At 34.1% G+C, this 144179-nt stretch overlaps 4 protein-coding genes across 4 annotated transcripts; 3 read left to right on the forward strand and 1 right to left on the reverse strand.

Annotated features, from left to right (window-relative positions):
* Positions 1-26498: 26498 nt before the first annotated feature.
* LOC113496948 (sodium-coupled monocarboxylate transporter 2-like) lies at positions 26499-34761 on the forward strand. The gene is made up of 10 exons (XM_026876355.1): positions 26499-26873; positions 27399-27523; positions 27947-28099; positions 28820-29039; positions 30769-31039; positions 31389-31477; positions 31572-31680; positions 32198-32359; positions 32890-33071; positions 34445-34761. The coding sequence occupies exons 1-10, from the start codon at positions 26668-26670 to the stop codon at positions 34740-34742; spliced, it is 1815 nt and encodes a 604-aa protein (XP_026732156.1). The 5' UTR covers positions 26499-26667; the 3' UTR covers positions 34743-34761.
* Positions 34762-41963: 7202 nt separating this feature from the next.
* Positions 41964-62353, forward strand: LOC113498092. Its single transcript, XM_026878370.1, has 20 exons — positions 41964-42063; positions 42899-42951; positions 43454-43636; positions 44942-45072; positions 46923-47299; positions 49727-49779; positions 50261-50443; positions 50752-50882; positions 51131-51401; positions 52415-52496; positions 53201-53253; positions 53617-53799; positions 54056-54186; positions 56732-57112; positions 58346-58435; positions 58911-58942; positions 59545-59597; positions 60631-60813; positions 61073-61203; positions 61918-62353. Exons 1-20 carry the CDS (start codon positions 42039-42041, stop codon positions 62294-62296), a joined length of 3105 nt encoding a protein of 1034 aa, XP_026734171.1. The 5' UTR covers positions 41964-42038; the 3' UTR covers positions 62297-62353.
* Positions 48664-51568, forward strand: LOC113496960. The gene is made up of 5 exons (XM_026876366.1): positions 48664-48763; positions 49727-49779; positions 50261-50443; positions 50752-50882; positions 51131-51568. Exons 1-5 carry the CDS (start codon positions 48742-48744, stop codon positions 51507-51509), a joined length of 768 nt encoding a protein of 255 aa, XP_026732167.1. The 5' UTR covers positions 48664-48741; the 3' UTR covers positions 51510-51568.
* A 26617-nt stretch (positions 62354-88970) lies between the features above and the next one.
* LOC113496966 (methanethiol oxidase) lies at positions 88971-111807 on the reverse strand. The gene is made up of 11 exons (XM_026876379.1): positions 111704-111807; positions 105193-105347; positions 103984-104169; positions 93442-93601; positions 93227-93338; positions 92294-92491; positions 91891-91988; positions 91217-91404; positions 90691-90840; positions 89649-89767; positions 88971-89232 (listed from the first exon to the last, which is right to left on the reverse strand). Exons 1-11 carry the CDS (start codon positions 111711-111713, stop codon positions 89184-89186), a joined length of 1425 nt encoding a protein of 474 aa, XP_026732180.1. The 5' UTR covers positions 111714-111807; the 3' UTR covers positions 88971-89183.
* Between the last annotated feature and the right edge of the window lie 32372 nt (positions 111808-144179).

Here is a 144179-nt window from a genome sequence, read left to right on the forward strand (position 1 = left end):
AAATATCATCAAGTTTGGCTTAGTAGTTTCTATTTCGAAGGCAGTTCCATGTTTTTGTTATTTAAAATGTTACAAGTTTATGTAGACTCTACATTCGATAATGACTGAGATGTAGAATATCTTATATTTTTTACTACTTTTCAATATGAAATTGCTTTTCCGAGGCCTCTGATTGCAAAGCAATTTAGAAAATTTAATAGTTATAACCACGTTAAGTCAATCTTTTTCTGTACATATAATTGCATAGGTTATAATTTATTACAGTTTACAATTACTTAATTGACCTCACATCTCAATCCAACCCTAAAAAGTCCTCGGTCTCTCGGTCCAAACTGAAACTTATTATTCGAATTGCAAATTCTTTTCCTATATGATGTCGGGTGCGACTCGATAGCCGACGGGACCCGAATGTTTTTAAGAATATTGCAAATGTCTCGTGAACCGCTGACTGAGGACGATCGATGTTAAAGGATTGCCTACGCTTTTAGATCGTGATGGGCGTGGTGGATTCAATCTTCAATTTATTTGTTTTGGTATAATGTATTGGTAAAGGGCAAGTGTCAACTGATCGCCACGTGTAGGATCGGACATTATGGTGTGTTTACTAACATGTACTTACACCTGGATACCTGGAGTATATGTAGGGATATAGACTGCTTGAGATAATGACGTAGTCGTTGGTAAATGTATGTATGTAAGAACTACCAATAATAGGTATTAGAAGTTGTATGAAAAACTGATAAACGATGTTTTTCTCTTGAAAAGTGATCATTAGCAATTTTTTAATATTATGCCTAATTCGGTGACCATTGTCTCTCTTGTTGAAACTGGAAGAGAAAAACAGACTTCGTTCATCGGTTTGAACGTAAAACCCCAAATCAAATCAACAAATTCTTTAACACAATACAATCAACCCCATAACGAAGATCAAAGACAACAAAACTTCAGTAACAAAATGGCCGTCATTCGAAATTCTATAACAATCGCAATTAATACAGCTCTGTTGCCGGAAATATCTCTCCATTCTCCATCAAACTCCGTGGATTCACAAAGGCAATCAGAAAGTACAAAAGTACCGATGTACCGTACTGGAAATTAAACTGCGCAACTTCAACCCCACTCCTGCATACCGGGGATATTTGGTACAAGTGGCAAAATTACGCCCAACCCTTGCCTTTTAACCCTTCTTGTCATTTGCGAAGAACAAATTAATCATCATCATTTATATGCAGCACCAGTAGCCAGATTTGTTTCTCCGATTATGTCACCCTCGCTTGTTAGTATAGGGGCGGGCTACAACAGATTTCAGAGGACGTGTTTTAGTATTTTACGAGTCTTAATCATTGTTGGGTATTAAGTCCTTTAGTTAGGGTTGTGTGAATATTTCTATCTGATTTATGATTTACAGCTATTAAAATTTGAAGCTGAATGTTTTTGCGGAAATTAAAACTCTTTTTTTTAAACGTCTAATAATATCATTTTGTACGGCTGTAAAAAATACAATTATTTATTACGACATTTTAGAGCAGCATTTTTTTTATAAGCTAACCATTTCATTTGTCGTCGCTTAAATTCAATATAAATCAAACGAAAATAAACATCAACATTTAATCGTCATATCATGTCCATACGATAAGTTTAGACAAATCTCTATACCATTCTGTGATCCGAGTCACGCAATCCAAAGGTCCTCGTTGAGTGGGCATCGTCAATTATTACGTTCATTTGGATTTAGCACAGCGGGCATTTTGTACCCACGCCGGTTGCGAAGGGGTTAGGGAGCGTGACGAATGTCCATTTGCAAAACATTTGTTATTACTTTTAATGAATTTGTTTTATATGACAATGTAGTTATGGCTGTTAGATGTATGAATTTTATTTGTACAACGGTTATTGAGTAATTTCATTTTAATATTTGAAACTAGTAACTTGGTTTCGCATTATCCGTAGGTTTGGAATTAAACTTTGATAAAAAATAATGTGAACCGTAATAAACCTTGACGAATGCAGTTATGCATTTCCCTAAAGTTGTGTCAATAGTAGGTATGATAGAAATCTGATTCGATTCGGAATTCAGAAATCGAATAGGAACTAAGCTTGTCATATAGAAAAAAAACTGCAGAAATACAGCCAAATTAAAACGTAAATCCCTTCCGTAAACATTAAACTTAAAGTGTTATGAATTCTCGTCAATATTTTTGACAAACTTCCCCTCTAAATCTTAGCACAGATTCAAAGGTTTAAGTTTTAATTCACGAACGACTCAACTCGAAATGACGAAGTTTTCTTTATAAATAGCAAAAGTTTTCACCGGTTCATTAGTTTTTCCCCTCTTGCTTTAAGAGTCACTTGAAGATGTTTGCACTGTCCTAATATCGATGGATTAAAGACACCCTATAAAATTAAAGGTGAAATGAAAATGGCGGATAACTTAGATGAAAAAAAAAGTGTAAAATTATGAATGGTCCATCGCGTCTGTCAATTGAGGAACGGAATGAAAGGGTTAAGATGGAAAGCAAGGGATTAACGCAGAAGTGATGTTTTTTTTTTATTGAAGAGCGTTTTAGATTACTTGGTTTTTGGTTTGAACTCAAGTAGAAAGCTTTCGCTAAGAAGGTCCTTTTGATGATGAGGAATTTTGATTGAAAATAAATGAATCAAATTTATGTTTTTTTTTTTAATTTAAGAATAAGAAATGGAAGTCGGATAACTGTCGGAGTTTTTAAAACGATTTCGGATGTAACAGTGTTTGTTAATATCAAATTTATTGCCCAAAACAAAAATTATACGTTCCTATTGTTCCTCACTAAAGACATCTGACCCGAACAATACCTTCATAATTTACTTTTCGATGCATCCCTGTTCTATACGGCAGATAAAGTCGTGATAACAAATGGTAACTAAAATAATAAAATAAAGCCGCGGCTGTGTGCACCAAGCGACATATTTCATTAATAAAGCCAAAACAAATAACAAAACATCATACGGACTCACTTCGCAGTGTCCATACGTTACTGAGATAAAACAAAAGATTCGAGACCCGTTGAATTTATGCGTTATCGAACTCAGTTTGATGCCGGGGCCCAAACAATGGGCGATCGTGGCGCCCCATGCGGAGTGGGGTGGCACTACAGGACAGTGGCCGCGCCGCGCGCTGCCACCTAGCGGCATCTATTATTGAGTAGTGGAAACTACCGTCTATTGTCGCGAATGTAAGCGCGGGGTGAGAAAGGTTACGCGCAAATAAATGGAGGTATTTTATCGTTTTCTTAAGATGACATAAAGATTTAGACATATAAGCACAATAGCGTTCAAGCAAGGTAGATAATACGTTAAATTTATGTTCCTTTCATAGTAATTTTACACAAGTGTAGAGAATTCGACGATACGCAAAAGTTTAATTTAGAACAAAAAGTTAAACAAGGAAAATACATTGAATGGAAAAAGCAAAGTATTTTGCCAAAAATATTCATAAGCTGTCATCAGACGACTGGACCTTCGCCAGATGCGGCAAACCGACGACAAAATATTTCGCTGCAAAATACTTACTCAAGCAAATCACCCTCCGCTCTTTAAAATCACTCCGGAGAAATTGAGCGGCAATTTGTAAGAAGTTAATCTATGATATTCTTTGTAGCCAAGTCATCTGTTTTCATGTCTGTTGATGTTTAAGTATCTGTCTATCTGTCTATCGGAACTATTAAACTTCGTTCTTCGTATGAGAATGCTTATAGTCTAACTATGTCATTATCATATGAAAACTAACAAATAAGAACTCTCTCTGAATATACTTTGTTTGTTAACTAATGGAACGTCTACAAACATCTAAATTCCAATATTTAAATAATAAATTTGTTTTAATCTTAGTAACATCCAATTACAATAAAATGTGCATCAAATCTTCTTTATTGCTTTGTAAGAAATAGTGCGCACTTCCGCATATTTTCCTAAACGCGCCATTACTTTAAGTCACTGGCTGGTTGTGCGGTTATTTATGCCTCGCATTAAAAACAAAATGATATGCCTTCGCCGCTGAAAATCTAAAAAGAATAAGCAATAAAACGATAAAACCCAAATCTGATACATACTAGGGCCCAGTCTCCCGCAGGGCGAAAGAAAGAGACGGAATTATACATCGGCGAAATGAATTCGATGCTACTGTTTCATCTCTCACCTCTATCGGTTGGCGATCTCTGAACCGTCCTAACTCATGCGTACGCTAAGTACGACTTTCGACCATAATGCGAGGCTATAGAGCGCCACTATCGCATGCAGATTACAACAAATGGATTTGAGATTAATATAGTACGAGTGCCACCCCCGTCTCATACCACCCCATTCGGCGTTCAGCATTCAAATAGGAATCGAATGGATGACCAAAACATAATATCGTTGGAAGATTCAACCGCCATAAATCAAATGAGAAATAATCTGTTTCGGAACGAGATAGTCGCCGATGGCTTGCCACCATAAAAACGCAAAACGTTTTGTCTGATTGAAATCGTTACGGCGGCTTTTTTCGTGGTGCTATTTCCTTTTTATTTTCCTTGATGTATAATCAATGTGTTAACGGATGGCCGCCAACTGAGGGCTTCGAGAGTAGATTTGCTACACAAAAGATTCTGATATTGAGTTTGAAAGTAGTTTCTCTTTTCGTTCTTTTATGTTAATGGCACTTTCGGTGGCGCTCGGTAATGGTTTGTGCGAATAAATGTCGCACTTTAGCCCCGGACACATGGGACGCTTTACACATTTCCGTTGTTTATGACGCACGTGTGCGTTTTAATGTTTAATAATTTCATAAATAACGACGATTTTAGACTCTTTTGGTGTAAATGTAAAGTGTAGGGACCATCCGAAATACGGATGCGAAGTATTCATCGCATCTCTCTTTCTTATCTCGTAAAAATCTCGAAATTTTGAATGAACATTGTGGTTCTGAAATACAGTTACAAGTTCTTATAAGTTAAAAGTTAATAACCTCATTGTATTTGTTTCACTTCAAATACCAATAACAATCATAAAATTTAGAAGACTCCGATGTAAACGTAATTACAAAACACCTAAAAATTTAAGCAAAATATTACTGAACTGCACAAATGTAAGACCAGAAATTCATTCCATAAAAACTAATAACTTTAATATAACAGAACATATCAAATTTCATATTTTTAATACATGATACTAAGTTACGTTAGCAGTCTTACCAGTCCAGTAAAAAGTAAGGGCACAAACAAATTTCATTTAGTTAAACGACACCCGTCAAATTATAATCTAAAATGTACGATAAAATACTTAGCAGATTGCACCACATGTGGCCAACCTGTCTCATAACCACGGCACATGCCATGCTTACCTTCCACAATTATTACTGCGTAAACATAAAAAACACTTTAAAGAATATTAACAGTCGACAATCGAAAATCATTCTAAATTTTTGAGAGGCAGAGTTCAAAATCTATTGTGTTTCGTCAACCAGGTTCCGACCATCTGTTCCGGATGATAACTATCAAAAAATTAACAATTTGTTTAATGTAAATGAAGCGAGGTCAACTCGTCGATAAATTATTAGTACGCACACCGATTCCTTTGGACTTTTATGCTTACCGAATGTCACCTTTCCTGGGCACAGTATTTGCTTATCGCTACAATCGGGGAACGAACTTTAATACCTTTTTTATTTGTCATCACGGCCGACAGCTGCTGAATTGAGAGTAAAAGCTACGATAAATTAATATGAGTTACAGTAAATTATTTTTATAGTATAACAAGTGAAGAGTTGGCATGTCCTGTCAAATTCGGCAACATAGTTTAATTATTACATAAATTATTTGGTTGTCCATCATGATAACATTGGTAGAATAAGTCATTTGTCTTCCGGCACTTAACCTTTTTTCTACAGATCTCTATAATCAGTGTTAGAGCAGACTTAGACTCTTCATTGGGCTATATCAGGGCTCGTATGGAATAACACAACTAAAAGAAAATTAACACGTCATTAAGCTCCGAAACTCCAACACAAACTAACTGCTACTGTTGCTTAAAGTTAGAAAAAGCTGTAAAATAGTTAATTTCTAAATTTATTACATCAACTTTGTTAATATTTGTGGATAACGTTCGTGATCACTCTTCATTTAGGTGTCATTAACAAAATGATATATTACTGTAAATAATAAAAAAAAATCAAATTAACCAACATCGAGCTCCAAATAGACAATCGCATGTTGACAAGTAATTATCAAAACCGTTTTCTTCCAAACTTCTTTTTACAGTTTCGTGACTGCTTAAGTAATAAATCTTTGCCTAATGAGATATTTATGCGAGCCGAGTCTTCCTGTCAACTATTAATCCTTCGGTTGTAATAAAAAAAAGTGTGCAGTTTCAATAATATCGGGCCGGTTAGGCAATGCCGAGTAGATGACAAATCGTTTTAATAAAGTATCTGACTTTTATTTCTGCGACTAACAATAGGCCGCGACTGTACTTCGGCTGAATCATAATTTCGCTTCAGTGAATGAGATTTAAAAAGTTAATGTCATTTAATTTTGTTTTCATTTTTAAAAGTTTCAAATCTAACTGTTGTTAATTTTAAGTGCCGTTTTATGTAAACGAGTCGATGCAATAAATTTGAGAAAAAAAAACCATTTAAAATTCAAAAAGTGTAATAATTAACAAAGTAAAAATGTCACAGCTGACACGTTGTTTTTTATGTCACACCTAATCTTTAACCTTATTTTAATATAAACCATTAATTACAAATATTATTACACCGGAAACTTAATCCGATATTTTAGATGATAATTAATGCAGTAACCGTTACCATAACATCACAATATTTATCACTTAACACTTTTTTCAAATTCATATCATATTTAAAAAGATAAGATATTTTAATTCAGAATTTAAACGTGATAATTATTCATTGATTTAAATGATACTGATAGTAAACAAGAAGCTTTAAACGTTTCTGTGTAACTTAGGGTGCATTAATTAACTTAAACCTACTGAGTTAATTGGCGTGTAATTGGCTCTTAGTTGAAAATAACTTAGTTGATAAACATCGGAATAGATAAGTTACATCAATGTTAAAACAACATGATACATTTGCATCGGTTTTTAAATCGTATAATTAATTAATTGTACGTTATTTGGAGATAGTGAACGCTTAATTTGACGTTTTAAGGGTCTCGGTTGTAAAACTGGATTTTAAAAGCCCTATTATTTATAACTATGAGTTGTATATTTGTTTTAGGGACGTTTGTTTTGTCTATTGCCTGGCATTAATTAACTTAAGTAAATTATGATTGGATATTAAGTTAATAAGAGCTAGCAAGATATTTATTTAAATGTTTTTAATTTTCTTAATTTTGTGCTAAAGAACTTTAGTCCAATTCTCAGACAAAAAAGAACATTATTTTTTTCTCAATTTTAGAGAATATCTAATATTAATTAATATTTCGGTATCTAAAATCGCGTTTAACATTCTGCACGTACAGAATCATCGATAATTTTAGTAACCAATCACAAAACTTAATCATGATCAAGCTCCTAAATAAAATACATGAACAAACCTACCCTATAACTATAATAAACAATAGCAACACGAAAAAAGCTCCTATTTATTTCAATCCCACATCAAATATTGACTCCGAACAATCTATACGGCGGACGATAAAAGCCATCGAAATTCCGTACTCATTGGAGCAAACTTCCTCAAATTAACATAAGCGTTTAACATGAACAAATAGATGTAGCGATAAGCACGATAGTCACGTTATGTTAGCTATTCATTACTGCAATTAACACTTTGGACTATAAATTAAGAGTGCGGTGTTCCGTGACAGGCCCGCCTTGTACGATGTGCATTTTTATGTAATTGAGATGGATTTTTTAATGTGCGATTTTTTTTAAGATCACCTTTGGATAGTATTTTCTCTTACGTATAATATGCCTTGTGTAAGTACTTGGCTTGAAGGTAATTGGTACTGGAGGACCTTTCTGATTTCTGACAGTTATTTAAACAGTAATATTCTTGTGCTGTCCTACTCCTGGATAAAAGGTTCTCTCTTATGAAAAGCAAATATAATTCTCAATGTTAAAAACTAAATGGTGACTACAACGATTATTTATTTAACGGTCAAAAGTTTAATTTTATTCTAGACACATCCAAAGTTCTCGCTTACAGCTGACGCCTCAGTACTTACTTACAATATACAAAATAATAAGGAAAAAGGGTCATCAAGTCTTCCGTAACTTCATCAAAAATTCGGAACAAAAAAATAAATTTATTCGTCGTTGACAGGAAGCAATAAACAAGTCTCGTTCTGACCACATGGTCGAGGCAGACCACCTCTTAAAGAAGAAATTTAACTAATGTGAAAGAGGGATGGCGCTCTACAGTGTATATAGCGTAGTCTCTCTCTAGTATTGTCAGACCCCCCGATATTTATTCCCGTACCTATTTATCAGTCTAATTAATTAACATAGTAAATATTTTGTGTTTCAGATATCGATTCGGAAGGTAAATAAGGTATGCGTCGATGAACTGATAACGAAATTAGCTTCGAAAATGTTTTTGTGAATAATTTATGGTTGATTCGCTGTATAATTTGAATATTTTTACTGAATTGATGAGTTGTTTTTAGACCTTGAGTGGGAAGTGTGTCAAAAGTTTTTAAGTAACCCTTTCGAGAAGACTACATAAGTAATTCGTGAAGACTACGATTCAATTTTTTCTTCATCTTAATTTTAACTAGACTGATAGCCGAGTGATAGAGGAAAACACGATAAACCCACTGAGCCTAGGTTCGGTCCCTGGGTAGGACAAGCGTTTGTGATCCACGAATACTTTTTTAAAGTCTTTCCATGTTCCAGTAGATATCACAAGTATGATTTGATTTAAATTTGATTTCATATATTCATTCTATCTGTATCATGCCCCACAGGTGTATAATGTTGACCTATATTTAAGTAAAATCGAAATCTAAGTTAGATCTGAAGTAAAATAAACAAATGTTTTAGTATACGGGTAAACAGGGGAAAAAATCTGATTTACTCTTAACTTATTTAAATTAAGACTTGATTACCTACTTTTTAAGTCAAATTCCGAATTCCAAGAAATTCAAGCAACAGTCTCACTCAAAGCTTACATAATTTATATTTAATTAATATTACAGTAACCATCTGTACGAACCCTCATCAGGCTTTCGAATTACAAAAATGGCAGTTATAAATCCAAAAATAAAATCCTCTTTTGGTCCAAACTCAGGTAATTTATTGTGGTACTGCGAATAATCACGAAGGTGTCGTATAAATCGTGGTCCATTTGTAAAATAGGAATTACGATTCGCCATCCGAGCCATTGTCACCCCTCTCTACCCTGGATAGATAAGTACTTTAGTATATGTTACGGAAGCCCGATAGTTAGAAATGAATGTAGGGTGTATGGGTGTTTTTCACTTCATTTTCATGAAACAATTGCTCGTATGTTTGTTGTTTAGTAAGTAGAAACAATAATTAGTAATATGTCACAACTTTTTTACAGCGCCATCTAGTATCAAACTAAGTAAAGCTTCTATTATGAGTACTAGACAACAAACCGATAAATATAATTTCATTTTTCTAAATATGATTAATTAATTACACCGAGATACAGAAAAAAATAGTTTTATTGTAGTCATCATTATAATCCTTTGTCCTGAGTAAGAATCGAACCTAAGACCTCCGATATAGCAGTCAAGGCTACTAAACACGTAATGTTTTTTATATCAGAATCAAATGTGATTTCCTCCGTTGGTTGGTAAATTTTCTTAAGTTCGAAGACAAACGAGACAGAACAACCATACTAACTAATTCACTCACTGCCGACGCTCCTATTAACAATACCATTCAATTAAAATTCATAGTTATTAAACTACTTGAACAATCGTCTTACAATGTCTTCAAAACGACGGAATAAAGAAAATCTCTTTTTCACGAGCACTTAACCTTAAAATTCGAAGCCTACATCAGTATCGCTCAGTATTCCTAACTGGCGTATACTTTTATTTTTACTAACTCGCCACAGCTTTATGCTGATACCTGCTTACATAAAACCTTCGGAAAATCTTGTCAGGGGAGAGGAAAATTTCTAATAAACGTGTCATGCACTCGACTCACGATCTACGACCGAAAATACACCACGATACGTCGCTTCCAAGGAATTTTTAATAGTTTCACCCCTTCTTTAGGCGTCACCGCCTAATGTATTTGGAATCTGTCTCGAAGCTTTATCTATTGGAAATGGCTGTTTCGAACTACTGTTGGCCTTACGAACTACTTTTAACTACGAGTAATAAATCCAGTGTAAGGCCGGCTACCGTCTCTGCAACTCTGCATAGAGAGGAGAGCTGTGTCAAATACCTACTAAAGGAATTTTCTTATTCTCATTGTTGTTGTTTTTAGTTGATGACTCTTCATACAAGGTGAATTTTATTGATTCTAAATTGTGATAGTGACGAGTGTTTAGTAAGACGGCCATGTTTATAAATGAAATAGTCAGTTTTATAAGTGACACTGAGATATAAAGGAAATAAAAATCTTTGCATTTATTTTGTAGCAATTGAGTCTCTGCTATTAAAAAGCTTTAAGTTTTAAGGCTGTATTACGTAGTTTAAAATGTGAACGTCGTAATAAAGTGCACACTACCCACACTAAAAACATCGTAAACTTGCCGACTAATTCTTATTTCAGCCGTAACAGGAAAATTGTTTCTTCCAAGTGCTTGCATAATTAAAATTTAAACGTATTGTCCATTCTAGCCCGACTTCCTCGTAGTACTGTATTGCAGACTGGGGCTTTATACGAATCTCTCCTCTCCACGAAAATGCACATTAATATTAAATGGCTTGGAAATGCTGCGTCGTGGAGGCAAGGGGAGGCTGGGGTGAGGTGGCTGCAATAAAAAAGCAAACGGGCGTCGATGATACACCGAAGGTGGTTCGAGACTCACTTGTTTCTTATTGTTTTAACAATGATGCAGATTTTTAGTACCTACTCTCATATTAACGAACGGTACAAAGCAAAAGCGATACCTCATTAGCATTCATTGGAAACGAAATGATATGCACACATTTCATGCATATATTATGTGCAAAATAGTAGATAGAGCTACATGCACAGACAGATGTACATATTTTTTATATTGAAAAACACGATTGCTCTACACGTTCCGCATGCAACGGACTATAAATTATGTTCTTCTGATACCGGAAAAAACTGATATAGGCAACGATTTATCTTAGATCCCCGTGTTTATGCCGTTATTCTCATGTCACATACCAACAAACGATTTAACTCAGAACCGTGCAACTATCAACTCTGAAAATGTCAACCGAGCCATTTCCCTTACAAAGCTTGCCGTACGTGTTTTCCTTATATTAACTACGTAACACTATTCCCCCTTTCCCCCTACCCCCCCACTAGTTACAGCATCCAATAAGAGATGGCGCCCGAACAAAACTAGCGTCAGTGCTCTCTCTCGCGAGCAATTTACTCCTTACACTAATTAAAAGAGCGAGCGAGAGATGCCACGCCCACAACTGAGAACAAACAGAAGAGGGGATTGCACCCGCCAATGGGAAAGCTTGATTATTTGTAATTAGAACGACCCGCTCTTCCTTTTGCGAAGATGACCAATGGGATTTTGTATTAAGCGGCATTATTTTGTCGTCAAAGGAATGTCTCTTAGTAATTTAATTAAAATTTTCCACGATTGTGAAACGTTCTCATTTGCTGAGAGCAATCTGTGTTGCGAAATGGGCGTTATGTTTTTAGATTCGACCGAATTACTTTTTACGGTCCGTTTCTCCGGCGTTTTCTTTAATTGATGTCGGTACAGTCATTTACAACGGTAATTTAAAATTCTACTTTTACGATTTTTCCCCGAGATTACTTTTTTGTTTGCCTGTTAATGTAGATTGGTAGGAATGTTGTGTTTAATCTTAAAATTGTTACTTAACGTGTAGGTAGGTAAAAACTTAAATTAAAATCTAGTTGTTTGCACAAACAAAGCTTTGGAAAACGAGCTGCAATATTAAAGCTAGCAGACAATCAAAACCCAGAAGTTTCCAACAAACGTTCATAATGAAACAAGAAAATCAAACTTACAAAAGAAATCTAGAGCATTGTAAGTAGCTGAACAAAACTTTCTCATTCCGCAAACCATTGGAACAGCACAATCATTCAACTAGGAAGAATCAACCGGTCACAATGAACAGACCAACTTTTAGCTGCCAGTTTGCATATAGAGATAAAAGTGGGGAATATTAATGTGAATCGCCCGTCCCCCCCCCCTTCCCCCCTTTTCTGGGGGCGGTTAGGGATGAGAAGGGGGCACTTTCTTCCACGGAGGACCACGGGACAGTCGTGATTTTAATTATATTGCGACGTGAGACGGGAGTTATGGCTTCTGAGAAATTTACGAATTCTGATGTTATTTTTATACGACTGTGTTCAAACGCGTTTTGATTTGGTAATTAGCAGATTAAATGTTTATGAATAAGCAGAGAAGATATAATTTTCAAAAGGATGTACGTAAATTATTTTACCTTGAAATACGCAATAGATAGGCTCTTAAGTAAAAATAATATAATAATGAAGAACTTTGTTTCAATAGGTTCAATTTAAGGAACTCTAATTTCTTAGTTGAAAAATTCAAAACGCCATTATTATAAAAGGAAGAAAGTATGCTATTAATTCACCATTAAAACTTTATACTGTCTCGTACATTCATACACATACATATAATGTAATAGCAGAATTACATCAACTCAACCTTGGCATACGGAAAAACAAGTACAAAAGCAACACAAGTAGGTATATTTCATCGCCATTAAAGCATTTATGACAATGACTGTATTTGGAAAGCCATCAATCGTACACACTCAATACATCACGCGATTTATCTCATAAAATACGTAGATAAGCAACGAAAAAAAAAACTAGAAAAGTTACAACAATGGGGACCATAAACTTAACCCCTTATTCAACTAAACATTCAACTCACATAAATATCTTTCGACAAACTAATGTCAATGTAAGAACGCCATTACTTGAGTTAAACAAATTCCAAGATCTCACTGTGCATGTGTGCGAATGTGTAGTAACGTGTATGTGTGCCGTACGGTGCATATACGTCATAGTGTTGGACTTAGGGTTGACAGATACAAATAAATAAGGATTCTAGTCGGGAAAATTTAATTGTGTATCGATCCATTTAAAGGTTCATAAATAACTGTATAACTGAATAACTGTAATAATAATATGACTTTACTGTTGATTTTATTTCAAGTTGATACGCGATTACTGATTTAAGCAGCTTGGAGTATCTATAAGGAAAATGGCGGTGTTGATAGAGACTCTTAAGATTTCCTTTGCTTTTGTTTTTGTCGTTTATGTTATTACGTACTTGTTTTTCACGGTCAATGTTCAGTTTGTGATTCAATAGATACCGTTAAATGTTTTAGGGAAAAACTTTTTGATGGCAGATATCACTTAAAGTTGAGTTAAAAGAACTCATTAAAGACCTCATATCACATATGGTTTTAGATAATCGTATAAACAAACAAACCATGCAATAAGAACAATAGACAAAACATTTTTTCACAACATTTGTAGCTTGTGGCAACCCTAGTTATAGGGTGAATATGCATATGTGGGAGAGTATGTAAATACGTAAACGTTAAATTGTGAGGATGTGTGATGTTGAGGCTCCAGAGCGAGAGGTCTCCCTCATTATCGACCTCGGGTCACGGCGCATGCTCCAAGTTTAGTATCAACCCTGCTAACGAACGCCTTATTGCGACAGCGGTTCATCGGCGTAATTGAGTTACGACTTTTTACGTAGCAATTTCGTTTTTCTCTTAGAACCGGGTCGCACGCTAATTGGGGCGAATTTTTTTCTTGCTTTCTTCTTGAACAAATATTGGATTAGGCGCGTAATTCGCTTCAAATAGGTTAGGCTTTGAAGGTATTTCGGCGTAATGATGAAAGTTTTATTATACATTTATTTTGTAACTACATAAATTTATTATAATGTAATGAGTTGTTCTCTTTGAATTTTATGTTAATTTACCTTTTTGTTGTTTTTTTTTTAGTATACAAGATTGAATGGCTAATTATGTACCGGCAGTGGATGTCAGTATCAACGTTTGAAATTTTCAGTAGATTTCGTCTCCAGAGCCTTTTTCGTTTACAATCGCTTTTATAAGCTTCGAGTTTTCTTTGTTGTATCGTAAGAACTGGAGACGAATGTTGATCAATTTTTGTTTTGATTTGAGAAGTGTGATCGTGAAATACTTTTGTAATGGTAATTTATAATGTGTTTACGTTTTATTATAATTCGGATTATGATCTAAATTTTTTTTTGAAAATTTATGAATTAGATATGATGATAAATAAACACTATGTTACTTAGGCAAGGTTAACATTTTTTTGTGCAATTGTTTTTAACTTTTTAAGGTACGTGCTGTTACGCTGTCAAGCTGTAATGGTAAGTCCTATTTTGTTACGAGTTAATCGATCGAGGAAAAAGTATGATCGATTTTTATGCAATTGATATGTATAATGAGAAACATGCCTAAAGGCAATGGGTAGATTAGATTATATAATGTGAAAAATGATTACTGAATCGATAAAACATACTATTGTCATGTAATCCAGATGATATGATAGGTTTGGCGATTCTTTCCGGGAATTTTCCGAGACGTTGTGACGCTAGAAGGGATTAGGCTAAGGGTCTATACAGAGGGTTGACAATATCCAGTCTAGACAAAGGTAAATAAAACGTTAAGTTATAAAGTTGAGTATTTGATTTGTACTTACGGCATTATTATTATTCTTACCGAGGCCGCGAGTAGATCATGCAGATTCCGTAGGTTTTAACACATTGAATAACTTAATATTTTGGTATTAAAATAGTGTGATTTGCTAATAATGAACAAAAATAAAGACGATTCACTCTCAATTTGAGTACTAATACCCAAATTTAAAAAAAGAAAGTAAGCAAGCACGACTCTAAAACATTCCTTATTCAAAAAAAGAAAAAATAAACAATTGTAAGTTGACGCGTCGAATTCAAATTCGGAGCGGCCATCTTTATTATTCTGCACGTTTGTTGTGAACATTGTACAATTGATTCGAATGTGTCCGAAGGCATGCGACCAATGCAATGGGATCAAATATTCATTAAATGGCCTCTTGGCTGTGGCTCCGGCTTCATATTCAGCAGACGTAGTTGTTAATAGTTCGCCCGGCCTGCCTTATCTTCGACACTCAGACTGTAGTGCGACTGAGATTGTTTGATACTTTGTACAATAGGTACGCATTTATATACTTATGTACTCTATTCCTCCAAGTTAGGTACAAAATATAGTTAATAAATAATTACTTATATCTTAAAATACGAAGCATAAACTAAATACTAAGAAGTTGGTTAATCAAGATAAACCTAGCCTATACAACCGAAATGCCTAATATAGGTTATGTCCTTGACTAAGAATTACGCTTATACTTTTGACTACAACTAGATATATTTAGAAGAGACAATTTCAGGCGTCAGGTGGCTAGACGTCATCATATTTTTGTATTCAGTAATTCCTACAAAATAACAATCTTAATGTATAAAGTATCAAGATTGTTTGTCCGCGGTAAATTACTCCGTTCCTTACCTTATATACCTACCAAGACTGCTACAAGGGTAGCGAGGGATGGGGTTGTTCGTTTGTTAACCAACTACGTGGTCATAATGTGGACCTGACATTTTTATTTTAGTATTTTTCTTTGTCTACAACGAAGTAATTGAACACTTTCTTCTAGTGCCTACATACCTGAAGTTGAAAAGAACAGGTACTAAATAAGAATGTTTTGTTTTTCGACCTAGCATCATAAGCCATACCCACATTTACTCAAATAAAAATTAGAAACTAGGTACTAACGTTCTAAAATGCGCTTTCTTCAGGAAATAGCCTTAAAAGTACAATAACAGAAATATCTGAATGGCGAATTACAATTAGGAGAAATTTGAGACGTTACGAAACGTATTTTATTCTTAACTGTATATTTAAAAGAAATTTAAAGTTCAATCTATTGTATCACTTTTTTCAGTATGTCCATACTATGCTAGCTGTGTGGGAGGCTGAGCGCGGTCAGTGGGGGCGTCGAGCGCAAATTAATCTCCATACGTTGCGCCCGCGCCGCGCCCGACACTCCTTACTTCTGTATTATGTCTTATATTTCTATGATTTTATAATTATGTTGTAAAATAAATTTGTATTTTATTACTCTTTTATAAAATTTACTTCTTTGTGACTTTATGATATTGCGGTATAGGTATGGTTCAGAAATTTTCACCACCTGCATAAATACTGTTATTTCTGAATCAATTCCATCTGAAGGATGTCTGCAAAAGATCGTTCTTAGCAGTAAGAGTGCCCATCGCAGCATCCTTTAACTATATGTTAAACTCTGTACCTACTTATGTGGTGCACCAAAATAAATTTTCTATCTAGTAGCTTCTTTAACTTTATATCAAGAGTTTGGTTTTATAAAAACTTAAATTGTTTCACATTTCTACCTGGTTTTTGCGATATGAATGAAGAGATAGAAATGTTGTAGGGTTGAATAAAATATTGGCACTAGGCACTCTAATTTACGTCTTTTTCAACATGTAAAATCTAAGATACACTTTAGAATACATAAGAAGTAATGTATTTTTATATTACGCAAAAACCATTTGTTTCTATGCAGGGTAAAAACTGAACTGCTGAAAACTATGAATTTAGAAACAGTAAATTAATTTAATTAAGACGCAAAGTAACAAACGTTATGCAATATTTTGTCTATGAATAAAAAAACATATGAATATCTATCATTACTCATCCACATAAAACACCTACTTAATAATATCACAACACGAAAACATTAAAACACGTGTTTCTATAAAATACCGTCAACGCCCCATTAACTCTTTAAAAAATAACAAATTACTGACAGCCCTACAGCTACTGTCAAAACTTAAGTCTCAAGTACCATTTATTTGAACAGTCCACGGCAATAATGTATGGAGATTAGGCGGAGGACAGACGCGCTTGCCCGTCCGTTGATCCGACATGATACATCAACGTCGCGGTGGACAGTGGACACTCCCCCTAACGTTGGATGTTTAACATCCAATAGGATTATGTGGAGAAGGCAAATGAGCTTACTTTTATCTGCTTGTAAGGGTACGCGAAAGTGTTATTGATTTTTACCGTGAAGAAAATTCTTTTTTTAAGTTCGATAAGGTTCATCAAGTAGTTTTTTGAATACGAGGTCACTTTTCAGATTTCTGTTACTAAAGGATTTTTGAGCTTTAGTAAGAACCAGACAAATACATTTTTTTGGCACTGAATCAATTACTTTTTTAGATGGCAGCTACAGTCTACGACACAAGTCCGACTCACACTTTACCAGATTTTGTTTCACTTCCGCACGTTCAAAGACAATACATATAACATACTTCGATAGCGAAAGTGGGTTTTTTTGGTACTTAGCTATGCCAAGAATATATAGGATAATATAGGTAAAATATTAAAATCAGACATTTTTCTATTGACATTATTTTGTTTACTGATGCTAACCTCCAGAATCAACATCAATAACCAACAAATACCATAACAAAAAAGCAAATAATAAACAAGAAAAACATTTTCCACTTCCCTCTACGACGCATCTTAAAAATATACCACATCAAAATCTTCGTAATTCATGGTAAAAGACTAATAGCAAACTAGATGTTTGTGTGTCAGCTTTGCATACTGTCCGGCGCTTGTTAGCCGGGGAATTAGTTAGACCTGCACGATGATTAGTGGCTCTCCCACGAACCCCGTCATTTGCAAATCGCTGACGTGCTAAATATGACGAGACGTGTTAACACGATGCCCGGTTTCATATTTCTGCCATTTTGCTTTAAATATTCCATTACTGGCTTGTTGGGTAAATTTATTGGCTGTTTAAAAATGAGTTGATGAGTTTCAATTGCAGGTTTAATGTACTATTCGAGTCTTAATGACTATGTGGGCAGGTCTTAATGACTATGTACTAATCTCGTCAGGCAGGTATTTAATTTTAATCGGATTTTATACTGAAAATACCTATTTTTGTTTGCTGTTTGTTTATTGCCATAAAATGTTATATGTACTTAAATGTAATTTATTTGTACTTTAGACGACTGTTTTTATATTGGTTACTGTTCATCCTAAAACGAAAATATTTGAGGCTACGACTAATATAAACGTTGTTGAAATTTATAATTGTTTAAAAAAGTCACCGCAATCGTGCGACTACTTTCAGACACAAAAAGAGTCACGAGTGACAATTATCTTATAAAAAGACTTCTCCGCTTTTCTAGACTAAAAATCTACGAATACAAAGAAATTTATGCCAGATCTAGTTAAGATCCTGTATAAAAGTTACTTAATATCTTCCGTACAGGGCTAATGTAGCATATGTTTATCAATAATACGCTGAAAACGCTCGCTGAACGCAGAGGCGCTTAAAAGCTTTTGCTGAAGAGGCGTTCAGTATAAGCTCTTTATTAATAAAAATACACCTCCAGCCTGCATGTTAGAAAATCGCGTAGAACATGGATGAAGTCCTACTAGATGTGATTCGGAGTGCTGAAAAATAGAAGTCGTAACTTTCAATTTAATTTTCATCTTTAAATATTTTGTCATCTTAAATACCAGCAATTTTCTTTCGTCATATAATTTCTTGTTCCTTCATTAATTGTTGCTGTAGTATCAATTCTTGCGAAATCTTTGTCAAGCTTAAGTGTAAAGTTACCAACGCAACACATTCTGCTACAATACTAAAATTCTTAATATTCCGTCTAATTTTCCTTGACAAATATTAATCCACTAGGAGAAAAATCTACTGCTACGTTCTGATTTCTTCCTCAAAAAATATACCTCATTTACAAATAATTAAAAAAACAAAGAAATATATCATAAACTTCATAATTTCCATCACATCTACAGTCATTACAAAGACCAATAAAAATTACCGGTCGATTCCAGCGGAGCGGGTAACGATAAGGGCACACAACAATGTTTTCGTTCGATCAGAAGCTCGTGCCTCTGAAATGAAGTTGGGTATTAGGAACGCTGCTATCTCCCGGACTATTTCCAATTTGTTTGTTAACATTTCCCCCGGTAAGCATACTACAAGTTTTGTAGGATAGTTACAACTAGTTCGCTTGTTGTGTTGCTAGTTTGATTCGGATGCAGAATTATGAATGTGATGTCAATTTGTACGTGTCGTTAGATAAGGGTTGTTTGTTTGCAGAACTGTGTATCCTCAAAGCGAAGTGTACTGAAAACAACATGAAAATTATCGTTGAATTATGACGAGTGTTAGGTATTTGCTATGATGGCTGATAAAAGCTTAAGCCAGTATTACGTAAGTATTACGACAAAACTGTGTCGTACTACACGAAACGGTTCCTAAAATGTTTTTAGTTAACCTCTTCTTGTACATACCAAAAGCCAGCCTAAAAACTCAATTTTCATCACACAAAGTCATCAACACAAAGTGTCACAAATAATCGAAATTAGAATTTATTAGTGCTGCGTAGGGGTTCAATTTTGGTTCCGTGTGTAGCAATAATGCGTAAAAAACTCATCTCCGTCACCCCAGCCCCTCCCCTGCCACCCTTTACCCCCCCCCCGGGCCCGGTGAAATATGATGTTTTCCCGTCCCGTGTGGACACGATTAGAAAATTCGTCGCGATGCGCTGTAGGCACTCAACACTATGCTGATAGTTCTATACATAGGTATGTAGTGTTGTTTCATTTGAATATTACTTTCGTGTTGGTGTCTTCGGATTTTGTACCTGAAATACTGAAGTAGGTTAGGTGTTTTGTGCTTTCATGCATTTAAAATTGTACGAATAAAAGCTGCTAAATTGAGTAGTTCGAAACGATCTTGATTTTAATGAAAATGAAATAAGTTATCGACATGTAAGGTCAAATGGTAGAAATAGTAATTAAATGATTTATGTTACGAAAGCAAAAGTTCAGCTTAAAATATTTGAGACTCCTTTTAATATTCACGTATCCGAACAAAGATATCAATACAATATATCGTAGTAACACGACGTCACCTATTCCTTTGCATTCCACTAATGTAGGCATAAATCAGGGAGGGCAGCCCTGAGTCCAAGGAAGGATCAAAGCCTATATATCAAGCTAATGCTGATATGATATGTTAAATAAATATCGACGCCAGGATATTGGGTTAGGGTTCTAAATCGAAAATGAATGTGACATGTGTACAAAGTGAAATGCCTTTTTGAAATATTTATATTTGAGTTGAGACAATACAGCTTTTACTAGATGAAGAAAGTTTTGAGTTTTCCTTTTCATATACCAAATACCTATTAATATATCTCGTGGTTGTTTAGTTAGATTGCAACAGGCAACTTAAAGGAAAGATTTTAAGACAATAATGATAGAATTCTTCAAGATTAAAAACTGTTTCACGAATAAAATTGACTCAAATGTTAGCCAACCTAATTCACCCGTCAAAACTCTATTTTTGCACTAGTAGGATTCATTGCATTTAAAGTACTCAAGTTTTCTGAATAGAATACGTACCTAAATCTTCTATGAGCTAAGTTGCTTGTCACTCTTCAGCCTGTACCTACATCATCTACATACTCCGAGCGGTACACACTTTAATGGTATTATTGGAAAATTGGCTCCGCGTCCCTAGTGTTGACGAAATTTTGCTATCACCACACCGCATCACAGCCAATAGGGTGTGTCGGTTCACACTATCTACAAAAGAAATTACATGTTCCTCTCTATCAGGTGGGGGGTGGGTGTATGACGTCAGAACAGCGCCTCGAATAAATGTGATGGAAATTGGAGGATTTGTTTACCCATATTCTCACACTTTTGACACTAAAAGGTAGAGCGAGTGTATGCGTGTGTGTGTTTGTATTGTTTCAGTGTTGATGTGTGCGTGCGTGAATATTTCGGGTGAAGTGTGTTTGGGGACTTTTATGATGGTTAGTTAGTAAGGATGCTTAGGACTGATGCAGACGGTAGATTTTTCTTGAGGAATCGTTTTTTTTTTTCAAAATTTGTTTTGGGATACGATATACGATTTTCATTTACGTCCACTCCATTGATAATTTTCTTCATGTCAAAAAGCAGATGATCAAAAAATATACAACTATCCCACTTTTATTTAAGATGAGAATATTTTTATTGAAAAGAGAATTACTGAAGATAGAAGAGGGTATCATATTATAATTCTTAGGTATGTTTCAATTTAATATGTCTGTACTTATAATCGATTTTCAAAACGAATTTAATCACACATACACCAAACCATTATAAATAAATAAAACTTACAAATTCAAGTCATACGTAATAAGCCCACTGTAAGTTAACACCACGACACACGGCAACCGAAGTCGTGCCCAATTCAATTTATTTAGCGATTTTCAGAACAAAAATATTTGGGCGTGCTATTTATCAGAGTTTGGAGGCGTCGTATACCAACACATTTATCCGTTCACCTCACATACAAAACTAGAGTGCGATTACGTAATATATTCCGGTGTCGTGTGCCTCCAGCCATTTTTCTATTCGTTCCCGACTTTTGAAGGCGTGCGAGAGACGTGGTATTACGATGCCTAATTCAAAGGAAATGTGTGGAATGAAAATTGTTATGTGTAAGAAGTAATCGGAGTAGTTTTGTAGTGTTATGAAAATGTGGAGGAAAAACAAGGAACGTTTAGCAAGGCTCGTTTTACTGTGGGGAATGGGACTGATGTTGAGGAATACGTTCAGCCCATAATATTTTGATAATTTGAATTAATCATGAAGATATTTTCAGTCAAGATTTACTTTTGATAGTTTTGTTGTGTTTAAATTCCATGACATGTTGTTGGGTAGGTTGCATCATTGTTTTCAGATACTACCTAGACAGGTTTCTTCGGAGATTTTCGAGGTAGGTAAATGGAAAAATCTTTTGTAATAAAAAAAGTTTCGATAGTTTTAGAAACGCCTTAAAATAGTAATTCCAAAAGTGGCAAACCGTTATCATAAAAATGTATGTCACAAAAAAACCATTTGAACATTTTCCTTACACCCATGATATCCTTATATGTGACTATACTAACTTATGATAAGTAATAACGCCTAAAATACTGTAGTACTTCCTCATAACATACGTAATAATATCGCGTAAATTTAGTCGAAAGAAAGGACCTAATAGGAGGGCCGGGCAGCAGTCCAAGCTTATCTGGGAAAGCGTAAAATTTATGTTAATGACACCCCTCACGAGGGGAACTAACATAACGTTAAAGTAAAGGAGAAGAAAGCATATCCAGATAACGTGTCCTCGTTAAATGAACGAAAGGGGAGTATTGGTGAGCCGTTCGATTTGCATTCGGTTCATTATTGGGATTTGGGACTATTGTGTCGTCAAGGGAACGAGTTCGTTTGGCTCACTTATAGGTTATGGTGTATGCTGTTTTGTTCTTTAAGTGTAGGTGATTATGATGCTGATTAGCTCATAGCAGACACAAAATAGATAATTCATAATTCGTTTTATAATTTTGACGTGTTTGTATGCAGTATGTATAGGTTCACTTTTTTCAGAACGGTTTCCAATCCTTACCCATTTTTTCTTATCGATATATGCTAACGATAGCGTGTTCGTGATGAATTGCTTTCTAAATCAGTACCTACTTATCGGAGATCTCCCTTCAATGTTTCTTGTTAAGAATGCATAACAAATGTTGGCATGTTAATCTTCATTTCGAACACGATTCAAACATCATGTCGACTGCCACGAAGATGGAATCCTAAAAACTACAGAAACACGCAAAAAACGTAGCTGGAAGCGGGCAATTCATTCGTTCTTATATCCGGTTATCGCCAGTTTATCATACGCCCGGGGCCCAGTGTTACTCCTCCCGAGATTATTTTAAGCTTCAACCCTTAACGTTTGATTAAAGTACCATTCTTTGTTGGAACTGACCTTTTTCTGGACACTATGAAGGTTCCTGACAGAATTGTTATTGCTAATGTGTTTAACCAGTTCTTGGAGATAGCATTTTTATAATATTAGCGATAGAAGACATTTTTAAACTGATATAACAACCTAATTCTAAATTTGTAGTATAGGTTTAGCTCTAGGTTTTCCTAAAAATCAAATACTGACACAAATGCCAGTATGCCAGTATGTCAGTAGGGATACTTGTACCTTTGATAAAAACATAACGTATCAGAACATTATGGAATCTCGGATTGAAAATATTTCTACAGAAAAAATCACGATGACCCAGTAAAACCAAGAGAATTCAAAACAATTGCAATCAAACCGAATACGGAATGCGAATTGTTTTTATTTCTTTAGAATTTTATTCGGTCATACAGACAGGATAAAATTAATAGCACCTCCGTGTTTGCCCTTCAGAGAGTGCAATCACGCGGATAGAGGTTGCCTCTTTGTCCCCTTTTCCCCTTTTCTTTTATAATTTGTCGCCTCCGGCAGAGTCTCGGACCGCGAAAGAAATGCAAAGTCTTAAAAGGTTTTTTACTATGTTGCAATTTTGGGCGGCGGAAAATGTGTGCTTTCGTTGATATGTTGGTAGGTAAGTATCCCTCTAATATTGTCGGATTCTTATAAATAGGATTACTTGGAATATTTTTGAAATATTCTTTTATTCAGCTCTTGTAGGTTGTTAGTATTTTAATGTTAAATTATTTTTGTTGGAAATAGTAATATTGGGATGTAAAGTAGATCAGATCAGCTGTTTCGACTACCTACGTTATGTTGTGTCCCTTATTATTTTGATATGTTTCCATAACTTGTATAAGTAGGCGTTTTACAAATAATTCAAATTGATGATTCCAGGAATCAGGTACATGCTGTTGAAGCTATTCTAAATATTCAAAATTCTGGTTTCTAAAGTTTAATTCAATGAACCCTTTTAATTGAAGTAATACATATTCTACAGATACTGTTCCCTACAAAGTAACCCAACCAAGAAGATTTATTTATAAAACTAACCTTAGTTTATTAAGGTATAATGATCCCAAAAGTCCCATAAAATACAGCCATTGATTTACAGCGCCAACACATACAACTGAATCCATTTGCAATCCGCTCCCACAACTATTCCAAATAAAAGGAATTCCTCGTACAAAAGGGAAACCTGGGAAAAAGAAATAAAAAATATAATAATTCAAAATGGCGTCTGGCCACTTAATAACTGGCTGACACCATTGGGAAATATAATTTAATTTTTCTTTAGCGCCGTACTGTTCGTTCCTAATTCAAATTTGTATTTGTGTCCCTGTCTGGCATTTCCTCGGTAGCGTCCCCCTCGCGCCCGCCCCCTCAAACTTCCGTTTGTTCGGGCGCCCCGTGTCACCCAGTGTTCTGGACAAGAAATATTTGCGATATTGTGTATTAGATGATTTGTGTATTCGTATGTACGTGGTGGGAATTTATAGAACGTACAGTTGTGTAGAAATTGTTCGATGGTTACTCGATGTTAATAGGTACTCTCATCAAAAGTTTTAACAAGCTCCATGCCGGTGTTGTCTGTTTACTCTCCTGATGTATTCCCTATTATTATTATAAGTTTGTTTTACGAGGATAATTGAGTTCCTCTCGAGTCCGCGAATAGAAAAACAACTGACTGACTATATTTATAACTATTTATACCTGCCACTTTGTACTTTCTAGGTATTTAGAAAACTTTTTCAGATAATGATCAAATGTCTGTGTATATGAAGTCCCAGGTTCGATTTCACGATTAAGCGAACTAAAAATTGTTTACATGAAAATTTTATTGTTCATCAGGCACCAATAATTATTATGAGTACACATAACTTACAATTCGATCCAGATCTATTTTATGATAAAATCTCATAGCTATAGCTATCGCCTATCTATCATTATTAGACCTACATACTTTTTGCCATTACCATACATTACTTGTCCCAAATCAGCATGCAACGAAACCTCATGGTGGCTATAAAACTAGGCAAAAACTGTATTTACGGACTCACGGGGGGACAGGTGTGAGAGTAATATTCTAATGTTGGTAGGAGGGACCCGCCATCTATAATAATATAACCCTTCTTCCTACACATTGCTACTTTACCTTGATCAGTGGTTGCCAAAGTTTGGAAGAAGCCGTTTGATTTTTTGTTCGTATTAAACATTGTTTATAATTTATTTAGGTAACATGCAATGTGCTCAGCGTAACAGTTTGAAATAAATCCTGCAATAAGTAAGTAATGATCCTTAATATAGTTCCATAAAGTAATTAATTATGAAAAGAATATTATTTATAGAAATTTCAATGTCCCTTGGTAACTAATCTAACCAGACTAGTCTGGTAATCTTTTAAATATGTAGGAACACTAAACTAGTTTCGTAAAACTGTTTCAAGTTTATAGATTTCCAATGAGCATATATTTAGGTGACAGCATAATATATTTTTTAAGAAATAATAACACTATGTAGAAATGAAACCGTTTTTAGGAAATCCATTGTAAACGCCATCTAGTTGAACTTAGTAAAACTACGATGTAAGCCAACAGACGGTGATTCGACTTCAAGCATTGCCCGATAGAAGGTACATTTAATTTACCTTCAATTCAGAGATGGCGCTAGTATTGACCGTTATTAGATTCACATTACGTTTGCCAGTTTCTACAGTACATAAGCATGAATGTTACTTGTATTGCGCTAATTTCTTGAATGCTTTAATATTTTTTTGCTTCTCTCTTAGAAGTTCAAGCTATGCTCACTAGATGGCGCTTTTATAAGTATTCTACGGAATTCATTGAGCAATTTGAAAAATGTTCATCGTGCTGATTATCATTTGTTTAGAAACTGTTTCCGTGTAATTACAAAAGTTAAATTATGACCTGACGTAAGGATTTATCTTATAGACTCTAAATCACTATACAAATGAGTGTCACCTGCGAGTCATAAAAATACTCACGTTTATCAAGAGTTATTGAGTTACTGTTCATACATCTTAGACATTTTATTTGCTAAGGTTATTTACTATCAGATATTACGTCTGCAGGTAATTGAACGCATGACTGTGAACTAACATTGTGAGGTACTTAATCAATTAATAAACATAGTATTAGGTAGGCATAAATTATTTAGTAAGTTATTAGTAAGGGTTCCTGTAGAAATTTAGTCAAGGCGAACAGCAGATTTAGTAGTAAGGATTATAAGCGGTTTAAGTACCAATAACTTTTGATGCATTCTAGAATTTTTTGATCTTAATAAAGACTGCAATTTAAACGCTTCTTTCATCTCGGGCACTTCTCATACGCGCTGAACACGACAGAGTCGTGAAAAACACTATACACAAATCCATATCTACACTCGAAGCCAAATCAAATAACAATTAGAAAATAGACATTCACACAATTGGTACGCAAACAGAACAGACAGTACTGAACAATTCTCTCTCGTATTTACAAAAAGATTCAAGTCAAATCCGCTTTTATCGTATATCTTTTATTATTGTTAGAATACTCTGATAGTAACTTGTTATTTGCAAGACGTATCTAACACTTGAAAGACGTATACAAAATGCCGAAAGTGCGTCCAACGATTCCCGTTTCTCCCATATATTTCAACGTAGCTGAGTATTGCTTGTTCGGGATTATTTTAGGAGTGATTGTTGGAATAATTGTGTATTATAATGTGGTTAATAGGAAATATAATACGGTTTCCGGGTTTTTGTTTGGAGGGAAGCATATGTCGGTTATATCTATAACTTTGGCTCTCATCGCGAGGTAAGTGCACTCTTGTTTGTTTTGTTTCTGAGTCCTTGTTTAAATGAGGCAAGGAGTCATGCCAGTTGAGGTACAATGCGAGAATGTGCAAGATCAGAATCATATGTTATCGAGACCTAGGGAGAAAGAATTTTAACTTGCTCGATTTTTCAGTTTAAAATCATCCTTGTTTAGATATTTAAATACATTTTGTTGGTAGTAGTGTACTATATTTAATGTAAGTAGATGTACTTAAACTTATTCTGTAGTTAGTTCAAGCACATTTTGACTAGCTAAGTGTACAAGTGCACTTTCGAAACATGGCCAAAATGAGCAAAAAAAAGAAAGAAGAATTTTGTCCAGCCAACAGTATGTATCTATCTATCAGTAAGTATTTATTTGAGATCAAGATGCATTCCGTCTGAGTAAATATTAAAATATAAATTGTAAACAAAAAGGTCATAAGAACCTCAAAGTTAACTACACACAGCAAGTGTTGTATACTTGCTGTGTGTAAACCGTTTTAAAGGATACTCTTACTTCCAGCCACCTAACCAGCATCACGCTACTCGGAGTACCTGTGGAGATTTACCTCAGGGGTACTCAGTATTGGGCATCGGCACTCTCGCTTATCATCGTCACCTTCCTCACGGCAGTCATATATTTACCAGGTAAATACACATAGAGATTTGAAAGATTTTGTTGCATTAAATCATTGACATTGGATTTTGGCAAACTCGTAGACAATGCGGTACTAGGCCGGTTTATTACTCACCTTGAGATTTATTACAAAGAGTTTCTGATGTAGAGAAATTACAAATGTATGGATAACGAAGATAAACTTTATTTTACATTAATCTTAAAAAGGGATGGTTACAAGAACCAACAGAAAATGGAAAAAGGGAACTTCTAGGGCTAGGTCAGCAGTTAATGATTAAAATGGATGATCAGAAGGCTGTGTTAGCTCTTATTATAAGACGAAGAAGAAAGAGAATAGATGAACCTAATCTCAGCTTAAATGATTAGTTACAAAAAATAAAGCTCGTCTACACAATATTCTTTTTTTTTCAATAAGGTCATATTGTTTGTTTCAGTTTTCCACAAATTGCAACTGTCTTCGAGTTTCGAATATTTAGAAATAAGATTTTCAACGCATACGCGGACGATTGCTGCGGTGTTGTTTGTGGTCAGCAAACTTATGCTCTTGCCCATAGTGCCCTATGTGCCCCTTATGGCATTTAGACTGGGTAAATATACTGTACTTACTAACTTTATACTATGTTTTTTAAACACCTATCTTTTTAGGATTTCGTATCCAAAGAGTAAAACGGAAAACTTATTTTAAAGGCTCTGCTGTACCTCTATCTTTCCGGCACTATTTTGATCTAATAAACCGTGATACCTAAACTGTTGAAATTTTCAGAGATGATGTATTTCTGTTGCTGCCATAACAGGATATCATCACTAAATCAAAAATCGAGGTTCAGCGTATTACCATCATAAAAATGCTAGTAAATTTGAACGCAATTTGAAACCCTCAGTGTCTCTAGTCCGAATAGAAACTATTTAGTCAGCCCGTTTGTTGTTGATCATTGGTCTAACTCCTGAAAGTTAGGATGACGTATTCAATACCGAAAAGGGATTATAAAATGTATACTGATGATCTGACGGACAGTATTGAAAACCTTCACATAGTTTTTGTCTTTATAACATTGTTTATTAAAATACAAGAAATAATCTCATTTTATGTTTAACCTTCTTAATCATCACATAGTTTTTAAGTGTGTTTGAAGACTCGACTGTAATTGATTATATCAGTGATATTATAAACTTAAAACTTTGTTTGTGTGGATGAATTAGCCGATTAGACTGATTTTACGTTCCCGTGAGATAATTTTCGTTTTGTAGCCGGCGTAGCCTCGGCACCGCTAGTCAATAATAATTAAGCTTCATTTGTTGCTTTCCAGTAACAAATCCGCTGACGGCACGTATAACTGCAGTGCTATGCGTGACATGTGCAACACTAAGTGCGATTGGAGGATTACGAGCTATCGTCTCCATAGGAATAATGACAACTTTCTTAGCTCTGGCCGGTACTGCCTTGCCCAGTGGACTAGCGCTCCTGCCCATGGGATTCAAGAGAATGTGGGAAATTGCCAGTCATGGAGGAAGACTAGTTTTATATGAGTAAGTTCATTTTATTTTTACCAAGTGCCTATATTTTCTTGCTGTACTGCAAATACATGCCGTAACGATGCCTTCATACTGTCATTCGGTCTTTGTGAATACGTACAATAGCCGATTGGTTTGCTCAATATCAAGCTTAGAATTTATCTTCGAAAGATTATATAATACAAAGATAAACATCTTAAAACGAATACTATTAGATTCAGGAAGCCTTTTGTTTTAAAGATTTATGTCTCATTTGTCTGGACTACGATCGAAGCTGTACGTAGACGTTAATGTACAAAGCGTTATTGCAACTTTTTGGTTGACTTATTTTTTTTACTATTCGACGCGGATAAAAACATATTGTCCTCAATAGAGGCAGGGATGTATCACAAAACGCAGTTTTAGCTTTTTTGAATGTAAAAGCTAACTTAATATACAGGAAAAAAGGAATTAAAGTCTAATAGACGCCAAATTAATTAATTATCTATTTTAAATCTTGCAAACCCGGCTCCTGTATATACAGGGTGTCCCAAAACTCAGCGATAAGAGACATTTAAAAAGTTGAAATTCGACAACCCTCGTCGCATTTTTAAGTCCTGTGATCACCAATGTAACAATTTCGCTTTGATTTTCTTAATATCGGGATCTTCATTAACGATGCTATTACCCGCAACTATAAATTAATGCACTGAAAAAAAATCTATTATCGCTGAACGGAGTGATATGGTTTTTTTTATTTTTTTCCCTGATCTGTTATCACTTGGCCTTTCATCCGGTCTCAGATTATCGTTGAGTTTTGAGACACCCTGTTATCCATATACCGTATAAAGAGAAGGAAGACTTTTGACCTCTGCATTGAGACCCTTGTGGCAAGGAATAAATAAGAATAAAGCCAACTCATGCTTAGGTGTCATCCGATGCCAAGTGATAATTCCATCTTTCGAGAATTCAGGTGGTATCGGTCGATTAAACGTCGTGGTGGGCAGCAAATATATCGTCATAAATGATATCATCCTAAGTACTTATTGCATTCCTACTGCCATTACGCGGGTCACCGTTTTGATAAACCGATATTGTTAGGTAATTAGCAGAAAACACAAGTTAACTACCTATATCGGATGGTACAATACGTGCATTTTGGTAACTGCTAACGACTAATAACAAAGGCCGGAAAAATAAATTTATTTATGCTACCCTCAAATCAGAGAAACATAAAATGACTTACCGAATGATCGCGCTGATTTATTTACTAAACCACAATGACAATTAATTTAAAATATACTCAAAGAACACTATAAAATACAGCAATGAACAATTCACGAGTCGGGATTCAACCACAGAACACCAGAAATCTAATTAATCCGAGCAGCGAATTTGACCTCCACCGCACACTGCGAACGCGCAAAAGGAACTTAATTCCGTTTGTTTAATTTAGTAATAAAAATAAAGTTTTAAATCCGTAACCGACTATGTTAAAACAAGAATATAATTAAGATAGAATTCCAGTATCTACGCGTTCTGGCTTTTATATGAATTATTTTCATATTTTTACCCATTCTGTGAGCCCTTTTGGTTTAGACTTTAGAAGTCTGATTTGTTTGTACCTATGTTCCACCATAGTGCCTAAATTAATTATCCAAACCAAAAGCTATCGCTTTCCACTTCAACGTATACGAGAGAAAGGGCATGCCAATTCTTTTTAGTTTGAAGCACGACTAAATACTAAGAGAATTATAATTTGTAGCCCAGATCCAGAACTGGCCCACCACACGTCCTTCTTCGCAGTTACATTAGCTTTATCAACGAATTGGCTTTGGAAGATAGCCCTAAGTCAGTCAACACTACAGAAGCTGCTAGCAGTGCCCACAATAAGTCAAGCCAGGGTTTGTCTGTTAGTGTCATGTGTTGGAGTCATACTGATGAAGCTTTTGTCTTGCTTCCTCGGATTGGCGTTGTACGCGTGGTTCGCTGGTTGCGATCCTTTACTGACGGGACAGATTAAGAAACATGAACAGGTAATGTCCTTACGTTCTTGAGGAAGTCACAGCTTAATTACGACATGTGTTTCAATCGACTTAAAAAGAGGAGGTTTTCAATTCATCTGAATTTCGATTTTATTTTTATAGTTGTTACCTGATGACTTCGAACTGGGAGAACCAATTTGATTGATTCTTTTTTTCACTTAACGTGAAATAGCTGTTAATTAGTCTCATTTTCATTCAGAGTTAGTTTTATGTTTTTGTATTTTTGAATGTCGGTCAATCTGTACCTATTTATGTAGGGGAAACTAAAACGCAATAAATTTTGTTTTTCATTTCGCTGTATGGGTAAAACTTTCATTAAGCAATTTTTTTTCTCTTGCAGTTAGTTCCACATTTCTTAAACAATTTATCCATGATGTTTCCTGGAATATGTGGGATCTTCATAATATCCATATTCAGCGCGACAACCGGGTGAGATGAATATAAATATTAAATCTACTAAGAACGTGATGTAAGTCTACTTAAAACTTATTTAAATTTACCGTTTAGATGCGATTTGTTGCAGTTGTATAGCCTCATTGATTAACTCTATTGCTGGAGTACTCTTTGAAGAATTCATCAGACCATGGATGCCACAGAGTACCAATGAGTTGGCTTGCTGTAAGATTATGAAGGTAAGTCCTTGCCTTCAATCAACCAGCATCTGGGCCCGAATTCCGCTATTTACTTCCGATGCAATTTGGATTAAAATGACTCTATTCGTATCTTCTAAGCATTTTGCCAACGCAATAATTGGAAATTCAGTATAGGACAAAATGAATTTTCAATCATTGTGTTGGGACCCTGATATAGAGGCAAAAATAAATAACATGGTTCAGCTACATTAATCTTAACTGTGCCCCAAAATACCCACTTATCCACCATTCATTTTCAAGCCTTCCGAACCATTGTTTGCGGTGATAAATAGAAAAATATAAAGTTGTTAATCAAAGTTCAAATAGAGAATCGGACTATCATGTGCAGAGAATCTATATTTTTTACACGGTACCCTTATACGCAAGGAATCAGATCTAGAATCTTTTAATATATTTAACACTGTTAGAGAACTTTTTTTTCATAATAAGTGTCTAATCATCTTAAGCATTCAGGTGTTGTATTAATTTATTTGATATTTTTTTCTGTTTCATTTAGTGTCTCTGCGTCTTGGTCGGCCTTTACTGCGGTTCAGTCGTTTGGTTTGCCAAGGAACTGGATCGTCTACAGCATGTTGCGTCAGGAGTCACAGGAGTTACGGCTGGCACTCTACTGGGCTTGTTCACCCTTGGAATCGTCTTCTCAAGAGCCAATTGTTCCGTGGGTATTATTTATAAAACTTATAACAGCGACATCTGTTGTTTTTACGTTGAACGTTTTGGTACAGGTTTCACGATGCCCTCTTTTGTGATGGAGGTGGTAATGTGTTTGAACAGCGACTTGGTTATTTGGACAAAATTTCATAGATGGCGCAACTTCGTTTGCTGCGACCTAAGTGTCATTTCATTGAATTTGTCCCCTAAAGTATAGATGTCTCTCATAAGATCAAATAAATTACATACCAAACAAACTTTTATTTGCTGAGCAAGAAAATCTTATGAACGTACTTTTTTATTAAGGAGCGGCAAATAAAAATATGGAGTATTTAGATATTGTGACACATAAGTATAAAAATGCATAATTACATAATTAACATTAAATTAAAAATTCTGGCCACATGCATGTAGACAATTACAAGTAAACTGATAGTAAAGCAGAACGCCTACTTCATACTTACATGATAGACAAAATTTAAATAAAAGTAGGTTTTTTCTAAGCCCGTACCTAATTAACTATAATTTTAATTGCAGGGAGCTCTAAGTGGTTGTTTGTTGAGCCTAATTCTGTGTGGGTGGCTACTCATTGGCGCAGAAAATGCGCTGGCCACTGGAGCGTTGACCTTTCAGGGGAAACCACTGGCGACATCGGGGTGCGGGAAAGCTAATTTCACACATGTAGTGGTCAACTTGACCACAATGGTACCTAATGCTGCGTAAGTGTCTGTTTCATTAGCTGGTTCTTTATGACTAATTAATGTTATGTAGTTTATTAAGACAAGTTTATTTTGTGTATACAGAAATATTTAATGTATTTAAAAAAAGTTTTTTTTTTTATGTTTTGGCACATAAACTTATTCGTAAAATTCTCATGTATAAAAATGTAACTTATTTTAAAAGGCAACTTTTAAAATACTCTGGATTACCAACTGGAGCAACAATCCTTGTTTTGAGTTTAGAGAGACTCACATTTAAAGTAATATTAGTTTCCCTCCAAATTTTCACGAAAATTTTATATTTACATATTATATAAGAAATTGCTTAAAAATCAATTTTTAAACTTGCGTAGGATGTGATACATGACGCTCTCCGTGTCCCAAGCTACACATCTTAATCTGTAATCGAAAATATTTAACACACTGTACCCTATATAAAACCATAATTTTCTCTATGAACTCTGAACAAACTATGAGGTCAGCATACTTTATCCTCTCAAGGGAGTGCATCCATGAAAAATAAGAAAAGCAAATGTGTTCATCATAGCAGAACTTTTAGTCCCAAACTCAATTAGAGGATAAAATAAAAACCATATCATTCGCTTTATGACATAGGAACATTTTTATTACGCCCCCAATGAGTTCACACTCGGTTAGGGGTACAGTCGACCGCTTACCACAGCTAACACTTTGGTTCTAACATCACCTCTATTTTGGAGTTGGCAGGGTCCAAGTTTCTTAGTGGTTGTCCTCACTGACCCGTGGTAAACTGTACCGCAGAAGAAGTTTTAATCTTCCTTCGTAACTTCGGTGATATCGAGCCTGCCTCACTTTTATTCCCCCCCTTATTAAAACTTTACCCATATTACTATTACTCGATTCCCGCACTTTTATGACTTTTCTTCGTCGACTTTTTTTTTAATCGCGAGTGACTTAGATTACCTATACTATGAGCTGAAGTTCTGAAATAATAAATTACTATGCTAATAAGGTTTTTATGGCGGTGAACGTTCCATATTCATGCGATACGACGCAGATTTGTTGAAAATTGTAAATTTACCTTATTGCATAACGGAACCTTTGAAATTGGAGCGACTTTTTTTTGTATTTTTAAAGGTTAAGTTCCACCTTCCTACAATTAAAACGAAAAGATTTACCGTACCGTTGAGAAATTTTAGAAACATCTTTATTAGTTTAGGATTTAAGCATGTAGCATTACAAATGAATTCGTTTCCTTGAGACATAAAAAATATCCATGTCACTGAGATATCGACACACATATTGATACACTTGACTTATTTCCACCTATAACATACACAATTCCTCCCCATTGATTACTTTGCATCTTAATTATTGTCCTTTCTTCTTTGCAGGAATCAGATACCATCAAAACCTTTACAATCACTGTTCCGGATTTCCTTCACATACTGTCCATTCGCTGGAGCGGTATCAGTTCTACTGATTGGAGTCCTAATGAGCTACCTCACGGGAAAATCCAAGTCAGACTCCATGAATCCCGATGTTTTCTGTCCGTTAACCCAAAGTTTTCTTCACAAGTCCATGATTAGAAGTCCCACAGCATCGCTTGAACCGAGACCGCAAAATACACAGGAAGTCTACTTCGCTTTGGATGAGGCACTGAAACATTTGAAAGATGTTATTGATCGATAAATAAATGTGATAAAAGTCAGTTTTGTTTTATTTTTATTTTCGTTTTATATTGATGGTAACCAACTGTTAATCAACCTAAGGAATACAGCATACTTAAGAAATTTTCAAACGTGTGTTAATCACTTCATAATCCTGAAACTTTTACATCTGGTTCTACACCAACCAAAGCAAATGCAATACAATTCTAAAATAGTTCTAAAGTGCCTTCTGCGTTAAAATTTTGACGAACAACAATAAACCATTCCAATAAATGCCAAAAATTCAAGACAAGACATCGTGCAAAGGCTTAATGCTATAAATTGCTATAAAAATGTTGGATTTCGTCGAAACCTTTCGAAGGCACGTTCAATTAATGGTTGGAGTACGAATGCGATTTCACGTTTGACTGCTTCCGGCAAATTTTCGCCATCACCTTCCATTATTCACGAAGCTACGATGATATATGGAATGTCATTAAGTCAGTGCGAATTCGTCATAAATAATTCCCTCATTTTTTGGAGATTTAGGCTGTCGTAATATGGTGGTAAGGTCTATTGCGGTCGTAAGTTATGTCGGTCCATTTGTTATGCCATAAGACGGGGTAGAATTAGTGATAATACGTTTGCTTATTTAGTCATAGTAATCAAACTAGGTGGGAAATAAATTATGATAATTGAAAGGGACAATGCTTTAATGGTATCACATTTTTTTATGTGAAAACTAAAGACGAAGAAAGAATTATAACTACCCCATCTTGTTTTCCTGAAATAGAGTCATAAGCTATTTGGCGCGCCATCTACAAAGCAAGTCCCGTCTCTTCACAGCCACAGACATTGCTTTACGAGACAAAGGGAAAAACATGCATAGTAGAGGTGCGTGCTACGTTTTAGACTCGCCACATTAATTCCTAGACCGCAACTCAGACTGAGAGCCTACTGTCTCGAGTATCCACTCATTTACACAAGGTCTTAACTCACACCAAATTCGGAACCACCTTTCATCTTTAGGCCGTTTGAAACAAGGACTTGTATTGAATATCAAGATGGGACTTTATCAGTATCGTTTGTTGCTTTTTGAACTAGAAAATTGAGAGTGCCTTCGAGTGACTCCTAAAAGAAAACGTATGTAATGGTAATGAAGGACATTTTTTTATGTTCATCCCTCGTTTGCGATTTGTACTTACTTTTTTTGTTAATTAAGCGTTTTTGCCTCTTTCCATTATACTGGGGCTAAGAGTATCTTATTATAAGGTAGACAAAGTAAGTTCTTATTAGAATTCACGGTAATGGCTTCTCATTACATAGATACATATAGTCTTGAGTATTTTCCTGGAAGGTATTTTTAGTTGTATTTTTGAACAACTTACAAATGGAAGAATCGGTCACAAATAATTTGATTTGAATAAAATTCGAAACAAAATCCACAAAAAACCATCCTGATACTAAAACATCATCCAAATAACTCACTCGCGCAGGAAATCTGGGTACTTCAGACATTATTTGACCAAGGGAGACATGCTAAATGCATGGATAGTCTTTGCATAGCAACAAAAGCCTACGTGACAATCCCACACCGCAATGGTATTGCGTTACGCCATTGAAGGATCGAAGCGGCTAGACGCATACGTCACTACAGTGTACCCCGGAATTAATGTCCCGTGCCATTGCAGCCCCATAAAAGGCTTACCGCATCGCTAATCGTTTGACCATTATTATTTATGGAATATTACGAATGAACACTCCATTGCATCAGTGTGGCTCTGAAACGATAAGCTCGTGATGTGTGCTTTATGTTTTGTGTGTAAATCAATATGATATTGCTGACCGGGGTAAAATTATAATGGATACCATTCTCTACTTATATGGAGTTCATAGCTAGTAATCGTTAATACCCTTGTTGATTGTGATTGTGCTCTTTTTATTTCTAATTTAGGTTGATTTATGGTATTTTCAGGATCATAGATCAGATTGATGAATGGAATTGATCAGACGATCAGGCCCATGAATTTTGGTGTATACCAAAAAAGTAATTGCGACCCTGTGCAGCATGAAATAAAAACTTTTTTCATACCTCCAAAATTGCAAAAGGGAAGTTTAAACTCGACAAATGTAATAAGCAGCAATGCTCCCTAAACGAACAGTGTGAGGATACACGACGAAAATGGAAACAAAAAAGTCTACAAAATTAGACCCGAGTCGCATTGAAACAGGGAATTGTCACGTCTTCCTCTTACTTACTTATTTCGATGGACAAAGCCATTACAAAATAACCTTAAAAGCAACGATTCAAGTGCTTCTAAGCGCCTGAGAGAGTAATTGAGCATATCAACCGTATAAATTCCGCACAGTATTTGCATAAAATTTTACTGCGATGAAAGCTGTTTGGACTATTTCGTTTACTATAACATTAGCAGGGGAAATTGAGTCTTGATGTCCTGGTTTTATGTATAAAGCTTGCTTGAATTATTTTTTTTGTCGTTCTGTTTAAAATGTCTGAGTCGTGTGTGGTTTGTAAGTAGTCTTGTTAGGAATCAATTTAGTATCAGATAATTACTTAAATAAACATGAAAGGTATATTTTTACAAATGCAGTTTTGGACTGTTAATTAAACTGTTTTCTCTAGGTTAACAAACATTTCCTTGGTTGGGGCGGGGTCGTCTGCAACCATATTTCACTGCATAACTTAAAGTCTTGCACTAAACTTACATAAACATAATGCTAATCTTATTTGAGAAAGGAATACAACAAAGCATACAATTAAGTCAGACTTAACATAATAATATAAAGTTAAATTCGACGGAAAAGCTTCGCAATAAATAAATTTAGAAATCAATAATAATAGATTTCAATAAATTTAAATGTGTGACTCCTTTTAAATTGTCTCCTTTAAAGTTGGTACAGCTGTTTTTATAGTTAAATTGTTTCGCCATCGGGTTTGAAGTTACCCTGAAAATTTCAGCCTGCCAGCTTATCGAGAAGTGACTTAGGATTGAGTTACAAAAATCCAACCGGATCGCCAAACAAACATAGATACAAACAGGAAAGTGTATAAAAACGTGGGGAAATTACCTCCTTTTATTTCGAAATCTGATAAAAAAAAGTATTTTACACTAATTATGCAAAAAGGTTAATAAAAAAATCTAAATTCCAGCTTTAAAGTTCTTAAGTGTCTATAAAGCTAAATTGGATAATTCTTTGTCTAAAAGAAATTAGATTTCCAACGCAAACATATCGGACAGGAGCCGCTAAGATAGGAAAGCCAGAAGGACATAGCTAACTAAATCAATTACTAGAATCAATTCGATTCTTTCAGTCTCGCGAAACGAATTCCATCAGATTGGAAGCTTTTCAAGGAAAATCTTTTCTAAATGTACTTCTAGCTCTGTTTCTGTTTTGTTACTGTTATGTTATTTATGAATAAATTTATATTGACAACGTATTTTTGTGTGGACTACTATTATTAAGGTAATGTAACCAACGGGTTAAAAACAAAACGCTAATACTGAGACTGTCCCACAAATGTATTTTAAACTAGGCACGTCGAGGACGGATTCTAGTCTAACAGAGCTAAGGGGCGACTGCCTATCTGGATCTGGTCTAATCAACCCAGTTACCTGGGCAACAAAATACTCCTTAGTCAGACTGGTTGTCAGACTTTTTAGCTTCTTACTACCCATAATGACTGTCAAAAATGTATGTAACAGCCGGAAGCCACAATTTAACGTGCCTTCCGAAAAACTCGTTATGACAAAGATGGTCATCCATGTACGAACCGATCGCTTCAACAGTAGCTTATCTTAATTTATGTCAATGCCTGTCTGGGAAACGTCTTTATTATGTATCCAGAACCAATTTTAAGGCACCTCTTGAACAAGGTGCCTTAATTAAAGTAAGAGTTCGAGAAGAAATAAAAAAACAGGGACCTTAACAAATCCTAAGGAATAAAAAGTATTGTTCTACTTCTATTCGGGTGAAGTATAACCAATTTCATACAAATTATACTCATGAAACAAAACAAATTCTACCATTCGAGACACACCCCAAATATTCTAATGTCGTACAAATTGTTTCTCCTATCGTAAACGTACATTATCTAGGCAATTTTCTTCGGGAAATGAAGTAGGCTGACACTCGTATAGTTAACAAGGTTCCTTCGTGTTTAGAATTCATGATTCGTCCATCTTCGTACCTCTGATGTGTTTCATTAAGCCGGCTCGTGACAAGCAACACAACGATTTAAGACATTTTTATTCCTCTGAAGAATGTGAGAGTTTTTAACGACGCTATTTAATTAGGACAGTTAAGCTAATTCGTGATGTCTTGGAATGTTTGAGTATAAGCCTACGGAATTGTTAATTGTGGAAAATTAGGTAAAGGGAGAGAATAACACGTTCAATGTTCATTTCGAGTTTTTACAAGAGTATTTTCCGGAAAACTGGACATACGATTATGTCGTTGAAAATTTTAATTCCCTTATTTTAGTTGAGAATAGGTTTGATATTATTTTATGCCGTTTTATTTTGGCAATCAAAACTAATGTACGTTACTTTAACACAATGAGCTGATGACATAGCAATTTTTTTTACGTGTTTTATGTTTTACGACTCTGCTATCCATGCTGGCTGGAAGCCGACCCTAACACAGCTAACATACTTTACTGAGGCAACTCTATCAAAAGAAAATTATGTACATACATATATCTCAAATGACCATTATCTTTCCCATATCCGTTCGTCTTGTACTTCCCTATTTCTAGTCCATCCCGAATCCCACTTCAGTAAGATTTCCACCTTATCTGTTTGAATTAAGAACTTCCCAAAGTCCACTTTTTCCATTCCCAACACGTCCATTCTTTCAGATCAAGGAACTAGGAAGTTACTGAGAATAATGCTGGTTGTTGGTTACACAAGAACACTTAGAATCTATAACCCTCATTACGCCGTGCAAAATGTAAGTGGATCTGGGATCTTAAAACTAGTGTTAGATAACTAAAGAATTTCCCCAGTTAAAATGTGAGAACGCTTTATAGCCACGATAGCTGTTAGCACTTGAGAAATTGAATTTCGTTGGCGCGGCCCGCCTGCTGATTGCTTTGAACTGAATCAGCTATATTGCTAGAACCTGACTTGTCTTATCATTGAAACTGTTCCAGAGTTGGAACACTGGCTTTATTGGGATATAAATCATATTTTGCTGTTTGCTAGTTTCTGTTATGAGTCGAAACCTGTTTCAGTATTATTTTTTGCGACTTATGGACAAAAAGGTTTTCCAAAATTATCTCAATTTTAACAAAAGTATTTTTACCTACGTTGATATATCATATTTTCTGTGTGCCTCTGTAATTAATAGTTGCTTTTACGTTTCAGAAATCTCACAAAAATGTATTTTTTTATCAAAAAATCCCTACATTTTAATCAAAACCAGATTTCCTTTGTATTGTTACAATTCCATCCAACTACGATTCGTATAAAGAAATCTCTTTTCATATATCATAAAAATGAAAAATTTGGTCTCTCTACTTTAACTACAGAAATATTTCAGTTGGCTGAGAATATAATAAAGTGTAGTGGCTAGAGTTTACTACTTGATGTGTTTCTGAATATAAAATAAGAATAAATAGTACAGTTTTCTATTCCTCTAAAATCCCGGCTCTAAGAAAGGGTTGTTACATGTTTGATTGTTCATGAGGCACTTAAACGGGTAACCAGATTTGGATGCGTTTTTTTTAAATTTTAAAGTGAGTTTTCCTTGCGCAGTTCTATAGAAAATTGAGCCGTTAACAAGATATATGTAGGAGTTATGTTTTTATTTTATCTTTTGTTACTAAACAAACAACTTAGCTTAAAATCCGACATAAATAATTACTGATTGACAAATCAACGAACTTGGAAAACGAAAACAAAACAAAAACGCAATAAATGATAATAAAGTGAGCATTTAAAACCCAGTAACAAAAGATGTCAAATATAATCATAATAATAATCTGTTCAAATCTAATGAAATTCCTTAAAATAATAAATTCTTGAAAGCTGATTACATTTATAAAAGAGTCGCCCTCGTCGCGTCTTACGGTTGCCTTTTTCATAAAGATTTTTACTCCGATATCTTTATATTTGATATTTCATCTTGTTTTCTTTTGTATTTTATAAAATTAATCACCCGTATATTAAATAAGTTGTCAGAAACAAGGATTATGATTAAACGGGACAAAATTTAATTTATTTCAGCTCAAGATAAACCACCTAACATTGACGAAAGTTTGTTTTAAGATTTTCTCGTGTTTCTCTTAAATATTCAATCAATTTGGTACTTATGTTGCTAACTTAATTATGTCTTTATACAAAACTAGCTGTTGCCCGCGACTTCGTCCGCGTGGTTAGAGAAATAAGTTATGATTTATATCTGCCCTGTTTTTTTCCACATTTGCCATTGTATCTTCACTCCTATTAGTTGCAGCGTGATAGTTTATAGCCTCCTTGAATGGATGGTCCTCCTTTCCTCAATGAATGGTCTATTCAACACAAAAATAATTTTTCGATTTGGACCAGTAGTTCCTGAGATTAGCGCGTTCAAACAAACAAACAAACAAACTCTTCAGCTTTATATATTAGTATAGAAGTATAGATTTAATTTTGTGCCTTAAAGTGTATAATCTAAAACTATACTTAGTCTAAGGACTTCTAGCACGGATTGAAAATGAACAGGGGAGATGTATAATGATTAAAGACCTTTCAAATTTATTTTAGTGATTTTTCAGAGATTATACCTGGATAGAAATATGTATTATAAATATGAACCTATCAGCAATCAGTCTGATAGGTTATTCAGTAAGGAAAAATAAATGTTTGCCCTCAAAAAACAAGCTCATAATATATTTTTTTATAATAACTATCGTGAGACTGATTCATTATTAAATGATGTAACGGTTTACGCACGCGTATTTATCGGGGGTGCCCGACTAGTTTTAGACTTTAGACTCATATTTTCATTTCAATTTTTTTTGTAAATGAATACAAACCATTGAATAGTAAAAATGGTTTTGAGATTTAAGATTGCCCATACCTAAAATTATATTTATTTTAACCTAGCAACTGATTCATTCACGATAGGAACTTTAAGAACATAATCCCTTTATAATGCCTACTATCTACGTGTATATCATTCGAATTTAAATGTATGAGGTGAAGGTCACATAGATACAGGCAGCCATATTATCACGATGACAACATTCCTACACACAACACAAACTCAAACAAATTAGTTGATAGTTGAACATCGACGCGTGCGCACGTCTGATCTGTGACAGTAACGTTTGAAAATGGAAGTGTTCACAACCGAAGACGGTTAGTGCTTGATTAATGTTTATCAACTTTTTAATTTTTCCGTGGAATGTTGGTATTATAAGACAGTATCGTGTTGTTTTTGGATTGAATTCCATTTATGGAAGTGGCCTAACTATAAGTAACCTGGTTTTTATGTGTTATTGAATAAGGTTCACGACGTTAAAACATAAATTTGACTCAATTTTTCCGTGTTTTCGTTATTTCTTTGTGTCCCGTTCCAATTGTTTATCGGTCAGAGCAGTTTGTATTCTTTTTCTTATTGTGTGATAATGATCACTATTACGAATAATGTAGTTAGTAGCTGTTTTCTTGTCTGATTCAATTAATCAGTACATTGGTTTGTGAGAAATCGTATTTGATCAACTCTTGTTTCTGCGTCGGCTTCTTGACTAACCGGATGCAGTTAACAACGATTAACAGTGATTTACAAGGAGGTACTGCTTATCTAACCTGGTCAACTCAGTTAACTGGGCAATTGTCGATTGTCAGACTTCCTAGCTTCAGTCCACGCATACCGACTTTCAAAGGTGCATGAATAACAGCCGGAACCCACAATTTACGGTACCGACCTTGTCAAGTGTAGGTTCGTCTATGTTCAATCAAATTGTGCCGTTATAGCTTAGCTACGAGCTCTTTTATACATTGCTATTAAAAAACATACCATAAAAAAATAAAATATTTTTTATTTAAAATTGAACTAAAAACTCAACGTATCTTGATAGAATAACACTATAGTTTCGTATTTCGTTCGATAAAATCATCCGAACCGTTGAAACAGAAAAACGTTTCAAAAGTAAAACGGTACTATTTTTTAAAGTCTGCCTTTTCTTTTCAGGGAAATACAGAATAGAATCACTGTCAGCTGCTACTTTCCCCGGTGCATTAAGAGTAAGTAGGTACTCGCAGTAAACACAATAAGACTATTTAGTCTCATAGCAATGTCCCTTTTAATAGCATTGTTTCGAGTGATAGTGAAGCATTATTGCGTTGCTTTGTTAATTGTACGGTCTAAGGAGCAGAAGCAATTATTTTTTAATTGAAAAGACTACGTACTCGTGATTAGATACGGTAATGTCTCCAATAATGTCAAATTAAAAATAATCACTTTTACAATTTCGGAAGCCGCATATTACTTTAATCTTCATGCTGCTATTTTTTGACGTTATAATTCTATTAATATTGCAAATAAGATTTTTAAATAAAACAGTAGCTAATCTGAATATGATGGTACTCCCTGGCCTTCTTCTGGATTTTTTCCAGAGTTCAGTGACTTCGGCCTACCGGTTGGTCCAGAGTCACAGAATGGCATACACTGTGTCCTTGGCGTGGGTTATCATCTCGTAATAAGAAAGACATTAAAAATAAATAACAACTGTCTTTTATACTTCAGGTCATAAGGGAAGCATTCTGCCAAGATGAATCAGTGTGTATCGGTACTGAAGTGAACAAGAATCCGGTTGCTGCAGAAGAGCTGTTAGAGCTATGCGCAGACGCAGCCTTAGACGGTGTGTCTCTGGTCGCCGTCGCTATTGACAGTGGAGATGTCGTTGCTGCCTCTTTTAATAAATTGCAGGTTTGTTAAGCTTATGATTCTTCTAACATAACCAGCTTTTACATGCAAAGACAAAGACTTTGGCAAAGACTTATCAAATAGATAGTTTCGTCTGCTATGTCATTCCTCACTATTATATACAGCCAAAAATGTTAGAAAAATCTTCAACGACAACTAGTAATATTAAGCAGTAATAAGCAGTACGTATAGATCTAAACTCAAAAGTCGGGTTAGTACAAACTTTATATAGGTGTATTGTATATACTCATTTAGTTCTAATTAGACCCAAATGCATATTTTACAAAGTTACACATTGTCAATGGGCATTAACTTTGTAACTTTAATTAGTTTTCGTGAGTCACTTGAAGGTTTTTAACGAAATACTAATGGTTTCTCCTTTTAGTAATGGTAACATTGTGTTACATTATTTCTTTGATGAAAGAATAGATCAATATTGGATTTATAATAAGAATAATTAACCCGAAGACATGAAGTATAAAAGTTGACTCTATAAAAATATTCAGACTCTAAACAGTTGGATATCCATATTGTATCTTTAAAATTACGTCAATTTTATTATTTTAAAATCGGAATAAAACTTTTATCTTCGAAAAAACTATGGTTAAAACGAATACTGCGAATTTCTATTCAATTTTGAGTATTCTTTTTGGACTAGTCAGCGGAGAGCTGTCGAATAACAATACCAATACGTATCTAGTATATGTACTTTTCAATTTCGTATTTGTTACGATTGTTTTTCGTTTAACTAATAAAATAAAAATGAGGGTCCACAACCACGTTTAAAGTAATATTATAGAGTTGTGGAAGCGTGACAGCGTCTTTATCTCTCTTCTACACCCGCAATTATTTAACTTTAAGTTCTGTAGGCCAGTAGGCCTCCTGACGTATAGCCAACGTTGTTGAGCAACATCCGCCGAGGTTGTCATTGGTCTCTTGTACGCGGATGACGTGATATGGCGGTTCAGTTTAGTCGGTAAAAGTCTGATACTACCCCTTTCTTCCCCCGAGGGCGTGGGTGTCCATGAGGATTCCCCCGCCACACGAAAAAAGGCCTCCTGGCGTATGCACGTATTATGATATCGGCACCAGTACTTTAGGTAATACGTACTGCTTATGGTAATACTGTTGCCGTTGTTGAAACGTGGAGAATCGCTACATGGCATAGAGTGTTGTCTCGCTTCCACAATTTCCCCAGAAAACGAATGTAAAAGCAAAAAATAACGCCATAATAACTATTATAAGTGTGTTCCTAGTATTCCACGTTGCCTGCGTTCAGTTTGTCTCTACCTTTTCTACATATTTCAGGAAGCCACGTCAGATTCATCGGAGAAGCCATTTTTTGAAATATTTGCCGAAGAGCGCTGCACTCAATCATCATCACGAGCTCTAATTGAATGGATGGCTGAAGTTGACGGCAGATGCAATTTTTTTGAAAAGTTAGTATCTATGTGACGTATGGTAGCACCAGTGAAAATTTTCTAAAAAAGCTGAAAACTAAAAAAACTGATGACTGATTTTGAATTGGCATTGATAATTGTCACCCCTTTAAAGATATATTGGAGTTTCCGATTTGCAGCTAAGTACTAGTGTTTTACAACCGACCGACTCTTTCTCTTTTTCTCATTTCATCACCTCAACTCTGTCACCTTGGCAACATGATAGTCCTTAGTAAAACTGTTTTTTCTTACTGCCCATAAAATCTAGCAAAGATGTATATCTGCCTTCAGTAATTTAGACCAGCGTTTTATCTATAAACATACTACATATGTATAAGTATACTGGTACTTTATGATTAAATGTAGAGCTATAAAACACGTGCCACGCTAAATTCTTCCTCATTTTCTTCTCCGTAATGCACAAGTCTCATTAATTCGAGTAATCTCGTTTGACATAATGAAACAGGGAAGATAATACGTCTTATGCTTATGTGGTTTTACGTCCCAAGAACTGAAGCTTGGTTTATTATTCTAGTATGTTTTTAAACGCTACGGTACCAAGATTTCATTAAGCAGGGCTGCTGCCGTTGTAAAAGCGAGATGCCAGCACTCTTATTGTATTGCGTCCTCTCGCTTTAATTGCTGTAGCAGTTCTGCTATTATAGTTCATGGTAAGGGCAGTGTTTAGTTTTCGACATTATTCCTATAAATAACTTGACATTTTGGGGATTATTCTGTATTAGTGATTCGTTATATTTCCGAGAATCAAACAACAAAAATAAACCGATATTCTTGGTATTAGTTATTTTTAAAATCGTTTCTACAAAATACAATAATAGAAACAAAATAAGTGACCGTCTTTGTTTTCCACAAAGTTTTTTATAAAGAAACTGTCTTGAAATACTAATGTACAGCAATATACTCGTAGCTATACATATATTGTAGGTATAATATGGACATTGGGTATTCAAAGCTAAGATAATTACCCTAACATTAGCACGTCACGGTTGCCAGTCTTAGTCAATCCCCTTGACACAAGTATTACTTGCTTAACATCTACTCGACTGGACTGTTTGCTAACCATCGCGATGGACTAATAAAGTTAGGCACGCTTAGGTTACTTTAAAAGGTTTAGAATGTCAATACCGGCACAATAATTTGTTGTTCAAGTAGAATAAAATGAAAATAGAGGTTTTATGTTGCAGACCAATTAAATATGAAACCATTTTCTGAAACTTTTATTGATAGCAAAAGAATTAGTTTATCTAAACATACTTCTCTGATTCTAAAGTGCGTCGTGTATTCTAAAACTATAATCGATCGCAGGTTAAGCTACGCTTGATTCGGTCGGTCCCTGGATGGTGACGTCTACATATTGTATAATCTGACTGCCCAACGATTTGGTGTAAACTGTTATGTTGTGTATGTTATTTGATAAATAAATAAAAAATATGTCATAACGAGTTCCTTCGTATGTTAAATTGTAAGCCCCGATTGTTACTCGTACATATCCATCTTTGACAGTCGTTATGGGTAGACTAAAGCTACAAAGTCTGTCAATCAGTCTTAATAAGGGGTATAGTGTTGCCCAAGTAGCTGGGTTAGTCAGGGTTGATTAACACTGAAATAGGTAGTCGCTTAGCAAAACACTACTAATTGGAAAATGTTGGCGCTTAGCTGCAAGCCGACCCTAACATAGTTGGAAAAAGGCTAGGATGATGGTGATGACGCCCACGAAAATTTAAATTAGATTCATTTATAGGATACGCAAGATTATAGAATCAAATGCGGATTTGCATTATAAATTACGATTTGTGTTTTAAACAAAATTGTTTTTGTTGTCCTTTCAGATACAATGTTGACTGCAGTCTTGAAATAATGTTCCTGGCGACACTACGTCAGCACAGGCATAATAATCTTGGAAAGCTTTTATGCAGACAATCCATCGAATTAGCAAAGAAATTAAAAGATGGTCCCGTGGCACAGATGACAGTACAAGACTTGGGTCCAAATTATGCCAATATGACGGCAAGAAAGCCAGTTGCGAAAGTACCGAAGATCTGCCAAGCGCTGTGGACAGCAGAGCCTACACAGAAAATAGGGAAGGTGTTAAACTTCAATGTGGGTCTCCGTGTATCTTTTGCTGATTTCTTTTATGAAGGAAAATCTTACGCTGAAAGAATAGGAAGAGAAGTTTTCGCTGAAGCTGCGGCGATTAGTATTGTTTAAGCATTTCTCAAATAACTAATATATTACTGTTAGACACAAGTGTGGGTTTTATTTTTCCTTCGACCTTTATATCCCTTTCCTATTGATTATTTTCATTGACAACTTTAAACAGGAGGCATATCAGGATTCGGTTTAGTCAAATTATGATGATTAAAATAACCATAAAGAATATTGTCATCAGACAAAATGTCTGCCATCCCTGAACAGTTATTTAGCAATAACATTATAAGCCTTTATTATACAGGATATAGCTCTGAAGCATTTTATCGCAAATATGTCAAATACCTTATTCAAAGTCAGCTGAAGAGCAATTTTATGAAATACTTGCCTCGAAGCGATGCATAGAACCAACGCTCTAGTAAAATTCTTATTAGATTTAGGTCAAGAATTTATTTTCTGCAGTAAAAACATTATGCTATGAACTTTATTATAAACTAAAGAATAATGCTAAAACGTTAATTTAATATTCATTGAGAGAGTACGATTAGTAATTTTGTGACGTTATTTTCGCTAACTCAACTAGGTAAAATTTATGAATAAATAAAAACGTATCCAAATCGGTTCACACTTATTAAATGCTACGGTGCCATAGACAGACACTCATAGCTGGGAATTTTATAACACATATCTTGTGCCAGGTTTAAAATAAATAAATATATCAATGATAAAAGTAACCCGGACAAGAAGGGAAAATTAAAAAAAAAACATGTGTGTATTTAGAAATTTATAAGCATGTTTATCAGCTGTCTAGTACTCAAAATGCACACAAGCACACATACAAGCTTTGCTTAGTTTGAGACTAGATGGCGCTGTGTGAAAGTTGTGGAATATTAATGACTTTGACTTATCAATTCCGTATATTAGAACGTTTTTAGCGTTAGAGGATATAATACCAGAGTCATTAGAAATAAATCAACTGTTTAACTATCGCGGTTCCGGAGGTAAATCCTGGTAATGGACAGACAGCGGTGCCGTAGTAGAAAGTTTTCGTTTTAACTCCAAATGAATGGCAATGACATTGTTTTTCAACAACTAAAGTGACTTTAACTGGTCAGTTCATTAACATCTACGCTTTGAACGCATCATCAATTTTATCTTATTTGCAGTATGACAAGAGACATACGGTTATCATTAAAGTTTTTTTTCTCAGCAAACCAAACACTAACAAAAATACACTTTATTTACAGGGTATTACGGCCCAATTTAAATTAGCCACAGCATTTCGAATTTGAATCTGCCGCCAGTGGATGCAATTTTACATCGTTACGAGTTGTTAATGTGTGGTATGTATGTGTGTATCGCGTGCCCATGTGTGCGTGTGCTAAACAAGTTACTGTTGTCGTTTTTTTTTGTTTCTCGTCTCTTTCCTTTAGTTGGTCCAGTGGCTTTGATTAACACGAACGTTAGGAAAGTTAAAAAGATTTGATATAATTTGTAATAATGTGGCATACAACTCAAGATGGTAAGTGCATTTTAGTATTGCGGATGTTTTCTATTGTTATAAGTAGTTTTTTCATTTAGTTGACTCATTTTATAGCATTTGTTGAATATGTATGTGCTATTTTTATTTAATCTGTAGTTTCTTTTATCGGACTAAGTGAACAGTATAATAGTTTATGATCTTAATGACATGTTTGTTTGTTACAGGGAGTGATCATATTTGTGTATTGTATTTACATGTAGTGTATTGATAGTAATGACTAGATTTAAAAATATTTGCATAAATTATAATAACATTGTTTTTGGGAGTTTGTTTATTATGTATATAGCTTTTCGCATAGTATAGAGGAAAACGAAAGATTAAATTTACGAATATAAAATGGGTGTAAAACCGGTTTTCCGGATTTTATCTGTTTTTGTTAAGTTTACTTTTATTTCTTATTAAAAACACCCACATCAAACCCATTGTGCGCGTTGTGTCGCGGGTTCGATCCCCGACTACACTACTTTGACAAGCATTTATATGATCCATGAATGCTTGTTCGGAATTTGGGTGTTGTTGTGCACGTGATTTGTATGTTTGTGACAACCCCGCGACTCAAGGATTAAATTCCTTACTGCGGTAGCTGTTTTTTTTCAGTGTAAATAGACGTTTGCGCAAAACCACACTCTTCCAAAACTATTTTGTTTCAATTTTTTATTTTGATTTCACTAAACACAGGTCTACTCTCTATTGAAAAAAGAGACTCTATTGGTCCTATTAAATAGTACTATCGATCAAACCAAAATATAGTGTAGGGATTGAGTGTCATCGGTGTTTATAGTTCCCTGTCGACCATAGTTCTAATTCGTGCCACTACATGAATTAGCGCTAACGTCGGTTTAAAATAACTGATAAAGTTTGAAAGAGAGTATAGTAAAGTCTTTGCCTTGAATTATGATACGAAGGACTCTTTTATTTAAAGTTTTTTTTAAAATTTTACAGGTAAATACAGAGTTGAATCTCTGTCGGCGACCACCTTCCCTGGAGTGGAAAAGGTAAATGTACTTGTAATACGTATGAATTTATTCCATACTTATTTTATAAGTCCTCGTCGTTCACACTAAACTTACAGATAGCCGTCGCGATATAACCGATAACACATGATAGTATGAAATTACTATACGAAGTTTTAAATTTAGGGGGCTTACATAGAGGCATAGCTCTGCTAGGTTGATGGCGCAACCAGCCAGTAACTGACTACGCGTCAAAAGACATATTGAAGAAATTCAAGGACCCGGTGCATTAGACGCCCATGGATCGAGATCCGCATGCCAACATGAAATAAATGCCAATTAAAATCCATGATCGTAGTTCGCAATCCTTAGGCATACAAATGAGATAGCAAAGTTCAGTACAGTATTCTTAAGACTTAATTTGTTTTATCATAATGTTATAGTCATAGTGGCCGATCGAACTATTAAAAATATGATTAAAAAATATTTTCAGAAAAATCTTATAACATATTTGTTGTTTCAGTTATTAACAGACCATTTCTTTACCGATGAGAACGTATGTATTGGAACAGAAGTAGACAAAAATCCTTTAGCTGGGGAGGAGCAGTTAGAACTGATTGCAGACGCGGCATTAGACGGACTGTCATTGGTGGCTGTTGAAAATGAAACAGACGAAGTTGTTTCAGTATTAATCAATAAATTACAGGTAAGTTTCAACTGACCTCTAAAAGAACAAGGTTTATCTTTGTCTGTTTGTTTGTAACCTAAAAAATCTACATTTGTGTGAGACGATTTTGTTGCTCATAATTATTAATTTAAACGTCGGATACAATTTGTAATTATTGATCGTGGTTTTAGCAGACCTTCGCAATGAAAAAAATCATTTCTTTTATTCTACTAGGTAGCAACTGTAAACTGTTGTACATTAGATTATACTACTGTCATTCAAATTTAAAGAAAAAAGTAATAATCGTAACTACTTTTTGAGTTTATGAAATTTTTCATTGATTCCAGGTGGCTCCGACAAATTCTTCAGAAAAGAGCTTTTTTGAAGTATTTGCAGAAGAGCGTTGCAAGCAACCGGAATCGCGGGCCGTAGTGGACTTTATGATAGATCTTGATGCTAGGTGCAATTATTTCGAGAAGTAAGTAATGATTTAAATTTTAAGTCTTATTCTGAAATAATTAAAAATTGAAACTAGAATTAACAGAGATCAATAAGTTGGAGCTACTAGTTAATGTAAGAATATATTTATTTAAACTAAGGAAACTACTCCACCTACATATTTTCCGAGAGGAAAGTAATATAAATAGGAGATAAATCCCTTCTTAAATTAACACTTATGGTTACGACATTACTTACGACATAATTCAAAAATATTTTATTTTCTAGGTATGGTGTTGACTGCAGCATCGAGTTAATGTATATGGGAACCCATCGGGAACACAGACGCAAAGGACTAGCCAAATTGCTTGGTCAGACAACATTGGAACTGGCAAAAAAATACAGAGGAGGACCATATAAGAAAATGACTGTAGAAGACTTGGGTCCAAAATACGCTTTTATAGCACCAAGAACACCAACCAGAAAGGACCCAAAAATTTGCACAGGGTTGTGGTCAGCGCCCGGGTCTAAGAAAGTTGGTGAAGATTTAGGATTCGAAGTACTTCTTACGGTTTCTCTGAAGGATTTCGTTTTCAATGGTAAACCGTACACAGATAGGATTGGAGCTGAAGCTACTTGTGAAGGTGCTGCCAGAAGAATTGATTAAAATATTTTTGTATTATATCAGTTTAGTATTTTGTAATAAAATTGACTTTTTATGTGGGATATTACGTTTATTATTTTATTCAAAAATATAAAATAAAATTTGATTCTGACAGAATGTATATAAATATGAAGAAGAATGACCAATCCCACTGAAATATAAACCTGCCTTATGTATGTTATTGAGACCAAGATGAGAGTGTCACAATTCATTGAAATATCAGTTACATCACAAAGGGTAGTCTGTTTGTCTTTAATATCAGGCCCGTCTTGGTTCGGTCAGGTAGCTGCACATATTACATTATCCAACAAAGTGTAAATTGCTAATGGTTAATTGACCATTAGAAACTGGGTTCGTCGCGTTATAAGTAGTTAGCTCTTAGTCATAAGGGCTCTCAGGCCCTCTCAAAAGGTTGTTTGAAAATATATCAAAAACGTAAAATGAACTAATGTGAGATAAGTTTTTGGTTTATTGTCCTCCCTTCCGATATTCAATCCACCTTTAAACCTGTAAGTAGTACATATGATACACATCATAATAATATTTAGCTCATGTTTCATGATTTATAATTTTATCTACAAAAACAAAGTGTCCGTGTCACAAATTTTATTTAATAATAATTAATTATCAGCGATGAAACTGTAACTGCCAGACATTAAAAGAGATTAAAAATTGAAGTAGCTAAACCAATCCCTAGATTAAAAAAATGGAATAGGAAATCATTTTTCCACTACTTGACGTGACTGAATTTTTTTAACATGTTTCCAATTGAAACTGAAATTGAGTTTAATGTTTTAACCATTTTATCGTATTTAAAGTACCTGATACAAGATGCATAAATTATTGTTCCAGCTGTACAAGTTACTGTTAGCAATTATTTGTGTTATTTTTTCACCTTTTTAATTTAGTTGTTAGTTGTTCTAGCTTCGGTTAACGCGAACGAAAACTGGCATAACAAAAACGTTAAAATGTGGCATACGACTGAAGATGGTGAGTGAATTCAAATATTTATGTGTTTTATAAAACAAGTTGTATTCGTTTTTAAATAACGTTTTCTAAAGTTTTATAATTAGATTGATGTCATAAAAGAAAACAATATAAATTTGTATGGAAAGAATTTTTTTGGGTCTGTCCCAAAAAAAACTTAAACAAAATTCTGAAGAAGAGCCTGTTAAAATATATTTTTATACTATATTGATTCCATATCGTCACAGAAAAAACGGATTGACGCTAGTTTTCCTGTCCTAGCTCACGGGGGGTTTTTCCGACTAATTACTTTATTACATAACGTTAAGGAAGATGAATTGCAACAATCTTTTTCATTGACACTATGTACCAAAGGTTAAAATGAATATACATTAAAGTATGACATTAACTATAATGCAAATACTGATGACATCACTGTAAATTATAAGACAGTGGAAAAATTATTACTTAAATTGTGTTGTTCTACAGGTGTACGTATCAGTACTGTTAAATAAGTGACTATCAGAAAGTAATCGCTCATCGACAGAGATAACGAAAAAGAGGGCATTCAATATTATACCTTAGTGCACTTTTATTAAAACTCATGGGGAAATTAGGAAGTGGTAGTGGCTGCTGAGATCCTAAGTAATCAGAGACAGGTGGAAGAAGTGTAGGGAGGCCTTCGTCTTGAAGTGAGACCTTAGTAAAAACATGCATATACTTTTCAGGAAAATACAGAGTCGAATCACTTTCGGCTACTACTTTCCCTGGAGCTGAGAAAGTTAGTATTACAATTGAATACTTCACCTTACAACTGCATTAAAGGATTTAAAGGCTATGCAATGAGTTAGAACACCGGTATTCGAGTGTTGGATATATTAATTTCAAAACGTGATGTAAAGAAATTTCTTCGTAGTTTAAAATGAAATGATTTATTGAGCCATTTTCTCTTTCCATAACAGTATTTTAGCTCGATGGAGTCGACATTTCCTAACTTTGCACCCTGAAAATAATTAGATTAGAATATTCTTTATTGTACACCATGGAATTACAGCAGTGATTCTTAATACATACAATGTTAATTATTATCGAAATAAAAGCAAGCGTCTTTAATCTTTTTGTGACCAATGTTTTATTGTTTCAGTTATTAAAATACCACTTATTTCCCGATGAAAACGTGTGTATCAGTACAGGTGTAAACAAGAATCCTCTAGCTGTAGAAGAGTTGTTAGAACTAGCAGCAGAAGCGGCATTGGACGGATTATCATTGGTAGCTGTTGAAATTGATACTGACGACGTTGTTGCAGTATTAATCAATAAATTACAGGTATAATGGGAGATAGGCGTATTTAATTAAACAATTAATTTTAATGAGCTTCGACTAGCGTTGATATCAGTATTATTATATTAATTGGCCTTCTATTCCTAAACAAAGGGTCACAAAAGATCCCTAAGTTTGGTGTGCCTCTTGGCATAAGCCTCGTCTAATTCTTTCCAATGGTTCTATCCCTTACTATCAGATACGCCGATAGATAGACGCCTTAGTAAAAATAACATATATTATAAAAAGGTTTTTTTTTCAGGTGGTTACAATTGATACTTCAGAAAAGAGTTTCTTCAAAATATTTGCTGAACAGCGATGTAAACAACAGTCATCGCGAGCGCTAGTGCATTCAATGGTAGAGCTTAACACCAGGTGCAATTATTTTGAGAAGTAAGTAATCTTTTCTGATACTTGGAATGTGATCCATAAGTTACAATGTTAACTCTGCATGATCGCCAAAATAAAACAGCTCAGAATACATCATCCATTTTTTCATTCAGAACCTTGAAAAGGAAAGAGAAAGCTCCAGAGAGCCTCAGAATTTTCTGCAGATTGAACAATAAAAGAACAAGCTAATTGATTACCTTTACAAAGTATATTTTCTATCTCCTTTCTTCCTCGAACATTAATTTTACTTTGCTTCTAGAAACAATATAACTATTTGATTTGATATTTCATATTTTGTAGAAATGGCAGTATTTTACATAAATGTTTCATTTTATAGGTATGGCGTTGACTGCAGTATCGAGTTGATGTACTTAGGAACTCATCGGGAACACAGACGCAAAGGTTTGGCCAAATTGCTGGTCAAAACAACTTTGGACCTGGCTAACAAATACAGACGGGGTCCATATGGGAAAGTGACTGTTGAGGACTTGGGTCCTAAGTACGGTTTTTTAGCACCAAGAATACCGATTACGAAAGACCCCAAAATATGTACAGGATTGTGGTCAGCTATTGGATCCAAGAAAATTGGAAAAGCATTGGGCTTTGAAGTCCTTGTTACGGTTTCTCTAAAAGATTTACTTTTTAATGGTAAAAAGTACACAGATGAAATTGGAAATGATGTTTTTTGTGAAGGTGCTGCAAGAAGAATTGACTAAAGTTATTAACCGAATAATAATTATAAGAAATACATTATTTATTTAAAATGTGAAAAATCATAGAGAATATATGTCATTAATAATATTACTATTGCGGTTTTCATTAAGCAATCAATATGAAAGCCAAATTTCAAAGCTGTAGTCCATTCTAAAAGTCCGTACCAAATAATCTTTACAATCGGTACAGTAGTTTTAGCGTGAAAGCGAGATAGACAGACAGACGGAGATACTTTCACATTTATAATATCAGTATAGATGTAACACGAATTTGATTTATTAATACAAATAAATAATATAGATTACGCTTATCGGGTTTTATCGATTTTTATCATTTTTGAGTTTGCTTTGATGTTTTTTGAATGGTTAAGACAAACCAACAGTGCACTCTATGCTAAAGTGAATAAGGTCTATAGTAACATGTTACAAATATTTTGCGAATTTCGTGCCACAGGATCCATTTTTAAATAATGTGAGTAATTGTTGCTGAGCAGTCTTTGTTAAGTGTGTGTTAAAGCGCTAATTATAATCACCTATAACCAACTGTACCTGTAACCAGTAACTACGGTAAAAATTGAAAAAGATTAACCTAAACTAAAAGAAAATGTGGCATATTACTGAAGACGGTAAGTATATTACACATTATTGAAAGATATGATTTTTAACCTGTCGGGCAAAACAATATCTTAGGAGAGAGAAAGCAGTTATAGCCTTATTATTTAATAGTACAACATACTTATCTAAAATTTCATTTTTATCTTTCTATGTATTCAATAAATGCACATATTATTAATGCACTCTTTAAGAGGTGGAACTTCTGGTCACTAGCAATAGACTGAAACGGATGGAAGATTCCTTTACCGTAAAAAGACATACTCATATTACTCATGGCTCATGTTGAATATTTTACAGGCAAATACAGAGTAGAATCACTTTCGGCTGCTACTTTCCCTGGTGCTGAGAAAGTAAGTATTGCAGTCACAATATTCTTCATATGAGAGTATACGTGTAAACTACATGTAAACATAGTTTTTAATTGTTAGACACCCATTGCATAACACTTAATCAATTCACGTCGTTATGTAGTGTAGAGAATCTAGATCCATTTTGTCCAACATTTGTATTACTTTATATATCCGTTATTATCGTTTCAGATATTAATAGACCATTTCTTTCCCGATGAAAACGTGTGTATTGGTACAGAGGTTAACAAGAATGCATTAGCTGGAGAGGAGTTGTTAGAACTAGCAGCAGACGCGGCATTAGACGGAATATCATTGGTGGCTGTCGAAATTGATACTAATGAAGTTGCTGCTGTATTAATCAATAAAATACAGGTGCCGTTTATTTTAATATTAAATAATTACCTATTTATTTTCGTGTAGACTCAGACACAACTTTAGGAATATGTCCATTTCAGGTGGATCCCTCAGGTGCTTCAGAAAAGACCTTCTTCGAAGTATTTGTAGAACAGCGTTGCAAGCAACGGCAAACGCGGGCCGTGGTAAATTTTATGATCGATCTTGATGCGAAATGCAATTATTTTGAGAAGTAAGCTATGTTCATTATTCTAAGATTACTGTAGAAACTATTTGTGGTCTGTAAAAAATCTTCTCGTCCAAAGATGAGAAAAAAAAACAGTAATGATGCTTTCAATGATGATCAGTGCCTGTTTTTTTAGTGTCGCATAAGTATTTCGTGTTAAATGTGTGATGAAATCGTTACAGGTTATTGATTTTGATTGACAGGTTATTGATTGATTATTTTGATTGATTTTGCATCCCTCCTCTCTTCTCTTTTGATATTTGGAAGGAAATACAGCATTTTCTTTCAAGGTATGGAGTTGACTGCGGTATCGAGCTCATGTACTTGGGAACCCATAGTGCACACAGACGCAGAGGTCTAGGCAAATTGCTGGGTCGAATCACTTTAGATCTGGCTAAAAAATTAAGAGGGGGTCCATATGCAAAAATGGCTATTGAAGACTTAGGTCAAAAATTCGCGTTTATAGTACCAAGGCCACCAACCACAAAGGACCCCAAAATTTGCATGGCATTGTTGACAGCGACTGCAACCCAGAAAATTGGAAAAGATTTAGGCTTTGAAGTTCTTCTCAAGGTTTCTTTAAAGGACTTTGTGTACGATGGTAAACCGTACACTGATAGAATTGGAGCTGAAGTTTACTGTGAAGGAGCTGCAAGAAGAATTGACAAAATATGATTTAAGAAATAATCACTGTAAATTAGTGCATTCTAAACGGGGCAAGTGCAAGTAAGTAAGCCAAATCAACATTCAAAATATGTATTTTTATAAAAACATACCATTAAAACGTAAATATTTGACTTTATGTTTGCTCCTAAAAAGTAGTTTCCTTTTACTTAATAGGTGTAAAAATTCGAGAAAACATTCGACATGTTTATGTTTCAAATATATGACTGACTAGTCACTGTTTTAGTACCTACTTGTGAACATATTATATTATGTACTTAGTGTATCTTGTACATTTGTCAGATACAGATAATTGTCTTATAAACAAAATAAAGTAAAAATAAGAGTTTTTTTCGGAACATCCTAATATAAGGAAATGTTCAATCGATTTTATCATATTTCAAGTAAGCACAGTAATACTCGTATTTATAAATCAGTGTTATTACAAGATAAGATTGTCGTTTTTGATATTTGCCAAATTTATTTCATAAAATAAAAAATGCACTGTATGTCTATTCTAGTAAGGTCTACTATAAACTGTGTGAGCTACATCTTTTTTATCCTAATTTCTGTGGAGTTGTTGCAGTATTAATCAATAAATTATAGAAACGTAAAAATAAAGACGCCTGTCTCCCATAGACGGGTGCATTTAATTCAACAAGTAGTTTTTTATGTCTCTAGGCGAAACTAGCCGCCGTGGTCGTAATTGGGAAGACAGATGATAAATTGCGGTTTTTATCAATCGATCCAAACTCTCATATTCACAATCATCATCATTGGCCTAGCCTTTACTCAAATATGTTGGGATCAGCTAGCAGCAAGTACCAGTATTTTACAAGGAGCGACTGCCTATCTGACCTCCTCAACCCAGTTACCAGGACAACACGATACCCTTTGGTTAGACTGGTTGTCAGACTTTTCAAGCTTCTGACAATCTGTAACTACTGCCAAAGTTGTAGGAATAACAGCCGGGACCCACAATTTAACGTGCCTTCCGAAACACGGAGGAACTTATTATGACGAAAATGGTCACCCATCTACGGACCCACCGCGTCAAGCATAGCTTAACCTGTGATCGTTTCACTTATGCGGTTATAGCTAACTCACGAGCTCCTTATATTCACAATATTTGTTGGATTAAAATCGTATTATGGTTTATTCAATAAAGTCTAAATCTTCATTGCGGTCATTTATCATATTGCTGCGAACTTCAAGAAAAAAATACCTTTAAATTGTTCCAGCCGTGCTTGTATGTACAACTCCTGCCGGGGTAGCGGTATTGAAAGGGTTACCGTGGCCCCGGTATACGAAAGGCAAAGCAAAGAACATGGGTGGGTTTAAGTCAGTAGAAGTGAGACACTCCCGTCTGCACAACCGAATGTGGAAGGAGTCATTTGATGTTTTTCCCTTTTGGAAAACAAGTGTAGACCTGATGTCACAAATACGCTATTGTTTACCTAATATAGATAGTAAGGATTACAGTTATCGAGTGTTATCGTATTTGATGTCTAAATACACGATTAACATTTTTGAATTGTAATAACAATTCAAAATACACCTTACGGCTATACTAATAAGGTCTAATGCAACTCGTGACAAAAACATTTTTAAATTTGAACAGCTAGTGGATCAGTTTTCAAATAATATGAGTAATTGTTACTGAGTGGTCTTTAGTTAAGTGAGTGTTCATTCCAATGTTCGAATATTGTTTGTATTTAGTCGCAAGTTCTCGAAGTAATTTTTCGTATATTCCCGTTAGTTGTTCCAGTATTTAGGGTAAACGCGAACATTTGAGTAGATTTATTAAAAAAGAAAAATGTGGCACATTACTGAAGACGGTAAGTAGCTGCTATGTTTGAAACGTATGCACATTGTTAATTTTTTCAGTTTTAATATATTCGATTTTGTATTATTTTTTCTTATTAAAATTCACCTATTTAAAATATCATAAGTGAAAATTATAGATAATAGTTCAATAATTACTTGAAACTTTTTCAAGTGTTTAACAGATCGAAAATTGATTTCATGTTCAAAATGATTATTGTTTTAAAAAAAACTGATAAGAAATATATTTGATGTATTCATGCTGGTCAACGTATAGTGTGATGTAAACATTGAATATTTCATATCATACCTATCAATTGTTTTTTTTTATACTGATTGATAATAATAATCATATTGATTTCGGGTTGAAATCGATGTGTAGCAGAATTGAATCGATCAAAGTCCAGTCTTGGTGTAGTAGAAATGTGACAGCGCTCTACTAGGCTCAGAATGGCGTGTCCCTTGAACGAATGCAAAAATATTACTTTAAAAAGTGGTAGCTGATCCTTTGCCCCCAAATTACTTTAGACGGAGACAAGTAGATAGATGGAAATGATGCCTTTGCCGTGAAGTATGACACTATTGGTCTTATTAAAATTATTAACATATTTTTCAGGTAAATACAGAGTAGAGTCGATTTCGGCTACAACTTTTAATGGAGCTATGAACGTAAGTATTAAAATAATAATATTCCATGACTTTCCCATAGCGTCATCTAATTTCAGCTGATAAACTAATTAATATAGTTCTTAGTTCTAAATTCATGAATATACATGTTATAGATAAATTACAACCAGACACAGAAAAAAATATCTAGCTCATGACAAGAAAAGAAAATTACAAAAAAAGAATGCTATAGTGAGATGAGATAAAGTGAATAGATCGATTTTGAAAAATATTTCAACACTAGCTATTGCCCGCGACTTCGTCCGCGTGGTTAGAAGTTATGATTTATATCTGCCCCGTTCTTTCCACATATTCCATTGTATCTTCGCTCCTATTCGTCACAACGTGATGGTTTATAGCCTAAAACCTTCCTCGATGAATGGTCTATTCAAAACAAAAATAATTTTTCGATTTGAACCAGTAGTTCCTGAGATTAGCGCGTTCAAACAAACAAACAAACTCTTCAGCTTTATATATTAGTATAGATAATATACCTATAATATATTATATATATTATATTAGTATATATAGATTATTAGTCAGGGCCATAAGGTCTATACCAAAACCCACAATGAATAGTCTTGTTATAGCAATCGGACTTATAAAACAAGTCGGAGAAAAAAAAAGTGCCATCAAGGACAACTGGTGTCTGTTACATTTCAAAATAATTGAAGTCGACGGTGATGTTTATTCGTCTCGTTATTGTAAATTATGCATTCTTATCATAATTAGTCAATTTATCGTCTTAAGTAATTAAAACAAAACGTTTCCGTTTTAAGGTGTAATTTGTGTCTTGTATACACGATAATTATTAACGTGGAAGTTTGGGAGAATAATAATATGAATGTTTATTACTCTTGCTTGTCAAAACTAGTGAATGCATCTTGTCAAAATTTAGCACAAAAGCTAGATCTTTAGCCTTAGGTATCACATAGAGTACCTACTTTTTATTCGAATCATTAAATAAATCAAACACGATTGTAATTTGCAGCAAAAATCGACATTACACGTGAACTTATATTTTTTATTGTTACAGTTATTGAAAGATCATTTCATTCCGGATGAAAACGTGTGTATTGGTACAGGAATAAGCAAGAATCCGTTAGCTGGAGAGGATTTGTTAGAACTAGCAGCAGATGCGGTATTGAACGGAATATCATTGGTAGCTATCGATATTAAAACTGACGAAGTTGCTGCGGTATTAATAAATAAATTACAGGTATGAATTATGTTTATGACAAATTAAGCTTGAGATACAATCATATGGAACCTGTAGCCATCTCCATTTGTCTGTAATTACATCTCTTATTGTAACAAAAATACTAATTAGGCATAAAGGTACTTTTATTAAAATTTTGCCTCGTTAAGTTTATAGAAATAAGATAATTTTTGTCAACAGTATACCCCACAAACAACAGTGTACCCTATGATAACGGGGGAAATGTATAAAGGCATTTCAAGAAATATGTGCATTTCAGGTGGAGCCTTCAGATGCTTCAGAAAAGAGATTCTTTGAAGCATTTGTAAAAGAGCGTTGTAAACAACCGGAATCGCTTGCCGCAGTAGATTTTATGATAGATGTTGATTCTAAGTGTAATTATTTTGAGAAGTAAGTAATATTTTTCATATTGAAACTACAGTAGAAACTCAATACTATCTCCATAGTACAGGAGCTCAGTCAGTAGTCTCGCTAGAATGCAATATGGAATACATTGTGTCACTGGGCATCGGGAAAAGTAGAAGGGGGAAGAACGGGGAAGCACCCTGATGGGGCTCGGAAAGAAAGAAATCTTATTTTTTAACAACCAGACTTTTTATGGTTATATGGTTTTATCGGGTTAGGATATAAGGTACAATGCTGCAATGGCCCAAAAAATTGTCAAGGTGGTTCTGGGTGCGTCCAACAGGTTAACAAGTTGCTGACTACTGGCGAGGTTGTAAAATCTTCGTTTATTGTGCCTAACCAGAAGAGGCCTCAGGGAGTTTCCATGAAAAACAAATGCCAAACCAGTGCATTAAATCTGCAGCTCTAATAATTAAAATCGTCTATTAACTGTAACCGTAGCAGAAATTCGCGGAAATTCAGTATTTCTTATTTTAAGTTCAAATTAAGGCGAATTGGAGTAGTATGAAATAAAATTCCTTGACTAAAAATTAAAATTTGAGACCAGTGCCAGGTAGTCTTCAAGTTGTTGTATGTGATTTTCATGTAACATGTAAACTACTCTATTATTATCATTATTTTACCTTTCTGCCCCGAAGAAAAATTTGCTTACTTTCGTAAAATAAGACAGGCAGACTTATAAAATAAATTATTTTCAAGGTATGGTGTTGACTGCGGTATTGAACTAATGTTTATGGGAACTCACCGTCAACACAGACGTAAAGGACTAGCTAAATTACTGGGTCAAATAACTTCGGAACTGGCTAAAAAATATAGAGGAGGACCTTATGGAAGGATTACCGTTGAAGACCTTGGTCCTAAATACGCATTTTTAGTACCAGGTGCACCTAGTACCAAGGACCCTAAAATTTTCACGTCATTGTTGACAGCGACTGGAACCCAGAAAATTGGAAAAGATTTAGGCTTTGAAGTGATGTTTACGGTTTATCTGAAGGATTATATATTCGATGGCAAATCGTACACCGAAAGAATTGGATGTGACGCTTTTTGTGAAGGAGCTGCCAGAAGAATTGACTAAAAAGTATTGTATGGTAGCAATATTTATTAATTGAAATTAAAACATATTTTCTTTTAATGTAATGTTTTTTTTTTTCTGTGAACATACTATTTCATAATTAAAAATAAAAACATGTCAAATCGCATGCTTTATATTTGTACATATTGTACATACTTCAAGTTTGACTTTACTTCTCTTAAAAGCAAAATATTTTACTTTCTCATCATGATATTCTAATCCTATCCTAGGCTACTTAACCGAAAATTAGCCCACGCGTTATTCATTTAGATCCACACTGAAAAAACCAATAAGCAATCAGACTAAAGATCTATTTGAACTAGATCAAATGAAAATTTTTCGAAGATATTAATTTCATTGGAATACCAGGAATCCTTTGGGCTGTGAACAAATGAAAATCATTACGAATAGTCTGTATGTCGTTAACATCGGGCCGGTCTTGGCTCGGTCAGATAGCCCGACATCTCTAATTGCATCGTCCAACTTCGCCCAAATTGCTCCCGGTTAATTGATTTGGATTCGACATTGAATTCGTCGCTTCGTGTCGCGAAACGATTAATCTATTAGTGTACTATTGTAGTCAGGTCTTAGTCATTTGCATATTTAATAAAGTCGAATAGATTTTCAAGTACTAAATTAATGGAATTCTTGAGTTTTTGGTGATGCTAAAAGACGCTAATTGTTTTCGAAGATGTAGAGTCCGTTTCGAGTACTCAATAGAAAATCGTTTACTTTAAAGCGCTATTAATTATACTGTTATTGCCTGTAAAGCATGCCAATGCTGTGGAAAAACATATGAACGTATTTATAAAAAAAAAGTAAAATAAAACTATTAAAATAAAGCAAACACATTCGTCTATCTCGCAAGCAATCTTCTACTACTTACGAATGAAAGTAAACCGCATGGTCGGTTGAAGACACTCTTAATATTTAAACAGACGGCTTATTTTACACGTCAATGGTTCAGAAAATTAAGAAATAGAAGCATTCACTACTTTTACTGAACATTTGATAGAAGTTACTCAGTATAAGACTTTTTGTCGAGTCCTTTTAATGTTTAGTATATTTCGTGTGTACACGCTTGCTTACTTACATTTTGTTGTATTTGTTTAGGTCCCCCTCGTGTACATGTACTATTGTTTTTTGTATACCTACTGCTGTTGGTTTCTCTTTCATGAGCTTAAATTTTGTATTTTCGTTTTTTGAAATTCATGCCTTGATGTGTAGTAGAATTGAGTATGGAAATACAATGGACTTATTTGAAGAAAAATAGAATTAGCTTAAATATATTTTAGCTGAAGCATCAAAACTTTTACATATTATGAGATAGATAACGTTAACACCGTCGATAGAATATTAAAAGGGTGTTTGTTAACCATTAGGGGTATTGACCAGTACGAAAGTGCCTCGAGTTGACCCTATGCGTATAGAATTATTCTAAGCCACGACATTCGTAATTTTCCTTGACCGACAAAGGTCGTTCTTAATTACAAAAAGACAATAACAAGACAATATTTAAAATAATTAAAAATATGTAGTTCCGTTTGAACAAAACAAAAACGAATTCAAGATGTATTCTTTTGTTATTCGTACGGTCAGCAACAGAAATCGAACAATACAGTACATTTTATATAGAACCTTATTTTTAATAATAATAGGTGTTTAGGAGTTCGCGATCGATGCCTGATAAATTGCAATACATTAATGAGTACCGGCCAAACCCGGTAGACGGTTGCATATTGATTCAAGCTTAGTCAGTAGGAGTCTGACACTAACCACATACTACACCGTGGAGGCGGGTGACTATGAGGATGCCCCCGCCATAAAAAAAAAGATGTTTAAAGTATTTTGATTGTGTACAGTCGTTAAGGTGTTGGTCTAGTGATGGCAAAGACTGCTCTACCGGAGGTCGTCGGTTCTGCTTCAGCCAGGACTACTATCGCCTCTTGAAATTATGGAAAAGAGATGGAGCTTTACGCCATCTAGAGCGATGTCACGCTTCCTCAAGCACAATATTAAGAAGGGTACGTTCTTTCTTACTGACCGTACTGCCTGAAAAGGATCCTCTTTCAATTGTTTGCGAAGCATTCTGCGACGTAATGATCAATTACAGCGAGAATTTGCATTGTGGGTAGTTTTACTTTGTATTGTTTACAATTTAAATTATATAACTCGTAATTAGTTGTTTTAATTAACGTTCTTATTTCTTAGGTCGTTAAGGAGTAAGTGGGTACATTGTTGTTCTTGTGTATTGGGCTGTTTCAAAACTGCAAAATGGGAATTACTATAATTAGAGAGAGATGATATATTTTTATAGACAGACAGATAGACTGTCAGACAACAGTGTCTCAGTAATAGGGTTTCAATCATTCAAATGTAATTAATTTCATCGATGTCATTCTATGGTGTGCAAGACAGAATATTCGTTCCTATTCTAGTACATCCCTTATTGCACGCCTGGTTCCCAACACAACCCAAGCCAACCTTTTGTAATTGTAAATGCGGCAACTTAGCGAGATAAGACCGGTCCTAAGTCCGAACTACTTCAACGACAATTGTTATTCAAGTGAGACAATAATATCGGTGTTTACTAAAGCACATTAATGCGATCTCGACGGATCCTCAGATCGGATTCGCTTTGCATAGCACTTGAAATTCAAATGGTGCAGTTCATATTGAGCTTCCCCCTGTCTAAGTGCCTACTGTTGCTATGGCAACCGTGTCTGCAACGCCCTTTACTCATTCCAGATAGAGTTACAGTTGGAATTTTAACTGAATGGTGACTTTGAGCTTTGTGACGTCACACATGAAATACTAAATGAAACAGGTTGGGTTAGGTTAGGTCTGTAAATATTGTAGTACTTAAATTCATTATGATATGTTGCTAGAAAGTTAAAGTACAGTAAACAAATTAAATTGATAATAAAATAAAAATAAAAACGGCTATAGCACTAATGTATTTGATCCATGTATCGCAGAAGGTCCTTTAATAAGATTATCAAGACTCTTATTTTTTTATGAAGATTTCAAAAACGAGATGGAAATTAATTCGATGTTTTTTCATTTTAACCTACTTCCTGCAAAGAGCTGAAAAAACGTTACTGCCTGTAAGCAATTTAAGTCCCCTAAACTACTTCGAGTACTCCAAATTATCATCTCCGTTCTCAGTCCCTTTGAGTTAAACGTGAAATAAAAAATGTGAGCAGATGTGTGTTATAGACAAGCAATAATATTTCCCGTTTGCTATTATACGACGCTTTATGAATTTCATATTTCTTTTGTTTTTTTGGAAAGGAGTACCTATCTGGCTTGAGGTTTTTTTTTCGGAATTAGATATGGAAAAGAATCTGAATATTTAAACCATAATGACGTGAAAAACAACATATATCAAATATATGCCATCGAAATGAAGTCTACTAAAAAATGATTATTAAATATTATCTGTTATATGATTAATATTTTATTTCATTAAATAGGTGACATACAATTTGTTAAAGATTTTCTATGTAATAGTTTTGCTACAAAATAGAAGAATTGAAACAAACGAATAGAATTCAAACGAGAAAGTTTGATACAAAATAAATTGAATACCTTATAACAAGCGGTGCGTTTCTAAAAATATAGCCTTCAATCCTTCAATGTGGTGCAGGTAAGCCTGTAAATTGTGGTTTCAATTGTTTCGCCCCTTATCATTGCAAGACGGAGCATTTTTCGGAATCCCAAACCCCCCAATGTGTTGGAGGCCGTAATGTGCACTTTACAGTCGGATTAGGGTTACCTCTGACTATTTCACAAGACTTATAATAAATCAATATTTTACCCTACCTTCAGTTTTGATAATCGTTTTTATTTTTTGTGTGAAATGTGTCTGTATTGACAGCGTATGCATATGCATCTGTTGCGATCTCTTTACTAGAAACAAATGAATGGTTAATTGCGCAAAATAAGAATACGTAACTGTGGTTAAGATTGTGTTTAGAGGCAAAAGTTAAACGAAACTAGTTAAACGACGTTTTATCAAGAAAAATTCAAAGGAATAGGTTGTCGTCCTCGTTTTTCCCTTAAGTGAAACGATGTCAAAGGATGATTGTTTTGAGAAAAGCGTTTATAGTTTACAGCAACATTTGCAAACCTCTTTACTCGACCTTTTAAGTCGAAGAAGGGTTTCAAAGGCACACTTTTATGGATCCTAAAAAAACTTACCTTCAATAAAGTAAACTTTGTGAAGGAGGTTCCTATTTAGTGATTCTAAAGAATTGAGAAGGTTCCGTATGTTCGGTTTCTTACGTGACCTACTACCGCCATAAAACTCAGAGACACGGGGTCCAATGAAATTTGCCTTTTACGATCTCGTAAAGTAAATATCACTGATGTCGTCCAAAAAAATTTATCCACAGCGTAAATGCGTGCTTATTAAACCATTTTATTGGCTTACTTAGGTTTTACGTCTGAATTTATTTTGTGTATCTTTTTTATGGTATACACTTATGGCTACCAGTTTATGTAATGTGGTGACATGATGAAATGTAATACGACGCCATTTTAGAAATTTATAGACTGTTGGGATGGTTAAGCGGCGAAGTCTAAATTTAATGCGAGCTGAGCCCACTTTGGGTCTCGCTGTCTCTTCGGGATCTTTTAAGTTGTGACATAATTATATGAGAATACGCTGCATAGTCCAGCAATCTCGGATACTGGAGCGTTTATAAGGAAAAATATATTCTTAGAAATATGAAGTACGTAGTTAAATTAATTGAATTATTGCTGACCGATACTCAAACGCAGGATTTTTTTGTGTTATAAAAAGATAAATTTGATTTTCGCGTCAAAAACGTTCTAGCAATGAAACTTGACCTAAATTAATTCTTAGCCTACATCAAAAATCAAGGTTTTCTTTTTATCATTTTTTGAATCACATTAAGTCTAAACTTTACTCAAGAACTCAAGAACCTACTTACCATTTTACGTGTAGACTATGTAAATGTGTAACAAGAACAAACTATGTTAGATACCATCAGGCTCTCAACAAACGGTAACCACTTCCAATAAACCATCACGTTTTATTTTCCCTTAAAGGTTCTCTAAACATTTTTCCTAGATCGGCATAAATTTTCCTCCGTAAACAAAAACTAACGTTGTAGAAATAAATAAACATTTCTTCGTCGCGTCCCCGAGCTGGTGAAATAAAGGACGAAGTTTTTTTCCAATACGATGTAAATAACCATCCCATCTGACAACCTAAAGGGCTTGAAAGCAATCTAGGGGCCTACTATTTTTCTTTTGAAAGCTACACAAAGCAATTGTTGGCCGCTATTGCCATCAGCAAGAAATAGGTGTAGCTATTCGCTTGAATCGCATTTTTTTTTCTATTCATGCAAGATGATGGGGTAAAATGTTATGGATACGTGGATGACGCGCAGACGGTTTTTTGATAGGATAACATTGCCTTAAAAATTTGAAAGCAAAAAGTAGATATTGCTAACAAAAGGTCGATGGCTCTTTTTGCAAAATACCTAATTATAATGGGCACCTCTATAAACATACATTTGGAAAAAATAAAAGAAGGGTAAAAAAAAGCGAAATAAAAAGTTGTTTAGTTTGTTTATAATGATAAATATTGATAATGCGGTTGGTGCTATAATATATATATATATATATAATATATATAATATAATATATAATATATAATAATATATCCTGGGACAACTCACACACGGTTATCTGATCCCAAGCTAAGCAGAGCTTGTGTTATGGTAACCAGACAACTGATAAACTTACTTATATATTTCTAAATACATACATAATATAGATAAATTACACCCAGACACAGAACAAATGATCGTGCTCATCACACAAACATTTGTTCTGGGTGGGAATCGAACCCACGACCTCCGGTATAGCAGTCAGGGTCACTCACCACTAGACCAACAGGCCAGCCTTGCTATAAGTTTCTGAAATGGAAACGAAGTCTTTTGAAAACATTTAAAAAGAAAACTAAATCTGAGTCTGTATTATGCATTTATAGAGAAATATCCAGTTTCGTACCAAATTCAATTCCGAACGAAATGAAATATCCGTCTATATTTTTAAATAAACTCCTAAACCAGCACATTTTCAATTTATAGCTCCACTAAACCTGGGTTGGCACTACTTACCAATATACCTTCAAAATAAAATCACCCCGAGCCGATACGAGCAACTAAGCGCTTTAACCCCCCGCCCGCTAATGCATGGCCGTCCATTTTTCTAGACAGCCGGTCGATGTGGCCCAAACATCAGTAAATCGCTATAAAGTACCCCACGGGTAGTTTGGTGAATATAAAGTTGGCTATTCGGTGAAAACTGTTATTTATGAATGTGGGGTCAGAAGTCGGATTAGGAGATCAAGGTATGAAAATAAAAACGTGTTTATGTGGTTATTGGTTAGCACTTGGGATCTAAAGTGCCTGTGAGCAATTTATCAAAATTTATACGGTAATTCTGTACTATATATTGTTTGGTAAGTAACCTAAAAGCAGTGGTTTCGTTAACAATGCAAACCTTTCTAGTCATTCTTTGGCCATTTATCCAGCCTCCCCCAAAACCATAACGAACGCATGTTATAAAAAAAACTGTAAAAAGGTTTCAAGTACCTAATTTCCCACTTGGAACGAAAAATGCTTTAACAGCAGTAACACTAAAATATTTTTTATTAGATCACCTAATTCACGCCCTCGACTCAAAACCGCAAAATTTAACACAAATCAAGAAACAGAAAAACCCCTGCCAAGCGCACATTGCCTTACTTTATAGAATCTTCATTCAAACAAAACTCGGGAATCACGAAGAAATAATAATAAATATTATGAAAAGAGAAAGCGGCTTTAACACACCGTCTGTCTTATCTTGACGAGGGTAACTTATTTACATTGAAACGGAAAATTTTAGCTTTTTGCGGGTCAAAACCTTGGAAAAGCATATTGTGATACATTCACAAAAAGTTATACTGACTCGATTTCAATGTGATACGGTGATACAGGTCGGGTTTGTTGTAAAGTGACTTCATTTTAATGTGGGTGTAAAAGGAAAGTAAATAATCGCAATGAACAGGGTAACATCAAAGTAGGCAATTTGTAAAACAAATAGCAGTGACCCGCTTCAACTTCTTGGATGTCAGTTATCGCGGTCAAGCATAATCCTAATTTTGTTCTAAATAAGAGTAGATACCTTATTTCATTTTTATCAAAATCAATTCAGCAGTTTCTGAGTAAAAGAGTGTCAAACATCTATACGTCTTCACAAACTAAATCAGGATGAACACGCATAACAAATATTAAAGGATACAAATACAAGGTTTCATGAACTGGTTTAAAGCGGTTAGTCAAGCCTTGGTTCACCTGAAAACCAACAACTTTTCATTTCAGCGAGCCACCGCTAAATATACCGACTTGTATCTGTACCACAAACTCTTAAAGCATGTTTGTCGCCATTGAGGAAGCGAGACCGCTTGTTGTGCTGCCTCTAGCGTCATCTCGCTTCCACGATATCAACACACCAGTTTTAGACGTTTATAGTAAGTGTTAAAAATGCTTGCGCGAAATACTCGCACAAATAATTTGTCGCTAATGTCTCGCTTACAGTTCACATTAACGTTTTGAAGTAGATTACAGTTAACAAACTCTGACGCATAAATAAAAGTAAAAAGTCGTCTAAAGTACATTTCGAAGTTACTTTAACGCCTTGTTGAGTCGTATCATAATTCGCTTGAGGTGAGAACAAAAATTTTAAATTTTCTTTATTGTGTAATCGGCGTTGTACTATGTTAATTTTTTTTTTTATGTTGAACATGACTTACTATGGTTTTAGATAAAGACTGTGTGAAATCTATTGTAAGAATATCTTTTGAATTTGAATGAAACCTAAAGCTGTCATGTTTTGTGATGCGTAAGACACTGCAATAATTGAAAATCGCTACAGCATATAAATATTATAAATGTGTAAGTATGTGTGTTTATTTGTATGTATGGATATTTGTTAGCTCCTAGCGCTCATAAACCGATAGACCGATTTCGGTGATTTTTATATCGGTAGCTTACACTTTGGATTTACACATAGGCTTCTTTCATTTGACTTCGTTTAAAGCATATGATATTTTTGCAGCCATAGTAAATCTGAGCGGCAAGTAAAAGCTAGTTTTATATAAGTAACGTAAATAAACAAATTACTATTCAGATAACTCACTCAACTCTAACAGTTAATCACTGTCCATTTATATATGTCCCGATTTAACAGCAATAAAGGAAGTCCCCACGATTTCCCATACATTCAGGGCTCCCTCACGTATTTATCACATACAAATCAGCCATAAATCCCTTGAAATGAACAATAGTTCCAATCAAGATAGCTAGGTATTCAGATTGAAGTATCAACAAGCCGGCGATCATATCTCAGGTACCGTAATAGCAGCAATTTTCCCATTTCAATCAAATGCTACACTATCTCAGGAATCCTACTGATTTGATGTAGAACGTAGAACGTGAATTCTAAGGGATTACGATTAATGACTGAAGTTGTATGATGTACCGTTAATAAGATGATTGGTCTAATTAGGAACTTTGATAATAAGGTTTCTAAAGTTCCTGGCAGCCTATACAGGCTACTAATTAAGTTGCTTTTTATAGAGCATTAACTATTTGAAACCAAGAAATTTCTAGAATATTTTTCAAAGCTCTGATACTTTTGCGGTCTTGCTTACACGAAAAATGCATAGTGGTGAGACGTGTAGCTATGACGTGAAAGTCACGCATATACGTAGTTAAAGACCCCTTCCTCAATGAACATTGTCCGTTTATGCCAATTTGTATTGTAAATTTCCTATAGATATCCGTTTCAACTTAAAATCAAGATTTATAGATACACACCCAAATTAGGGTAAAATTTTCCCCCATAATTCAATCAATTCGTAATATTATTCATCTAACCACAGCGAAGGCGTACTGAATAAATTTAGTCTAACTCGTATAAAATTCTGCTCACATAATAATTTATGCGAAGTCACGCCACATGTCAGATACTTCTTTTTTCTTTTGCACAACCCTAAAGCTGGGTTTCACTTCCTGATCCAGTGCGTAGGGGATAATCAACCCCTTCGTCAGGGGTGTGCCGTGAATAATTCAAAATCCTATTTTAAATAGACAGTATCTGTTTGTGGATAGCCCTTTAGCGAGTTTGGATTTTGCTGAGCGTAATATTTTATTTAGGTGTTAAGGCGTTGACTTTGTTTGATGTCAATGTGTTTTGGTTGTATTTCGTGTCTGTTTATTCGTAACGATTGTGTATTAGATTACCCCGAAGTAGATCATTGTATACGTTTTGTATAGAATTAAATTATGTTTTGGCTTTAAAGATATGTAGTCAAAGGGTTGAAATATATATCCGTATACGTAGATTATATATTTCAACCTTTTATAAATAACACCCCCACGGTTATACGTTTAGTTACTTGATTTCTTATGCGATATTTTTTGTACTTTTAAATGGAAAACTATTCTCTAACGCTGTAGTACTTTCATTTTGCATTACAAAATATTGTAACTGAGTTTTGTTACATTGCAAAATATTTCAAACGTGTTCATATTAATAGTTTTCTTCTCTTAATACTGTTTTAAAAGTGTCGTTACAGCTGTCAACGTTGACACCTTTACTATTGATAAAACAAAAAAAAAACACAAATAAACTCCTTGTCTGTCTAAGTCATTAATCTCGTTCTTTAAATATAAATTTCCTGCGAATCTTTAACGAATTCTTGTATAAATAGCCGAGATCCTTTGATTTCTGGCTTTCATTTCAATCTATTGACTCCTCAAAATAAAGGGTGGAATTTTAATCTCAGATTCTTCGGGAATCTTTTGGTTTTATTATGAAGCCCCTTTATAGGATTTTTTAATACATTTCTACCATATGTTTCGGGTGAATTCGTGAATCGTAATTACATAGCTACATGTGATTGTATGTATGAATACAAAGGAATTTCCCTTCGTCTTTATGGTACCTGTTTTCAATTACAACTTATTTATGTCGGAATTCATGATTTTTTTTAATATTTTACTGGCTGAAATTTTACAGCAACATAATTTTAAAAACTAAAAAATAAAATGAAAGACTGTATTTTTCGTTGTTTTTTAAATTTGAAATAAGTTTCCAGCTTCTATCGGCCAGCTTTCTTTCATTTTATAATGTTATTTTCTTGAGTATTTGTACGCGAGTATCTCATACAGTATCAGTGATATGTAAGTACTTTCAGTTAAACGGGCTTAAGGAAACCCGACGCAGAAAGTGATAAAACTTCACGAATCTCTTGGAACAGTTCCAATATGTAAAAAATGTAACATCTGGCTGTAACGTCCACTTATATGCCACTGCCTTAGCCGCACTACTATGAGAATAAAATCACTGCTTGCAATCGAAATGTAGGCAAGCTACGGAGCAACGTTTCGCTAAATTACGTTTTGATTAAAGCTATCGATAGGCTATTTTAGCGCTTTCAGGTAATAGAGATCACATTTGCATACTCTGTGCTCTAGGTATTGAGTTTTGACGTGGCGAAACATATGTAATGTAAAATACAGGTGAAGCTAATAAAAATCGTGTAAAAAATGTCAAACAGAAAGTTCGGAACATTGCAAAAGCGAAAAAAGACTAATCTCCAAAAAAAAAATACTAAAATGAAAATAAACTTCAGCTTTTTTTATGCGATCAGAAATTATGTTAGATTGGTCGCTTATATAATATTTGACTTAATATTTGGGACATAAGTATAACTATGTATCCACTACTACTATCACAATAGAATTATGCTTTAGTGCGTGGTAACCAGCCAACAAAGTTAAAGTAAGCCAACGCAATTGAAGACTAGCTTAAACCAAATTTGTCATCTAGGCAACGTAGCGTAGTCTTAGTAGACCTATACAAGTACCATAATATCAACAAAACTAATTTGAGGCCCCGCCAAAAACTGTATTCTCAATTTAAACGAGTTGACTTCAAAAACCACATACATCTCGCATCACCACTGGATCTAACCTCATTACGCCTCCCTGTTTCGCGTCAATTTTCCTAAGAGTACCCCTGAGGGCTTCTGCTGTTGCCCTCTGCGGCAATAAGTATATATTTGCATTCAACTGTGGCATGTTAATCAAGGAAGTTGTATATATTTGAGTTTACTTCCACCCGTACAATGTAGGTCGAAAATTTGTAGCAATTTCTTAATTAGCGCTCGGCTCCCGTTTGTAAGTAATAAAGGTATTAACTTTGATATCCTTCTTGGGTTTGTTTTAATATTTTGTGGGGTAATTGACTTGATGTGTGTCGGTTTAATTTGCCAACATGAATTTTGTGCGTATTAAATGTTTTATGTGCTAGTGTTCATGAAAATGGATATAAAATCATTCAGGTTTTAATTGTTACAGCCACCAGTCTCTTGGTACCTAATTGTTGTAGCATTATGTGACGACATGGAAAAAATTAAAACCTAAGAAAATTGATTTTTGATTTTGAACACTGAAGAAAAAATATCTTGATGCATTGTGCATGACAAATAGTCGTAAAAAATATTATCCTATTCCTTATACCATCCAAGTCTATTAAACGAATTCAAAATATGCAAATTCGTAAGCAAACAAGGGGTCCACGAAGTTTTAACGTTGCTACCATGAAGGTTACTATGGCAAACACTATTTGCTTTATGGGATAACCATAAAGGACCGACAATGTTGGTTCACGCACCGTTTCACACGTCCCATACGTCACAGCTAACAACACCCTGTAAACAGCTTTATAGCCAAACAGTTAATGCTTAAATTAACTTTAGTTTCTGCTACCTGCTTTGTTGATTTGTGCTGAATAAATTAATGAATAATGAATCTTATTATATAATGTGTTTAGGGAATAAAATTAGTGGTGGGTGTTTGCACGGATTGATTACTATAAGGTTCATATTCTATTAGCGCCGATATTAATAATAATCGACAACAACAAAGCTTGGAGATCATAAAAAAAGAAAAATTCAAGCTAATAAAAATGAAAGTGAAAGTTAACTCATTGTCGGTTTCAAGAACTGACTTTTTCTGTACTAAAGTTAATGAAAGTACAAGAGTAGAATTGTTTTGTGTTACAAGTTTAAATCTGCCGTATAAAGAATAGTAAAATACTAACAATTCTAGATCATATGAATATTTTGTATCTTCTAGCACCTACATATTCTTTAGAATTTATTTATGTAGACTGAATCTACAAACACTTTACCTGAACCGCTGTGTTTTAGGGAGACTAACCCACAATTTATTGCCTAAGTGTAGATGTGAGAAGGGATAATCAGTATAAATAATCAAGATGTATTCAAGAAGATTCGTAGAGCCTTTGTTGTGGAGAAATTTATATTCTACTCTAATTTAAAAGCTGGGGTAGATAGGGAATCTTCCGAATAAAGGATTAAATTTTCAATTTATTCTGGTACCAAAAAGTATTTATATAAAAAAAAAACCATTTGTGGTAGTAGCACTATTTGCCAAATAAATTATCAAGTTTAAGGTGAGGATTTTTAAATAATACCTCTTTTGTAGGTGCCGATTCCACAAACAACCGGACTAAATAGAATCGGAATGAAGTCATTTCCTTTTCACTATTTCCGTTCCATTTTCAAGACGCTGTTTACTTCCTGTCTCACGTACCAACTTTGTCCTCGTCAAAAATTGTTTACAGGAGATATAGGAAACCTCTTTAAAATCAAATCCTTTTTAAACATTTCGTCCCCTGAATGTTCAACTACCCAGTTTAAGTATCTTCAGAGATAACTTTTGTTCCCTCCAGAGTTGGGATCAGATATGGGTGCCTATCAAATCATTGAACCCTCTCCATTATACATCACATCAGCTATTAATACTTAATAGGCACGTAATTGCGTTTCTCCTGGGTTTTCCGAAAAGGTTTCATCAGCTTTCATCTGTAGATTAAAAGGGGACAGTTAATCCTAGCTATAAACCCATCTAATTAAGATGAACGTAACTGTATATTCGAGGGGAATGCGGTGATCTCTGTAATGCAGGTGCATTAGTCACAAACAGAATACTTGAGAGCCTACATTTGCATTAAAGCTCTACTTTCGGCAGACTCAATTTCTTGGTTCGATTACAGCATAATAACGTCAAATTACTTCGCGACGAGTTTCGGAATTGCTACATTTCGATTCGAGATTGGTGGAAGTGGAAACTACTTAAGGCTGCGATCTCTGGCAAAGTGCAATCCCGTGTTGACAAATACCTAATAGTGAGAAGAGTTACGCATAATATAGAATCTTTAAGACTGGGGAGGCGTATAAGCTTAGAAACAGTTTGGTGCATATTTATTGATCGTGATATTCCACTCTGCCATGGTCACTCTTTTTGCTATGAAAAATACTATTTTTTTTCCTTGTACGAAAATAAAAACGAATATAGATTTCATTTCTAGTAAGAGTTTATATTTTGTTCTTTTGTGTTGGGTTACCTACCCTGAGAAATTTAAGTGTTTCACAAAATACCAAAATGGGCGCCCTGATACCGGTTCAACTTTTTGAAATACGAACAGAGTCGGAGCGAACGGCCACAACATCTGTTCGAAACAAAACTAAACGAAATCATTCCGCGTTTTTTCCTACAGTTATGTTGAAATCGTCGCCGTTTTTACGCCTCCAGGGGTTTTAATTAAAGTTGTCGGCGCGATACGGGCCCCGGGACCGTTTTAAAAATTCATTAAAATCCTTTACCGGAAAAATTTTGTACACAACTAATTTATTTTACGCTTTACACGTTACGCTTTACAGCGGAAAGAGAAACGATTTACGTGTTTGCGCGATGTGTTGTGAAGGCAAAGTTGGCCACGTTAATTAAGATGTGAACGAAAGGTGTTCGCTTGAAATCAATATTTTTATAAGAGCTAGTAGTTATTCGATTTTACATTTACATAATTCATACTGCTATGCTTTACATAGATATAAAAACGTAAGTTTTGAAGGAGTTTAAGAATAAACTTAATAAATCAGGTAGTGTAATCTGTCAAGAGCCATTATCTTAGTCTTGGCGACGTACAATATTTTCATGCAACGGTCAGTACAAAAAATCTTACGAGAACAAGCACCAACATGAGTTCTTAAGTTAATACTTTACCCCTCTAAGCCTCACAGAGTACCAAACAAACTCTAAAATACAACAATAACTCCTGTCTTGACGCGGTTTAATTTACCCGACACCCAAAAATCTATAGTCCTGTAAACGTCTGAGTACCAAACTAAATGCGTTCTCAATAGGCCAGTCGTTGGATTAACTGAGTTACTATCGTATAAACAGAATCTTCATTTAGCTAAAACTGGATAACTCATTACCATTTAGGCCTAAAACGGGTCGAATATTAAACAGGAGTGGGATTATAGTGAAACGGGTGAGAGGTGCAAATTGAATTAGAACTCCGAGCCTGTTTGTTAGAAGGACATGTACAATTCGTTTGTTTGTGTAGTCTCAGTAATAATATAATCGTTTGTTGCAATTGATTGTGATTGAGCGAAAGGTACTCAGTAGAAGAGTACATAGGTACCATAAAATTGCACAAAATATGCAGTTTTAATTAATCTCCTGGTTGTTTCCATTGTGAATATGACACATTACGCGCAGTGCTATTCTTTGCTCTCAAACAAGGAAAACAGTGTCGGTAAAGGTTATAGACTGAATTCAATAATCTTTTTTTAGATTTAGGACTAACATTCATTACCTCGAAATCTTTACTTTAAGAATTGCATTCACAGTTTAACTTTAACACTAATAGACTGGATTCGACAGTTAGGAGTTTAAATTACATGCACTGGACTGTAATTTTAGCTCTTTACGCAGCGATGAAGCGTCCTAATAGAAGGTTTTATTAGAGGGCAAGATAACGAGAACACTTATTCACAATTACTACTGAGGACAGTACCTTTACCATGACACCATATAAGACTGCTGAGCTAGAAGAGTGAGACGCTGCTGCGTCTAGTATAAAACTCCATCTCTCCTCTACAATGACATCAAACCTGGTTGAAACACTCATTGTACATTCAGAGCTCTCACGCACAGATTTTAATCCTCTCTATAATTTGGATCAGCTGAAATTGCCAGTCGTTTAATATGCAAAATCAACACAGCCTCTGTTCACACAATAGAAACCCTTTGTTACGTAATTTAACTTTGATTTGTAGAAATGTTAATTGTTAATTCAATTGAAGGTATGAGTAACCGTGGAGGGTACGCCGAGAATTATTTAAGTTTTACATTAGCTTGGGCTGAGGTATAATGGAATTATGACAAAGATTCTGCATATAGTGAATTTGGTTAAATTATTTAAGGATGATAATTCTTAGAGCGAGTGTAAATAGATTTGTAGAGTCCTATAAATAGTGAGCACCGTAGGTACAATAAAAAAAGAAAAAAAAATCATTTCAAATTAAGTGAGTATTGGCAGTTAAAGATTACAAAAAATTAAATTAGATAGGAAACTTAAAACTTTTTTTAGAATTACTATCTAGATTAAATGCTTTCGAGCAATTCGCGACAGGAGAACATAGAGATTAATGAAGTGCCTGAAAACAATATCGAAAACTTAATTAAACCTCCTTGCAATTAAGCAAAGCTGTTGATTGCCTTTCAAGGATTGCGTAAACTATTTACTGAAAAACATTGAATTCATTTAATGATTTGAAGGACTCATTTTCACTTGAAAATACAATAAAAATCTGTAAATTAGTTCGTATGTTTCCGTCTGTCTATCCTTCGGTCCATCACCAAATAGTATCTTGTAAACTATCAGAGCTAGACACTTGAAATGTTAACAAATTATGTATTTCTGTTGCAGAAAAGTTGTTACGGTCATGCATTTGTTCGTAAATCCGGTTTAGACTCAAAGTTACTTACAAACTAATTTGTCGACCAACCGATTAATGTACCTTTAGCCTATATATACGGAACCATAGACATCGCGAGCCCGACTGGCACCTGACCTGTTTATTCACAGAAAATTCCATAGCTTTTGTTACATTGTAACATCAAAACACCCTATTTCGTAGCAACGTATACAAAGTCGATCATTCCCTCAGAAAGGATGCAGCCTTATAACATAACAGCTTTCAGACATTCTTACAACTTGTGTCACCTATACAAAATGTGACATTCAATACACGCCTCTCTTATTGTTAAACGTACCCCCTTCGATACATAGATTCACAAAAGAAACAGCTTATATTAAAACATTGTCAAGCAATTTTAAACTTAAACTTACCAGCATAGAGTTTATATTATGCTAACGGTATAATGTATTTGCGGGACTAAAGAAAATGATTATCGATAACGTTGAAAAAATCGCCACGTGTGAAAATGCAAACAGTGTATTGGGAATAGTCCCGTTCTTAGCAAAGAAGGGTATTAGATGTTTTCAATCGATATTCGTTCTGATGAGAAAGCTTTGTAGATCCGATTTAATGTTTTGTGACTACACACGTATTCAACCTCAAATTGAAATTGTGTTTTATTGAGTATAAAACACAATTTCTGGAACTGGAACTGTGTACTCTTTTAACGTAGACTTATTTATTAATTATTGGAAAAATAAAACTTCCTCCCAAAGGAATTTCAAGTCACATGCACTAAGACACTCAGGAGGAGCTCGTGGCTAAGCTATAACCGCATAAGTGATTCAATCACAGGTTAAGCTATGCTTGACGCGGTTGGTCCGTGGATGGGTGACCATCTTTGTCATAACGAGTTCCTCCATGTTTCGGAAGGCACGTTAAATTGTGGGTCCCGGCTGTTATTCCTACATCTTTGACAGTCGTTACAGATAGTCAGAAGCTGAAAAAAGTCTGACAGCCAGTCTAACCAAGGGGTATCGTGTTGCCCAGGTAACTGGGTTGAGGAGGTCAGATAGGCAGTCGCTCCTTGTAAAACACTGGTACTTAGCTGAAACCGGTTGGACTGGTAGCCGACCCCAACATAGTTGGGAAATAGCTAGGCCGATGATGCACTAAGACACTCAGACTAAGGACAAGTATTCGTGGATAACTCAAACGTTTGTCCTACGCGGGGATCGAACCTACGTCACGTGGTATCAGTCATTTTACATCATTCTAATCTTGTTGATACGAGTACATGTAAATTCTACAAAAAGGTTTAGGTAATAACAAACAATTTGTTTAAGGAGACTTTGAATAATTATAGTGTTAAGCGATGTACAAAATACTCAAGTAAGTACATCATTAATTAAGCGTAATTTCCCGGCCTACTACTAATTAAAATGCTTCCTATGCTAACACCTCCTACGCTTAAGAAAAGCCTTTTAGCCCCGCTTCTTAAGTACGTGGATTATGTAAACAATGTTATCATTTTATATCCTGTTAATCATAATTTGGTTACTTGAGGTCAAACTATTATTATCTACTAGCTGTTACCCGCGACTTCGTCCCCGTGGGTAGAAGATATAAGTTATGATTTATACCTGCCCTGTTTTTTGCACATTTTCCATTGTATCTTCGCTCCTATTGGTCGCAGCGTGATGGTTTATAGCCTAAAGTCTTTCTCGCTGAATGGTCTATTCAACACAAAAATATTTTTTCAATTTGGGCCAGTAGTTCCTGAGATTAGCGCGTTCAAACAAACAAACAAACAAACTCTTCAGCTTTGTATATTAGTATAGATTACTATTAGATGTTATATTGTAAATACAAGTTTGTATAAAAAAGAAAATGATCAATAATAAGCTTCCTCTCTCCTAAAACTACTTATTTGCTGTGCCCGACAGGGTCCATGTAATGATCTATTTATAAGTTTACTGCATGTGGAATGCAATAAAAGTATTGAGTATCGAAACACTATTTGTTTACATCTTAAAATAAGATAATGTTGTTAATTATAGGGTAAATTTATGTATGCAAGTTTTATTACATCTGAAAAACTTCTGAGGAAATAGAAATAATTGATGATAACCACAGTTTAAATAATTAAAATTGCCTATTGCTTCAAGGCTTTCATTAATTTATAAGAGACTAGCTGTTGCCCGCGACTTCGTCCGCGTGGTTAGAAGATATAAGTTATAATTTATACCTGCCTTCTAACTATCTATCTTCTATCTATCTTGCAGGATTCAGTCAGCATGTGCAATGTAAGCGTAAAAAAATTGTTTTTTTACGACCTCACATTAGAAACCTCAAAAATTGTAGCCTATGTGTTATTCTGATGTATAAGCTATATTGTGGTAAAGTTTCATTTAAATCCATTCAGTAGTTTTTACGTGAAAGAGTAACAAACATCCATACTTACAAACTTTTGCCTTTATAATATTTAGTAGTAGGATTTAATAATTGGCTGTCTGAGTGTATTTGTAAGTATTTTATTTTATACTTAGTTTTAGACTTGGATTGATAAGTAAATATTTTCCGAATGATTCAATATGATCAAAGGCGAGCTTTCAGTTACTGTAAACATTTTAATATTAATGTAGTTTGGTTTACTATAACAGTGTGGTTAAGTTTCAGTAGGTGTATTTATTTTCGTATTTTAAAATCACAGATAAGCAAAACGACGTCCTAAAATAGATATCTAAATATGAAACTTAACCAATTGTAAATCTAATTGATTAAATATTTTTTCCTAATGTTATTTAGAACCTTTTTTCGTATAGTTAGGGGCTCACTATATAACCTTTCTTCTAAAACATAGAGGAACTTTTTATGACTATGATGGTCACCCATCCAAAGACCGACCGTATGAAGTGCAGTTTAACTTGTTCAGCTGTAGTTTAGCCACAATATCCTTCTTGCCTGGGTCTTGCATTATCTTCTAATATAAAAAATTCCCGTTTCACGATGTTGGTTACCGTACTCCTCCGAAACGGTTCGACCGATTTTTATGAAATTTTGTATACAAATTGGGTAGGTCTGAGAATAGAACAACATCTATTTTTCATACCCAATAAAATAAAACATAAATATATTTTATTTTGGACGATTTTTTTAATGTGGCATTAAAAATACATATAACTAGAAATTATTCATTAGGCAAAACAACGTTTGCTGGGTCAGCTAAAATTTTATAAATGAATTTTATGAATAATGAACAAAAATACTATATTGTATTTCATAACATTTTGAGGTCACACTAAAAGTAAATAAACTAACTTGTGTTCGCTCAGTCTGAAGCCTGAGTAAAAAATAAAAAAGCCTTTATTTGCCTATCGGGTAGTTTATGAGGCAGAAGATTACCTACATTGAACTTGCTTAGATCTGGCTTAGAGAGTAGACATCATTCTTAAAGTTAGTATTTTTTTCTAAAAAGAGGATTTATGTCTGTAAAGGAAAATGCTGGTTTTAGATAAAGTACCTACTTCAATTTTTTTTTTGTATTTCAGTTTTTGTTGCTGTTAACGTTTTAAATTTTTTTCTTTGCCATGTATGGCTTGCTTGATTAAGTCTGAATGGAAACAAAAACACAATTGCGAAACAAAAATGTTTTTTTCCTTCCAAGAACATTTTGAAGAAATTTCTGATTTTGAACTTTACGCTATGAGTATTGATTAAGTAGTAATAATGGACTTATAATAGTATATAGCGACAGCAGAAATTCATCTGAACATTTTAAAAGCCTATAACTGTTCTCGTGACACAAAATGGTGACAGACGAACAGACAGCACAGCCTTAGTTTCAGTGCTCCTTTTATACCTTCTGGAAACAAAACCTTAATTTTGTACAAATAACTTAAAATAATCTTAAGTCCGTATTCCACTACATTATTTACCTTACTAAACTAAACGCTGCACCAAAACGTTAACTCGACCGTACCTATAATACTTAACATAATATGATAATAAAACTTTATGAGAGCGCCACCCGTAATTGAAAATTTAATCTACAACATGTACGCTACAATATAAATCAGCTGTAGTTTCAAAACGAAGCCTGTTCAACAGGTCGGCAATGTTAGCAGAGTCGACAATCGGCAATGTTGGTACAGTACTCGTTAAGACACGGTGACAGTACTACAAATGTGTTTAGCCTCCCCCTTCGAGATCGTTTGTCTTTTGTCGCGAATTTCTCTGTTAATATTTCAGTCGAATCAAATTACGAAACTCCTTACATTACTCCAACATATTGGGAGACGGATGGAGGGTCGGACGCAGGACGTTAAACGCGAGATGTCTTATATAGGTACATACTTGCTTGCGGACGTTTCCTAAGAGTTATTCGTTTACTCTTGTCCGAGAACGAGGACGTTTTTGGCATAATTTCGAGGCACTTTAAAGGGTTCAAGTAAACTGTTAGTTCTTTGGGGCTATTTATTCGTCTTATATCAAAATATAAGGCATGTTTGCAGAATTTCTTCGGCACTCAAATTGTATATTAAAAGCAACTTAGCATGAAATTTTCTTCTACATTGAAGTCGGATATCGTTTTAAAAAGGTACCTCGACGTATCACAATCTCAAATAGATATATTTTAGCATTTTACAATTTTAGTGCAATCAAAATTCCAGCAATAATAATATTCAATCCTAGATAGAGTAAAATGCCTTAAAGTCTTTAAAACAAATGAATCAGTTTTATCATTCAGATAATTGGGGAACGACTATTGAAGTTGTTCTCTAGACAAGTATTATGTTTCATTGTTTGCTTTTATAAATGACTTGAACATTGTAATTGGTGTAAAATTTCCTAATTTATATTAAAGTGTCTATTCCGAATGAAAAACCAATTATTGAAAACTACAGTTAAAAATATTAAGAAAAAAAGAGTAGGTATATTTTAGTACTGTATTTTACTTTTAAATACAAAACGAAACAATAGAAAACAGATTGGAAAACACTCTTTCGCTGTTAATTTATTATTCATCCATTTAACGGTTTAAAGATATTTAGAATCCATTAATTCAAAATAAGTAAACAAAAGATTTTTGTAGCTGCCCCTTTTACGGCCGCTTTCTATATTCGATCTCAATCCCTAATTTACGGATCGAGATTGACATTTGAATCCATTTTCAACTTTTAGTGTTTCTATAACCGATCCATGGATCGTTTTCTCGATCTTTTTCTTCAATCTATCTTTGGGAGGGCGGATCGAGATTTTAGATTGGTATTTATATGAAAGTGACAGTTATGCGTTTTCTATAACCGATCTCTGGTTTTGACAAATCGATTTTCGACGTTTTTGATCTATAATCGCGATCCCCAAATTTTTACGGATTGTACTGAGAAATCTGTGAAAATGTAAATATTTTCAAGTGATAGTGATAGCGATCTTGAAGTATTAGCTCAGCTATCGGACTGGGATAGTAGTGACAGCGAAGACGAACAAAATCTGTCCTCAAAATTTGTAATTGTGATTGTGATGTATCGAGTGGATGTTTTTTTTTCTGTACTTTACTTGTAAACGGGGGTCAAGGATTTAAGCTGAAGACCAGCGCTCAGTAATTCTTTTGGATTGCTAAGCATAAGCTGACGCTTAAACTTTTTTTCTTTCGGTTTTATAGTTTTTGTGTACGAAGTACACTTTTACCAATATCTGTAATACTGGAATCAATAGATAACTATTATAATATTCTCGTTTTGATTTATTTATTTAAAACCATGAAGTATCATTACAGGGTTTACCCTAATGCGACAACTTAGAACTTAAACTAAACAAAAATTGCAACACATTACATTATTAAAAACACATAAACACGTCAGTCTGATTTTGAAGAAGTTGGTGGTGTGGAGAGCTCTTGTAAGAGGTGCTTTGGCGAGCAAATTTGTTCTCGCTGTAGGTGCGGGCTTCGCCGCCGCCACACGAAGCGGTCCGGTACACACGCTCAAGCGCTGCAATACTTCCGGGTGATTCTCCACTCCACGAAGCACCTTCACCAAGAAGACGACCAGTGCAAACTCCCGTCTCATATACAGTTGATCATTGCCATCCATGCTCAGAACAAACAGAGTGGGATCCATGAGTAGGTAGAACGGATACACCCCATACAGTTTCTTGTACAGATGGCGCGTGAACTTATTCTGAACGCGTTCGAATATTGCCGCTGTATTCTATTCTATAACTGAGACAACGGAAAAACAAACAACAAATAAACTTGCGATTTTAAAATATATTATGTTAATGTCAAACTGACTGACAACTTTTCGATTGACTGACGTTCCGTTGCTGGTCAATAAACGTTTATTGTCGTTTATGCTTTTTCTAATCTTGAGGTAGAATTACAGAATTTTACCGCTACGACTTCCCAATCATTTATTTTTGTATTTTGTGAACTTTCTAGTGATTATACATAAAATAGATAAGCTTTAAGAAAAAAGTCACCATTTTACTCATTAATAATCGCTGAAGTACTTTTTCTGCACATGCGTAAAACAAAACGTTTAGCAGGGCGATTCATTCTCCCGAGAGTTACTATAGAATTTTTCCTATAGAAAAATCGAATGTTTTTAAGTATCTCAGATAAAAAAAATAACAATGATAAAACCCACAACATTTAAGTAAATGTTGGCATAAACGAGACGAATTGAATTCACTTCAAGATGAACTAAATTAAATTGAATTTTAAGGAATTCAGTTGAAAGCGTATGCATGTCTCAGTGTCTACTTAACTTGTAATTACTACTTACTTTGAATCGTTCAAGACATTGTCGTGACTGTCAAGTTGAATGCAATAGAAATTCTTGGAGAAATCATATATACTTGAAACACCTTTACTGTGGGTAAGTTTACTTTTGAAGTAGTTTTACTTGAATATAATTTTCAAAAGTTTAATGATACCACATTAACGTAGAAGATATTGTTTTGTATTCAAAGTTGCCTTAATATGCTTGAAGAAATAGTTTTAATTTTATTTATCGAATAATAAAAAAAACCTTTATGCCTCTACACAATAGCACTTCTCACATATTTTGTACTTTTTCAAGTACATCATCTGCGAAAATTTCATCCCAGCTGTCGTGGTTTATGAGGCACAACATGGTGTCGGACGGACAAACAGTTTAAAAAAAGCGGAGTCTTACTAATAGGATACTAAATACATCCTAACTTTAGTTTACTCTTATATTATTCTACTCATGTCATGATGATGATGTCGTCATGTGATTAACAAGATCATGAAAACATATAGCAAGGTAAAGCGACAAAAAACCAAACAATTTTATATAATCGCTATTCCCCAGAACTCGCAACGAACCTACTTTTGCAACTTATAAAAAGTCTTGATTTTACTAAACCTTTTAATAGGGATCTTAAACTGATTGATGAGCTATAAATACAAGGCTTTTTTGTTGTTCCTTTCTATTTACGAAAGCTCATAAAAGTAAAAGTCCTATTAAAAGAAATCCGCCCATTGATCTGGCAATAGAAGCAGTGGCTTAGAACGTTTGCTGAGGTTAAATAGCATTAGTTTGGGATTAAAAGAATACGGAGTCTATATAGAGTTTTCTAATTGAAATTAAATTTTTAACTGGGCTGTTTTTTTTGTCACAAAAACACATTATACACTGTTTTTTTGTTGCTCGGTTACTTATAAAATTAGTCACATCTTTAACTAGCGATGGTAAAATACTCAATGATTTTCGTGACTTTGATTGCTTAAGATTATGTTGCATAGCTTAATTATAAAAACTATTTCATACACATACGCTTTGATTCCTTTATTCTTACAAAGCAGAAAACCATTCACCAGAACGTTTTCACAGTCCGCTAAAAATTTAGGTTTTTTTTCGCACTCTTCCGTAATGGTTACGGCTGTAAGACTGACGTTACTAGGACATTCCTGGACCCTTTTAATCCTTCTTTATTATCGTGAAAGCAATCTCTATGTTGTTCCATTTTCATCGATTGCTAAGATTAGAATTTGGGTCTAAAAAGGACTATAAACATTGGTAATGGTCTTTTTAAGCCCCAAAAAGTGTAATTAAGAAAGCAATTGATGAAAAAGTAATGGAGTTTTACAAGTTTGGGAAGTACTGTTTTCTCTTTTTGAAATATTTGTTTTACCTGATTATTACAGTGTGGAAAATATTGGATTTACAATGCCTTACCTCTCGTATTCGGGACTTTAATCAATACTTAAATGAGATTTTTAGAAAGTGTCATACGGCTCTATTGATCTTTGTTTATTATTAATTATTTTATTATCTAGCTTGTTAGTCTTACCTCAGTCATTTTTTGTGGTAAAAGTAAACTGCACAAGTTGATCGATCGCAGGTTAAGCTGTGCTAGATATGGTCGGTCGGTCCGTCAATAGGTGACCAGTGACCGTCTAAGTCCAGAGCAAGTTTCTTCGTATTTCGGAGGCCCCGTTAAATAATGGATCCTGAATGTTATTCATACGTCTTTGACAGTCCTCCAAAAAAACACAATCGTATTTATTATTCGTGACCTAGTCCTTAGAGGTGACACAGAACACGTCACAATCTTGCCTTCGCCTGCAATTTTGTTTTTACTATAACATAATTTATTTAAGAGGCAACTTTTATAGTACCTATTCAATTTCACTTTGGGCTGTTATTACGTACTATCAAGATCAGGTGCCCTTATATAGTTTAGGGCTAGAAATAAATTTTGTATCGGGTCGTTTGGAGGACAATATGTAAACTACAATACCGCACGTCTCTTTTACTGCGTCTCTATGAAATAAATAACGTGCTTTATCTTTTCCGAACACACACGAAACTAGTGCCTATTCCATTTTATTTATGTGATATTTTCGCTTGACAATGTACCTATATTCCTTTTCTGTAGACTGTCGATTTAATTTTGTAGGCGTTGAAACGTGTTGCATATTGGTCGACCGGACACGGTATTATAATTGGCGATAAGAGTGGAATTTTTGCTTAGTGACAATGTTGTAACCCATAATAATTGAAAAACGTCATCATATTTAACTTTGAAGGGATATTGCCTGTATCTCCTTAGGTATAATCGCTAAAAGCAACTCATTTGAAGGTTTAGTTAAGAGGCGCAATTTCGACAAATTCTTGGGGTTCTCATTTTGCCATTACTATCTTTTTTCCATACAAGCTATCTTCTATCAGCTATCTCAACATGTTCCATCTTAGATATTTACACCACACATCTGAGACTATTATATTATGCATACATAAACAGCATTTTATTACCATAACAACTTTCGTGAGGTAATTCATAATTATTTATAAATATTTTGATTTTGATTTGATTTTGATTTCGACTAATTCCGGGCCCAATCAGACTAGTGATAATCATGAGCTGAGGCGCCCAGTCAAACTGATTTTCCGTAATAAAAATAAATATTATGTATGTAATTTTCTAGAATGCCGTCGCAAATTTTTACGCTCATTCACTTTAATAAACGTAGCATAAACCAATGTACCGTTGTATTCAAGGCATTGTGAGTAATATGAATGCTGGTAGTTCGATCCAAATAATTTGAATACTGAAAAACAATCAGTTTTGTATCGAGCGCCATTTACAGGTCAGTGGAGTAAACGCTGCCCGCATTTGGACGTGTTTTATTGTGAATTTGACTGTTTGTATAATGTATTTTTTATGTTACTGTAACACATTTTATATCTGACCTTTTCAATTAGCGAAAAAAATGTATTCTTTAAAAATGACATGTTTAAAAAAACAGACTACATCCATGTGTTATATAAGGTAAAAATTTAAAGGCAAATACATATATAGGCTTAAAAATATAAAGTTGCATTTTAGAAACTAAGTATTCGCTATTTTTATTAAAATTACTTAATCTTTGAAGGTTTTGTAACGGACCTTGAATGACCCATGAGCATTTCTCTCTTTCAACACTTTAGTGTTGAAAGAGAGAAATTAATCTATTGAGACCTTTAGGTCTCATTAGATTATGCCGTTCATTTTTTCTATTCATTCGGATTTTATAATCATTTTATTTGTTTTAAAAATTTGTGTTACTTGCAATCGTTATAAGTGCACAGAGGACCATGACCATGACTTAAAATATTATTTCTATGGTTTAGAAGCTTGCAATACCTACACGGCGTGAGACAACGTCTCTCTTCTACACCCGCAATAACATTAAATATAGTTGTTTTAATCTGAATAAATAAGTTGTTGCCACTCTTAGTCAGTATAAACTGTAACTTTAAAATACATTGAAAATCAAACTACACACCGATATTAACATATTTTAGCGGCACAAATATTCTATCCGTACATTCATTTCTCAAATATTCAATTGGCAAATAATCCAGCAACATGTTTGAATACATATTCACGAAAACATTCAACATAATAGAGAACTAACTCAACTGAATTCCTACTGCCTAATTACATTGAAAAGTTGGGAATTCGACCACGTTGCTGAGTCCCTAGTGTTTACGAAATTCATGAAATTGAATGTTAAGTACGGCAGAATGTTGTCATGTCATTGCCAACACATTTTGAAAACATACTCTAAAAAAAGCAGCATTCAAAAAAGGGAACTCCTGCCAGTCTAACGATATTGTTCTTAATATCCTGAAATGTGAACCTTTTATAAATTTATTCGATGTTAGACCTTCTGTTAGAATTTGTATTAATTTAAGCACTTATGAAGTCATAATGTGGCCTTATGGACCAACTAACAAATACAAATAAGTTTCAAAATAGGAAAAAAAAAACAAATTGGATATAATATTTTAATTATCACCTAGCTAAAAGCATTACATTCGTTTTATACAAAATACAATTCGTTTCGTAATATACTGTGTACTTGCAAACTCATTATGCTTTGCTAAGGATATTTTATATGAAAATCTAATAGATACAATAAGAAATATGATCGATATTAAGACGCGTATAAAAATATTGGCACATAAAGCTATAGCGCCAACGTATTTAGTCATCAGCCAGCCAAATGTCAGAAGTGCAGTCTCCTCCGGGGTACCTAAGAAAAAGATAAAATAATAATGCTTTTAGACTTCAATAACTGCGAAACGAAACAAACAAAACTCTAACAGAACATTTTTTATTGAATTTTAAAGAGTTAAAACTGTTATCATGGCTTAGAATTATCAAAAAGTACATTGTAAAATGCAAATCAAGTATCTTTTGTTTTTTTCTTAACGACGTTAAAATATTGTCTGCTATGAAAGAAATTCTTAATTAAAATTTTCAAAGTTCACTTATTTTTGATGTTTTAAAAATATCTTACTTGGATGTAATTAGTTTCCTACACGTATCATTGTCATTTAATAAGGAACCTCTAAGCTTACCATCATCAAAAGTTATAGAATCGTTAAAAACTAAAGGACCAAAAACAGCACATTGATACCATGCAGGTTCAACTCTAAAAGTTCGTACCTTATTTCATGCGGTAGGGCCGGGCCGTCCGGTTCGTTTCCGAAGTGTACGAGGAAGTCCGGATCTAACTTCATGCCTCCATTCACAGTGTCCACGTCCAACTTTACTATCCACCCGCCCTAGATACAATACAAATGGTTCTGAATTTTGTGGTAAAAAAATAATTTCGGATCCGTTTCGGATCGTTTCGTGTTTGTTTTGCTACATCAAATGAGGATATTGTATTTTTTATGTTACTTTTTGGGCATCTCTAGTTTTAGTACGCACAAAGTTTTGCTGTAAAATACGAATGCGGAGCTGTATAAATACATCGCCAATATCTTAAAAAGATGGGATTCTGACAGGGTACAATCAAGTAAAAACAATCTAATTGAACCTTGTTACGAAACATTAATGCAAAATTATTTATAACCAAATGTTACCCATGCCCGTTCCATTTAATATTAATGTAAAAAAAAGTTCGTACAGCTTGGTTTAAAATTACAACGGCTGTCAGTTATTTGTATGACAAAATATGCGACGTACCGCATGAATTATTCAACACCCCAGGTGACGTATATCTCACAAGATGTACTTTAGTGAAATAACTTTGTAAAACATTACGCAAAAAAACGAACACGTAAATAAGACAAGGGGCCAGAGGTTTTGATATAGGAGATAAAGGCCGTTTATTGCGGTCTGGGTTGAGGCGAAAGAGGACTTAACCCAATAAAATACTAAAGTCTACAGCCCTCACATATTTGATCGTGTGACTTTCATAAAGTCTCCGACCGACATTTTTGCTTTTGGAATTTAATATGATATTCATTTTATATAAATTTTACTGAACTAGGCATGTTTAAAACATAAATACAAGGTTAATAAAATTGCTTACTGTCCCATCCAGACGATCGTTTGCTATTCGCAGAGCATACATATAAAGTAAATAAAAGTCAAGAACAGATACTTACGTGACGCGAACGTTAAGGCTAAGCTATAATCGTATGTCATTGTACGTCCTTTCATAAAAATCTATTTGTAGTAAACTACACTGGGTATTTACCTCTTGGGCCATTTTGGGGTAAAACTGTTTATCCCACGGAGAAAACAGGGACGACGAGGCGTAAAGACGTTTTCCATCAAGGGAAAGTTGTATCATTTGAGGTGAGCCTTGGAGAGTCTTGCCTTTTACTACTACGGGCTGGGGACGCTCCTGATAAGAATAATATAATTATACAGACAAATACGATAAAGATATTTTGATGCGTGACGGGTGGTAGTGATAAGTGATAATTTAAATGTAATGACGCGACGATCTGCAAAAAAAACTCAGGCCTTATCAATGCCAGAGCGAAAAATGATAACGCGCTTTTTATAGCCATTAAACGAAACAGATATTAATAACATTAAAACATCAACGACAGTGAAGTATAATACAAATGGAGGAACGTACAAATGTAATTTAGCAAATATCGCAGGGGTAAAAACCTCTAAATGAAAAGAATGACGAAGCGAAAACGTAATTGTGTGAAGTCATGAGGCGTTAATTTCAACTATTACAATTCATATTTGACAAAGGAATTTCTTGCCTTCGACTCTTTGTCCTCAACAACTTGTATTTCAGGATCAGCTGCTATAAGGCCACCGATCTGGATTTTTCCTGTCAACTTCGGATGTTCGCGATCCGTGATATCGTATTGCCTGACTTCTCCATGCAGCCAAGTCGAGGTATATAAATATTTATCATCGAGCGATAGAATAATATCACCCATTAAACCTGAAAGAAAAATGGATAAGACTTCTTTGAATTTTGCCGAGCAGAAATAATTGAATTGAAGCCAGTAAAGTTTCAGACTCTATGAAATTTTCATGTGTCATTTGGAACGGTTTGTATCGATAAAATATTTTTCGTACAGCTTTTAAACTATCGCTTGGAGCTAGAGAAATTTCTGAGTCACATCTTTTCATCACCATATTTTAACAATTCCTGTAAATACAGATATTTATTTTCTTAACAGTAATCGTAGTACATTCCGAAAATAAATTGGAATTCATGCAGATTTATCAGCCTCACTTATTAATTGGTTCAAATTATTGGGATATTTTATTCCTAAAGATAATTTATTCGTTCAACCTTGCTTTATCCCTACTACATATCAACGTACATAAGAAGCTCGATAAAACACTGTTTATGTTTTGTATCATAGGAGTAAATACTCCTAAAAATTTCAGTGTTAGATAGATAAAGCTTGAAGTTTCTCACCGTTAATCTCGGACTCGACGCCATCTTTCACAACTTTTTTCGCCGGTATGTCGATAACTTTATGGGCTATCCATTCGCCGTCTGGTTTTTTGTAGAACCTAAATTAAGGTAATTGGAAGCTTTGACTAAGTTTTTCCATTTAGTAGTAAAATATTTTAAAGTAAGGGGACTCTTTGAGCTATTTGCATTTATATTTAAATAAAATATTGAAAACAGTAATGAAAATTTATATGAGCTTGGCAAAATGATAGTATTAAAATCCTTTTAGAAGACTAAAAAGGACATTACTCTTAAATCGGTGAGATAATTTTTCTTTGAAATCAACTCGCATTACATAAAACCACATAAGCCGCCAAGAAGCTTTCTAAATCTACTATTACAAGAATCCTGACAAATCTCGTACCTGTAAACGTTTGCGTTCAGAGCACATCCCACAAATCCCTCCCCAGATTTGGGATCATGGAGAAATCTGACCTCGAGGGGAGCGATGCCTTCGGGTCCCAAATCTATGACTTGCTGTAGCTCGTGAGTTGACCATTTATAAATATTCAACGAAGAACCGTACAGGTCCTTGTTTGGCACATCTTCCACATGAAATCCGCTGGGGAGGGAAAGTTTTATACATTCAGACATTGACCTGAATTTAGTACATGAAGATTTTGCTTTTGTTTCCTTACGTCACCTTGTTTATCTTCCCTTTTTGTGGAGATAAATTTTCTGCTCATAATTTAAAATATCACTTTAACAGTCCTTAATATAAAGAAAACCAACGAATACATAAAAATCTGAATCAAAATTTTCTAAATTGATTGTATAAACGATTATTTAATATTCAAAATGAATATTTGCTGTCTTTTGTTGTTGAAACTCTTTATCCATAATCTAAACTCTTAGAAATAGATAAGCCTCTTTAGTAAAAGATGGGCAACAAATATTATAATATTTGACTTTGAGAAAATAATGTTTTGGCCATTTTTATGAATTTAAATAAACTACGCAAACTAATAAAATAGAATCATTTAAACGTCAAACGCTTAAAATGTGAATGTTGAGACAAATAGAAGGTTTTAACGAAGTTTAAGTTTTTTGTTCTCCATATGTCATAAGCATTGTCATGAACCTATTTTGAATTTAAATGATCAAAGGTGGATACTTATTAAAAAAAAAAACGTATAATTACAAAAAAATTAGCTAGATTTTGAAATATTCAGAATCAGGACTAAGTAATATAAGTTAATTTGCCAACATATTTAAAGATAACATATTTTGCTGAAATAAACATATTTTGCGTTGCATTAATTAGTATGTGCATAAAAATAAGGTATTAATAACTTACGTCTTGAAGTTTCTAGGTCTTCCCCACTCTGTGGCAAACATCACATCATGATAAGGCTGGTACCAAAAGTCGTAGCCAAATTTAGCGAATTTATTCCCTTTCGTCCACGACCCTAAAATAAACAATTCATTAGAAAATGTTTTTCTTGTAAAAAGTGCCTATTAAGTCATCACTCCCTTCTGTCAAAATTGTGTAAAGGCACGTTTACAACTCACCTTTCATTTTCAAAGTCTTTGAATCGATGAGCACAAAATCCCCTTTTCCGTTTTCGTCTTTATCTCCCATCGTGGAAATCATGATTTCGCCAGTTGCCAGGCAGTGCGTCGTGTGCGGGAAACTGCAGTTGAATGACCTCATCTCGGAGCCGTCGATTACCTGGTAATGAGATTTTCGCTATGAACCCTCTATATAAGGGCGTTGAGAGAATGAGGTCTTTAGCAGTTTCCCCGATAGTAAGGGATTTACATTTAAGTTGGTTTTTTGAAGTAAACTTTTTAGGTGTAGATTGTAGAGCCTTTGAGTGTTTGTGCGTACTTACATTTTATGTTCTCAATTTCAGCTCTAGCAACCATTTGCAAAAAACTAAATTATAGATAACACCGAGACGCTTTTCATTACTTTCGTTTTTATTATTTATGGATGCTGTATTATAGTTATTTCGTAACATAAAACTGTTCAAATTGTTCTCTAGTCATACTGAAGTGTGAAAAGGACAAGCAAAGGTCTAACAGCCAATATAACGAGTTCGCGAACTGTCTGGATCGAGTCGGAATGTAACAAGTTTGACGACAGATTCGGGATGAGGTTCTGAAAGTGCGAAAATTTCGCCATCGAACTATGTGACTCGTACCAACTCCAATCTTCACGCTAAAAGCAATAATATAGGGGAACTGAGAATGATCGATGGAACCGGCGAATTATTCTGGCGAGTAATAGTTTGGCAAATTACGGTGAACAATGGGCGCTATGAAGTTTAATCGCCAAATAGTTTCCCGCGCTATTGGCACTATTATGTAGTTGATTACGCTTGTACCGTCATAGCACAGATTCCGGGCGCGGTTAATACTAACTTAGACCTGGGGGCCTACCATGAACTCTTAGTTATAGTGTCGCTTTCGAGAAAAAGAGCCGCCACGCTACGTTATAGGTATACAGAGCGTCATAAGGCAATATAATAATAATACAATTTATTTATTCGGGCAACTGAGATCGTTAATAAAAACATACAAGCACTTAAAATGTGAACATAATGCCGTGTTAAAACGTAGTATTAAATTATAAATAAGCTCATTAATGAATTCTAAGTACTTAAATCATACGCGATATGTTGTGGTGACATATTATGGATGTTTGTTTCTCTTAACCTTCCAAAAAGTCGGCCAATTTTGATGAACGTGCGCATGATAACCAAGTCTACTTTGCATTTACCGTTACCCTGCATCTAAGTATCAAAATAGAAATGAAAAGTTTATTTAACATTAACACATAAAATGATGAAAAATAAACAGATTCTTAGTAACTTAACCTTAAGGTAAACGGAACGTAATTGTGAAACCGGTTTTCATACAGTTTTTCAATCAAAACCAAAGTAATGTTTATCATGCTCTTAATAAAAAGCAAATAAATACAAACATTAAGTAAAGTATTTGATGATCTCAGAAATCACTTTGATCAGAGTACGTTAAACGTAATATACAATTTGTAAGGAAATTGGGGATTTTTTCACATCTTGTTTACACGAAGAATTTTTTTAACAAAAAATCAATAGATTTATTACTTTGTACACATAATGTCTGCTTTCAATATTGCGATACAAAATAAATCAATCATTCGTCAAAAATTTGCGGAAAATACGTTTTAAAAGTGATTTGGATTAGAATTTTGATACCTACATCGCGGCGGGTTTCAATATCATGAAAATATATCTTTACCTGTCAAGTGTAGGTCAGACTCACAATACTAATAGGCTGAGGCACTAATATCATTATCCGATCGAATCTATGAACGAACAAAACCTTTCTCATTATTCATTTTTATAACATCTGGAAAAAAGTCTACTGTCTAGCTATCATGGTTCATGAGATTCCTCGTAAAAAGACGGACTTTTCTTTGCCTTTGGATAAAGAACAGTTTAGAGACAGTATTTATGTTCAAAAAAAAAATCATTTCGTTAGTCATACACAGTTTTTCGCATTAAAATTTGCCGTAGTACACTGGATCAGCGCAATTTAAGTGAAATTATGAATACGCCCATTTATATGCAAACCCATAGTTATAATTAATTCCCTCATAATATATTCAAAAACAATCAAGATACTCCAAATATTTAGGACACTAATTTTAATTAACCAACCAATTAGTTTGAAACAATATTTAAACAGGGGTCCAAAGTTTATATTATTAAAAGACTCTCATTGAACACTTACCTTCGTTTACTATTGTCTAGTAATAACACAAAACGATTAATTACTTTAATTAAGTGCAAGTTAAATATAACTTAAGTAAACTTAAATTCTTGATACAATAGTTCGGTAAACTCTCTCTTCTAAGTTTCGGTAAGCTTTAAGTTTTAATGTGAGATATTTTAAATACTTGTAAGCACAAAACGGCCGCGAAAATTTATAGAATTTGATCATGTCAGAATAAGGTTTGAAAGGGCAAAAATGCCTTGGAAGAAGGTTCTTATTAAACGTTCCAAAATATGTAAAAAAGTTATTTCAATGACATTTCCCTTCTTTTTTATGGAATTTAATTGACAGTAACAGAGACAGTGACAGGGAAAACTATCAATATAGGTACATATTAAAGAGATAAAAATATTTATCATTAACAAAAAGTGATATTCCTTTCTAAAAAAACGACTTACCAAGGAATTTAATTCTTGTGTCGCGGATAAATATACAACTCATATGCACAAAGATTCAGAACCAGCATTCGTGGATCACACAAACGCTTGTCCCATGCGGGAACGAACCTGCGACTCGTTGTGCACAGTGGGTGGCGTGATGACCTCAACCACTCCATCCGTTTAATTAAATAATAATAATAATAATAATAATAAACATTTATTTGCAAGAACATGAGTTATTACAATGTGGTAAGTTGGTATACACAATAAACAGTTCTGTCATATTCTGCCACATACTGCGGCGTGCAAAGTTTTAGTATTGACATGTCAATGACATGTTAGTATGCACAATATACAATAACTTCAAAATAACTTACTAACTAGACGAAAATAACAAAATTAGAATTTATATAAAAAAATTAGAATTTATATAAAAAATGAAAATAAAAACAGTAGATATTTGGCCTTTTTGCCTGGTAACATATTATGACAGTTTATCTAATAAAAAATCTGATATACTATAATAACATTTTTGAATTAATAGCTTCTTCAAGGCTTTTTTAAATTGAAAAATATTGACATCTTTGAATTGTTTAGGTATGTGATTATAGATAATAGGCGCCATGCAGAAAACACTCTTGTGCATCAGAGTGGTTTTGGACTTTCTTACACACAATCTATGATTATCTCGCCTGCTTCTGTGATTCGTTTCCGACATATTAACGAATAAATGAGTGTTACACTTAACAAAAACTGCAGTTTCGTATATGTATAATGATGGTAATGTGAGAATATTATATTTTATAAAATAAGGCTGACATGAATCGGTAACTTTTAACCCAAACATTGATCGGATGCATCGCTTTTGTTGTTTAAAGATAATATTTTGGTGTGTTGAGTTTCCCCAGAAGATGACCCCATACCTCAGTATAGAGCCTGCAATGCCATGATAAGCAGTGATAATTGCGTCCGTGTCCACGACTGGCGTTAGTTTATATAGGGCATAGGCTGATTTACTAACTCGTTTATTTAGTTCTTCTACATGCGGTTTCCAGTTTAACTTTTTATCTATGATTAATCCTAGGAATTTGGACGTGTTAACCTGAGATATATTTTTATTATTGTAATCAATGTTTATAACAGGGCTTGCGCGTTGACTAAACATCATTACTTTTGTTTTTTCAATATTTATTTTTAGATTATTATGGTTCATCCAATGTATAATAGAATTTATTTCAGTTTTTACATCATTTTGAAAATTATTTGTATTTTTACCATGAATAGTAACAGTACTATCGTCGGCGAATAGTGACATGTGGTATTTTGATACTTGTGGCATGTCATTGATATAAATTATGAAAAGAAGAGGGCCTAGCACACTCCCTTGTGGTACACCGTATGCTATGTTTCTACAATTTGATTTATACGTCTGGACAAATTTATTTTTTGGATTTAATTTACTTATTTCTACAAACTGTTTTCTATTTCTTAAATATGACTCCATCAGCTCTAGTATATTCCCTCTTATTCCGTAACCCTCCAGTTTTTTAAGCAATATATTGTGATCTACGTAGTCAAAGGCTTGCGTCATATCACAATACACTGAACACACCGGTATCTTGTTATCTACATTTTCAATTACATTATTAAGAAAATCGTAAATTGCCATGTTAATCGTCTTATTTTTGCGAAACCCTTTTTGACTTTCAGCAAATATGTTATTATTCTCAAAATAAACTTGTAATCGTGAATATATGTATTTTTCAAAAATCTTCGATAATACTGGCACTAAAGCAATTGGTCTATAGGATGATAGTAAATCTTTTGCATTTTTTTTATATAGGGGCTTAATTACTGCTGTTTTTAGGCTAGTAGGGAATACACCTGAAGATATGGATAAATTTATAATGTAACATAAAGCGTCACTGATGTCATTGGAGACGTGTTTAATGACTTTAGTAGGGATTCCGTCGTTACCTATACTGTTTGTATTTTTGAGTGTTTTAACTATGTTAACTATATCATATTTAGTGCAGGGTTCCATAAACATTGAGTGGCTAGTTGTTTTTGTTAAATTTAGCGCGACACGTTGATTATTGTATTTAATAGGTTCAATTTTGTCAACGAAAAAATCATTAAATGAATTAGCGATTTCGATCGGGTGGCATATAGTTTTCGTACCAATTTGGAGATTTCCCGTAAACGCTTTTGGATGTCGTTGTTTAGAGTTATTTATGATATTCCAAGTAGTTTTTGATCTATTTAATGATGATTTAATTCTAAATGTGTTCTGAGCTTTTTTAGTTAATCTAATTATTTTTTTATAGGTTGAGGTGTATTTTTTAAGTTTATTTCTATTTAAATCATTGCGTTTAAATCTATAATGCCAGAGTAGTTCTCTTTTCTTTTTACTACAAGTTTTTATACCACGAGATATCCACATCGGCTTCTGATGTGTTCTTACGGTAATTACTCTAAGCGGGAAACAAAGACCATGAAACATGGATATGGTATCGAGGAATAAGTCGTAGGCACTATTGGCATCACGGCATTCATAAACGTCAGAAAAAGAAAGAGATTGTATACATTTTTTGAATTTTTTTAAGTTATCTTTGCAATAGTCTCGTTTTTTAATGTACCAATATTTATGTATGTATACTTTCTTTACTGGGCATTTTAATACTTGACATGTGTGGTCTGATAGGGCGAGTTCAATAACATCGGACTTGCATTTCTTTCCAAAATTATGTGCAAAATTATCGATGCATGTCATGCTTTTAATTCTAGTAGGTTGACAAATTTCTAAGTTTAAATTATAATTAAGCAACAGACATTCTAATTCTAATGTTGTGTTATTGCGCTTAAGAATATCAATATTAAAATCACCACAGAGTATAATATTCCGTTTAGGTTTTTGCATCAATAAATTTAAGAGTGTTTCGAGTCTGTTAAAGAAGTGGTTCAAATTGTTATTTTTTGGTACTCTATATATACATACTACAATTGTTTCTATTTCACTTAATTCTACAGCACAACACTCAAAAGAGTTAGTTATAGATAATTGTTTGATAGCATGGTCCTCCTTCCACTTTAGACCTGTTTTTACCAAAATACATGTCCCACCTCTTTTGCTGTCAGATCTGCAATAACATGCTGCTAATTCAAAATTTGTAATTGTTAGATACTCTTCGTAGCCAGACATCATAAAATGTTCAGAAATGCAGATAACGTCTATGTCCATATTTTTCATACTCAGCTCGTCGAGGCATACTGTAAGAGCGTCCGATTTTGATAAGAGTCCAGCTATGTTTTGGTGTAGTATATTGATGAACTTATTATAGAAAAAACTGGTCTTCTTCCTCTTTGTGTTGTTCACTAGGGGTGTTATCGATAGTATGCAAATCATATGTTTTAATTCCGTGAATAAAATCATTAATATCCTTGAATATTGTATGCATACCACGATTATTGATTCGTCCGCTGTACTCATTAAACATAGTATAGTCGCAGCTGAGATGCTTATTAGAGTCCAAGAAATACGCATATTCTCGTGTTAGAATATCGAGATAAAGTAGGTTATTAAAATTTTCAACTCTCCAGTTATATACATTAGTATAGTATCCATATTTATACGTTGGACTACATATGATAACATTAGTATTTTTTATGTCCTCTAAAGCTGTTCTTATTTGAAGAATCATTTGAAAGTGGTCACTAGTTTCTGTAAAATCATCTTCACTTAATAACAATATGCAAAAGTCATTCATAGTAAAGGCTTTTAATTTCGTTTTAATGCCGCGAAACAGTTGCTCAGTATTGCAATGAGGAGATATGTAGTGGCATATATCGTCACTGTGTTCTTTCAAAGTCGTTTCTGCTATGTTTGTGATTTTATTCCACTTGTTTGTGCTAATGATACATATTTTATTTTTCTTTGGTCTAACCGGTTGTATCTTAGTTTCACTTGTTTGTAATTCTGGTGTGACATTCAATTTTGACGTCGCGGTCGACAAGTTGTTACTCTGATTGGCTGAATCTCTCTGGCTATCTTGTTTAGTAATTGACTTCTTTTTATTAGGATTTGCATTATTGGTAGTCTTCTTTTTTTTTTGCTCATCTACATTACTTTTTCTTTGTAACTTAGCATTTATTTGCTTAAGTTTTGTATTTTCTGACGAAAGTGTACTTATTTTCTGTTGTGCAATGGTTAAATCTAATATTAGTTCATCAACTCGTTTCTGTAAACTTTTTATTATCTCTTGTGAGCCATCACTTTCATCATTCGAAATTTCGGGTTGACTCTGCGTTTCATCCGCCGTTCCATTTTGTATACTGTCATTTGAATCTGACGTTGTGCGTTTGTGACGGAACGTATCGAAGAAATTCATGTTTATTTATTTGTATTTTCTTTTTATTCGTTTGTTTTTATTTGCGACTATGGTTTGGTCTTCAAGTATTTAATAATTTCAATGCAGAGAAACATTCAAAAAGAATTTTTCTTGGTGAGATCCGATCTCGGTTCCGAGGTGACTCAAGGCAAGCAATGCAATTATTCGACCAGCTTACCCTTATTGCAATTTGCGAATTACTGTTACTTATTCTAAGGCAAAGTTTACGTTTTGTTTTTAGTTTTAGAATATAGAATTATTTTTTACACTTTTATTTCATATTTATAAATCGTCTGTGGCATTTAAGTATCGGAACACTGGTTATTTTTTTTTTTTTTTTTCTTTATATTCGCATTTGACACGTCACTGTCTTGCACGCTGATACCGCACTTATGTCAAGTGCATAACCGTGATAGTTCCGTGCACTCCGTTCGGCGCCGTTGTTGCAGTAGATTTAAATTTAAAAAATAAATGTTAATGACCTTTAAGCTTCTTAAAAACTTTAAAATTCACTTTATACACACAGTTTCTTGTTATTTAGAGCATTTATTGAGTTTATATAGTTCTATTTATTGATAACTAAGTTATTTTAACACTTTGAGTCACTGGTTTTAAGTATTTCGGCGGGATTTTTCGAAAATACACTTTTTGACGCACGTAATTCAAAAGATTTTTCAAATTTGCTTTTATTGAAGATAGAGTGGATAGTTATTCCTCACTACATTTCCACTTGTGCACTGCTTCTAAATATATCGTTTAGGTACTATATAATCGTAAATTTAACATTTAAACTATTTTTAATAATATTTTTACACGGAGCTAATGCACTCGTGGCGACAGCGCCATCTACTCTAAAATTAACATTTATTTTGTAAAAAAGATGAACTCTTAATAAAATATTTATACAAATTAAAACAAATGCACGCTACTCCAATCCGTAGAAAATCCTTTAGTTGTTTACATATTCATGAATCGATAAAATCTTAACGCTCATTCAATAGATATGCTCACAGACGAAACCAATCAAGCAAATTGAACATTAACCTTTGTTCTCGTTTTTATTTTCATTGACAAATTGATTAGTTAATCTGCATTGGAAGTAAAACAACAATTTCTTTAGCCAAAGAAACATTCATTCCAGTTTTACGCTACAGCAATAAAGTTGTAGTGAGGAAAATCCGATACATAAAAAGCTAAGAATTAAAAAACTTTCCCAGTTTTGTTGACATAAAAATTCAGTTTTACGACTAGCTGCCGACATAACTGTATCGGCACGTACCGACTTCGGAGTTTGTACGACCGCAACTGCATTTTTAAGGACCAAAAACAAATTGTTTACTCTTCAATTTCCTACAAAGACGCCTGGTTGGCAAGTCGATCGTAAAATTGGACTATAAATCTAACAAACAATCTAGAAAAAAAGGGACAAGTTACGTGTGAGAATTTAAATTACGATCAGGAAACAACGGAGAGTCGTAGTACGGTAGTAGGGTGATTTATTGGGAACCTAAGTAGGGCTGATGAAGCCTGTCGTATTCTGTAGACTATGGAAATTCAAAGCATTTTCCGGCTTTAAATTATTTCAAAATGTTTTGCAGCTTCGTTATTAAGTTCATAATTAGGATTATTTTGTATGTTGGCCTTGAATTTTTTGTCGACTAGCCAGTTATCTGGGTTTTTTTGCAACACTAAATAAGAACATTACGTTAAAATATAATAGTAGGCAACAGATACATACATATAATTCATAAAAATAAAACTGGTTGGTTATCAATTAATCAATTCAGCCCCCAGGTCCACTGCTGGAAGAAAGCCTCCCCCATGTTGCATCACAAAACCCGATCCTATTCCAGTTGTAACCAAAAAGTCAAAAATACAGTGCAAATGTCAAACTTAAAAATTCTTTTTCAATTTATGACACACCTTTGTTACCTAAGATTGTACTTTAGTAGATTACTCTCCTAGATCAATGGAACCAAGCGTGGTACTAAATCGACTTTATTTTTCAACTCCAGCTCGTTTTGCCAAGTTCGTGTTTGCCAGCACACTCGTGTTGTTTAAATTCTTCAGTACCTTTGCACCCATTGTTAAGCGAATACTCTAAGGTATTGGATAGGAAGTTTATTTACAGTTTGTGGGGAGAAGTATCCTTTGAAACTGATTCCAAGTCAGTGATCTTAGTAAGCTAGAGTAGAGCTAGTTTATAGAAAAGTACGTGAAGCAGTCCGTACTGTTGATACTTGATTTTTGATGGTCAATCATTGCAATTCTGGCAACCATCCTTTTTGCAGAACACTGTATTTTTCATTATAAAAAATTGTGGACGTCAGATAGGCTGTCGCTTCATGCCTAATACAATATTCAGCTAATGCTGGAGGTGACTAAGTTACTGTTTGGAAAAAAGCTAGACTTTAGAGTGCATTTTATTTTTCATCTTTTAACATTTCCGTGGAATCATTTTCTATGAGTAATTTGTATTTTTATAAAAAAGGAAACTTTGGACTATTGATATTACCTGTCATCATAATAACTTTCCTACTGAAATAGAATCTTTTAAAGTGCTGTTGCGTAGAGGGCGTACATTTGGGACCCCCATAAATAAACAAATCACAGTCGTCCCACCTGACTGAGCAATGTCATACATGACATGACATCACGTGAAAATATTTAATAATTTAGTAATGTTTTTTACATGTTTGGTACGATCGGCTACAAAAGTATGAAAAAAAAATAGAGTTACAAGGTACCAATACATTTTAGTTGAAATTAGAATTCAGTGCGTATTGACTAGTGTCAAGAATCTCTTGTTCGTTCGTTAAAGACTCATTGAAGCGTTGTTCTGAAAATCTAATTATGTTAAACGAATTTACAATACAATTAATTTTCATTCAAACATTTTTTATCTTATAAAAATAAAAATCATACGCAATGTTCTGATTTTGCCTTTAATACGTAGATATTATTTACTGAAATCAAAAGATCCGCTTAGTTATCCTATTATAGTTCTTAGCAAGCTTTGCAAAACACATATTTGCTTAGCTCTTGAAAAAATATCAAGCACTCGGGGGTTATCTTTCCGCGAAACTTGAAGTGTCTGTTGAGGCAATTAGGGTCATAACGGTGTAAGCAGTGGAGGGTTAAACAACCTAGTTGCACCTGCAATATCCCGCCTTTATTAACTTTTATTGCATACTCTTCGCAAGAAACTAATGTAGATAGATAAGTACTGAGTGTTGAGCGTTGATGAGTTTTCTTTATTCTGATGACGCAAAGTTTTTGAAGTTGGGTCTTGAATTCGAAAAATGCCTGTTTTGGTCTTATTTTTATGATTAGAGGGAAAATTTCGAGGTGCTTAGAGAAGTTACTTGTAATAAAGATTACTCTTCAAATATCACAAGATTTCACCTGAATTTATTAAAGAACTGGTTTGGTGCTTAGGCCTTTGTCATTCAACTTTGCAGATTGATTCTTTTGAATTCTAATAATAGTCCCAGTTTGCTTTATACGAATTTTTTACTAACCTTATGCATCGTTGGCTTCCGAGGGTCAGTCCCGACATCCACAATGAAGACCTTTGCAGATTTCAATGCGGGTAGGATGAGGAGGTTTCTTTTGAGTGACGGGTTGTCATGGCAACTGGAACAAACGTTCCACCCACTGTGATGGAGCTCGTCACCTACACTGCCGGTGTGGGTGCGAGCAATCACCTGAGGACAAAATAAATCGTTTAGGAATATTTCGGTGGCTGAGATGGTGTTGGAGCCCTGTTGGGCACCAATAGTCAACTATCGGATTGACACTAAAACAGTATGTGTAAAATCTCAAAAGAAATTGTTGTTGACTACACTTATTATGATGCAATTTTATGCTTTATAATTCCCATTATGACTATTATATTGAAAATCAACAGAAAATTTTCTTAAACCACTTTTTTTGCGTCAATCAAGAAACCGAAACAAAAACAATATCCTTTACAATTCAGGACATAATAAAATGACTCGCAATTCGCAATAACAGCGAACAACAACTTAAATGCATTCGCCTGTCTTCCTAAACGACAAAAAAAAAGCATCTAAAAGGAACATCTCCCATAATCCCGTTACAAATCCCTTCAGCGATATATTGCATTCCTCCTGTTAATTTAGTTCCCGACTGCTATTGCAATGGCAAAGTACACAATAATACTACGTAGTGTATCCTGAAATCCCTAGGATTACCGGTACGTTATTGCCAAGCGACAAGGCCGGTCTAAATGGCAGGATGTACGGTTTTATTTGCTAATACAAAAGTAGTGCGTAATTTTCCCGGCTATATTACTCGTATCTTGTCCCAGGAATGTGGAGACAGCTTTGAGAGGTAATTACTTTCTGAATGTCTTGTTTCGACGTTCGTGTTGCGTTTCGTTAAATTAATTTTGTGGGTCGTAGGTTTTTTTATGTTTGTGTCTGAGATTGTAGTGGACATTAGATTCGTGTCTTTTTGTTTTGCACTTAATCATCACTGATTTTGATCTGCTCATTATAAGTGCCAAAGATTTGTCGAAAAAAAAAAATGTTGAATCAATCGAAAAATCGATCCCTAAATATCCTCATAGAAAGTAGGACCAAAATATTTCAGACAAATTCATGTTTGAACAGCCCAAAAAAGTCAGTAACAAGACGTAGAGACGTACTGCGTCTATGTCCCACAACTGCTAGTCTTTTAAAGGGTGGTAGCAACACAAGACTTACCTGACAGTATGTTGGAGATTTAGGGTCCACGTCAACGGTGCTTAAATAGTCTTGCTTAGTGGGGTCCGGTTGGACGCACACCACATAAAGCAGCTCCTCTCGGGGGCCATTGTTTAACGCGTCTAAGGGGGACGCGTAACCCGGACCGCGTGTACCTGGGAATAAAACGGACCAGTCACTACTGGTAAAATATCTCTACATTCCACATGGCATTGACGAAAATGAAATATGAAATCTATTAAGATTTGTAGGAAAAAATAAGGAACATAATACCTATATATTCAAAAGGAAATCGTATATCTACATTAAGCGTCATAACAAACTCACGTCATAAAATTCACAAACCGACCCATAGAAAATATAAAAATCATTTTCAATATTCCCTCACAATATTTATTTTTCCGAATTCTTTCGAAAAAAAACGACCCGTTTTCAATAAATCGTCGATAGACATCAAAACGTTATTTTTTCCTGCGCAAACGAGGGGCCAACACCAAGGGATGCCACCCCTCGCAATTTAGGTAATCACGTCAGGTAATGCTTGCATATAAATTACTCCTTTGTTCCCTATAATCCCATCAATAACCTATTGTTCCGGCTACAAATACTCTAACTAGTTAGTGGGTTAACATTCTACAACAATGTACACGGTTTATCATATGTTTTGTATCATACATAACAAAATCGCATCTACAAATTATTCGGGCTTAAAATTGTTGTGGTGGATTTCGAATGATGCTGCTCGTTTTGTTGAATTGAAAACAAAACAATTTCAAACGTGAAGTGTTAAATAGTGTTTCATATGCAATACGTTTTCATAAAATAGTTATTATTTTATTCAAATGTAGAATTTATGTCGTTAAAGCTTTTATACGTTTAATTTAAAATAACAAAAGCAGAACCAATATTTTGTTCAAAATAAATTTAATGAAACACCTTTTTTTTGTAAAATTTATTGCCTGTTGCGTAAACAAATGATCAAGTTCCGAGTCCTTTAATCAGATTAATATATTTTTAGATCTGACAACACTATCTCTGTCACGCGATCAAAAAGTTCCCAGTTGTCTTTTAATCTACATTAGTGCTCCAGTTGATAAAGTGAAGGGCTATTACAAAGATTACGTTTCATTGATAAAAGAACGTAGTTTAAGTCGGCTTAGCGCAATGCGGGTTCTTCTTTTAATTTTATTATCATTCGCTTTGAATATTTAATTTTAAAGGTAGTTGGACTTTTTTTGTAATATAAAATGTAGATTAATATAAGTTCATTACTGGACATGCTTATGTAAAAAACCGAATATTATAAAAATAGAATAAAATGTAGGCCGGGGTGAATTATAAAGAATATTATAACCTTTGGCCAATTAATATTTGTAGTAAATATAGAAATACAAATACAGTTCTAAGAAATAGTTTTTCAATCGGTTAATGAAAGCAATTCCAAGGAATGGGTAAATTCTACAACTTTACTTGGGTGTGACTATTTTAGATAGCTTTCTTCTTAAAGTCCAATTTCAAGTGAAAGTATACAACGGTTAATTGGGTATTTTACGCTGGAAATAGAGGAAAGGAAACAGCCAAAAGCTGGTTGTACGATACTGCAGATTTCTGTTTTTCTTATTTTTCTCCTTCTGCATTTCAAACTAATTAGGTTTTGGCATAGTAAATACTGTTGCAACTATTATGCTCTCTGGAGCTATTTTTTTATGATATTGATGACAATTTCATTTCAATGCTTAAAAATTTCTTCTAACAGTACTAATTTCATTATGCAAGCAAGATGGCACATGCATGGCATATGGTGGCGCCTCGCTTGAACAAAACTCTTGCTTTAAAAATCTTAAAACAATGTATACTTTCTTTAAGATGTATACATTGTTGTTGCATTTTTAATGAATGAGCACAGTCGTATGAAATACCTTGGTTTTAAAAGCACACTTATTACCAAGACTTAAGTATAATTTTCGTAGTATTTGTTTACCAAAAAACTGCTCTCTTATGTACTTTTAGGAGCCACTAGACAGTTACGCATAACCATTACTATTGATTAACCTTGAGTTTAAGTGCTTTAGTATCTAAATATAAATGTTTAATCGTCTAAATGTCAAGTTGTCTGTTCAATGCAGGGATGATAGGCAGAGAATACTAAACATGCCACCTAGTTAGTATCTACTTATACTATTTATGTTAACCGTACGTAACTGCCTAGCTATAAGTTAGTATTGTAATATTAATGAACGATCTAAGTGTTTCTGGTAAAGTCTCCAACAAAAGTCAGTTAGCACAATTTGATTTAAAAAATAACTGCACAATATCAAATTAGCACGGACAGCCGAGTGATTGAAGTCACCACGTAAAACCCACTGAACGCGATGTGTCCTTTGTTCGATCCCCACGTAGAACAATAATTTTGTAATATCCACGAATGCTTGTCTTGAATGATATGGACTCGATTTTTTTCTGAAAACCCCCGCGGAACGGAGGAGGATAAAATTCATGAATTGCGGAAGTTTTTTTTTAAATAAAAAATAATAATAATGAGTTGCTGTAGTGTTATAAGTGCTAAAATGCATAATACTTGACACCTAGCACCTGGCACTTCATATATCCGATTATTACTGGTATTATCCGACTACTGTTGCTGATTGTTCTGTGTAAGTAGTAGGTAAATAAATTTATAGATTTTATTTGATTAGTTATCGCAAATTTTGTTTCGGATTAGCGACCGTCGTCAGGTGATGTAATTCTGTTGTGGGTTTTACAAAGATACCTAAATATAGACATGAAAAACACACCTTGCATGTTGCAACTGTTATGATAACGAATTTTTGATAATTATGATTACAGCAATGGTTTATTGATTCCAAGATAACATATTACCTAAAGGCCCCACTAATGAGTAGATATTACTTTGGTATAATATAATAAGATTTGACCCCTCAGTTTTTGCCATAGACTGTCTAAAAATCAATTCCAAAAAAAAGTGACAAATCAAGCTCTTCATTTTCACTTATTTCCGTAGCATAAAGGAACCTATTAAATCTAATGCCACGTTTAATATTCAAAGAACTTCTTGAAATTTTTCTATCTTCAAAAAGGGGCTTTATCTAAACAGTGAGATTAAAATCACTAGGGTTCATTTGAGGGAAGTCGTTTCAGTTCTTTGAGGGGTTGCCTCAAGCCAGGAATGATAAATTGCAACCCGCTTGATGTGCCTGACACTTTTTTCATACTCTGACCTTTTACTGGTCTTTTATTTCCCTTATCGTGTGACACGGACGAATAACTTCGGTAAAGAACTGACAAATAGCGATATGGACGCACCCACTGGAAACGATCAGTGGAAACTGAATGTCGAATTATAGATGCTCTTATATTGAAAAGAATAATAAAATGAAACTGGTTTTCTGATCAAGATATGTGATCCTGTGCAGTGCTCAAAGATCTCAAGTCTTGAAAATTCAAAGGATTGCATAGCACCAAAGGCACACTATCTTTCACAAAAAATCTACATGTTGTGACACAAATGAAATTGCCATAAAAATATTGCACAGCTGAAAATATGTTCGTAACCAAGGATTAACATGTACAGATTATCAAAATGACAGTTTTCAGTGTTTGTGAATAAATGAAAAACGACGAAGAAGTGGAATCGAAAACATTGGTGCTACGGAAAACTCTGAATCAGAAATTATTTGAATGTGGTCAGATTTTGGAAATACTCCTGCATCTAATAACGGCAACGTCTTTGTGGTATGAAGGTATGTTTCGTACACTAATCCACATTAAGCTTGCACTCGTTACATTTTTACTTTTCAAGTAATACCAACAGGTAATCAAGAATATGAGCATAATATCTTATTTTTTGCTTCTGCTTGCCTTGGCAGGAAGCAGAAAATATAGGTATATTCCTTTTATTTAGAAGTCCTGATTAATTTCTTCGCAGTTTCTTAGACAGTCATTTCCACAACGAGTGTAAGTACTGGATAGTAATCTTTATCGGACTCGCAGTGGTTGAATACAGCATGTATAGCGGGTTTGTCACTAAAAAATATCTAAATCATTTAAAATGTAGGTACAAAGACACTGAATGCGTCTCCTATAAGTATAATATATGCGTAGGACATTTTCTGGTATTTGCGGTTCTCGGTCAATGGTTAAAAAGGTAAGGGATGGAATCCGTTCCGTAATCCTATTTCGATTACCATCTTCATATATGGCGATGTTTAACCGTTTGTACCATTATCGACATAAAGTTAGGAGAACAAATTTTGATAGCCACAATATACGTATCACATTGAATACTGGCTACCAATTTGTATCTTGCGATTTTAAATTGGGTAATTTAGGCATTCAATCAATCAAATCAACCTGTCGCGACTCGCTACCGGACATGGGATTCCCCCTAGTAGCTCCACAACACCCGTTCCACTGACTTTTGACGTCGTACCTTTTTGTCATCGCTCCATCAGGCTGGGAATCATCCTACACTACGACTACCAATTCCAAACACAAGAATATTTTGAACCTGATAAAATTTTGACTCTGGAGGGGCACACTGATAAGTCTTAACGTTGTTCAAAATGATAGTTATAAGTTTACAGTTTATTAGAGAGTTAAACCAAGATTTTTAATTGGTTGGCGCTAGGAAAGAAGAGAGCATCATGCGTAATATACTGCATCGTCATGCTATTAGACTGGCAACAGTCTTAATTGATGTAACTGATCATAATACAGGCCGTTATCAGCCCATAATATATTATTACATCATTTTCAAAGGAACTTATTTTTAGAGTATTATCAAATTTCGTTCGGGCATTCGTACGTCGCTTATTACGCATTAAATTCTTCTTTAAATATTAAAAAGACTGCTATGAATGATGTGCATGACGCTTTTAAATTGAATGTTTTTATCACTCTAGTCACAATAGCGGTTACATAAGGAAACATAATGAGTCTTCAACTGTTCAAACTTCGTGAGATGAATACCAATATTTTACATGGTTAAATTATCATCTTAGTAACTTTCGACTTAGGTCCCTGTTATTTGATTTCTATATACTACATTATTATCTATTTATGTTTTTTTCTCTAAACAGACCATTACGCTGACATGACAATAGTAAATAAGAGGTACTAAGTACCGCTTATTGAATACATTGTCACTTTAGCTAAAACTTTATTTGTTAACCACAATGCATGAAGGTGCTATGGTGAATGTGGTAGGTGATAAAATGCTCGGGGTAGTTTGCATCGCGTTCCAGTGGACCCTAGTACAGAGGAAGAGTGACGCTCTAGCTAGTAGAGGCAGAGGCTACGAGGATTTACAAGGCTAAAAAAACGGTGACATGACCCTAAAAGAAAGCAATACTATCTAATGATTTATGTATACTCGTATGTATAATACATATTTCTCCGCGAAAAGTGAATAAAGGGTTTTGTGGAATAATATTCAGTGGAGGAGAAAATACTATTCGCCTTTTCCGTGTTAATACGTTCAGCTCTCACCAATCTGATTGACAAGGGTGGGGGCGAATCTCGAAACATTCTGTTTTTGTTTTTACACGTTTTAGTTTTTGTAGATTTCTCTAGGGATAAATGGAACGGACGTAAATCTTACATGGAAAACGCTTAGACTAGCTGACCCAGTTGTATAGTTTTGAAGTAAAAAGTTTATATATTATGGTGAATGTGCTTTATAAAACCTTCTTATAATTATAAGTATACTTCTGTACGTCTTAAGATATTGAGTTTTGACATGATTTAAATTTTTGATGAGCTAATCTGTTTTCACCTGTACTTAAAATGTGTAGGACACCATAGCTCGTGTCGGGCCAAAGTTTTTCAAAATAAGGCTATGATAAAAATCACCTTTAGGACATGAAAGACATAGCAAATATTTGTATTATCGAGCAAAAAAAACTGTGATAAATAAGTTTTTAAGCTTTGCTTTTAAGTTACATTTTTTTTAATGAAGCTAGTTTTGTTACATTTTTTTGTAAATGAGGCGTCTGGATTTATTTAACTGACATTTGCAGACTGATTTTATTAGTCTTGATTTGATAAATTTTTCCATTCTTACTCAAGTTTATAACCTCTTTCTGGAACCTAATAATGAGAGTAAATTGAATCAAACATAAATTCGTGATGAATCTAATAACCGTTTTAAAATCGTCTATTACGTTTTAAAAAATAAAATATTCTCACGCTACTTATATCGGCTGTTACACGTTATTTATAACTTTGACAATGACATAACAATATCAGAATAATTACCTACACATTCTCTCTCGTGTTAAACACACGTACTTAGTAAACATCATTTAAACATTCGGTAAGATATTTATACAATCACAACGATTCTAATTAAAGTAAGACGTATAAATAAACAAATGCAACCTTGAAACTCTGAAATATAATCGTAAAAAATGAATACGACTAAAAAAAGCCAAGTAAAAAAACAAATTAAAAAAAAAAACAAAAAAAGAACTATTTTAAAAAAAGTACTCACAACATGACATTTTGCTGCCGGCTTCTTGTGATACTGGCACTTGAATGACTAACAGACCACTTATAGAGTAAATGCACACAGACTAGCAAAACAAGATGATAACAATATATCTCCATCCCTTTCTATCTTGTTACATAATATGAAATAGATGTACCGGTTTGAATGTTTTACTGAGCACTGTATTTTGGTTAAATATTAAGAGTGAAGTGTTATTGAGTGGATTCTTTAAAAGAATGATTGATAATAGAGAAACGGTGTTCGAGGACAGATAAATCAAAACTGATTATTTGTTTTGACAGCGTGATAGTGTAAGAAACAAATCATTAGAGAAGATAAACAGTATGGATGAATGTAAGATGCGAGTCGCTGCGGTGACAAAGCGACCGCTGTACCGATTAAAACTCTTTGATAACATCCAAGAATAAATTGTGAGTCCCGGCTGTTATTCCTACATATATGACAGTCGTTACAGGTAGTCAGAAGCTTGAAAAGTCTGACAGCCAGTCTAACCAAGGGGTATCGTGTTGCCCAGATAACTGGGTTGAGGAGGTCAGATCGGCAGTCGCTCCTTGTAAAGCACTGGTACTCAGCTGAAACCGGTTGGACTGGTAGCCGACCCCAACATAGTTGGGAAAAGGCTAGGCCGAAGATGACCAATAGGGATTGCATTTCTTGTAGTATCAACCTCAAGTATTACAACTCCTTGCTGCTTTGATACACCCTCATGAACTACTACTAATACTTGCACGAGGACTACCTGCTTTCCTTATACCGCTCTCATTTTCTACTACTATATTCTACCTGGTTACCACCCTTATCTATTGCTATTATCAGCTCTTCTGCTGCAGAATATACCGAAATCAACATTTTAAATTTAAAATGTAAACATTCTCTATGCGCCTATGTGTAGCGTTCCATCTAGATACAGTTAGCAGTTTATGCGTGAAAGTGTAACAAACAATCACGCATCTTCACGAAGTCGTGGTTTACGAACGCTTCCTATACTTATACTCATAGCCGAGTAATATAAAGCCGGTTTGATCTCCGCGTGAAACAAGCATTGGTGTCATTCATTTATAGGTACTTGTCCTAAGTCTGGGTATTTTATACACGTGACTTAAATGTTTTCGAAACTCCCGCCAAACAAGCATTCAATTCCTTATTGCGGGAGTCGTGAATATGTATACAAGCACTAGTAGTGACTTAATCACCGCTTTTGTAGTTGGAAAGAACCTAATTTGCCTAACAAAGTGGTAGTGTACAAAGTGATAATATATGAATTATTGTGTGATATAATCCCAGCACTCATTGTTATTTTCGAATTCATGAGCATATAATAAAGTAATTATCACTTGCTAAAAACGGTTAAGGAAATAATCGTGAAGAGGCCTTGAGACAACACTTAAGAATTTTCAATCGCTGTATAGACGCTCTGCATTTTATACAAACTTAACTAAAAGAAAAAGCAGAACAGGTTTTTATTTTAGAATTGACCTAAAAAAACATTTAGATGCACTAAACTACACCCTAATTTGAAACTTGTGTCATCATAATGTGTTCGTTGGATAACAAACAATGATGAGACGTATTTTATTAATTTAATTGTGACGAACACAATGAATACAAAAAAAGAACTTATCAATTAAAAAAATATATATATGGCTCGATAATGGTTTATCAAAACATAAATATCTTCGTGGGGCAAATAAATCAGTAAAAACCAGCAATGATTTGTAAAATCTTATCTTTGTCAAAATAAGCGATTGATCAACAGTTTTACATCATACCTAGTGATAATGCTTTTTAGCTTCTAATCCAGATATCATTATCTGGATCACTATCTGACATGCATGGAAATAATAATCACGTCTCCAAGCACTACATTTTCAAAATAGTTTGTGCGCTCAACGAAATCTATTTAAGTCAAGGTAGTTCATTCTATCGCATGAATTTAGGGAGATTCGTCCTAAAATTGACAGAAATAGACGAAAATGGTCTATAGGTGTTTATAAACGTTATATTTAATTTGTTTGAGATGAAGTTTATCAAGATATGATTGTATTTAAAATTTTCCAATCTCATTATAATAACAATAAATTATAAGTATCTTAAAACGCGACTTTTCTACTTAATATTCTTTATTGTTACACTCCCACTGAAATAAAAATGGAAGAATACTTATAACTTTTTATTTTGTGGAGGTTTTGAACATCATAAAAAGGTTTTATAAGAAAAGTTATAAGATCTAATAGACCGGCTATAACTTGTAACAATAAAGAAATCAAAGAGCAAATATTGTAACAAAGTTGCAAGGCTTCGGTAACGGGGCGAAATAAATTTCTTAAGAAAACTCGAGTTTATTGTAAAAAAAGGGTTTATAATAGAATAAAAATGTATGAAGACTTATAATTTTGTAAGAGCTTACAATTTATTACTGGCATTAAGAAATAAAGTTTAACATAATGGTGTTTATGTTCAATATTACTATTTATTAAATGTAGGTATGAATTAATGAGTACTATTTTCGATCTGTTAGGGACTTGATAAAGGATTGAGTAAAATCTTTCTTAACTTAAAAATGATATCCAGTATATTAACAAAAAACAAACTTACTTCAAGAATATTAATCTTCATCTGGTATCCCTAGAAAACAGTCAACTTGGTTTTATATCTCTGACGCAATCATTATGAAGACCATTAATCAAGATACACCTGAGCAAAACATAAGATAGAACTGAGGCTTCCCCTGCTGGCAAAATGTGAGCAATAATATAATTCCGCGAGCGTAACGTCGTTAAGATCTTGCTAGGCGAAGATATAGCTCCACAATATAAAACGCTACATGAAGAAATAAGACAGACATATCGTACATACGTGCTTTGTGATACAATCGGCTTGCACTTCCCCTTCTAGCGCACTTCGAAACACTACGACTTATAATACGCTTATTGTCAGTTCAGAATTTAAAAGTCTTTTCACGTAACTTGTATACAAATTGTCTATCAATACAACTTAGCAACTATTGATGCATCTATCTTCTCCTTCGTAGTAGAAGTTTTCTCCGGCCTGTCTTTCGGTTGTGTGTGTGCGTGTTACTGTCTTGCATTATCCTCCTTAGACTTGCGTGCTGGTGGAACTCGTGCCGGATTGAAATATGTCTGCTTATATTCTTGAACAGAATATGCCACAAAGCTTTGTCCTTGTTCTTCCACAATAAATCTGCAGTCTTCTCCTTAATCCTACGCATATTTTCCTCCAGTCTCCTAGCTTTTATTTCCATTTGTATGAGGGAACGGGTCGTATTTGTCAAAAGGCGGTACAGGTATTCTTTTCTTCGAGTTTTCGTTGGCTCCGTTGCGCTCGAATTTATCATAGACTCGTATTCAGTGCTGTCCTCGAGCTCTTGAATATCGTCCAAATCCGTGATTTGTGATTGCGTATTTTTTGTGCGGAGAAATACACCGGTAAGTAATATAGCAAGCACGAAACTTAGTAGCATGAGGAGTTTGGCATGGTTGTAGAGGGGTCTGGCTATGAAATTCATGACAGTGAGTTGTGGGTTGTCGGTACCATAATAAACACGTCACGTTGCATCGGGATGCATGTTTGTTTGTGTGCGAACGGCGGCTGTGTGTTTCGAGCAACAAGTCACGTGGTCGGCACGGAGCGCGGACGGCGCCCTCTCGCGGCGTCGGCGAAAACGGCACTGGCTGGAGTGAAAACACGCCGGTGCGTCGCACCCCACGAATTTCCCCAATGACTTTTCCTCTTGGATGTGGGAAAGGGCGTTTTATTTGGATGTGACAGCTATACTTAAACACTTTGCGACGCGGGTCGGATCGCGTAATTAAACCGCAATGTTGTATGACAACGATTAAACTGTCATTTTCGATGTAGAGTCTGGTAACTGAAGGAATGAAAATTAAATTGTTTTGGGTTTTCATTATTGTTACAGTCAACAATATTGTGAACGTTTATTTGTGAAATGTTTAATAATTGCTTTTCCGTTTTAAACTGGAGTTGTTTCGTATTTATTTGGCATAATTTGTTACATAGTTATTTGAGATCGTTATCGTAAATTATTTTTAGTGTGAAAAGTTTAGTAAAGATTAGTACTCTGGACATTTTTATTGTTAAAGTTTGGAGTTTATCCTTTCAGGACTCAATGTTATCGAGGCTTGAGGTGCGTAAGTGATGGAGGGGGGACGGGTAGGCTCGCCTACTACAAAATGAAGCAGACATATTTTCACGTTAGTATCTTACTATTGAGGATTTATGCCGACCCCAAACATAATGTACTTCTGAACTATCCTCTTTTGAATAAGGTAACGTATGTTATATTACGTTGAAGTAGTTTGATTTTTGGTATCTTATAGCACATTTTTTCCTTAAAGGTAAAAAAAAAATAACTTTTTTATAATAGTAACCCATTTCATTATGTATATTAAATGTGAATTTATATTATTCTCATATCTAAAAGCTTAAGCACAGTACCGCTACTATGTTTTGTTCGCAAAATCATTTATAATCCAAAGAAATGATAGAAGATATTCACCATTTCTCAAAGAGCTCATTTTTCACAGTATATAAAAACATCTCAGACACTTGGCTGTGTGTGCAAGTGTTCATATAATATTATCACCCCTTAACTTCATATTTACTTTGGCTCGCGAATGTTCGACGCACTAAGCTTGGATTTGACGGGCTTCAGATCAACGAACTGTTTGATGTATTTAGTAATAACTAATAATGAACGGGAGGGATGTTGTACGTTACTAGGAGAGCTAGAATGATTAGGTTTGCTGTACGAATTATATTTAGAAACACGTCTTTATGTGTTTGAAAAGGTAAATAGAGCTTTGTCTGTGTTTAAAATATATAGGAGGAAAAAAAATGCTATTTAATAAGCTCATAGGTTGTGGGTTTAATAAACTTTATAAAATCACGTAAATTTTTATTTGTTAATGTTTGTTTAGGTTATGTATATATAAAAAGAGAAACAATTAAATAGATTATAATTTGAATCAAGTAGCATCTCCGAATTAAATATTGTTATTACAAAAACGAATTAACGCAGCATTTGAACGGTCTCAATAATAAAGTTTCGAAAAGTCATTATGACTCACCCTTGCTTTTATCTCATATTCTTCAAACTGATGATCTCAAGAAAAACAAGGATAAAGACAAAAATTTGATATTAATATAATCATTCGACCCTTGGTTCGCTTGGCTGTTTAGCACAGCTGGCATCGTAAGATAAGGGACCCCTTCTTTTAAGTTTCTTGTCTTAAAATTGATTTTTGGTGGACAAAACCCATAAAATATTAAGCAGTATCTATTGCTGTGTAGGTTTTTGATCGACTTAGTATGCCCGAGACGGAAAAGTTTATGTGTTTAGGGTAGCGCAAGTATTTATTCTCTGGGTACTTACTAAGAATATTCAAAGTGGATTTCTAAAGGATTATATCTTTAGTCCTTTATTTTACGTTACGTAAGCTAGTTTTTCGGAACGGAAAATATATCTTTAGAATTGATACTTTTTCCAATAAAAGGAACACATTATTTTTTGACAATTTTTTTGAACGAAGCCTATTTAAGTAGTAACACTTTAAGCCTTATATTCCAGTCAATTTAGTATGAAAACAAGTTAATAGACACCACAAATCCTACTTCAAATTCCTATCAATAACCGGCTCACTATCGATACATTTTGCTTCGTTCATTATTCGGATTATAGCCAACAGTTTTGTTTGCCAGTAAAAGTTCTGGAACATTAAGTCGAGTGTTCACTGTATGAGTTTGCAGTCAGCTTATACAAGTTTTGTATTAAATGAAAGTTTAGAGCTAGTGGCAAAGGTCCTAAAGTGCTATGACTGGGTTTGAAGTCGAATACGTTCATACAAAATTCATAGCGAGAAAATAAAGATGGTGGTCTTCTAGATGAAATTGGATTGAATAACGATACGTAGTACAGGTTTTATTTTGTATTATTGAATTTATCGTTTTGCTTATGTATTGACTATAATATTTTAGAAAAGTTATTATTTGATTTCATATATATTGTTTTTAAACTCTCTCACCAAGGAATTTATTTTTTGTCCGGGAGGGTTTCACGGACATCGAGTCACATTTACAAAGAGGCCCAAAATCAAGACAAGGCATTCGTGCATAAACGTAATAATTCGTATATAAACAACATGAACATTTCTTTTATTTATTAAACTTCTTTACATGAAAAATGTACAAAAGCAGACTTACTTCCTGAAACTTTAGGACAATCTCTACCATTCAACCACAGAGTTAACTGGTAAAGAATGCCATCATTCACAATCAATCATTTATCACATTAATGAAAAACCCAAAGAAACCTTTCCCACTCCAAAATCGATTTTCCCTTTTTCGATAGGTCACGCTTTGACAGAAAGTAGCAAAAAACATTCGAATCACGCGGTCCCTAATTAATTTTGTTACAAAAGTCATTCCCGCAGCAATTTGTTTTCACTACCAACTTGAAGGGACGGACTGTAATCGAGTATGTTTTGTCAATTAGGGCTTCACCCTGGGAGTCCTAAATTCCCATTTGCTTCTGAGTTGTCTGTGTGATTATCCTTTTAGAAAGGGGCGGTTGAATTTATAGTTCTCTGGTTAAGTCCATTAGGGTGGTCGAAGCAACTATATATAACTGTCTAGTTCCATGGAAAGGCCATTATCGTGGAACATATGAAAAATTAGATTAAAGGGTCAGGGTAAGTAGCAGAGACTTGTAATATAATTGAAGAGGAGATTGACAATGTAATAAAGGTCGGGAGGGATAAAGGAAGGATTCGTTGCGGTTTGAAAGAAATGCTTCATTGATAGAAGGGGACAAAAAGGCGAGCGAGTAAAGAGAACAGTATATAGACTGTGATAATTATTCGAATTATTATGTTGACTCCTCCTTCGAGTTTTCGGAAGGCACGTTAAATTGTGGGTCCCGGCTGTTACTACATCTTTGACAGTCGTTACAGGTAGTCAGAAGCTTGAAAAGTCTGACAGCCAGTCTAATCAAGAGGTATCGTGTTGCCCAGGTAACTCATGGGTTGAGGAGGTCAGATAGGCAGTCGCGCCTTGTAAAGCACTGGTACTCAGCTGAAACCGGTTGGACTGGTAGCCGACCCCAACATACACTAGGCCGACGATGATGACTTTTTGACACAATAAAAAAACCGAACTTATGATCGAGACTATTTTTATTTCTAGATTATTTTTTTCTATAATGTGTTTCAAAAAGGTTCGATAACACGAAACCACTTACTATATGCCATCATCGCCTATAATTACTATTATAGTAAGTATACAGATTTAGTTAGCTATTCACATTTTCGGTTATCGGTTTATCATAATATCGGTTAGCGTTTACCATGAATGTGAGTATCGGATTTGATATGTAAAACATTTTGGGGTTGACAGATATTAGAGCTTTCATCATTATTACCGAAGTAAAATTTAATAGAGAACCGTTTTGATGTTGCTTTCTCATATAGCAGTGACAGTAATACAAATAATGACATAATTAACATCAACTTAGCTAGCTTTTATTTTCTTTAATATTCGTCGTCATATAAATCAATTCACAATGAAAAAAACATCTCTTTTTGAGAGTAGAGTTCGAGAGTACAACAAATAGAGAAAGTTAGTAAAAGTTGAACACAGTTTCACAAATAAAACTTTCCAAAACTCTTGTTAACTGCCCACATAGAAAACAAAAATATTTGCAAATAAAAATAAAATACTTGTCCCCATACGGTCAGAGAGCCTTAAATAATCAACTTGGACAACAAAGTGCGGAACATAATTTACGATACCCTTTCCCACAAGCAATAGTAAAGCGGTAGAGTTCAAAAGTCCCACTTGAGGTCAGAGGACCTACCACATCCTCTTAAAATAATATTATAGGTGTAGAAGAAGAGGGATGTCGCTCTACATCGTGTAGAGCCCTGTCTTTTTCCCACAACTGGACTAGTATTACTTTAAGAGTTTAGTGTGGCCCCCCCGAATAGGAATAAATCAAATCCCACAACGCATCGGCAACGTGGGTGAGAGGTCGGACTAAAGCCCGGTCACCAACACAAGCAAGTCAGTTTTGGCCAAGTTCCATTCCACTCGACTTGATAATGGGTACATTTTTGGCGAAAGATGCGGGTTTGTGAGGCGAACCTTGAGTATAGGGGTGGGTTCAAGTTTACTGCTAATGTAGTGTTTAAACGTTATTGTGTTTAAAAGCAATAGATATTTTTTGTAATATTTGAGAAGGTGTAGGTAAGATCAGAAACGTTAGAGGTTGGAAGTTTAATTAATTTTTTAATAGCCACTAAAACGGAAAATATTTTTCCTATTAGAACACATCAAACTTTAATATATTACGACTAGCTTAATAAATATCGTCGCATAGCATTTACTGTGAACTCAGGATAAAGTAGAAACTTTTTTGGCATGAATGAATTTTTTGCCGTAGATTTCCCTGCGTTTAGTTATTTACTACTTGGGTTGGTTCGAGTTCATCCATCTGTAAATTCGTTGACCAACCCTCAATTGAGTAAGCAATGTAGGCATGCCTTTTTGCATTACGTTTGATATTGCAAAAGTCAAGCGGACTTTGTGGCTTTCTATTTTTTTACAAGCCTGTAAACATGAGTTCTTTTTATATTTAAAACCTTTTTTTTATATTAAATATGTACGTTAACATGAGTTGGTACTTGTATGTTGTGGTTAAATTCGTGTTTGTATAAATTAGTACAGTTACATTAATTTATTAGTAAGTATATTTACACTTTGAAAAACCCTGCTGAAAAAATGAGTTACAAATGTTGCAACTTTCATCAATTATTTGAATGCTAAAAAAGACTTGGCTGGAAATGAATTCTAACTTCATTAAGTTATCTAACGGACTAATTACATCCAGGCCTTTGACGTCACTTTCGTCTCAATTATTTCAACTTGAGTTTAAAGTTTTCGGTAAGAAAAAACCAGGGTGCTAGTAAATCGTCGTAAAGCGGCAACGACAAGAAAAACACAAAACTTCAGTCATTACCGGCGGAAAGGAAAGTCGAGAGTGCAAAGTTTCTTCTCCATCTGGAAGTGAATTGTACCCTCCCTTGACTAACTGAATCGAAAGTGTTAACATCTTCAGAAATCTCTTTGTACATTGTTAGGACTACCATTAAAACTATTTGAGTGCGTCAAGATTTTTCTTACGAAATTTTTACTCAAATAAATGTTGCAACTTGCAATAGAAAAGGACTCGAAATAAATAAATTATGCAAAATGTTGAGAACTCCCACAAGAGGTTGTTAAAATTAGTTTTTATGTACTACATTCGCGTTGGAAACTTTAATACTTACACCGCTGAATTTAGTTGGCTGACGCTGCCTCAATTTTCTGAAGATATTTTAGCGCATTTGACTCACAAAGAAAAGTTAGATTTTTTCGTTAAACTTGTTCAAACTTAGCCGTCTACTTAAAAGTCAATTTTGCGAGTGTTTCTGCTTTGACATGTAATCTAGTTAGGTCAATACGTACGATCTATTAATTGCGCTTTAAATTAAAAAATAAAGCTTTCTTTAATTAATTGTCTTGTCAATACTTAGGTCGAAGACTTCTCTGTCCACTTTTCTTAGTGTTCGTGTACACTAAGAAAGGCCACTCGGTGTTTAACTTTCCTCCCGGCAATTTTAAATGCAATACTAATTGTAATAAACTTTATTAAGTATCCTTATTGTATTGAAAGACATCACTTGTAGTGCATTGTTTAATAAACCGCAATGACATGAATCAACTTGCGGTTTACAAAATGCACTGTTTGTTGTTCTTAATATTTAAATACAACAAGAAATCGTTATAAGGTCAGTATTTACACTGATGTTGGACCCAAAACGAAAGCCTTGACCTACAACAGATGCCCGTTTCCCTAAATATTACGGTCGTCAAATAATGATGATTATAATGGTCTGGTCATTAAGGACGATTTATACTTCCTCAACTTGTGTTACGAGCTTTCACAATTTAAAATAAATTATGAGTCCGAAAATGTTTTTTTTTTACGTTCAAAGGTACTGTGGAAATGAAGACGGTACAATTCCATTTATCACGAACCGTCAAGTGATTTTAGCATAACTTTATTTTGAAATAACATTAATGATTGTAAAAAAAATATTCAATTGTAATTGAAATTAAAAATAAAACGAAATCGTATTCATAGACTTTTGTTTCCAAATAGTCACTTACATATTTTTGCAATATCCAATACCAAACTTGCCACAAAGATATACATATACGAACAGACACACAAACAGAGATGTCAAACTTATAACGCCCCTTTTAATAGAGGTTAATAAAAATATAAATTTTCATTTTCCTTTATCAAATACCTAAAACATTGTCTGTCCTACGGTACACAGTTGCAGGACTTCATCCAATGTACGGCAATAGGACGCACCGAGTAGAGTGGTGTTAGAAACTTTATAATAGAGTTATTAGAAACCTCTTTTGAGTCGGGCGCGAGTGGAAAGTAAACATTTCTTGTTTAGCTCTGCTTTCTTCGAAACAAAGGTTTTTAATCAAAGCGTAGAATGAGTCGAGCTCTCATACAGCGGATGAAGCGAAGATTATCTTTAAATGTTCGGGTTTTTTTTTCTCAGATCGTTAGTGAAGATTCTTTTGAAGCGTGTGTGGATATTTAAAACGGTTTTGTATTGTGAGTGTACTTTTTGTGCAATGCGTGCTTGTAAATATGCAACTGAATTCCTATTTTAACCTGTAAAACCGAAGCATTGTTGTATATGTATCTACGAGTATACCTACCTAAAATAATATATGCCAAAGAAAATTATGGGAATTATAATTACGATTACTTAAGTTCTCAATTTGAGGGAACAAAATAATCAGACTTCTAACACGATTCCGCATAATACGCCTTGTTTATTTTATTGAATCTTAGATTTCACATTGGTCTTTGTTGCAGTTTTTAAAGACGTTTAAAAATCACATTAATATTGATTAGGGTTTGCTAAATATATTATCAAATGGAATATAGTTATATTTCTATTTTACATCTTGCCTCACAGTAATAGTGGTGCAATAAAACTACCCCAAATTAAGTCTGGTATAGGGAGAAAGTTTATTGATACAGTAATTCTTAGTTAATACTAGTAAATTACTTCGTAATTGTCTTGGTATTTTCTTTATTACTTCTTTAGTACGAGAACAGATTGTATCGAGTTGAAAATAAATCCATGTATAATACCTACCCTGGTATTAGGTATTTATTTTATAGTCGGAGAAGTGTGCGTGTGTGTGCGTTGGTTAGGTATTGTTTTATTATTTTTAATTAAAAAAAGTGTTCTGGCTTTTTGGATTGATATATGAATAGATTAAAAGACGAAATCTTTAAAGTATCTTTTATTATTTTATTGTTTGAATGATTTTTGAACTTATTGTTAAACAATAAAAATCTCGTAAGAATCAACACAAGATTTTAATAAAATATCAAGTTTGTAATCTTGCATTTGATCTTCTCATTCAAAAACCTCAAAACAATACTAGCATTTAACAAGAAATAATGATACTCAGATTTGACCATCCACCGTCAAAGTTAAAATTAGTTTCATCCTATTAATTTTTACAATTACCGAATGAGGCCGAAAGCAATCATCTTGGATCGAAGTTTCCTCCACCGAGGTACAGTTTCAATAGTTTCTTTGTAGTTGATAGTTGTAATAACAGCTGAGGGAGTTTGAGCCAAAACGATAAATTGACTAAAGTTAAAAGCACTTGTCGGACACTTTATTGAGTGCTTCCTTCGAAGACTAAGTTCTATTAAATTAACTTGATTACCAGCTGTTGTTTGAATGAGGAGTTTTTTGATTGTGCCTTTTGTTAACTAGATGGCGCTAGTGTTACGCGTTTAATTAATTGTTCGTATTTTTGCTAAGAAAAACGGGTGTTTTCTTTTTTAAAAATTCGTTATGAACTTAGCTGAAAATATTTAGCTCCAAAGAAAAAAAACATAATTATTTTATTGTGGAATGAATGAAAGCATACATTTCAAGTGCCTCATTTAGCTTTCTTTATTTTTCGCTGCAATATTATACAATCGTTACATTGTACGATTATTTCTCTACTAGTCTACAATATACACAATTGCGATATTTTACGAACCACAAATAATGCCCCTACATTTCTCGATACTGAAGAAAGATTGTTGAAATCCAACGCAATATAAAACAATATTGCACAAAATAAATAACACAACCACTTCTATCTTTCAACGACATAATTCAACTTGAGTTATGAAGTTTTATAGCGACAAATTGTGCAAAAAATACTTGCATGCAAAAGTACAAGGGGAAAAGTAAGTTTTTTTAAGACTTTATAATTTTGTTTTTTTATTTATTTCGTGTTTAGTTGCTTTTGTGGGAGACATTGATCTAGAGTTGTTGTAAAAAGTCAGCCTGAATGCTAATTTTTGTATATATTTTTTTAAATAACTTCTATTCATAAGAATATGGGAATCTCATGTTAAATTTTGCCAAAATTTGAGTTCTTCTTTCCCTAAACCTCTTATCATCCACACAAAAAGCGTCACTGAGTAGAAAAATTACCCCAAAAAAATCTATTTCATAATTTTATATTCAACATTCCGCTTTAACTTACCCGTCTATTAAACCTAAACGCAAACCTTAACAATATAAGCAAAGAGATTATATCTCCCTTAAAGCATAAAAATGCACGCAATAAAAAGGCAGTAAAATAATGCAGTGGTAATGTTTGTCCGCCTACCGCGGGTACAACGACCGCTGTGGGAATCAATGAAATGCTGTGCCATGTCCCCCTAAGGGTGCCGTTCACAGGTTTATATCTACAGTAAATATGTGTGTCTGTTGACAAGACTGCGCGTGTACACGTCGAATATTCGTTGTAATTTGAGAACTATCTGGCTTTGTTTGATTCAGACGCTTTGCCCGTATGGACATAAAATCGCCTGTTTGTTTTGAGCGATATTGTATTGTATGACGTTGATGTCACATGCCCAATGAAAATGTAAATAAATGGGTTTCGAAACAATGCAATTGGATATTTGAGTACCTACTACAAGTGAAAAATTGTACTAGCATATAGATTTCCTAAAGATATCGGATTCGTATTTGTTCTTATATCACGTGAGAAAAAGTAAGAAAAACTGAAGCTGATCCAATAATTTGAAACCTCCTCTGACGTCACTTATCAGTACACTATTTACTGACAAGTGACGTTGTTAGGTCCTTCCAGACGTTCCACCATCTTTGATGCTTTTTATTTACTCATGAAATACAAAATACGTTTTCAATGTTATTAGAAATCCACATGATAATAACCTGACTTATTCTAGAATAGAAATGCTAATTAACAGAATTTGTGTCAAGATGTTACTTCAAAGTTCGAATTTCGATCCGAGAGTCGCAGGTTCAAATCCTGAATACGATTCATTTTATTCATGTTTTTAATTACAAGAATAAAAACTAGTTTCAAGTACCTACACGATAACATGTAAAAGCAATACGCAACAGAATAGTTTAAAAAATACTTTCTCAATATACACGCAATTTCACGCAGGAAAAGCGAAATTGCCCATTCGATAATTTTCTCAACTCGGAAATTATGCAGTATTACTTTTGTGCTTAACTGTCACATACATGACAAATAAGCTAGAAACCTATTTAATACATAAATCGATCTTCTAACATTATTAATCTGCAAGCTCACGATAATAGCAGACCACCACGACCTAGATAGCCAATCTTATCACGATGAAGTCTTTACCAACTTAACTAGAATGTGGCCAGGATAAACCATTAAAGAAAAAGAAACTAAAAGATTTATCACAAGAAATCGATTACTACACGTTCTCAACGCCTTGTAAAATAAATAATATATTCGAGATAATATGAATCTTTGCTTGTACCTTTTAAAGAAATTTGCAAACTCAATATGTACCTAGTATTAGAACGTCACAAGAAGTAGAAAAGTTTAGCTTATTATTTATTTATTCAGTTATTACAGGTACACGTTATTCTTATGACATAGTACAGTGTCTCACAAAACAGTACACACTGTTTGTCTGCGAGATCAAAAGTATATAAACTTATAAATAAACTTAAATTATACATATTATTATATAAACTTAACAAGGTGTTACTTAATATTAATTTTATAAAGGAGTGTTATTATGGCAGAGTATTTATTAAATATTTTTTTAATTTAGACTTAAATTTATTTTTATTTTGTTCATCTCTGATGTCCGCTTTCCTCTCTATATGATTTACTAGGATATTTATTTTGTGTGGCTGAACTTCTATTGAGCACACACAGGTTAAAAGTCTTACACCATTTCATTTCATAATAGTTTACGGTTCACAAAACGTAGGGACCCTATCACCCAAACAAACGAACAACGTCACGAACCACCCACTTATTTGCAGTAAACAATTCGACGTCACACTTCAATCTAGACGCTCGTCATGAGCAGTCAATAGACTATAATGAAATTCCCAGCTACGTCAGGTATCACAGATTGCGTCCAATATGCCCTGTAGGGGTGCACGAAGCACACATGGATAACACTACACGACCAGTATAACAAGACCTTAACAAAACCGAGCACAATCTCGGTGTTTCGAAACTAGTGGGGAAAGCGGGAGGTCTAGAATTTCTGGTTCGATATCATAGATGTATTTCATGCAATTTCTTGCGCCTGGAGGCAACGAAATGACATGCCGAAATGACATGCGGGATGCTTCGTGTTATATCGATGCCAATAATGTAGCCCCCTGAGCGGAATCGTCGAATGAATATAAAGAGGCGAATGAAGTAATAACGCGAGTTGAGTTATTTCGTAAAAACAGGGAAACTGCAATAAATATATCTGATATTTGCCGAAATAACTCGATATGACATTCTATACCACAGTCAGCTGTTTCATAAGTGTTGTTCAAAATTGTATTTGTTTTTTAACAACGTATAATTACTAGTAAAATAATATTGACAAACATTTTTTTGCGCAGAGACATAGCTTAAGCACAGCAAAATTCAACATTAAATAGTTTTTTATGAAACAAAAAGGTAAGACATTCTACTATCGATACATTCACTGATTTTTGTACCAAAAAATAATTCTTCTTTGAAACGAAAAACTAAAGTTCTGGCCGAGATCACGTCCAAATAAAGTTTAAAAGTCCCGCATGAAGTTTCACGAACATTTCGAATTTTCGTCCCTCTGCGGGTCACCGAAACAAACACCAACTTAAACAGTATTTCACTAGTGTACCTAGTAACAAAAAAATGTTGCGATATATCTTTCCAAAGAGCTATTCAGAAGGTTTCAAAATAACAATTTAATTCCAGAATTCGTTTTTTAGTATGTACATTTTTAAAACTACATTCAAATTAATATCAATACAAAATAAACAAAATAATGATCAATGGGCTTGTTTCAAATTGATGTTTTGTTTTGTTTCACTTTTAGCCGAGTGCAGTTCGCTGCTTATCTTTTAATGTAGAATTTGTTACGAACATGCCAAAATTTTAAATATTTTTCACGGACCTATTAACAATAAACCTTTTTAGTTAATTATCTTAGTGGCTGGTAAGATGATATCTTATTACTTTAAAAATATAATTTTCGGAATAATATGACTACGAATGGTTTAGATATTTCCTTTCCATATAATTAATGTATTATGGAATAGGGGTTTTGTTTATATCTCATAATAAAATCTGCATAGTTTCCTCAAACAGATTTCCAAAAAATCTTCGATACCTATTAAATCTGTAACTTAAACAAGATGAATGTGATGAATGTGTAGTTTCGAGGTTTATTTTTACACTCTTACCTACGTGCTATATAATGCAAACATATGTAATTTTAACAGCCTGTAAACTACACCCTTTGGATCATACATTTTTCATTCAACCCGATGAGCTTTATTGCATTTTTACAGCTTTATTATGAATATTAATGTATGTTAAATAAGTTCGACATAACGCATAGCTGAAATGCAGGCTCTTTTTTAAAGGGATGGGCCGTTCTGTTTTATCGATTTCTGCCAGCCAGTTACGTTGTTACCCCCTAAAACCATTGTGGTGTTCCTTCGCTCCGGCATTCGCCAAAGGCGTGGGGATCATTCACGCATTCACCACACCAATTATGCGGTCTCTTAAGCGTAGTTCGAAAGGGTCTGCAGATACAGACTCTATTAATATTCGATTATTTATCGTCGAAATCGGGTGCAATCATTTGTTGTACTTAACATGACGCAAATGAATTGAAGTGTTTTCTGGCATTGAAAATACAAAAAAAAAATGTTCTACGATACGATTCGACATTTGCATTTTCTTGTATTCAGCCTATTTGTACGGTAATCCTTTTGTCACGATTAAGACTCTCATTAAACCAGTTTTTTTTTATGAAAAGTGCACGTGCTCATAGAAAAGTTACCTTATATCTGATACTACAAGGCTTAATTTCATAAATACACTACAGTCAAAATATCTTTCTTGACCATATCAAGACATTCAGATTATGTATGACGTATGTAAATGTAAGAAAACTTCTTATACAATTGTTCTTGTAGTAAAAGTAATAGTTGTGCGGTAACACGCTGGTTTTATTTCCAAAATCAGTGGTAAATACAGTAAAACATTGTAAACGTGCCCTAGGAGGTTATTGCTCTAACTTTCAATCCCTCGCGACGTGATGAGACTATGATCTTTGTTTTATATCGAAAAGTAGAGAGCTGAATCACAATTGAATGTCGAGAATTCGAATCGATAACAATAGTCTGAATCATTCTTCAATAGTTCTTAATGGTTCTTGTTGTAGAATAACTCATTTTTACAGATTAACATCACAAATAAAAACGTTAATTGACCTCTCTCAATTACGCCGAATCTTGAACTAGGTACATAGAAATAATGAAGTAAAAAATTTGTCGTCTCACAAGGTATTTAGACCGACACAGAAACGCCAAGTTTGGACCATTTTAGCTCTTGAACGGATAAACCGATTTTGTTCGATGAATATTGGTCCATGTTGGAATCTACAAAATATAATGTTCCCGGAGATTGAATTTATCACATTTCTTAATATGGAATGCTTGTCTAGTAAAATACTATCCACTATGACAAATTTCCAATCTAATTCTAGGGCTCTTTACATTTTCTATTGGGTGTATTATTATTAGGGCTACGATCGCAATTTTATTTGTTTTGCTACCAACTGAACGCAGCACCTGAAATAACCGATTTTAAAACAAATTAAAATAGTTAGTCCCACTTTTAAAACACACGAAAAATAATATACGAACAAAAGCTAGTGTAACAAAAAACCCAACATAAATAATGGTGTTTTGCAGCATGTGTTTACAGCGGGAGTTCCTATGGGTGCTATAACTTCACATTAACCGACACCGTCGACTGTTCCCATCATAAATATACAACATTTACGGGAACTTTATTGTGTAAATAGAATTCTATTTCCGCACTATTACTGAGGTAGGTATGATAAAATTGATCGTAACTTTGTTCAAACATTTTGTTTTCTTTATTAAATTGAAACGTGTCGTAATAAGTATTTATTTACTTTAATAATATAGCGCCTGGTGTAGTTAAAGAGTGACTTACGTGTTTTTTTTTAATTTGAAACAAATTTAGGTTTTGAAAGTGGCTCAACTTCCTAGCAGATAAGCCGGCTTCTTGTCCTATTTGTAATACACTGTTACATTTTAATGTTTAATTTAACTGCCAGCTGAATATTAGAAACCATGTCTCTAAATTATAACAAATTGCTCTTGACTCTGCTCAAGCTCTAAGTATAGTTTTGAAAAATCATGATAAGTCAATTAATATTCTACTTACATAATTCCGTTAAATTTTGCTTCAGGTCACTATGTCAAGTGTATAGGATGAAGTTCAAGAGTGTGTTTGTTTTCAAGTATGTGGTTACTTGAGCGTAGTTTGAAGTTGCTTCTAAGATCTTGAGAAAAGTAGTAGAGCCTAACACAAAACTCTGGTTAATACTTTAATCGATGCAACGTAATAATTATTACTTACATATGAAGCTTATTTCTTGTTTTTTAATTTGCATCGTTAAACAGTTGTAATTTTTAATTAAACTAATCGATATTTAATAATTATAATAAAGTAACAACATGTATAAAAACGACTCCCGCTATGACACATTTAATCCTTTTAGGGCTTCACAAACATTCAAGTTACATGCACAAAGACACTTGTAATTTACTCGAAATGATTTTTTTAATTCTGAATCAGTTTCTATTATTCCACTAAAGAACAAAATAAATTAAAAAAGTGACATTTCAAACAGTCTATTTTGAAATCGCCACTTTATTTATTATCCGCCCCCAAATTTATTTAAAAAAACCCTAATCGTAATCATTGCGTGCAACAAATCTCTCCTAACTGACAAAACTCTGCTTAATGAAAATAAATTATAATATTGATAAAACACTTTATTGACAGCTACGAAATAGATCATAAGTATTAAATATAGGACATGCGAGTAAAGTACAAGGTTTATATTGATATCAAAATATGTTTACTACCTATTTCAAGCTTACGTACAACAATAGATAAATGATTTGTACTAAAATGGCAGAAATAGTTGCGGATTGATAACCCTCCACCTACACACATTTCGATACAATTTTCCTCAATCTAATCACAGCACTTGCTGGGGGTAAACAACTGTTACTTGCATGTACCGTGGAATGGAATTTATGCGAATAGATAGAAGATATTTTGTTATTATCCTTAAAAAATTGAATCAACGGTCAACTTATGCGTATTTATCGGGTTTGCCCGACTAGTTTCAGGCTATACCGAAGTTGTGAATCAGCTAACGTTTAATAACGTTATTTTGATACTAACTTTTTCAAAATAGTTTTTAGAGAAATCTTCGTGTCATCCAAAATAGTTGTTGTTATAGTAATAATTGTACTTTAGTAAAGTACTTTAAAAAAATAATTATCAGAAAAAGTATTTTTATGACACTATCCTGCTTTTCGACAGGAATCTTTTAAGAAATTGAGAAACTATGTTTTTTAGGGTTCAGTATCCAAAAAGTAAAAGCGGAACTCTATTACTGAGGCTCCATTAACTGTCAGCCTATCCGTCACTAGGCTGTATCTCATGAACCGTGATAGACAGTTGTAATTTTCACTGATTATGCATTACTGCTACCACGATCTAGGTAAGTTTCTGTAAGATGTAGGTTAAGCGATGGTTGTTACGGACATAAACTTGTTGGTCGGGAACAGCTACCACAATTCGATATGTCGCCCAATAGATTTGTATAACACAAAATACACATTTAAATAGACGGTGTTTAAATATTCTATCTAAAACAATTTAAACATTGCTGTGATGTAATCCAACTCATAGCGCTTGTAACTAAACACATTTCGAATTTACTTGAGTTTCACTAGTGTATGATGTTTTAATATTAGTATTTTGCGGTAAAACTACGCTTCAGGGCTAAAACATTTTAATTATTTCCACCAGAAAATCCACCTTTGACATGATCTTTTATACATATGTAAAAACAACGTTATTCGTCATAGTACGTATCTAATGATCTGCAAAAACGTTTGACTACGTCAAGCATAATCTTTGAAAAAAACCTCCTTATATTTTTATATTTACCGTAAAACATACCATCGGCGATTGGTGTTCAGATTGAACGCCCGCTAAAGCTTTAATTTGTACACAAACACAACAACTATCAAATATCTATATTTTTATCGATATCTATCAATATTTTTATTGAAAAATAAATAAATAAAACAGTTACATAAATAAATTTATCTACTGACTAAAGTTATAGTTACACAAAGCTATCCACAAGTTAATAAAGCTGCTGTTTAAAAATAATCGCTATTACGATTTCAGTACGAGCAATGTTTTTTTTGTTAGAGAGTAATAATTAGTACCTAATGATGATAATTAGGTAACTTTAAATATTAAAAATAGAAATTCGCCCCCGTCTAAAAGGAACAGGGAAGCATTCCAGTGGTTTTAGTCGGTAAGAGACCGGCACACCCCTCCCCCTTCCCCTGGGCTAAGGACCATGGAATTTCCACTGGGTAGAAATAAAGGGTGTAAATGACGTCTGATTTTCGTAAAAGTAGCATGACCATACATTTTTGATGGTTTGTCACCCGATAACACCGAAACAGCTCAACGCATTTGAGTGAATTTGATTCGGAGTAAAAACGTATCCCGGATAAGCTCATAGGATTTTTCATTCCGGTAAACTAAGAACTTTTAAGCGAGCCAACCCGCGTCTCTTTTATAGCTATGTAAGGGTATAGAACTCTCAAAACCGTTTTCAATTTATGTCAAAGGATTGAACAAAGATTTGTTTGATATTTTAAATACCTATCATGATCAATCACACATGAAATATGCAAAAAATTCGACACTGGAATAAATTTATTAACATGAAAGTGTATTTTACAGTACTTTTCAAGGTACCCATGGGGCTATACCGATAAGTATAGTCAATTCAACTCATATTTGAGCGGGACGTCATTTGTGGGTGTGTGTATTTTCAAGGGCTACCTCGAAATAGAAAAGAATAGTAGTAAATACACAGTGACTTAGTGTCCTAACACAGCTTTGATTTGTGTGCCACAGTCGCCGTCAATCGCACGCACACATTTAGCCGCGCGCACAAACGTGTAGAAATACCTTTGACACATATTTGTTTTACGCATTAAATCTAATCTAACAACCCTTATGTCGGTAAAGTAACTTACAGAAAATATAGATGTCGCCACTGTGACTATTCTATGATTTTAGTAATAATACTTTTGAAAGGGAAGGGAATTTGAAAGAACTAGGAGCACGAACATGGTTATTTTGTGTTACCCAACAAGATTTATTTACATACGACTGTATAGGACGTATGTTATTATCTTTGTTGAGAGGAATGATACCAGTATGATACATATGTTGTGTAATTAGCATTCTGCCAAAGCGAATGATGAGCAAAGCAAAGTAATCCATTTCATGCTAACATTGAAATTGCTAGTACATACGAGTAATTTCAATCTTCCGAGGCTGTGGAAATGCTAACGTCACTGTTGATAATTAGTTCTGCCTTTGTAGATTTGTAGGTTAGCTTCAAATATTAATAATTCGTGTTCGAACATTGGAATATTTCTAGATATATAAATTTACAGTGACAAAATAGACTTTTTTACATTTCTTCTAACTAAATACATGTACATTGTACAATGGCGGACTTAATGCCTGGGGGATTACCTACCAGTCAACCAGATATTAAGAAGAATAAAATGCATTAATATAAAAACAGTAACGTATATCTTTTGTAATAGAAATATTGAACAATAAGATATATCATATTAGTTATTCATCGTTTCCTTACCAAAAACTATCCTAAATATTTAAAAAAACGCCCCATATGTGATATAACCCACCGGAAGCCTTTTCTGTCTTGGCCTACAATACATCTAGGATAGAAAGAAAGATAAAAACACGAGAATTAGGTGATCGCGTGTCTAACACACATTCGCTTAACTTTTTTGCCAAAACAGAAAATATTCTATCTAAGTCGTAATACTATGTATCGCCACAATAGATAGACTAGTAGAATCGGATCGATAAAATGACAGACCGACAGAAAAAACGCAGGAATAAAACCATGGAAAATCGGCAAAACGAACGTCGGCAAACGGAAGGAACGAAAGCCGGACGAACGGTAAAATGCAACAGCCGGGCAGCCGGGGAGCCGGGCAACCGCTTGAAGCGATACGCGACTAGCTGGATATGACGAAAAGTGCAATATTCATTAAAACTATTTTATTGCTCAAGATTAGTTGCGCTAAATTTGATAGCTAATTAATACAATACAAGGCTTCTGTAGGCAAAATCTGTAAAAAAACTGTTTTTGAAATCATTCGTTTAGTTAAAACCAGTATCAATTATAATGAAACGTAAAAACACCAAAATTATACGGATGTCTTTCTAATTGGAGTGAGCGTGAAAGATCGGTTCTCTCGGTAATTTATAGACTATACTGAAAATCTAACGAGGTAAGGATTTTTTAAATTGCAGGTGCTTCAAATTTTGTGGCCTCCATAAAAATTGTCAGCAACTTAATCTTCTCTTGGAGGTGTTTCCGAGGTCATTAATCTTACTAAGCCAGAGATCGACTATTTTGCTTGAGATTACGTAATTTATATGATGAAGGTTCAACCAGCGGATGCTCAGTTTAAAGCTGTAGCTTGGTTAAAGACTGAAGACCCGCTTCAGGTATAAAAAGGATCTGGTTAGGTACGTTTGGCACTTTTGTAAAATGTAAATGAAAAGAGATTTTACATGAAAGTCGAGATTAAATGAGGAACCTGCACTGCATAGTGAAATTTCAATTTTGGCCTAAAAGTATGTTTTTAAGATTTAATTTCAATAATTTATAAACTAAGGCAAGTCATCGTCAAATCGTAATTAAATACCGAAATCAAAATAACAGTGAATAGACTATAATTATTTTAAAATTAACTGTCTAAGCCACAGGAAAATAATTCGGCCCAAAACGTATAACGGACCTAATTTTCCAACATATTTTCATTAGTGTTGACCGATATACGCTCATTGCTCGTATTCACGAATGAGTTCGTGGTTCATCTATCATATGCCACAGATTATCACAGCGCGGAATGAATGGGACTAATTTTCCAAGTCCCGTTTTAACGAGACGGGTTTTAATTCCAGCCTCATGTTTTTTGTCCCGGTTCTATTTTGCGTCCAACTCAAATGAACAGTTAGCTTCGTGTTTTCTGTAGAGTTAATGATGTTTAGAAAACTCGTGCTGGGGACCTTTTTAAAAATATGGAGCAGCAAATCGTGAACATCATATGTCTAAAACATCATATTATGTAATCAATATATTTTTGTTCTTACATCATTTGCGGCTGCTGGCAAAAATGTATATTTTATTTCAATATTAATTATCATGAAATCAAATTTTGCTTATCAGAAATGATTATTGGAGTGGAAAATCTCATACACCAGAAACTCTAATAGTATATCAGTCGTTTCTGATTGTCAGTTGACCTGCTAACTAAATGGGTGGACAACCAAACTCATTGCGGGTCTCGAGGAGTTGCATATTACAAACACCACGTAGGTGCCTGTAGGTATAGGGATGCCTTCAAAAATGTTTCTTACCTGACGAATAGGATATGAGATTCCTGTGTCTCGCCTCAAGGCATATATTGGAAATATCCAATCGCAGCCACAGACGCATCGGGAAACGAATACGTGGATACTATGATTGCATTTGAATTTGATTCCGCAAGCAAAAACCGAGGGATGGTTCGTGTCGGGAAATATTTTGATTTTAAAGGTGAACAAGTTAATCTTTTTCGGGGATATTTTATATTCCAATATAAGTGTGCATGCCATGGAACACATGAGCAATAAATTACTTTTACTTACTCAACCCTAAACATTATATCCCAAATTGTATTGTAATTTATCTCATGATCTCATACTTTTCTTCTTTTTAAATCCTAATTTTCTTTATTTACGCAGATTAATCAAATTGGCTTTATTCAAAAAGCCAAGTGTTGTTCACAACCTACAAATCACATTATGAGAATAACGTATTGTTTATTCTGAGTGGGAATTGACAGTAAAACTGTCCAAACATCAGATATCAGTAAATCCCGCATTTATGGTAAAATACGATACCACTTTATTCAAAAAAGTCTGTTCGTGGTCACAGCTTCAGATAAAGCCGTCAACGGAGACTTTATTAAGTTAGGGCAAAGATTTATTCGGGCCCTTTTTGCTGGAGTTATCCATACCATAAATCCCATTTCGGCTCTGCTAAGCGCTTTATCGGGCGGCCATTATGCACGCAAATCAAATTAAAGCCCTATTAGAGGAATCAAGTGCGATGTGTGACCTAGATACGAGGTATTCAATATATGAGTGGTTATAAAAATTTGGGAGATAATACTATAATAATAGCTTAGAATAAGACGACACTTAGTAGAACGGTATCTTGCTATAACAATAGGGTTTTTGACTAAATTAATAATATAAATCAGGTTAGAGGGACAGACAGATTATCAAAAAATATTGAATGCGTGTTTTCCATTTTATCATAATTATTATTAAAAAATATGGAAGATTAAACGGACTTAAGATGATGAAAAGTAGGGTAGTGGGGGCTAGTAACAGCATTTGCTAGTAAAAATACTACTGGTAAGTGACGTCACACGAGACTTGAAATCACTCAATCATTTATTGCATTCCATATGTTACAGAGATGGTAGAAAATAAATAGCAGTTAGAGTTCAATATGGACCCTGTTGGGCACGCAAAAAATATAGGAGAGAGGAAGAGAGCAGACACTGCATCCCCCTTTTTTTATTTACGATGTAAAAGAATAAATAAGTATGCAATATTTTTTGGAAATCTTTCTGACGGACAAAACTGTTTTTTTCACAAATACGCTATTGTAAGTATTATCTACTTTAAGATATAGCGGAAGGGACCTCATATACGTCACAAGACGGCCATGGTTTATTTCTGACGGGTTCGATATTCCATTATCGTCACAAAATCTTATTGTAAATAGCGTATATATTGGCGTGCGTGGATTCGACAGGCCCGTTTATTGTTGCGAACTACGCAATTAATCTTAATATTTCATCGTCCTTTGTTCCAAAATAGTTTAGGATGGATGAGCTATAACAAAGAAAAATTGTGTGTAATCAAGGAATTGCTTTATAAATAAGGCTTAATTTACAAACGTTTATTGAGGTACATAAGCGGTAATTACTAAAGCTCTTAAAGCTTCATAAGCTAGTTAATTACCGATAATATTTTTCGTTAAATTTTTGTGTGAAATACTTCGTATAAGAAAACGACTTTAATTATGTGTGCATAAAAAACTGATAACCCTACAAAAAAAATCTGTTATTACCTAATGGGCCATGTTTACAACAATTAATCACAAATATTATTGCTAATTCATGTTCGGTGTTTGTTTTTAAGATTAATATTCGGTCATAACATGTTTTGTTATAAAATTGAAGATAAAGATCTTTTTATTTTAAACTTTGAAACTCAGTAGTTTTTTTATTACCTAAACTATTACCAAATATTAGACTTTTTTGACAGGGTAAAGAAACCCTATTATTGAGAAACGGCTGTCTATCAACAGTTAGTCTCTCAAGAACCTAAAAAAAGGTTGAGTTCAAGCAAAGGTGGTACATTTATTAGATAACCAGTTTTGGGGTAGCCGGTCTCAAATTGTCACTCAACTAATTTTGTATTGCATTAACATATTTGTACGGAACAATCAGTGTTGCAACTCCAGCTCGTGTGTACGGAAGAATCAGTGTCGCCAGTCTAGCTCGCACTTGACCAGTTTTTTATTTATTTTATTCGGAAATAATCAACTTAAATATTAGAGGGTCAATTGTTATTAGTTGTAATATTGATAGAAGAAATATATTATTTACAAGAATTCGGTCAGTGGCACAAATAAACATTGCAAATATGGATCGAGCGTACAGTAAACCTATTACCGTTCGCATATCAGTCTTTGCATAAACTTTATATTTTAAAGAATAAGGTTGAATTTTCCTTGTAGCTGTTGCTTTTATCCAAGGAGGACTGTACAGCCAAGTTTGTCTGACTCACTGAGTAAGAAATTACTCTGTAAATAACCTATTTGTTCGTTATTGTTTTGTTATTGTAATTATACGGCTATAATTAATTAATAGCCTGAGATACTGTCGTGGAATCTTTTTGTAATCTTACCTATTTACTTGAGCTTGTATTTTGTACTTACTTATGTGTTAATTTTTCATCCAATAATCCTATTAATTAGTAAACATACAGGTAAAAAGTCTGGCTCTATTTACTACTATACTCCCTTTTTGTTTAATAATGAGGTTATTAAAAAACTACGGTATCCTAACAGTAGTAGAAATAATACAAGAAGTAAAGAATAAGAGACATTTATTTCAGACAAATTGAATTTTCATTATCTTTTAAAACAATTGAAAAATGCAAATGTTGAGATATTCTAAAGTTTTCTCATTTCACTTTGAAGTGCGCTTCATTTCTCAAAAAGAAGTATTAAACATTTGACTTCCTCTCACAGAATAGTCTTGAAGCTAATAAATTTAAATCACTCAGAATAAGTTTGTAAAACTTTAAAGAGAAATTAATTTTCTTTATAAATTGTTACAGAAATATAATATTAAAAACGTAGGTATATTTACAAAAACATAATTATGTGCAGGTAATAAAGGAGCTATACAATTATCTAAAGTTATTGTGGACGGATACATTGCTTAGGAAAGAATATTGTGAACCTGCCACAAGATAAAAATATAAAGTCGTATACATTTGAACTTAACTTAAAATGTATGTAGTGAAATCCCTCTCGAGACTAAATCCACACGAGTCGCCTGTTTCAAATAGCACGATTCCGATGTACCGCTCTCTAAAAGCTCTTCACGTACATTTTCGAAGAATTATCGCTTCTGTACAGAAGCTTTTCGACTCAGCATTCAAAGGGTTAGGACCCCTCTGTACACGAGCACCGCACTTAAGTCACATTGTCCTGATGACCCTACAGATTATGCATATAGGAAAATTTGCTCAATATGGGGTCATCGATAAAGTTCACATCGTAAATTATCGATTTCGCTGTCAGTTACGTCACTCCACGTGGACGCTCGACGATTATAAGTTAACACTTTCGTTTCGAAGAGTCTCAAGTCTCGATATATTCTCACCACGTGTCTGGGCAGTACTGGATGAGTTGGGATACTGAACAAGGATTCTCACAGCACTCGTCAGCCACCTGCCTTTTAAGTCGCCTAAACAGTAGAGCGGCTCTTCTTGCACGCACTTTAGAAATTCTTCCAGACGGCAAATCACTAACTTGCAGATTCCCCGTACAAATGTGGAATATCAAGCTTGACAAAGATCTGCTGCACACATCCTTTAACATTGTATCCAAAGTAAGTGGGTTCGCCATTTTTTTCTCATTTGCTTCAACTATTTTCGCAAACAAAAATATAGCGAAAATCACAAGACCGAACTTAACGATTGTAGGGATCATTTTGAGCGCGGTTTAGGTCGTATCTGCTGACTGGCGGGGGAGAAACTGGCGCTTCCGACTAGAGTACGATACAGACGATGTCTCTGAATAAATAGATTTGATAACCTGTGTCAACGGTGACAACAGAACATACATAAGTTCAAAACAACAAGTCGGAGGGCCTTCGGAGTCAAGACAAGTCTGTTACGATTTGATATTTATAGAATTTAGATAACGAGTTGTTTTTAGAAATTCGTGGTTCGTACAATAAACCCTTGCTTTGTTTGACATTTGATTTACTCGTTTATTTTATTTGAAATTATGTTAAATATCGTATGAGCTGGTAAACATGTCGTACATAATATTGACTCTACTACATGCGATGACCGGTTAGTCCATTAGTGCAGGGAGCGTTTGCTATCGGAATTCTAGTTCACTTTTGATTGCCTAACATTTTTATTCGAGGCACAGAAGCAAAGACTCGTTAGGGCCTTTGAAATTATAATCGAATATTACGGGAACTTTTATAGAGCGACTAGATTATTTTTCAAAGAATTCTTAAATGTCTCATAAAATAATCTAATTCTAATTTTGAAATAAACGTGGGACGTATTAACTTTATCTATTATCTTTTCAGACCATTCTATATTCAAAGCAAACTCTAAAAATATCTTACATCAAACAAAATTATCAATTTTGCAGACAACGTCACATCATCATAATAAGTTTGACATAACCAGTCTAGACTTGTTTCGATAAGAAATGTATTGTTATTCAATATTGAGTACGATCGGAACATGTTATAATTAGGAGTCATAATTTTATCGAAGGACATACGAGAATAGTTGACATGTTATGCATAATTAGAATGCCCCTTGGTCTGTAACTTTCCACCAAAACAATGTATCTACATTTAATGAGGTGAAAAGTATTTCTTTTATCTAATTACTAGGCAATAGGTGTACAAACGCACTTAAACTTTCAATAGATCTGAGAAAGTAGAAGCTAGTTAGAACTACAACTAATAGACGTATTGTACAAAAAACAATACCTACATACTACAAATAGAAAATTAAATGGACCAAAATATTATACAAACGAAATTAAGAGGAAAGTAGTATTTCTTAACTCGTCTCTTGCTTTTAAGATAGAAGTAGAATTACGTATATCAGACGGCAGAGGCTCTTTAGTCTGACTGCATAAACAGAGAAGAAATAGGAGTAGAAAAATTTCCCGTTAATAAGTCTGTCTGTCGTTGTAAATTTACATTTGACAAATTCTTAATTTCAGTTGTCATTTACGAGTGATCCCAGTGAGTCTCCCATTTACCAGTGAGTCCTATGTATTGCGGTTCCAGTTGCCGGAAGCCTCCATACATGCTGTTAGCTGACCTACAAAATATTGATTATTAAAAAATACATTTGTCAATTATCGGTATTACCAATGGAAATTATTTATTTACATGATTCCTTGTCTACTAAAAATAACCTGTTGTAATATTTATAGCAGAATAAAAACATTTTTATCTTTAATACTCACGAGTAAACAATGTGCTACATACATTTTCCTTTAGGTACTAATAAGTGTAAATATATTTACTTTGTACGAGTGTGAAAAGTATGTGAAACGTATTTATTACACAGGGGTTTTTACGTACTCTCTGTAAAAAAGAGGATGATATCATGTAATTGAGCTTAATATATGTATATTGGTTTCAATTATCTCATCACCATTCCAGCCGTTACTCAACAACGTTGGAGTCGGCCGGATGCAGCTAAGAACCAGTGTTTCACAAGGAACGATTGACTATCTGACCTTCTCAACCCAGTAACTTGGGCAACACGATACCCCTTAGTCAGACTGGTTAGCGGAATTCTAACTTCAAACTACCCGTAACAACTGTCAATGTAGGTATAAATAACAGCCTAGACCTACAATTTACCAGCGTTCCGAAACACTAAGGAACTCGTTATGACATAAATGGTCACCCATCGACGGACCGCTCGATCAAGCGTAGCACAACCTGTGATCGGTCAACTTGTGGAATGGTGGCTAAGCTCCTCACTATTTAATATTATTAGTAGTCAATGAAAACATTTGACATTTACTTTCGTTACTCTACGTTCTACCAACACCTTTTAAAATGAAAATCTCACAGTTGCGAAAACAAGATGCCGCTTTACGCCATGTATGTAGTACGTCTCGCTTTCTCTACTATACTGCTATCATGGGTAAACACTTATTGGTTATCAATAAATGTAAAAATAAGGCGAGCTCATTTATAAATAAATAAATTTACAAAATCTAAAAACCCTTTTTTATATGTCACTCCATTCAAATTTTATCAAAATCACTCAAGCCGTTTTTATTCCTAATTGTAAATTGCCCTGTCATCGGGTATGATGCTACCCTGAAAATGTCAGCCTGCTAGCTTATCGGGAAGTGCCTTAAAATTGAATTGCAAAAATCCAACCGGAACAAACAAACAATCAAGCAAAGTGAGTGTATAAAAACGTGAGAAAAATAATTGAAATATTTTCAGTACCTGATGCTAACAAACAACAAAAATAGTACAACGACATTTACCGGTAAATCAATAAACACAGCAGTCTGGAGTTCAGTGCCACGTGTTACACGTTACGTTAACCTTACGATACAAAAACAATAACAATGCAAGTACAATTTAATTGTTATAAACAATAATAAACAATTATTTTGCATTGTGTAATTATAAATACATGTATCCGGTATGTTGGAGTACAATGTCATTAGAAGTTCGACCTATGACCTGCTTTTGTTTTCGTTTCTAATTTCGAATTATTTTTACTAGTAGTAACAAAAAGCGATAATTTAGGATTGATTAATTTTTTAAATGATTTACATTTTTCGATAATTATTCTAATTCCATGTACCATGTACTAGAAAAAACAGGTTTCCAAAACTTTTTAATTTTCAAATGTTTGAATTTTTGATGTGATAATTTATCTTTTTTAAATTTTCACTTTATTGCGCGTTCGCGACACACACGTTTAAATGTTTTTAGCTCCGTAACTCCGTAGTCGTTATAATATATCTAAGTCTTTATTGATGTTGCTTTAACAGGAATTAAGCAAAGAGTTTTAATTAAAGTGAAATTATGCCGTCATAATAAACATTAAAAATTCACAATCATTCTCCATTTACTTAACATATAATCCTAATTTTAATTTCACCCACAAGATTTTCTGAACATACCTAGTTTAAATCTGGGCAAAACATGACCTGCATGTAACATTGCATCCCGACGCTACAACATTATTCAGGGAACCACAGCACCTGTCGGATGTCGTTACCCCTAATGTAATTTGAGGTACCAATAAATCTCCGTTTCCCCTCACAATTTTTGGCAGAAAATATCTTTGAAACCTGAAAATGCACTGATGTTTAAAGAGCAAGTCTAAGAGTTTGTAAAAGGCTGATAGCTTTGAAATAGTTTAGGTGAATTTCAGCTTTTGGTATTAAATATAGGTAGTAACGTAGAAGAGTTTTCCGCATTAATAGTTTATTGTGAAGATGAAAATCGTAACAGGATACATCGCATAGACTAATCTAACCGGACTAAAACACAGAACATCAAAAATGGATTTATCACCTGATATTAAAGCTGCACGCTTTAAAGGTTAAAACTCATTGGGATTCATCAATCTTCTTCTAGTACACGATACATGTCTTTATACCAAAACAAAAGCGAAACGGAATACAGAGCATCACTAGTGACGCAAACATCGTAAGTGTCGCAACTATCGTATGTGTTGTAAATGTCGTATGTATCGCAAATGTCGCGGATGTCGCGTTTGTCGTCACCGTTGATGTAGAGCAGCAATATATTCGCGTAGACACCGGCGTGCACCTTCTAGATAAACGCTATACGATAGGTATGTGGACTATGAGATATGGCCGACTGTTGAAATGAGCAGGTAGTGTTCGCTATGAATTACTCGTCACTTCTGGTTGTGTTTTCATTAAATAAGAGAATGGAGATGTATAGCGGTTTTGTTGAAGGGATCTAGAGAAGTTTACTTGGTTTTTTTTTTCATTTCTTTTCTTGTAAAGTAGCTGAAGAGTTGATAATCAACAGGCATATACACGGTCGAAATGAATACCCTCAAATAATGAGTATTCTTCAGTAATTAAAAAGTCAAGGCTTTTTAACCGTATCCGTTAGATAATGAAATTATTTTGACTTTCTGTATACAAATCATACCTAAAATCTTAACACTGAATAAAATAATCGAGACATTGACATCTGGAACTATATTTTTATTTTAACCCATTTCAAATACAACCCTGCTTGTGGCGACAATGGTAGGCCCCAGGTTATTGTATTGAACTACTTGGTAATACCTTAAACAAGGCTAGAGGCACGCTTAGAAACACTCTTTACTCTTCATTCTTAAGCCATGTTTAACTAGTATTGCATTATAAATTGTGCTCCCTCAAAATACAATGCATATATATTTTCTTTCTGGCCAAGATTTGTTGGAACAAAACCCCTCGCCATTTATTTGTACATTCTTTCTATGTAATATGAATTACCTATGTTTTTGTGTTTAATAAAGAATTTGCATTGAATCATCTCAACGTTGACAGACAATTGCTAAACTGTCTTGTGACCGTATTATTGCAGATGAGCCCTGGATTCAGGGCAAAAGAAATTAATAAACTATTTCTCCTGGAATTGAACATTTTGTTCACTGAATACAAGGTTATTGATATGATTAATTATCACGACCATGTATGTGTAAACACCATATTATAAAAACGAGACATAACTATAGGAACAGTCACGTGTGTGTCACTTATCATCATAATTATGATATAAACATAGGGTTTACTTCAGTTTGATTTGATATAAATAAAAGATAAATTAAGGCATATCGTTGACTTTTCGGAACATGTCATTAGTGTGGAAATTGTCAAAGGCCAAAATTAACACATCATATAGAAGCTGTATACAAGATTAATAATTGTTTTTTTTGTGTGTCCGTCACAAAACGCTATCGCTCACTGATTTATGCTATATCAATATATTTTATAACACATGTTTGTAGATGAATAACTTTGTTCTCTATTTCAATACGTTAAACACATGTCATATTATTATATTTTCGTTATTAAACTATCCAGAGAAATGATTTGCGTATGGCAAAAACGTAACGGTTGCTTATTAAAATACTTAGTTATGTTTAAAACGCAAATGATGATTATATGATCTCATCGCGACAGACAGACAGAACGTTTAATTAGCTA

The sequence above is a fragment of the Trichoplusia ni genome, chromosome 1 (genome assembly GCF_003590095.1).
Source record: "Trichoplusia ni isolate ovarian cell line Hi5 chromosome 1, tn1, whole genome shotgun sequence".
NCBI lineage: Eukaryota > Metazoa > Arthropoda > Insecta > Lepidoptera > Noctuidae > Trichoplusia > Trichoplusia ni.

What these genes read in the sequence shown, in the direction of transcription:
- LOC113496948 (XM_026876355.1), top strand. Translation starts at nt 26,668, where the DNA reads ATGCCGAAAGTGCGTCCAACGATTCCCGTTTCTCCCATATATTTCAAC. An exon ending in GGCAGTCATATATTTACCAG is followed by an intron (nt 27,524 to 27,946) that starts GTAAATACACAT and finishes TGTTTGTTTCAG; the next exon opens with TTTTCCACAAATTGCAACTG. An exon ending in CTTGCTGTAAGATTATGAAG is followed by an intron (nt 31,681 to 32,197) that starts GTAAGTCCTTGC and finishes TGTTTCATTTAG; the next exon opens with TGTCTCTGCGTCTTGGTCGG.
- LOC113498092 (XM_026878370.1), top strand. Translation starts at nt 42,039, where the DNA reads ATGGAAGTGTTCACAACCGAAGACG. An exon ending in CTTTCCCTGGAGCTGAGAAA is followed by an intron (nt 53,254 to 53,616) that starts GTTAGTATTACA and finishes TTATTGTTTCAG; the next exon opens with TTATTAAAATACCACTTATT. An exon ending in AGGTGCAATTATTTTGAGAA is followed by an intron (nt 54,187 to 56,731) that starts GTAAGTAATCTT and finishes TTTTCTTTCAAG; the next exon opens with GTATGGAGTTGACTGCGGTA.
- LOC113496960 (XM_026876366.1), top strand. Translation starts at nt 48,742, where the DNA reads ATGTGGCATACAACTCAAGATG. An exon ending in GTGGCATACAACTCAAGATG is followed by an intron (nt 48,764 to 49,726) that starts GTAAGTGCATTT and finishes AAAATTTTACAG; the next exon opens with GTAAATACAGAGTTGAATCT. An exon ending in AGGTGCAATTATTTCGAGAA is followed by an intron (nt 50,883 to 51,130) that starts GTAAGTAATGAT and finishes TTTATTTTCTAG; the next exon opens with GTATGGTGTTGACTGCAGCA.
- LOC113496966 (XM_026876379.1), bottom strand. An exon ending in AGACCTAGAAACTTCAAGAC is followed by an intron (nt 92,492 to 93,226) that starts GTAAGTTATTAA and finishes TTCCCTCCCCAG; the next exon opens with CGGATTTCATGTGGAAGATG. An exon ending in CTGAACGCAAACGTTTACAG is followed by an intron (nt 91,989 to 92,293) that starts GTACGAGATTTG and finishes ACCTTAATTTAG; the next exon opens with GTTCTACAAAAAACCAGACG.